Source organism: Vulpes lagopus, chromosome 15 (genome assembly GCF_018345385.1).
Source record: "Vulpes lagopus strain Blue_001 chromosome 15, ASM1834538v1, whole genome shotgun sequence".
Taxonomy (NCBI): Eukaryota; Metazoa; Chordata; class Mammalia; order Carnivora; family Canidae; genus Vulpes; species Vulpes lagopus.
The window spans coordinates 37,567,672-37,711,850 of record NC_054838.1 but is presented as its reverse complement, the minus strand read 5'-3'; the positions used below and the strand labels follow the sequence as shown (position 1 = coordinate 37,711,850).

At 37.3% G+C, this 144,179-nt stretch overlaps 1 long non-coding RNA gene across 1 annotated transcript; it reads left to right on the top strand.

Moving 5' to 3' along the window:
• The first annotated feature begins 30,979 nt into the window (after positions 1–30,979).
• On the top strand, positions 30,980–110,973 carry LOC121476365. The gene is made up of 3 exons (XR_005983927.1): positions 30,980–31,049; positions 50,708–50,772; positions 110,709–110,973. It is a non-coding gene; the product is annotated as an uncharacterized LOC121476365 (long non-coding RNA).
• Positions 110,974–144,179: the final 33,206 nt, after the last annotated feature.

The following is a 144,179-nucleotide window of genomic DNA, read 5'->3' as shown; positions in this document are numbered from 1 at the left end:
TTTTAGATGAAGAAAATGATGCTGTATGCCAATGATTCCCAAATGCTTGCCCTAAACCCAAGACCTATCTTTTGAGCTCCAAGCCAATATACCCAACTGCCAATATGACATATTGCAAACTTAATATATAAAAAAAACCTAACTCTTGAGCTCTGATTCCTTCCCTGACTCCATAAATTATGATAGTCAAGTTTCTCAATCCTAAAACATTTATTATTGAGAACTCACCCTCCCTACTTCCAATCATAACTGAGCCCTGTTTAACCTCTATAGTAGTGTCCTATTGCTGCTAAAATAAATTACCACAAATTTAGCAGTCTAAAACAGTATCCATTCCCTGAGTTCTGAAGGTCAGAAATCTGGGTACAGCATGGCTCAGTTAGTTTTCAGCCTAGAGTTCTCACAAGGCTAAAATCAAGATGTTGGCAGGGATGTGTTTCCTTCTGGCAGTTCTGGGAGTGAATCCTTTTCCAGGCTCATTAAGACTGCTGGCTGAGTTCAGTTCCTTGTGGTTATAGGACTGAGGTCCCAGTTCCTTTGCTGGTTGTCAGTTGGGGCTGGTCTTTGATCCTAGAGATTGACGGCATTTCTTCCCATGCCTTCCATGGGGCCCCTTTAGCAACAATGGCTCCAGTGCTCCCTCATGCTTTGACTCCCTCTGCCTTCTCCTTCTGCTGCCTCCGTCTGCTTCCAGCTGGAGAGAGTTCCTTGCTTTGAAAGGCCTTATATAATTAGACTGAGTCCATCTGGATAATCCAGAATATTGTTCCCGTATTAAAGCCAGCCAAGAAATAACCATGATTGCATCTGCAAAATCAATTTTGCCATGTAGTATAACATGTTTACAGATTTTGGGATTAGGGTATGGACTGCTTTGAGAGGGCATTATTTTGCCTAAGCAAAACAGGTAAATATTTTATTTACACATATATAATAACATTGTTACATATGAAGAGTTGTAGACTATGGACCTGGACCCCTTGGTTCTTTTACCTATTGGCTATCACCTTGGACATTACTTAACCTGTCTGAGCTTAAGTTTCTTCACCTATGAAATGGAAGTAATAATGCTTACCTCGTAGGATTCTTGGGAAAATTAAATGCATCATTGTATTAAAGGTTTTTAGAACAATGCCTTGTACCTGGTAAGTGCTATGCTTAATCTACCTATTATTACAAATTGATACTTCGCATAAAGGGAAAATGTATGTTATAAGAAACAGGTGAAGGGGACCAGTTTTCTAATGAGTGGTCAACAAAAATTTCCTTAAACTCAAAACTGAACAATGGAAGCTACAGAGTGACATGACTTGAGTGGCAAATTTTAGATCATTCTGACAGCTCTGTGGGAAGGGACTAGAAAGGGCCAAGCAAAAGAGCAGAGAAACAGGTTAGAAGTCCATGGGAACAGTGCATATGAAAGACTGTTTTGGGACAGTGAAAATAAAGAGAATTGAATAAATTTGAGATATATTTTGAAGGCTGTGGTAGGCTGAGTAATGTTCTCACACAAAGATGCCCATACCCAAATCTCTGGACTTGTGAATATGTTACATGGCAAAGAGGACTTTGCAGATATAATCAAGGTTACTGACCTTAAAATAGGGAGAATAGCTGAATTACCCAGGTGGGTCCAATCTAATCACATGAGTTCTTAAAAGGAGAGCACCGGCTCCAGCTGGGAGCAAAAGAGGACTTCAGAGAGAGGGAGTATAAAGAAAGATCAGAGATTCCAAACTCAAGAAGGGTGTTGCTGGCTATTTCTGCTCTGCATCAGAGGAGGTTGTGTGGAAAAGTTCATGGAGGCCTCCAGTTGACAGCCAGCAAAGAAATGGGCCTTGGTCCTACAGCCACAAGCCACTAGAGTCTGCCAATAATCTGAATGAGCTGGGAAGTGGATTCTTCCCAAAGCCTTCCAGTAAGAGCCCAGCTGGCCAATGTCTTAATTTTGGACTTGCGAAACCAGGAGCAGAGACACCAGCTCAGCCAGCCTGAACTTCTAAACAACAGACTGGTGAGTAATGAAATTTTTTTCAGGTCTTTTATTATTTTGTTTTGTTTTAAGCCACTAAAATTGCTCCTTGTGGTAATTTGTTATGGCAGCAATAGGAAACTACTTGCACTTATATATTTATATCGGTTTCCCTCCAGACTGTGAGTTTTATCAGAGATTGTTGAGTTCAGTACTTTATCCCAGAGACCTAGACCAATGCATGGCTTATAGTAGATGCTCAATACGTATTTTGTTGCAAAAGCAAGACAACAAAAATTTATATAACTTTCCTAATATCACACTGTTAGTGTTTGAACCAGGCCTTGAGTTCATGCCAGAGTACCATATATAACATGCAATTGTTTTGAACACTGGAGAGCATATATAAAGTCTTTGACACAGAGTTGACATTCAGTAGCTATTAATTCCTCCATTTCCCCTAATTATCCTGACCCCACTTCAGACTGGCCTCATCATACTTCAGGCTAATAGTAATGTGCTAATGGGCTTCCCTGACTCTAAGCCCTCGCTCTTCCAATCAATTTCCTGCCAGATTAATATTCCACAAACACATTAGGTGAGACAATGTCTTTGTAAGAACAGGGCCAACTGTAAAGCCTCTGCGTTATTACTGTTATTACCATCACCCCTGCTTCCAAACTACATTAAATCTGCTGAGCCAAGCTTGCAAAGCACTAGGCTCACAGCCATGTCTCCTATCCTCCCAGATTTCTCTTTTCCCCATTCCTCAGTATGCAGCTATCGTGCAGGCCAAGCCCTTTCTTTTCCTTTGGAGAAAAAGTCATGACTATAACCCTAGAACTTTGCTTATCCCCTTTCTGGCTTCCCTTTCTAAATAATGTCCTGGTCCCAGCTTTAAAGCCCAACTCCTCCTAAGTTTTCCTTAACTACACTATGTATTGCTGCTCTCTGCCTCTAAATTCCCACAGTACTGAACTCTGATCCATGTTATTTTGCATTTATTTATTTAGTCTGCTCCAGTCCTAAACTGAGTGCCTTGAATATAACAAACATTGCACTTGCTAACTCTGACCTTTGCTCAATACTATTTGGATATGGCTTCTGGTTGGTTGCTGTGTGTATGAGTCTCGTTTTTCCAGCTCAACAGTAAACCCCTCACAGAGCCACCTAAAAAGCTAAGCACTCAGGCTCTGTGACAAGTCAAACAGGTTGCATTCAAATCTCTCATATCTCTTATTAGCGGATTATTCTTGGGCAATTTTCTTAATTTCTCTAAAACTTAATTTCCTCATCAATACATTGGAGAGAATAACTGTATACTTCATTGGGTGGTGGTTCTGAGAAATAGAAGGAGATGATTGTAAAGCTCTTAAAATAGTCTCTGGCCTATAAGTGTTTGATCAGTATTATCCACTGTTATTTTGTATTACTACCTTAATCCCTATTTTGTATCTTCCATAATGTCTATTACAAAGCCGAGCACATAATAGATGTTGGGTAAATATCCTTCACTAAAAGTTACTGAAAAATAAGCTAGATTATATGATTAACAGAGGAAAATCAGAAGGAAAACAAAAAGGTCCAAAGGATTATTGCCTGAACTAAACATTCAAATGGCAGAAACCAAGAATTAATTTGAGTGATGAAAATAGTCACAAATCATTCTAGTGTACATAAATCGAACTAAGAAATGAGGAAGTCATTATTACAGGGTAATTTTATTTTTTGAACATTTTAAATTATTAAATTAACATGTGCTTTCAGTAAAAATGAAATTCTGGGCACGGGGGTGGCTCAGTGGCTGAGCATCTGCCTTTGGCTCGTGATCCGAGGGTCCTAGGATGGAGTCCCACATTGGTCTCCCCACAGAGAGCCTGCTTCTCCCTCTGTCTATGTCTTTAGCCTCTCTTTCTGTGTCTCTCGTGAATAAATAAAATATTTAAAAAAATGAAATTCCAGCAACAGAGCAAGGAGGTAATAGGACGTTTATCCTCATCCCTCATGATCCCCACTGCTCAGGGGTACTTACTATGAAAAATTTGTCTGGTTTTCCCAAAATTTTTTTATATGTGCCAGTACTTCCCTTTCCAATACTCTTTATTTTGAGAATGAGTCCAATACAACTTTCTCTGTGATTTTTTTTTTTGTTCCAAAAATTTAGAGAGTGCATGACATTATATCCAAAGTTAATTGGAGAACAACATAACTTTATAGGTAAAGAGGCAAAAGAGCAGGTTTGTCAGTACTTTCAAGGTGAATTGGAGACTAATTCTCATGAAGGTATTAAGTTTCAAATGTATCTTTAAAGATTATTATTATAGCATGCTCTTTCCTAAATCCATTTAAATGATTGCACTGTTCAAACAGAAGGTTGTAGATGAATTAGCTTTTAAAAATGTTGAGAAAGAAAATAAATATGTGCATTTATAATCCTTCATCACGAAGTCAGCTTGCCAAATTTAAACATGTTGTTTGGTAATCAGAAAAGCTGATGAACAAATTGGGAAAAAATTTACAGAAAGCGGAAATGAATAAGCAATTACTGGAGAATGGATAACAAAAGAGGAGATGAGGAAGTAGAGCAGGGAAGCCACACCTGTATGCACAGGATGAGCCTCTGCTGTGTTCTTGTCCAGTTCTTGCCCTCTGAGCAAGAAAGAACAACCTAGTGAACTTCCCCTGGTAGAGCACCAGACAGAGTTTAAGGGACTACCATAGCTTTCATTTTCTACCACATATCTTTACCTCCTCTTGCTCTGTTTTACCCTTTGAATTTCCACTTTGCCTTTCAGTGTCAGATGATGATGATGATGACGATAACGATAAAGGCTGGTGGTGATGATGGTAAGAGTTTAACTCCAGGAGTATGAATGGCAGGCTAGGAATTTACATATGCAAGAAGTGTACCTATATTTTATTCCTCTGCACTTAAACCAAATTTCTATTTCAAGTGGCAATTCCTGCAAGTCCATTTGAAATCTCCCCTAACTCCTTACCCAGAGCTGTGTCTGTGTCATCACACAGTGACAAGGCAATGGGGTGCAGGTGGGGTGGCCTTTAGGATTCATCATTCTTTCAATGCAGCTTCTATTCCTGTCTGTAGATCCTTCTGATACTCCTAAGCCATATGGGAATTAAAAAAAAACAAAAAAACAAACAAACAAAAAAAACCCTCACTGGTGTGCTCTCTCACCCTTTACCATTTCTAAGACTCTTTTGGGTACACAGGAGACCTTCTGCTGCACCTGCCCACGTTCAGCACCTGGGAATGCTATGAGCTGTGTTAGACCTGTCAATTTAGGAACAGCCTGTGCTATGCTCAGGAGGCAGCAACAGCCTGTCAAGTCATTCTCATGACTTCTTAGGCCAGATGTCTCTAGAGTCCTTTTCCATTTCCAGCTGGACAGAGTTATTAAGAATTCTCCTTTTAAGTGTTCATGTGATTAGATTGGACCTACCCAGATAATTCAAGGTAATCTCCCCACTTGAAGATCCATGACCTTAATTACATCCACAAAGTCCCTTTTGCTATGTATATATTCCTAAACTCTAGAGATCAGGATATGGATATCTACAGAGTGTGGGCATGATTACTCAGGTTCCTACAACCTCCAAAATATACGTTAAATATATTCATTTATCTTTATCTCCATTGCCCTGAAATCAGTCTTTCATTTGGATGGTTTTCATAGACTTCTCTGTTAGCCTGCTGTTGTTTTTGCCTTCTCCCAATGCCTTCCCATACAGCAGTCAGAGTGGCCCTCTAAAAATGTTACTCAAGTCCTGCCACTTGATAGTTCCCATTGTTCTAAAGTCTAAGTTTCTCATTCTGACCACAGGGACTTGTGGGCTCTGCAGTCTTTTTCCCCTCGTCTAGCCACTTTTGTTTTTTGACTCCCTCTACCTCTTTCTTACAAGGCTGTAATCCCAGTGATCTGCTTGAAATTACTCAGATCTATAGCATTTTCTTACCCCAGTCAGCCCCTCCAGAATTCTCTGCTTGGGCTACTTCATTACCATACGCCTCCCTACAGCCTGCCATAGCAGTTTCCTTTTCTTTCAGTTCTGCACTTAAAGAGCTTTATGTGGCCCACCATTGAGATAATTGGTCCACGTCTGTCTATGATTTCTAGAGTTCTTTCTCCCTTATGGGGAGACCATGTCCAGAAGGCAGCATAAAAATTTTCCTTTACCAAGGTCCCTACTTTTTACTCTAGATTTTCCTTAGTTTTCCCTCCCTTTGCGTGTCAGGATGCTGTCTAGTTTCCATGGTGGGATGTAGAGCTCTGAGACTTCTTGTTTTCCATGTTTGTACAGGACTTATGTGTTAGAAACTCCAAAGTACTTTTCTCTAAGTTTATCAGAACTTCCCTCCACCGATACAATGGATGATACGGTCCACATGTCAATGAATAAGGTACAGGGCAACAAGTTTGCCTAAAAATAAATTGGTTAACATTTAAAAATATCATCCTGACATAATGATAAAAATCATGAGAAATAACTATCATTCACGGAGTACTTGTACCTGTAATTGTACCACTAAATTTTATGGTTTTTTAAAAAAAATCTTCAAAATAGTCCCGTGACATAGGTAATATCTCATTTTATGGATAATTAAACTGAGATTGAGATAAAATAATATAATGCTGTTTTCAATGACTTCTGATTAGAAAGATCATTGGTTCCTTTCTACCAAAGATAATGATTTTTTCTCCCCACCTGCTTTCGGCAATTGTCTTTTTTATTCATTATAGGCTCTAGAAACCTCTTACCCATTAATGACTTTTTCTTTTGGAATGTGAGGAAACCTCTTGAATGCTTCCAGCTTTTCCCATGTATATCAATTCCCCATCAAGCATATTAGAACAGGTGGTTTGAGAGTACAGTCACCATGCAACATTTAGGAAGCTTAGTTAGAAGACCCGAGTTCAAGGATCATAGAAATGCAGGATAGAGCAGTGATGATTAAGCAGTCAATTCTCCAAGAGGGAAGTCATGTCCAAAACTAGGAATCAGAGGATATCGAGGAACAAGAATTATTTGAAAGAGCCAGAGAGCTAAGGGAGACAAGCTGAGGCTGAGGCAATGCCACTTTTAGGTGTAGGAGTCTTTAGAGGGATTGCTCAGGGGTTCCCACTTAACATCACCCAGTCCTCAAAGAACTTTGTTTCTAGATTCCCAAGGAGTGTCCAGTATTGATATTAACCAGGCTGAATTCTCTGAGAATATTCTACGGTGCAGACCTTGAGTGATTTATAAGTAGAAGCTTTTGGATCTAAACAGAGTCACAAGGCAGAGAATACTTATCCCACCTTTACTTTCTTAACATACTTAATGTTTTATGCTAGTGGGGAGGGATGCAAACCCACTATCCATAGCACAGATGGGAGATAGTCATATATCTTAAATATTTTTAACTGCCAAGCATAGCTAAGTGGGGATTTAAAAATGGATATCTGCCTTGAAATATCCACATAGAACTAGAATGAATATCTAATAAATATAATAAAGTTGTTAATAATAACAAGGCACTGAATATCTAAGCAACAAGGTAAAAATTTTAGAAATTCTAGGCATTATTTATAATAGTTTTGAGAATTCTTCAGGGACTTAGCATCAGATCAACAAAAATTTGTGTTTTCACAATGTTGAAATCAATGATTTCTAAATATTTTTAGAGTTTTATTTCAGAAGAATTTTAATGTACAGAAATCTTGTAAAGATAATATAGGAAGTTCTCCTATGCACCTCACCCACCTCCCCTAATGATAATTGTAAATTATGATACATTTGTTAAAACCAACACTAGTAAGTTACTATTACCTAAGCTCCAGCCTGTCTCATCAGTTTTTCCACTGAAGTCTTTTTTCCGTTCCAAGTTCCAATCCAGGACACCACACTGCATTTAGAAACTGCTGGGTTTCAATCTCCTCTTTTCCCTCTAGAAAGCTAACTATAGCAGACAACCTATTTTTTTCATTTCATAAGGTGCAGTTTACAGCAGTTTCTGCATGTTGCTAGGACTTGTTTGGAAAGATCTGCGTTAAATCTGCTGATGGGTTTTGTCTGAAGTTTTTCAAATAATTCTGGTCTCCAGGTGAACTGAGTATTTATTTTAGTAGTGGGAAACCAAACTGAATGTCAAGAAATTTTCTGACATAGGTCAGTATATAGCAGTAATATGAACTTAGGAATTTTTATTTCCTAACTTAGACTAGAGCTTCTCACTCACTGACATTGTTCCTAAATGAACATTACCACTGCTTCAGATTAATTTATTTTCAGTCTGGGGTCAGTAAAAAAAAAAAAAAAAAGAAAGAAAAAAACTACATTTTTTGTTATTATGGTTATGTGTTATGATATTTCCTTAGGGGTAAATAACATTTTTTAAAAAAATTATTTATTTATGAGAGAGAGAGAGAGAGAGAGAGAGAGACAAAGACACAGGCAGAGGGAGAAGCAGGCTCCATGCAGGGAGCTCAAGGTGGGACTCCATCCCCGGTCTCCAGGATCACACCCCAGGCTGAAGGCGGCGCTAAACTGCTGAGCCACCCGGCTGCCCTGGAGTAAATAACATTTAAAGCAATCTGAACCAATCACACCATTCTCAATATACATATTTTCCATAGAGTATTTCTTAAAAACTTTCCAACTAAAGACTAATAAGAGAGGATATCCAACTTAGACCCTTGAGATTTTGCAGCTTGTTATGAACCTTCTGAAAGAAAAAAAGTATCTTTGAAGTCTTTAGCTTTGACTTAAAAATTCATATAAATTTTGCATTTTACTCCATGATCTATTTGCATTTGTTTTCATATAAAATTAGTATTTTAAATTATTCACTAACAAGTCAAAACTGAGTTCTGTTTATCCTGTGCATTCATCAACCATCTTGTACACTGTTGGTTGAGGGGTGCGAATGTCCCTTCTTGATGAGCAGAGCCTTCAGAGTGGATGGAAGTCCATGCTGGTCAAAGTGTTCATTTTATCACAGACCCAATTAACGTCTTCAACCAAATCTCTTTCTACAAATACTATCATGATTTCTACTTAGGAGAAAAATATCTTAATTCCAGGACTTAAGTCTTCATACTTCTGAACTAATAAATAGATGATTCCTTCTGTCTTCAAAGTCCTCCCCACTGTATTCACCTACCAATTCCTGCATTTGGTGAAGAAGTTACTGACACAGGCCTTGGAGTGAGGGAAATTGGGCATCTGGATACATTCTAGACCAACATTTTAGGGCAGTCTTTACCATGTAGTCATGGTATTTAAACTTGTAGCACTTCCCCATATTAGCCAAATGGCTTTGAACAAAAACTTCACCAAGCCTTAATTTCCAACAATGTTAAATTGAGATTGAGAATAGTAGCTATCCTTCAGATTTATCATGAGGATTAAATGGTATGGTGCATGTGAAGCATTTAGCTAACTGACATCTAGTCACAGCTCAGTTATTTTATTACTATATTTTAAGACTCAATTCAAATGTCACTTCTTTTGTGGAGTCTTCCTCTTTTTTCCATGGAGAATTAATGATCTTTTTTCTTTTGGTTTCCTGTATGTTTTTATTTAAAAAAATATGTAAAGAGGATTGTCATAGGTAAATCATCATCATGCTTTTATTTTTTTATTTTATAAATTTATTTTTTATTGGTGTTCAATTTGCCAACATACAGAATAACACCCAGTGCTCATCCCGTCAAGTGCCCCCTCAGTGCCCGTCACCCAGTCACCCCCACCCCCCACCCTCCTCCCCTTCCACCACCCCTAGTTCATTTCCCAGAGTTAGGAGTCTTCATGCTTTTAAATAATAAGATTATAAAACAGCAGGTGCAGGATGTTTGTGAAATAACTATATTGACAGTGGAATTTTTTTCCACACCTCTGTATTTTTCAAACTTTCTATGATATGCATTAAGTTTAGGATCTGAAATGAAGAAAACAAGGTAATGCTGTTCTAACCATCCACATTAAATTTATTTTATCAAAGGAACACATGCACATAGTCCCCTTTTCTACCACTCCCTATCTGCTGAATCCTGATCCACAGAGCATACCATTGTCAAATCCTCTCATTGTTTCTCCTATTATATGCTTTGATATTTCTAAATAACCTGTGTATGTTGTTGCCCCAGTTTCCCATCTTAAAGCTCTATTGGTTTCCTAGTATGGACAGTCTTGGACCATCTCTCTTGAATCAACTGAATTTCCTAATATCTTTTTCCATCTTCTCAGTATAGTTGTATCTCAAGATTTTTCATTAAATCTTTATTCCACATTGTTATTCTAACTATGTAAGTATAATTGATAACTGTATCATGTAGTTTATTATATTTCGTATATTTTGATTCTCTGGAATTAATAATTGTTACATGATTGTTTGTTGAAAAAGATATTAGGAAATTCTAATGGGCTTAGAATTCTAGGCTGCAGTTATTTTTTCTCAATACATTGCATATATAATCCTGATTTCTATTGTTACTCCTTGAGAAATTGGCCCCCCCTTTATTACTACTTTGAAAGTATTCTGTTATTTCTACTTGCCTGCTTTTAAGATGTTCTCTTTTTCTTTATTGTCCTGTGGTGTCACTGAAATGTATCTAGAATATTTTTGTTTAACCTGCTTGTGATTTACTGGGCTTCTTAAAGATGTGGATTTGTTTCTTAGAAAATTATCAGTGAAAATTCAGTCTAGTATTACTTCTGTCCCCCCCCCCCTTTTCTTGGAACTCTGAGATATATGTTAGATATTCTTATTCCAGTATCTGTGTCTTTTTGCTCCTCTTTTATATATTCCATGTCCTTTCTTCCTGCTGGTTGAAGATAACTTCTTCAGATCCATCTTCTGGTTCACTGATTCCCTATTCTTTTCTCTCTAATATTTTCTTCAACCTACCTGCTCAACTTTTGAGCTATGTTCAGTCTGGTCATTTATTCTAGTTCCTTTTCTCTGGACATATTTTTAAGCTTGTGTTTTATTTCTTTAGGCATATTATTTATAGTAAGAATAGTCACTTAAAACCTGATCATTTATTCTGATGATTTGGTAAGACTGGATCTGCCATCTATTGTTTAAGCTGGTTCTTATTAATGGTACCTTGTTTCCTTGTGAATTTAGTTTTTATTTTTTTTCATGAACTTATTTTCCTTGGAGTTTTATCATGGAAATTATTTGTAGGCAAGTACTACAAAAGTGATCAGCCTTTGCTTTTGCCAAATGCTGGACCACTCTAAATATGTGACTGGGTTCATTTTGAATCAAATGGCGAGATTATAGATAGAAAAACTGGGTTAAGGCTATGTTAGTTTTCTGTTCTCACTGGTCATTTTTCATTTGAGATTCATGATCTTCAAGACAAATAACCTTTCAGTTCACTGAGATAGATTTTATTGGTTTTGGTTCTAGATCATTCTTATGCTGAAGAGGTCCCATTTATACTCTTGAGGCCCTAAGTTTAGCAAAGAAATCTATTTTGCTCCCTGCTTTTATAGGTTTTGGGCAAACCCCCCCCCCCACCCCCGCAACTCTGTCATTCCTTGGGACCATGAAAACCAGAACTCAAGTTCATGTAGTTTGGCAGTTGTCCTCAGATTTAATTCCAGCTGTAGAGTTGTACTTAGTTCTTCAAATTGCTGTTTGTTATTGGTGCCTGATCTGAGAATTGCTTATTTCCTGGGAGGTTATTAGTTTTTCAAATTTATTTTAATATCTTATCCAGGATTTTTAGAATACTTGAGCAGGAAGGGTTGATCAAGGAAACTGACCTCTTATATTATCAATAAGGACAATCCTGCTATCACTGATACCACATCTATCAATTATATTGTATTGGATGTATTTGCTGGTGTTTCTTTTTTCCTACTAGACCTGGAGCTTCGTAAAGATAATTGTTCATTTCGGTCACCCGCTTATAATAGGGACTCAATATATACTGAATAAATAAATAATAGTAAATTCTACATCAAATTGCATTTTTCTTGTCTTTTATTGTTTACTTATGAAGCACGTTTCAACTTATTAGGATAAGATAAAGAGATTGGAATTTGAGATTTCACTGGTTCGGGTACTGTTAAGTGTTTTCTTTTTATTGAGATATAATTGATATATAACATTAATTTCAGGTGTGCAGCATATTTTTTTTTGTGGCATAGCATATAGGAGGGATTTAATAATGTAATTATTAAATTTAGCACATTACCTCATTAAAAACCATAACAAATACAAACCAGTTGCCCTCACAGCATAAAAACAAAAACAAAATTTAAAAAATCCTGTTATATAACAGTGACTTTTTATTGTCTCATTTTTTGGTGGCCTGTTGCTATGGAAATATCCCCATATATCTGCAGTCATGAATCACTGGGTAGCACTACATCTGCAGTGCTGCAGTGTACCATATGGCAAATTTACTGCAGCCAAAGGAGGCAAGTAAAAACTCCTTCCACACATGAATTTACCATTTCAAGGGTTGAGGCAACTGTTAAGTAGGCTACATTGCCTGTTTCTGGGCAATACCAACATTTGCAAAGGCATTTGTCCTGAACAACACAGAGGTGCTGAGCTGGTACTTGGAATGAGTAGTTAAAGGGCTGCTGGGAGGGCCTCTACGGGAGAAAACTTCCAACCTGAATTGGTAAACACAGCCTCTACCCATCACAGTTGTCTGTCTCTACCTGCATCCCATTCATCTGTACCAATCACAGAATGCTATTAATGTTTAGGTCCAGAACTACAGATCAATAGCTCTTGGAAAACAACTCAATGTTGATTTCATAATAACTTCAACATATGATTGGATGGATAGTTAATTCTTGATATAGCTGGAGTTACAGCTGGTGAGAGCAGATGATGGCTACCCTTTGTGAACTGCCACACATGCTAGACCTTCATCTGTTTTATAGACATTTGGATTTTTTCCCCCCAACATTCCTACCAAGATAGATAGAAAAGTCATATTATAGATGTTCCTGCCAGGTCTATAATATAAGTGTTAATAAACCTATTTGACCTATAAGAGCCCTAAAGTTAAGATACTAATTTGTCATTTATAGTTTGTAAATGTGATGTGAAGTTCAGATTTTGCTGCAATTCTGTCTGACTTCAAAGCTTGTTCTCTTGTCACTGTACAACAACTCATCCAGACATGTGTACAAAGAGCAGAGGTCAACATTGTACTCTAGAGTCAGACTGCTTGGTCCACAAGTCAGCTCTATCTTTTACTATCTATGTGCCTTCAAGCTACTTACTTAATTAACCTCTTTTATCTTCAGTTTTTCCATCTGTAAATGAGGGTAATGAAAGTACTTACCTAGGAGGATTCTTGAGAGAATTAAATGACCTCTTGCACAGGGCCTAGTAAGTACTAGATAAGTGCTTAATGAGTGTTATTACTATCACTGTATTCATTCTCTAATTTTAGAATATGGCATACTAGTTTTGGATGTACAATAATGAGTTTTTTTTTTTCTTTCAGGGCAGTAGTTCTCAAACTGTGGTTCCCAGACTAGCAGCATTATCATCAGCTAGGAACTTGTTAGAAAAACAAATTAGCAAGTCTTATCCCAGATACACTGAATAAGAAACTCTAGAGATGGAGCCCAGCCATCTGTGTTTTAACAAGCCCTCCAGTGATTCTGATTCATGCCAAAGTTGGAGAAGCATTAGTGTGGGAGAAAAAAATGTTGTCTTTCCCAGTTTTACCCAAGGCCAACTCCGCTCAAAGGATGTTTTTGGAACCAATCCGGAGACACTGATTTTTCTAGAATCAGTTCCCACATCTTCAAATGGATGCTGCAATCACTTTGTTCTATGAGCCCATCTAATCACTAAGATTCTTGATTAAGAGTTAATCATTTTGTCTTGACTGCATTTGAAATGATCAATTATTTTATAATGATTTCCTCTTATGTGGAATGAGATTTAATGCTGTGATTATCACAGCTATTAGAAGACACTGCTGGAATTTCTCCACGGTTGAAGCAGGCAGAACATTTAAGTTGCCCCTAAACACAGGCTCGTCTCTAGTTCTCCATGAAAAATTAACATTTGGTTAATTTTTTTTTTTTTTTTTTTTTACTAAGAATTATTTGAATTAACTTTGTAAGGCTGTTGGAAGTTTCACATTGTTTGTGAAGGTTCCTAAGTAGAAAACTACACATTAGGGACGCCTCGGTTGCTCAGTGGTTAAACGCCTGCCTTCAGCCCAGGGTGTGATTCTGGAGTCCCGGGATGGAGTCCCACGTGGACTCGATCTGCATGGAGCCTGCTTCTCCCTCTGCCTACGTCTCTGCCTCTCTTTCTCTCTGCGACTCTCATGAATAAATAAATAAAATCTTTTTTTAAAAAAATGACACATTGGCAAAGTTTCAGATTTAGCTTATTTGATGCAAGAACAAAATTCCATGCATTTGAGCCTCAGTAAGATTAATTTAACACCATCTTCAAAAATGAAAATTAAGCTGCTTATTTTAGAAAAGTCAGAAGAAATAGAATTTAAAAATACTGATAAAAATGATTTTAACAAATAAGAATGCTTACCCCCCCAAATTTTTTTAAAGCCATTTACCTGTCCTATATCTCTTTCCTTAGTCTATAGAACAAAGGGGTTATTTCAGTTGATTTCTTAGTTGTTTTTTTCCCCCTAGCTGTCAGAAAAGAATGGTGTAATGAATACGTTGAAAACTATCATTTGCATTGAAGAATAGAATATTTAATTCCTTTGAGAGTCCTTCTGGAGCAGACACAACTCTAACTAGATAAAAATGTTAAGCAAGGTCTTTTGAGAGTTCTACAAAAACTATCAATTTGGTAGACATTATAGCAGTTTCTGGAACTGCTGGCATCTAGTGGTTATGAAGAAGCTTTGACTTGAGCACATGGAACATCCCAGTTAAGTTGAGGGTGTCAATCTGTCCAGCAGACCTTCAATATTTTTATTTGGTGTATAGGTATATTAATATTATCTATCATAAAGTTCTTATAAGGATTGCACAAGGTTATAAGTGTTAATAAACCTAATGTTCGATTCACCTATAGAACTCCAAATACATGTTGCTCTTGCTTTAGCACAATGGTTTCTAAACTTTGTCATGTATCAGAATCACCTGGACTGGTAATTGTTTAAAAAGTGAACTCTCAGATCTCATTCCAGAGATAAGGTAAATACACCAAATCTGCATTTTTTTAATAATCTTTCTAGGTGTTTCGAATATAGCTCATCTAGGTTTTAGGATTTTCCAAAGAAGCAGAGCTAATAGAAGATGGATATTGAGGGAGAGGGAAAATTTGATTTATTTTAAAGAATGGTCTCATGTGATTATAGGAACTGACAAATCTGAAATCTGTAGGGAGGGCATGGCAATAAGCTAGAAATTCAGACAAGAATTGATGTTGCAGTCTTGAGTCTGAATTCTACTAGGGTAGCAACCTAAAAAATTCAGGCAGGGTTTCTATGTTGTAGTCTTTAGGTGAATTCCTTCTTCAAGAAACCTCAAAAAAAACAAAACAAGAAAGATAAAACCCCGCAGTCTTCAGCTCTAAAGGTCTTAAACTGATTAGATGAGGCCCACACATATCATGGAGAATCCTCTCCTTTACTCACTCTACTGATTTAAATGTGGATCACAACCTACAAAATACCTTAACAGCAATACCTAATTTTTTTTTTTAAAGATTTTATTTATTCATGAGAGACACACACAGAGAGAGACAGAGGCAGAGACACAGGCAGAGGGAGAAGCAGGCTCCATGCAGGGAGCCTGATGTGGGACTCCATCCCGGGTCTCCAGGATCACAGCCTGGGCTGAGGGCAATGCTAAACCGCTGAGCCACCCGGGTTGCCCAATGCCTAGTTTTTGACCAAAAAGTGGATAAAGGGAGAAGGAATGATGAGGATGGATCAGACCTGGAATAAATAGAGCTGTTTTGTTTTTGTTTCAGGGTTTTGTGGGTTTTGTTTGTTTGTTTGTTTTAGCATAAAACTCAAGAGCAATGTTGTAACCTTTTGAAGGTTAAGCACATTGAGCCTTCTTCTCAATACCTGTGTATAGCTCAAGAGACCTGGAAGACTATGGGGGTGTGGGAAGAGTCTGAGTGATTTGAGAAGTATATAGGAGCTAAAATAAGAAAAGGCATTAGTATTATGGTATTAATAAGTGCTTTTAATATTCTAAATGTTTCTGCTGCTTATAAGTAAAAAGCATAAGATAGCAAAATACAACACAGAAGCTGATTCTTGTGCCCAGTCACTCCCCATGGGCTGGAGCCATGATTACGTGGGTCAGATATTGACAAGAAGCAGCTAAACCAACATTTTCGAGCCCCTGTCATTCAGAAAGCATGTAGCTGCATCATAAAGAGTATCTTATTTAATCCAAACAACTTTTTGAGGTTTTTACAGATATGAGACACTTGAACCTCAAATTCTTCAGGTAAATTACCCGGAATTACACAACTTTTTAAGTAATGGATCCATAGTTCAGAGCCAAGTCTCTCTGACTGGAAAAGCCATTCTCTTTCTGCTTCCTTATTCTGCCTTTGGAAAAGAGGGGAAAAAATGGGAGTCATGAGGTAAGATGCTATGTCAAATTTATACGTACTGCTTCTGTCCAAGGTGGGCCTCTCAAAAAAGACCTAGATTCTGCATTTCTTCAGTCCCTAATGCCCCCCTACACTAGCTCAGCCTCATTGTCCCTACTTCTTGTGGACGAGTGAGAATATCTATGACAGCCTCGGGTCTGAGATCTTGGGCTCCTAGATTTGGTTTGTGGAAAGATGAAGACTGTACTGTGAGCTACAGAGTTGGAAGACAAACATGTATATGAAAAGATGTACCCCAGATTGAAATTCTATCCTGGCAAATAGAACAGAAGTGCCAATCCAAAGGAGTGAGAAAATAACCAAGACAGAGGCTGTGAGAAAATGAGACTTACCAAATGAGAGCAAGTGGCATAAGCACAGAGGGGAGGTGTATGTAGGTATTTGAAGCTTCCTGAGGTAGTCAAAATTTAATAGAATCAGACATACTGTGTTTACATTCTTGCTCCTCTGTCACTTAAAAGCTGTGTGACCTTGAATGAGTAACTTAGACTCTCCAGGACTCGTTTCTTCATGTGTAAAATAGATTCGAGGTTGAATGACCTAATGCATGTAATATATCTCATCTTGTATCTAGGAGTGTTCAATAAATTGCAACTGCTTTTGCTAATTATTATCAACCAGAGTGGAAAAGAAGAGCTATGAGATAGAGTACGTTTGATACTTCAGAAACTGCACTTGATACCATGTTCTCCCGGAAGACCTTGAAAAATATCATCTTGCCTTCTTCCCTAATGTTTAGAGATAGCAAGACAAAAGAGAAGCAATGACCGGGATCTCACAGGGCCCTAGGTGGGACAAGAGGCTAGGTGACTATCACATGTATCTGCTGTGTTCTACAGCAATTCATGTTCTGGAAGGGGTCTAAGCTGGAAGAAATCTAAACTTATGTCTCCACCAAAAGAGTTAAGGAAAAAAGTCAAGGCTCATAGCCAAAACCAAGAAACTGGAGAAACCAGGAAAGCTGGTCAACTAAAATGGATCCCCAAGAGTCAGCTAAAATGGATCCCCAAGATGGGGTGACCACAGTGAATTTAGTAAAGTTTTAAGAGGTTCTGGTAAGTGTGTTTTGTTTTGGTTTGGTTTTTTTTTTTGGTACTAAACCAACCATTTCACTTTAAAGAACAAGAATAGGAGAGACGAAGGGGGGGGGTAACTTTTAATATCTAGATTGTGACTTCCTGAGAGCAGTATTGCTTTTTTTTTTTTTTTTAGTAGGCTCCATGCCCATCATGGAGCTCAATGCTAGGCTTGACTCACAACCCTGAGATCAAGACCTAAGCTGAGATCAAGCATTGGACACTTAACTGACTGAGCCCCCCTCCCCACCAGGTGCCCCAGAGAGGGCCTTGCTCTTTAAAAATCATATGTCTCAATGCAAACATTAGATCTTAAACTACCACTTCTCAATCCTGGATGTGGAGAGAGGCATTGGCAACTATTGGCTTCTATCTCAAATCTCAAGACTTTTTTCTGGGGGTATAAGCACATGCTGGTGCTCACCCACCCAAAGTACTTTCACCCACCCAAAGTACTTTCATTCCCTGCATCAGGGCAGATGAACTAAGGGCTCTTGATTGGATTTTCTCTACTACTTTCCCCCTCTTGATTACCTGCCTTCTGGAAAGGGAGGAAGATCAGTCTTAACCTTGAACATAACAAATTGATTTCACCTTGGGACTGGCACAGTTCTCCATCAACATACTGTGCTACCTTAATGCCTGGGTGGATTTTGAAGGGTTTGGAAATCTTCCTTCTCACATCCTACCAAAATTCATCGCTTGAATAAATTCCTCTGCAGTTTCTCAAATGGTCTTTTCTGCTGTTCTTATTGGACTGAAGGTATATGAAAATACCATCTGCATTCTCTTGGAATTAAGGTATCTCACAGAGCTACAGAATTTTTACCCCCACCCCTCTCCTCACTGCTTTGTTATTAATGTGAAGTGGAAAAATAACTATGGCTTTGGCCATGGCTGGTGAGAAGCAGTGGGTCTTTATTTAATAAAAGCTTGCATTTTTTTGCTATAAAGTGAAATTTCTTATTTTCAGAGAATTTCTTTGGAAATATGGCCCTTAAATTTTTTACCCATGGCGGGGGGGGGGGGGGGGAAGAAGAGCCCATGTTACAGTTCCTATATTCAATAAGACCATTTAGAATCCATGATTGGCTATGTTTCTCTAATTTGTAGGGGATTGACTTACTGCTGACCTAAATTCTTTAACAGTGGCAAAAAAAGAATTGTTTCCAAGCAACCAGAAATTACTGACATGAGGATTCAATTTTTTAGCATTTTGCACAAAAGCCAAGAAGTCTATTCTGCTGATCAAATGAATGGAAGATACATGATGAGAAGCCTGGGACCTCTGCAAGACCATAACCTGAGTTAAAGAGTCACACACAGCTTGAATTACTGAGACATTCCAAAAACCCCTCTATCGTGTTATTCTTATTCTGATGGAATATAAAAGACATAGACTATTTCCCCAACAAAAACCTACAACTAAATGTCATCTTCAGTCTTAGGAATTGTCTTTTTTTCCCCATCTCCTGAATTTTCATGTATCTGGAGAGCAGATTAAATGAGACAAAATGGGCTCAGGCCAGTGCTCAATCCATAGGAAATATTCAACACCGTTTCAGGAGTGATCTAATCATTGGTGATGGAGGAGTGAGGTTGGCCTCAGGGCAAATCAGAATTCACTGGGGTTAACAGAAAGTTAATGCATTTAGCAAAAAACTTTTTCTTTCTTTTTTCTTTAATTTGGGTGTCGCTGATAAGATTAACCCTCTTCATTTCACAAATGAGAAAATGAAGTTTGCCCAAGTTTAGTGATGCTAAAGTTGAGATCTAATTCCTAACTGCTGAATTCTGCTCTACTTCATAGCACTACATAACCAATCTGAAACTCTCTAACAATCTTCAGGCTCATAGGTTGATCTATGGCAAAGCATTGGAGCCAGATTGATCTGAAATTCTAGGAGGATATAAAATGTCTATATTTTGCAACAGAAACAAAGAAAATCCAGATGGCTCCTTGGTAATTATTACCTGATGAAGCTATTATTTGAAATTGTATACCTTTCAACTTCTCCCAAATTTCTGTCACCTCTCACACATGAAAGACCACCAGTACCTTTCTTACATTTGATGTATCTTGGGTATTTATGGTATAGTAATAATAATCCTTTAGAGAAGATATTGTTAGAATTTTTAAAACAATAAATACAGCACCTGGTGCCTTTTCATTTTCCTTGAATTTTAAAAAAGCAATAAAATAGTAAAGTAGGGGTGCCTAGGTTGCTGAGGGGTTTAAGCGTCTGCCTTCTGCTCAAGTTATGATCTCAGGTTCTGGATTGAGCCCCGTGTCAGGTTCCCTGCTGAGCAAGGACCCTGCTTTTCCCTCTCCTTTTGCCTGCTGCTCCCCCTGCTTGTGCTCTCTGTCCCATAAATAAAATCTTTTTTAAAAAATGGTAAAATAAAGACTTGATTAAGGCCGTGAAAATGAAGGAACAATTATATGAATAAATAGCTAATAAAAGAACTTTCACAGGGGAAGTAGACCAGAGGCTTGTAAAATATTCCAAAGAAAGTGGGAAATACAGTAAGCATTCAAAATAGAGGGTCTGGTACTCAAAAGAGGTACAGACCAGGAGATTCTTGAATATGTGTGAAGAGAGAAAAAGAGACCAATCCCTGAGTTTGGTCTTGTCTTCTCTATTCAGCATGATAGCATTAAAAATTGTAAGCAGATAGGTATATGGTCCTATTTGCATTTCAGAATGAAAGCTTTATGAGTGGATCCTACTTAATATCTTGATCTGTACTAATAGAACTTTACCCTTATCACAGTGGAAAAAATATAACCATTGAGCTCCAGAATGATTAAAAAAAAAAAAAAAGTATAGCTAGGACTAGATAGTCTCCAGCTTTACAATTCCTGGCTCATTTAAAGTAAAATCTGAGCTCTATTTGTGACTTAAACCTCCTCTGTGTCCATATGTTAATAGGCAATCTAAAGTGTTCAGAAATTTTGAAGTATTGATGGGAAAATGTTCTCTCCCTCTCTTTTTTTTAACATGTCTGAAAGGTGACAGAAATTGGGCAGGATTTGAAAGACATATAATTTAAAATAGCTTATTCAGGCAGCAATGCCAATGAATATCTAAATTCTTATTACTTTTACATGAAAAATATGTAATATGTAAGAAATGGATAAATCTATGCTTTCTAGCTAATAAGAGTAGGAAAAAGCTTAGGAAATGATCAATATTATAATCAGTTATTTTAGAGGCTCCTGAGTGGCTTAAGTCAGTTAAGCGACCGGCTCTTGATTTCACTTAGGTCGTCACCTCATGGTCATGAGATCGAGCCCTCCCTTCGGGTTCCATGCTGGGTATGGAGTCTGCTTACAATTTTCTCTTTCCTTCTTCCCCAACGCCCCCCCGCCCCCATAAACAAAGTTCTTTTATTTTCCTGTCTTAGCTGTCCTCCAAATTTTTAAGCAGAAATGATGGAAATAAAGGAAAAAGGGACAGAAAAATAAAACTAGTTTTAGAAGTAGACAGTTTAGCTTCTTGAAACTTTTTTTTCCCAGAGCTTTCACTACCAGAATGGTAATTTCCATTCTTCTGATTAATTCTTTTAGAAAGTGCTATCATTGATCCACTTAAAATGAAAAGTCTGCCCAAGTTGATGTGAACATATATCTTGATTTGATATTAAGTCCCAGCTCACATACATTCAAGAGACTGCACAAATATGATAAGCAAGAGTCTGAGGCCCTGACTTGCTATTGTGTTGCTGGAGGCACAGCTTGGCATTATACTACGCTGCAACTTTGGTTCAAGACCAAGAAAAGATTTAGTGTCTATCACATTTGAAAGTCTATTTTTTTTCCACCTCTAGGATTGAATGTGAAGCTGCTTTTGTGGTCTAGGCAAAACAGTAGTTGTTCCATCCTTTTTTAGGAGTTCCTAGTAAATCTTTTACAACCTCTTACATTCAAAACTTCAGTATCCTTATATTTTAGATATGGCTCTGGTGAAGAGCATATGATGGAGTTATGTTCTTTTCTTTTTTCCCCAATCTGGAAATATTTGTCTTCAAGTTAGATCAGATGCCCCATCTATAGTAAGTGAAATTATTCCCATGTATGTTTAAACCTACTGTCATAACACGTGTGCTATTTGTTATGCTAATTCTGTCTATATTTTTTTCTCATTCATCTTGCCCTCTATTGGACTGAGGACAGTTAGTAACTCCAATTCCTTCCCCTTGACTAGTTTAGCGCTTATATGCTATATATCTGATCTTTTTGATTAATTTTAAGCATATATCTTTAATTTATTAAAGTTTAGTTTTAATATCTTTATTTTCCTCCAAGAAAATGCAAAGAACTAGAAAGTTTTAACGTTATTATTTCTACTGGTGGTTAGGATATTTTAGTCATGTATTTTAATGATACAGGTGTAAGAATATATTAATATTCATGTTTCATGTATATAGATATATTCTCTAAAACTATGAATATTTTATATTTAATTTTCATTTAGAGTCATCCACCGTTTTTATGGCTCCATTTGCTCTTTTTCCTTCATATATTTATGAGCTTTTCTTGGCATAGTGTTCATATTGCCTCAACTACATGTTGAGAAATCTTACTAGACTGAATCTACTGGAGGTGAACTCTTATTTCTATTATAATAAAAAGTGTTTATCTTGCCTTCATTTGTAGGAGATACTTGCATTGTGTATAGGTTTCTACACTGTCAAATGCTTCCTTTCAGTGTACTGAAGACTAAATTATATTAATTTGTGCTTCTAATATAACATTTGTGAAGTTAGCTGTCAGTTTAGTTATTGTTTTCAAAGGTACTTAGTCTGGCTGATTTTAAGACTTTTATCTTTTTTTTAATTGAAATATTGTTGACATACAACATTGCATTAGTTTCAGGTGTACAACCTAATTTAATAATTGATAATTCTATATATCACTCAATGCTCATCACAGTAAATATAGTCACCATCTGTCACCCTACAACTTACTACAATATCATTGACCATATTTCCTGTGCTTTACATTTCATCCTTAAGATTTATTTTATAACTGGGAATTTATCGCTCTTAATTCCTTTAGAATTAATTAAATAATCCCTTTTAACAAATCACTAGTTTATTCCCCCCCTTTCTTTAGACTCCACATATAGGTGAAATCAACATGATATTTGTCTTTCTCTGTCAAACTTTTTGCATTAGCATAATACTCCATAGGTCTATTCATGTTGTTGCAAATGGTAAGATCTCATTCTTTCTTTTTGCTAATATTCCATAGTGTATGCATGTGTAAATTTTATACATGTATAAAAATACTCATAATCTATATTTTCTTTATCCATTCAGCTATTGGTGGACACTCAGATTGCTTTCATATCTTGGCTATTGTAAATCATGTGGCATTCAACATAGGGCTGGTTGTATCTTTTCAAATTAGCGTTGCAGGGTTTTTTGGAGATGGTAGGGTGGGGGCATTAAATAACCAGTAGTAGAATTACTGCCTCATATGGTATTTCCATTTTTAATTTTTAAAGGATATCCATATTTTTTTTCCAGAGTAGTTGCACCAATTTACATTCCCACCAACAGTGCACGAAGATTCCTTTTTCACCACATCCTCACTAACACTTTTTTTTTTCTTTTGTCATTTTGATGCTAGCCATTCTGACTGGTGTGAGGTGATACCACATTGTAGTTTTTGATGTGCATTTCCTTGGTGATTAGTGATGAACATCTTTTCATGTATTTGTTGACTATCTGTATGTCTTCTCTGGAGAAAAGTCTATTCAGGTCTTAGCCCATTTTTCAGTCAATGGTGTTTTTTGTGTTAAATTGCCTAAGTTCTTTACGTATTTTGGATATTAACTCCTGTCTAAGTTGAAGATTCTTCTTCCATTTAGTAGGTTGACTTTTTTGGTTGATGGTTTCTTTTACTCTGCAGACAGCTTTTGATTTTGGTATAGTTCCAACTGTTTATTATTGCTTTTGTTTCTCTTGCCCAAGGAGTCCTATCTAGAAAAATATTGATAAGGCCAGTGTCCAAGAGATTACTGTCTATGTATTCTTTGAAGATTTTTATAGTTTCAGGACTCACATTTAATCCATTTTGGTTTATTTTTGTGTGTAGTAGAAGAAAGTTGTCCAGTTTCATTCTTTTACATGTAGCTCTTCCATTATCCCAGCACCATTTGTTGAAGATTCTGTTCCCATTGTGCATTTTTGCCTACTTTGTTCTATATTAATTGACCATATAATCACAGGTTTATTCTGGACTCCTTATTCTGTTCCATCAAATTGTGTCTGTATTTGTGCCAGTAAGTATCATTCTGTTTTCATTACTATAGTTTTGTAGTGTATTTTGATCTGGGATTGTGATACCTTCAGCTTTATTCCTCCTCAGATATTTAGGGTCTTTGTTGTTCCATACAAATTTTAGGATTATTAGGTCTAGTTCTGTGAAAAATGCTGCTGGTATTTTGATATAGACTGCATTGAATCTGTATATTGCTTTGGGTAGTATGGACATTTTAACAAAATTTCTTCCAATCCATGAGTATGGAGTGTCTTTTAATATTTGTGTGTTGTCGTCAATATTTTTCATCAATGTCTTATAGTTTTCAGAGTATAGGCCTTTCATCTCCAGGGTTAATTTTTTTCCTAGATATTTTGATGTATTGTAAATGGGATTGTTTTTTAAATCTTTTTAGTTTTCCCTATTAGTATAGAGAAATGCAACAGATTTCTGTATATTAATTTTGTATCATGCAACTTTACTGAATTCATTTATTCTGATTATTTTCTGGTGGACTCTTTAGGGTTTTCTGTATGTAGTATTATGTCATCTGCAAACAGTGACAGCTTTTCTTTTTCCTTACCAGTTTGGATAACTCTTGTTTTCTTGTCTGATTGCTGCAGGTAGACTTCCAATATTCTGTTAAAAAAATAAAAAGTGGCAAGAATTGACCTTTTGTCTTACTGCAGATCTTAGAAGAAAAGCTTTCAGTTTTTGACCATTAAGTGTGATGTTAACTATAGGGGTTATTAATATATGCCCTTTATCATATTGAGATATGTTCCTTCTAAACCCATGGAGAGTTTTTATCATAAACAGATGTATTTTGTCAAATGTCTTTCTGCATGTGCCAGATGATCATATTCTTATCCATCTTCTTGTTAATGTGGTGTATCACATTGATTTCTAGGTATTGAACCATCCTTGCACCCCTAGAATAAATCACACTTTAATGTGGCAGGTGATATTTTTAATATGTTTTTTTAATATATGTTAAATTTGGTTTTCCAGTATTTTGTTGAAGATTATTAGAAGTTTTAATTCCAGTATAGTTAACGTAAGAGTGTTCTATTAGTTTCAAGTATACAATATAGTGTGACTCAGCAATTACTCTACTACTACTCAGTGCTCATCATAGTAGGTGTACTTTTAATCCCTATCACTTATTTCACCCATCCCCCCATTCACTTCCCCTCTAGTAGCCATCAGTTTGTTCTTTATAGCTAAGAGTATGTTTGTTGGTTTTGTCTCTTTATTAAAATTTCTTGAATTCTACATATGAGTGAGATATATGGTATTTGTCTTTCTCTGACTTATTTCACTTAGCGTCATATTCTCCAGATCCAACCATGTTGCAAATAGCAATATTTTATTTTTTATGGCTAAGTAATATTCCACAATGTGTGTGTACATGTGCACATGCACACTTGGGCTACTTCCTTAATTTGGAATACTTACTGTATTTGTAATCAATAGTGCCATAAACATAAGGCTGCATGTATCTTTTCATCTTAGTGTTTTCATATTCCTTGGGTATATACCCCATAGTGGAATTATTGCATCATATGGTAGTTATATTTTTAACTTTTAAAGGAACCTCCATACTGTTTTCCCCAGTGGCTCCACCAGCTTCCATTTCCACCAGCAGGAATTTTTCTCCACATCTTTACCAACACTCGTTTCTACTTCTTTTTTTTTTTTTTTTAATTTTTGCCATTCTGACAGGTGTGGGGTGCTATCTTATTGTGGTTTGATTTACCTTTCCCTAATAATATAACGATAATTGTCTTTTCATATGTCTATTGACCATCTTAATTTCTTTTTTGGAAAAATGTCTAATATAGGTCTCATTTTTCAATCTGGTGTGTGTGTGTGTGTGTGTGTGTGTGTGTGTGTGTGTTTGGTGTTGAGTTGTCTGTATTTTTTTATATTTTGGATATTAACTCCGTATTGGATGCTAAGGATGAATCATTTGCAAGGTAAGTTGCTTTTTGGTTGAATGGCTTCCTTTGCTTGTCAATGCTTTTTAGTTTGTTGTAGTCTCCATTCTTTGTTTTTGCTTTTGTTTCCATTGCTTGGGGAGGCATATCTAGAAAAATATTAAGGTTGAAATCTAAGAGATTACTGCCTATATTTTCTTTTAGGAGATTTCTGGCTTAAGATTTTACACTTAGGTCTTTAACCTATTTTGAATTTGTGTAGTATAAGAAAGTAGTCTGGTTTTATTCTTTTGCATGTAGCTGTCCAGTTTTCCCAGCACCATTTATGGAAGAGGTAGTCTTTTTCCCATTGGGTTGTTTCCTTCCTTTGTCATAGATTGCTGTGTAAGTGTGGGCCTGTTTCTGGATTCTCTAAATATTCCATTGATCTAAGTGTCTATTTTTGCTCAATATTATCCTGTTTTCATTATTATAGTTTTGTGGTATAATTTGAAATCTGGGACTATGGCACCTTTTGTGGTGTTCTTCTTAAGATTGCTTTAGCTATTTTGGGTCTTTTGCGGTTCCATAGAAATTTTAAGATGACTTGTTCTGTGAAAATTACTATGCATATTTTGATATGGATTGCAGTAAATCTGTAGATTGTTTTGGGTAGTATTTTTACAATACACTTCCAATTCATGAGCATGGTGTAGCTTTCCATTTATTTGTGTCTCACCTTTGATTTCTTTCATTAGTGATTCATGGTTTTCAGAGTTAGGTTTTTCACCTCTTAGGTTAAATTGTTTTCTTATTTTCCCTTTTATTTTATTACTAGTGTATAGAAACACAACAGATTTCTGTATATTGATTTTTGTATCCCTTTTATTACTAGTGTATAGAAACACAACAGATTTCTGTATATTGATTTTTGTATCCCTTTTATTACTAGTGTATAGAAACACAACAGATTTCTGTATATTGATTTTTGTATCCTGTAATTTTACTGAATACATATATTGTGAGAGTTTTGTGGGGTCTTTAGGCTTTTCTGTATATAGTTTATTAACTGTATATGGTGAAGATTTTACTTCTTTCTTACCAATTTGGATGTCTTTTATTTCTCTTCTGTTCGCTGTGGCATTGACTTGTAGTGCTATGTTGAATAATAGTGGTGATCTACCTCGTTCCTGATCTTAAGGGAAAAGCCTTTAGCTTTTCACCATGCAGTATGATATAAGCTGTGGATTTTTCATATCTGGTCTTTTATTATGTTGAGGTATGTTTCCTTTATTGACAGTTTTTATCACAAACAAATGTAAAATTCTGTCAGATTTTTTAGCATCTATTGTGATGATCCTATCGTTCATTTTGTTAATGTGATGTATTATGATTGTTGATTTGTGGATATTGAACCATCTTTGCATACCCTGGATAAATCCTACTTGATCGTGGTGAATGATGCTTTTAACATATTGTTGAATGCACTATGTTAATGTTTTGGTCAGAATTTTGCTTCTGTGTTTATCAGGGATTTTGGCCTACAATGTTTGTTTATTTGTTTATAGTGTCTTTGTCGTTTTCTATCCGTATTATTAGCTTCATAAAAATGAATTTGGAAGTATTCCATCTTCTGTCTTTGGAATACGTTGATAATATTACATCTTCTCTAAATGTTTTGTAGAACTCACCTGTTAAAGCCATTTGATCCTGAACTTTTGTTTTGTTTGATTGATGACCAATTCAATTTCCTTGGTAGTAAATGATATGTTCAAATCTTCTTTTTCTTCCTAATTTAGTCTTGGAAGATTGTATGTTTCCGGTATTGTATCCATTCTTTTCTAGATTGCCCAATTTGTTGATATATAATTTTTCATAATACTCTCTTAAAATTCTTTGTATTTCTTTGGTGCCAAGTTTATTTCTGTTCCTTCATTTGTGATTTTTATTGGAGTTTTTGTTCTTCATGAAAAGTTTAATCTATCAATTTTGCTCATCTTTCCAAAGAACCAGTTTAGTCTCATCGCTTTTGGCACATTGTAATTACATTAATTTCTGCTCTAAACTCTATTATTTTCTCTATTCTATTACCTTTGGGCTTTGTTTATTATCTTTTTCTGTTTCCTTTGGATATAAAGTTCGATTATTTGAGATTTTTCTTCTTAGGCTCTTGCTATCAATTTCTCTCTTAGAACAGCTTTTGATGCGTTAGAGATTTTGGACTGTTGAAATTTCCATTTGTGTCCATACTTTTTCAACTTCCCCTTTGATTTCTTTTTGACCCATTGGTTAGTTAGTAGCATGTTGTTTAGCCTACCTATGTTTGTTTCCTGTAATTTATTTCTAACTTTATATAACTATAGTCAGATAAGATAGTTGATATAATTTTAATCTTCTTAAATTTATCTTTTCACTCCTCTCGGTTTGTGATGACTTTCCCATTTGTGAGTAGTCATATCAGACTTTAGTTATAAGCCATATCTATTCCCTTCTTTTTGTTTTTGTGGTGGTTTTCTCTCTGACTAGCTGTGTAAGGTCTGATTGGCCAGTTTGTTTAGGTTGTTTTCAGAATGAGTTACAATACATGTAGTAGTTGTTACCATGTGTTCATGAGATGAGGTAGCTCGGGGTCCTCCTATTCTGATGTTTTTCTTTCTCTCCACTACTTTTTAAATAAAGCTCTTAAGTAAATTTCATTCATTTGTTTTTCTAGCTGAATTTTAGAATTGCTTTGATACTCTTCCCTTAAATTCTTCAAATATTTATTGGTTTGCATCAAAAATAGAAATTAATTTCAAAATAAATAGTACATATTAATAGTTTTGTAAAATATTTTCATCCATCTTAAGTCATGTTTTGGCTTATGAAAATTTTATAGAAGTAAACATCTGGTGTTTTATGTTTTATTTTGCTATGATAAATATTTTTCACCTTTTATATTTTAACTCCTTATAAATGGACTATAAGAAAGCCATTGGTTTTCATATTTTTGTCATCCTCTTGTTGAACTGTTAGTTTTTAAATTATCTTTCAATTGATTCTCTTGATTTCTTTAATTATTAGGTATCCTGATTTAGAGCTTTAATTTCTCTCAGCAATGTTATAATTTGTAGTGTATAAACCTTGCATTTTTTTGTTAAAATTATTTCCAAACATTTATTTTTTCTGAAGTTATTTTGAATGTAACTATTGCCTTAATTCAATCTTTGGATTGTTTGTATCTACTATATAGAAATATAGTTGATTTCTATATATTGATGTTACCCTATAACCTTGTTAAACTTGTTTATTAATTATAGCAGGTTTGTTGTTGATGACAGCCTATATTCCATTTCTACATATAGAATAATGTCTGAGGATAAGGGCAGTTTTACTTCCTCATATCAAATCTGATATTATAAATTCTTCTCCTTTTCCATTTTTCCTTCCTTTTCTCTTTATTTGAAGGGTCGGTATGTTATACAGGCTAGAACCCACAGTATAATGTTGAATAGAAGTGTTGAAAGTCTAAACACTTCCTCAACTTTTTTTTCACAGAACTTCATGTTAATCTTTGCTGGAAAGATTAAATGTGATAATAAGTATGGAAGTCTTGTTAATTATAATTTACCATGTAAGTGCCTGTTATTATTGTGATTTTAAAAGGAAAAGGTGAAGAAACACTTAGAATGGGATTCTTTATCAAATGTAAAAAAACTACTTATTGCCTAACAACTGTACACAGCTTGAGCTTGCTTGAGGTGATTGTGATTTTTCAGCTACAAGGAACCTTTGTGTGTACTTCATCTTACCATGAACTATTACATTTGTCTAATGAACCCTAGAGCACTGAATTTCTCCTACCCACATCTCTTTTAGGATAGGTATCAAAAATAAAAGTATTAAAAATTTATTGTATTTAATTAAATGAGGTTCAGATATACTCATATACTCATTGTGTGAAAATTCTAAATAAGTTGCTCTTGGAGGATCGCCAAATAACAGAATGTGTTCATTACCAATAGTTCTCACAGATACTTTTAAGATGAATGCAGGAGATAGAGGGGACAATTAGGTAAAATCATTGAGACACGATTTCAGACTATTTGATCCAGAAATTAGGCTCCCAGTTCTATGAATGGTGAGATGCAAGTATTTAGAAATAAGAACATGCCAGAGGTCAGAAATTCTGGAAACCCAGGAAGTTTTGTGTGAGCAGGGATTTGTATCAGCTGAAATTATGGCACAATTTTAATTCACAGTGAATCCTATGAGCCTAAGAATGTATCTTACAGTTATTTACCTGGTTTCTCAATTGTAGTTATAGGCCTCTGACAGAATCTTCTCTTTGATCCACATACCTATGGAATAAAAGCCACTATTGGGCAGCTCTGGTGGCCCAGCAGTTTGGTGCCTGCCTTCAGCCCAGGGTGTGATCCTGGAGACCCAGGATCAAGTCCCACGTCAGGCTCCCTGCATGGGATAAGAGGGAACCTGCTTCTCCCTCTGCCTGTGTTTCTGCCTCTCTCTCTCTCTCTAATAAAAATAAAATCTTTAAAAAAAAAAAGCCACTCTTATAGGAATGGTCATGTCTCTGAAAATGTTCATCCTCCACTAACCAAGAAGTTAGAAACAATATCCTTTTCAAGGAGAAATTGCATATTAATGACCTGACAACTACCAGCTCTTTAAATCTTTGGCAATTTAATTAACCTGTAGCCTCTGAAAACTGAGGTGAATTATGTTTGATAATGAAGGACTGCTTTGAAATTAAACAGGTGGTAGCAATGGCAGCTGCTGAGCTGGGTGTGGTCCATGTATAGGTACAAATCAACACAGCCTCTGGCACTTGATTGGAAGCTATTTGCCTGGCAGGTGTGTTCTTCTTGAATCTCCCTCATTGGGGAAAAAAAAAACTGATATAGCTGCTGCCACTATGAAATCACAAACCTGCCTGAGCAGAGGCCATAACCAAGTCCTCCTTATGGAACAGTTTCTTGAGAAGCCCAGCCCGCCAAGTGGGAGGTTGGGTACATTGGACTTTTTCCATTTTATTTTGACCTTATCTGAATTGTAATCTGATAAGTGATTTAACTTTACCTACATGGCGACCTTCTCTGGATATGTATCTGTTTCCTTCTCTTTCCCACAGGAATTCTGCCAGGAGCATTATCTGAGAGCTTATAAAATATTTCATCTGTCATGTTGGCGAACAAAGAAGGTGAGATAATTGGCACATGACCATAGCCTCCACTAGTCTTGCGTTACAGACTAAACCTATAATCCAGCAGCATAACCTACCAGGGAAAGAACCTATAATACTTAGTAATATGCCAGCAGAGGGTTGGAGACTGTGCTCCAGGAGGCAGCACATGCAGTAAACCGATGCTCATGGTGCTATGTCTCTACTGACCAGAATACGTGATTCCAAGAACCAAAGGGTGAAAGTAGTATTGTCTCTAACCATTATCGTTCCAAGTGATCCACTTGGAAAACTTTGTTTTCTCTCTAATCTTAGGTCTGCTAAAGTAAAGGCCAGGTTTTCAGTGGGTAAAACTTTCTACTAAGGACACTTTAAGGACTCCCCTGAACTTGAAGTTGTGAGGACAGCCTGGCCATTTTGTACTCTCAAAATCCATAAACTAGCAGCAAAGAAAATTACTCATGCTGGGGGTTACTGATGTTGGAGCTGTTGCCACAAGATGGAACGGGAGCAGGAATGAATAGATCTGAAGTCCAGGAAGTTTACTGAGGTGTCTATTTTCTGTGCTCAAGGATGAATAGGCAGTTGTTGCAAAGTTGTCCTGACAAAGGGAAAGCAATAAGGAATCGGGTTACTTGGAATGTAAGTGTGGGTCATCCCACCAGACAAATGACCCAGCCCAACCAAAGTACTGACTGAGGGTTAGTGATATGTACAATAGTTGGTAGAGGAGAGGATGGTGATACTATTTACATCCATGTGAGCTGCTGCAGATATTGGAACTATAGCTTATTTTGTTTCCTTACTCCTCTCAAAGTGTCTTCACAGAGATTAAGGCTGTTCACTATCTAGAAGGGACATCCATAGTAGACTGGACTTGAATGAGGGCACAAGTGGATTGGAGTAGGCAAGGGGTGGAATATACTAAATACTTCTTATGCACTGTTAGAAATCTTCTCAGCTACACCTCTTATTTTGGCCATGGTTGCTTTGACTAGTTTGGTACAGGTTCCATCTAGCTTCATGCAGTTACAAACAGATTCATCTAGCCCTACTACTTACCCTTTTCTTGCTCCACAGGCAGAGGTAAATCACCTGTAGAGACATTTGATGCCCACACATGTGCACATCAGAAGTATGGAACAGTTAACCTACAAAGTGAATATTTTACCAATGGGAAATAGAAGCCAGTGGACAATGCTTTATCCTTAGTCCTCTTGACAGCTTGAAGAGGCATATTTTGTACTGCTCTGGAGATGTTCTTGGATCAAGCAGTGAGCCAATAATATATTCCTATACAGATTAACTCCTTTCCTGCTCTGTTCCCTTATCCCTCATGTCTGCTGCTAGAATCAAACCCCTCAGTAAGATACTTCCACAAAAGTCTTTGTTTCAGGCCTTGCTTCTCAGGAGCCAGGCTAAAGATGCTCCATCAGAGAGCTATTATTTGACACGCAGTCCAGATGATAAATAATGCTGTGGCTTACCTGGAGTCTCACAGATGGTGATCATCTGAGCTATATCCTAATCCTATCTTATGACTCAAAATCTTGTAGTCTCTACACTGGATTGCTCCTCAATGGGGTTAGTAAATTCAGTGACCATGGAAGCTAGGAGGTATCTAGGATATTACCATTTCTAGTGGCTGTGACTTTAATGTCAAATCTTGTGTGTATGTGTCTGCGGGGGGTGGGGGGGTTCATAGTAAAATCAGAGGTAGAACATGTGAGAAAATAGAAGATTCTGTATTTTAAACAGTAATACAAAAGGGGAATGCTACTATCTATCTTAGGTAGCCCTCTGTTTCCCAGTAACTGTGAAGAGGCTTCACATCACAGTGTCTACTTGGAAAAAAAAAAAAAAAAAGCAAAACAATGCCTTCCTGACCCCACTTTTAAAATGAGACACTGAGGCCCAGAGAGATTAAGTTATCTTTCTAATTTCACAAGCTCATTACTGGCAATATTTAAGTTGTGACTAGATAATCTAAAGAAAGGAGTAATTATGCTTTTGATAAGTTTAAAAACAGGTCTATGGAGGAATCTGGGAATTTTCAATAAGGTCTCCTGGGAGCCCTTCTAACACTGTATTTCTGTGATTCTAAGTAATCATCACATCCAATGAATTAATTATGCCACATGATATTTTCCCAGTGCAATACAGATGGCTTCATCTTATAATTTTAGGCTGTAGTTAGAGATGATTCACTGGCATTTTAGAGGTACTGTTGCAACAGTTCCCCCAGAAGAAACTCAAAGAGGAGGCTTCAAATTACTGTGTATTGAAAATATATCCCTTATCTATGGCAAGTCCCTGTGCATCTGAAAGGGAGATCCAGCAAGTGGGGTCAGTAATGCACACCATATAGATAGCCAAACTGCCTGTCAGAGACTGAGCTGCAGTGGGTATGCCTGAGCATCAGGGGCTGGAAGCCTATCTCGTACTATGTGCCAGATTGGCTCAGAACCAAATGATGAAAACCACTGTTAAAAGGTCCTAGAAGCTCTGTGTCAGAAGGACCGCTAGAGAGCATTGACAGAATGCAGCCCTCTGTTAAAAAGTTGGTGCTTAAATCCCTTCCATAGCTTCCCTGTCAGCTAGGCCCTCTCTGAACCCACCCACTAGCTGAATTAATACTGAATCTGCCACTGTCCAGATTAAAGTAAACCTCCTTTTACCTACTGGACAGTACTACTGGTTATTGAATTATCTTTGACATTCAATCAATTTGACAAGTGTTTACTGAAAAATACACATTGGCTTCCTACTGGCAGTAGAAACATAAAGATGACAGCATGGTTGTGTGTATGATTTACCTCATCTCAAAAGGTACTGAATAATATCAATCTCCCCTTCATAGAACTCTGTGTGGAGCAGTTGCCAGAATGTAAACCAATGATTACTAAAAGTAGGATTGTGGTGCCCAGAGGAGAGCCTGTCTGCTGGGTTGATTAAGGAAGGCTTTCTGGAGATGGGATACCTGAGCTGAGTATTGGAGAATGGGTGGGATAACTTAGATAAGGGGGGAGAAAACAACCTTCCAGGCAAAGCAACATGTGCAGAGGGGGAGGGTGCATGATGCAGTCAAGAAATGGCAACCACCAAATCAAGAAACTGGTATAAGGTACATGTGAGAGAGAGAGATGGTGGATGAGCCTGGGCAGGCGAGGCGAAGTCACAGAATAGCCTGTAGAAGCTTCAACTTTATCCTACAATCTATGGAGGCTGATGACGATGTTTAAGTAGGGGAGTGATATGCTGCAATCAGTCACTGAATAGGCAGTTAGGTTAATCATTACAGAATTTTGTAAATTGAACTATAACTTCTGCAGATCTCCCCAGACAAGTCCTGCTACCAAGGAGAATAAGTGGAAACTTTCCCTGCTACAGAGTTCAGGGGAAGTCCATGAGAACTATAGCTCCCCATTTTCCTCTCTCTACATCAGAGTAAATTTCCTGTTTCAGACAGAAAGGAGATGTAAATTAATAAGTGATTATAATGGCAGTGGTTTTAACAGATATCCAGCTGATCCTTCATTTATTTCCTACCCAGGGTCTCTGGCTGTCTCCTGTACCCCACTGGAACATTTCTCAGTCTGGTCATCTCTTGCCTGTACTTTGTGAGTTTAGTGGAGTTTTTCTTCGTCTTTAACCCAAACTCCCTAATAGAGGTCTTGGTATCATCCCAATTCTACAGCTCTCTTTACAATCTTAGTATTTTGGAAAATTAAGCTGGTTGGTCTAGATCACTGTTCCATAAGTGGTTTCACTCTCTACCTAATGTTATTCTGTAACATAAAACCAGTCCTTAGGAAAAAGGAAAAAAAAAAAAAGCTAATATATTGAGGGATTTGTGGTCTTATTATGTTGCATTAGCCTTTGGGCAACAATGGATTGATATTATTTTATATAAGTATAAAACTATAACTTTCTTATTTGTGACCTATTCTTATCATCCATGCATAATCCTTATTTGTTTGCTTGTTTGTTTAAAATAACTGAATTGAGGGCAGCCCCGGTGGCTCAGTGGTTTAGTGCTGCCTGCTGCCCAGGGTGTGATCCTGGAGACCAGGGATCGAGTCCCACATCAGGCTCCCTGCATGGAGCCTGCTTCTCCCTCTGCCTGTGTCTCTGCTTCTCTCTCTCCTCTCTGTGTATTCTCATGAATAAATAAAATCTTAAAAAAATAACTGAATTGAATAAATAGAGATATATCTCCTATCCAACATGGAAACTAGAAAATGGACTATAACCTAAATCTGCAAATGTAATTCCTGTTCAATTCATTCTTATGCCTCCCTTCACTTGTGATATTTTACTCTTCAAATAATTATATACACAGATACATGGATAAACATTTGTATGGAATCCTAAAAAGTATATCATAAAATTTTACTTTATAAACAGTGCATCTTGCTATATGTAAACTTCCCAGAATTTTTACTATCCAATATTTTATTAAAATTCATATTTTTTTCATGGAGCTGTTCACTTATCCTGACTACTGCATAAATATACCACATATTTATTCATCCTCCTCTAGATGGCCATCTGGATTATTTCCCAGACACTTCTAGTATGATCAGGGCTGCTTGAACACTTCAGTACACATCTCCTGGGGTATATTGACAAGAGTCATTCTCAGATAAAAACCTGAAGGTAGAATTGCTGGATAGTAGAGTATGCATGTTTTCTGCACAGAAAAATGCACTCAGTGGAAGGAGTTTCTTTATTCTGCCTTGGACAAATTCTTTTACAGTAGAAATGCCCTCTTTAATGAAATGATACCAATTATAGATAGCAGTAGCTGCTTTCTAAAAGGTATCCAGTTGGAGTAAAATTAACAATGTCAAATTTTGTTGGGAAGTTCTACTGCCCTGTGAAATTCTAAAGTCCAGGGAACCCAAGGCTAGATCACGTAGAAGAGAAAGGCTACAATTTATCCCCCTCTGTGAAGGAGCTATCAGCCTAGTGCTTCTCTCATGGTACCATCATGAGGATTAATGAGGTAAGTAAAGGATAAGCACTGGTATACAGTGATCATTCAGGAGGCCACCGTGGCTACCTTGGTTTCACATGGTGATTGTAAATGTCGGGGATTGCACAGCATGTACTGTGCTAGCTGCAGCATTTAGAAGCCTTTCTGAAGGTAGGGACAGCCTTTCACGGAGTGTTCACTCCTTGCCTTACCTGTGCAACAAATACGGTAGCACACAGAACATGGAGTTAACCCCTGACTGTTGTGATGCCCTTCATTTTGAGGTAATTCACTTCTATTTATTTGGACAATATGGGGGAGGCTGGGCCACAACACAGCAGGCATCTTGGAATTGAGTTTCCTCTGATGTTGCGTCTTTGGTCTGTTTCGATTTCCTTTCCTGAGGACACAGACATTGAACTTGTCAAATGGGGAGCAGCAGGATCCGAAGGAGGCACTAGAAAAGAGAAGAGAGAGAAAGCTGCCAGTTTGTTAAAAGAATTTTAATTAACTTTGCTCCAGTCCCAAGGCTGAGATATATGTCCCCAGGGAGCTCTCTGATGGTGTTTCCAGACTGGGCACTGGGATCTAGTGGGCACCTAGATGAATTTAGCTTCATAGAAGAAATAATTGTGGAAATGAAGATCCCAGGACATCCAGACTTCATTCCCATTCACTTATCAAATCCATCAGCTGCGTGTCCAGTTATTTAAATGATTCAACAAAATGTTATTGCATAAACTTCAGCTCTTCTATTTGTTTACATACAAAAGGAATATTTTTATCCCTTGCTAATAGTTGCTTCTTTGCAAGTAGAACTTAAGACAGAGATCTGTGTCGATGCTGGGGTTGGTGTTGGTGTCAGGAAGGAGAGGGGCACCAACATAATAGGTAGAAGCATCTCCAGAGCACACTTAAGTACTTTATAAATTAGTATATGCTTTTCACTTAGTATGTACCAAACACTGTGCAGAATACTGAGGATAAAAATGAATAAGATATTTTTTTCCTCTAATGAAGTTATGGCTGACACGGAATGTGGGCAAAAGAAACAATTACAACACAGCTAGGAACTGAAAGGTGATCAAGGGCAGGTGCTATGGGAACATGAGGAGTAGGTAGGGAGCTATTACACAGATAAATTGCCATGTAGGTAGAGCCTTGAAGCACAGGTAGGATATTTCCAGGTGGAGAAAGAATTCCTGAGAGAGAAAACCATTTCAGCAAAAACATGGAGCTAAGAAAATTTGGGGTCTCTTTCAAGACCAAGGCCTTCTTCACAGGCCCAAGAACTCAGTGCCATTTTTCCGCACATTTCCCTCCTCCCATGCCCCACAACGGCATAGATGAAAAGCATCAGATGACACACATGAAGCACAAATTGCCTGGCACTTGGACACTGGTCCATAAATGGTGACTGTCATTATGGCAAGGCTGCTGGTCTGTGTCTCCTCGGTCTGCCCAACCTCCTCTGCCAACAGGACCATCATACTGACAACCACCCCTCTTTAAGCTTATAGTATATAGCAGAGAGGCAAAAGCATAGTGAATTACAGTTTATATTCATTGTGTGGATAAAATAACTGAGCCTCAGGGAAGTGAAGTAACTTGTCCAATGGCACGCAGTGGCAGAATTAGAAATCAGCCCAGCTCTTCCAGACTCAAAAGCCTATGCTTTTTCCATTGCACTGTCTAACTTCGTAGACTGAGTCCATGATAGATCTTCTGGCATTGACCAAAGTAAAACAAACAACAACAAAAAAACCCCAACCAATCCTCAGCATCCTCCAGATCTGCCCGAAGCCTATTCAGGCACCCACAGTTTCTGCCTGTCTTCCAAGCTAGCATTTGGAAATAGCATCTCTTGCTGTGGTACCTCCAGACATAGGTAGTGCTTTCTCCCGCTACCCAGGCCAGAACACTTGGAAACTGGCTCCACTGAGGATAAACGTCTCAGACCAAGGCTTTGAGACTCTAAATGATGTTCTCATCAAGACCTTTATTTTCCCCTCTCTTCCATTATGCATTTAACTTTTATAGGGCAATCATCCACTTTCTTAATAACCCATCTCCTACTGCTGACTAAATTCCAAATGTTGAGCTTCAGATTCTGGAAGAGAAAACCTTGCCCCTCAAGCAATCTTCTAAAGGCTGGGTTATCAAGTGTTTCAATTTAATTGGGAAGAGAAGATTATAAGCAGGATTGAGGACTTTCATTTCTCAGAGAATTTAGGGATCTTTCTAAGCCTGCAACAGAGTATGATTCAAATCTAGGAAGTCAGTGTAAGCTACTATCTACCTATATCAGGAAGCCCCCAAGCCCAGATCTCTAATCCTAATTAACATTGGAATTTCTCCTTTTCTCACTTCTGCTGTCTGAGCATAGGGTTGAACCCATGAACGCATTTTAGCATAGACTAGTGAACTGTAATTGTTCAGCAGTTCATTGTGAGGGTGAGGACCCAATTTTATTCATCTTTGATCACAATATCTCCAGAGGATTTAGACTCAGAAACGTTCAAGAAATATTTGCTAAGTTAACAGAACCAAGATAAGAAGCAATTATCTTTCTGGCAGAAGAAAAGACACAGGTCAAAAGAGATGTTTTTAAAGAAATGTTCATTAGGTTTGTGACATAGAAAATTATCACAAACACACTTCCTGATGTTACTACTTCAATATTTACTAAAACTTCCCTAAACATTGATTAAGCACTGCTATGAGTCAGACATGTTGCTAATGTGAGTCCTTCTTCCTCTTAGGGCCTTGCAGTCTTTTAGTGGAGAAAGCCTCCTGACTCCTAAGTCTTGTAAAGCAAGGTAGGCACTAGAGTTGCAGGTATGTGAGGATGCTGGGGCTGTGACTTGCAGTAGGAGAGCCGGATACCACTCACTTTAAAGAAATAAGAGGGTGGAGGGAGAGGAAGGACATTTAGGACAAAATAAACATAGGTAAAGAAGTGCAATATATTCCAAGAATGTCAAATATCAAGTGTGTCCTGGGCACAGAGATCATGGAAGAAGAAGAGGAGATTGGGACCAAGGTCTAAAAGTTTTGTTTTGTTTTGTTAATTATTGAAATATAGTTGGAATACAATGTCACATTAGTTTCAGGTGTACAACATGATGATTCAACAACTATATACATTGCTCATCACTCACCGCTCACCATAACAAGTGTCAATACCATCTGTCACCATCCAACAGTTATCACAGGACTGACTATAATCCCTTTACCGTACTTTTCATCTTTGTGTCTTACTTATTTTATAACTGGAAGTTTGTATCTCTTAAGTCCCTTTGCCTATTTCAACAATTTCCCTAGCCTTCCTGCCTCTGTCAACTACCAGATTATTCTCTGTATTTGAGTCTGTTTTTATTTGTTCATTTGTTTTGTTAAATCCCACATATAAGTGAAATCATATTGTATTTGTCTTCACTTAGTATAATATTCTCCAGATCCATCCACATTGTCACAAATGGCAAATCACATTCTCTTTAATGGCTGAGTAATATTCCATTGTATATTCATATACTGTAACTTCTTTCTCCAATATTCCATTGTATATTCATATACTGTAACTTCTTTCTCCATCTATCTGTGGACACTCAGGCTGTGTCCATATTTTAGCTATGGTAAGTAATACTGCAGTAAACATGGAGGTGCATATATCTTTTCAAATTAGTGTTTTTTGTTTTCTTTGGTTAAATATTCAATAGAGAAATTAACTGGATCATATGGAATTTTCATTTTTAATTTTTGAGGAACTTCATATTATTTTCCACAGTGGTTGTACCAATTTACATTCCCACCAACAGTGCACAGGAGTTTCCTTTTCTCCATATCCTTTCCAACATTTGTTATTTCTTGTCTTTTTGGTACTAGCCATTCTGACTGGTATAAGATGATATCTCATTGTAATTTGGATTTGCATTTCCCTGATGAGTGATACTAAGCATATTTCTTGCACCTGGGGGCCACTTGTATGTCATCTTTGAAAAATGTCTATTCAGGTTCTCTGTCCATCTTTTAATTGGATTATTTGGGGTTTTTTGTGTATTGAGTTGTAAAAGTTCTTTAGATATTTTGGATACTAACCCCTTATCAGATTTTGCAAATATCTTTGCTCATTCAGTAGATTGATTTCTTTGTTTTGTTTTGTTGATGGTTTCCTCTGCTATGCAAAAACTTTTTAGTTTGATGTAGTCCCAAGAGGTTTTGTGGGGTTTCTTTTGTTTGTTTCCCTGGCCTCAGGAAACCTATAAATAAGTTGTTAAGCCTGATACACAAGAGATTGCTGCCCATGCTTATTCTGGGGCTTTATGGTTTTGGATCTCTAACTTAGGTATTAAGCCCGTTTTGAGTTTATTTTTGTGCATGGTGTAAGAAAGTGGTCTGGTTTCATTCTTCTGCATGTAGCTTCCCAGTTTTCCTAGCACTATTTATTGAAATCCTGTCTTTTCTCCATTGTATTTGTTTGCCTGTTTTGTCATACATTAGTTAACCATGTAAGTGTAGATTTATTTCTGGACTCTTTATCCTCTTCTATTGATCTATAGGTTTCTTTTGGTGACATTGCCCTGTTGTTTTGATTAGTATAGATTTATAGTATATCTTTATCTGGAATTGTGAATTTTTCAGCTTTGTTCTTTCCCAAGAAGAACATTGCTTTGACTATTTGGTGTCTTTTGTGGTTCCATACAAATTTCAGGATTATTTGTTCTAGTTATGTTTTAAAAAATGCTGTTGGTATTTTGATAGATATTGCTTTGAATCTATAGGCTTCTTTGGTTAGTATGGGCATTTTAACAATATTGATTCCTTCAGTCCATGAGCATGGAATCTCTTTCTATTTGTGTCATCTTAAATTTCTTTAATCTATTTCTTGAAATTTTCAGAGTATAGGTCTTTTACCTCCTTGGTTAAGTTTATTTCTATTTTATTATTTTTAGCACAACTATAAAAGGGATTGTTTTCTTAATTTCTCTTTTTGCTACTTAGTTATTTTTAAATAGAAGCAACAGATTTCTGTATATTTTTTTAATTTTTTTTATTTATGATAGTCACAGAGAGAGAGAGAGAGGCAGAGACATAGGCAGAGGGAGAAGCAGGCTCCATGCACCTGGAGCCCGATGTGGGATTCGATCCCGGGCCTCCAGGATCGCGCCCTGGGCCAAAGGCAGGCGCCAAACCGCGGCGCCACCCAGGGATCCCAGTTTTCTGTATATTAATTAATTTTTGTAGCCTACAATTTTACTGAATTCATTTATTCATTCTAACAGTTTTACAGTGGAGTTTTTGGTGGGTTTTTTTTTTTTTTTGTATAAAGTATTTCACCTGCAATTAGTGATAATTTGACTTGTTTCATACTACTTTGGCTGCTTTTTATTTATTTTTCTTGGCTGATAATTGCCATGAGGATCCCCAGTACTATGTTGAATGAAAGTGAGAGGACATCCTTACCTTGTCCTTCATCTTGGAAGGAAAGTTTGCAGTTTTTTCACCATTAAGTGTGATGTTAGCTGTGGATTCCCCTCATAGCAAACATAATATATGGACTTTATTATGTTAAGGTATGTTTTCTCTATACCCACTTTGTGGAGAGGTTTTATCATGAATGGATGTTAGATTTCTGTCAAATGTCTTTTTTTCTATGTCTATTAAGATGATCATATGTTTTTTATCCTTCCCCTTGTTAATATGATATATCACATTGATTTGTGGATATTGAATCTTGCCTTCCTAAAATGAATCTCACTCAATCATGGTGAAAGATTGAATTGAAAGATAAATTGTTGAATTTGGTTTGGTAATATCTTGAGGATTTTTGCATCTATGTTCATTAGGGTTATTGGCCTGTATTTTTTTTTTTTTTTGGAAGTGTCTGGTTTTGGTATCAGGGTAGTGTGTATAATAGTTTGGAAAATTTCCTTTTTATTCTATTTTTTGGAATAGTTTGAGAAGAATAAGTATTAATTCTCCTTTAAATGTCTGAGAGAATTCACCTGTGAAGGCCATTTGATCCTGGACTTTTGGTTCTTGAGAATTTTTTGATTACTGATTCAATTTCCTTACTTGTAAAGGGACTGTTTAAGTTTTTCAGTTTTGCCTTATTCTGTTTTGGAAGATTGCACGTTTGTAAGAATTTATATATTTCTTCTAGGTAGTCCAATTTGTTGGCATGTAATTTTTCATAGAAGTCTTTTCTAATCTTTTGTATTTCTGTGGTTTCACTTCTTATTTTTCTTTTATTTCTGATTTTGAGTCCTCTCTATTTTTTTTTTCTTAATGAGTCCAGCTAAGGGTTTATCAGTTTTATCTTTTCAAAGAAGCAGCTCTTGTCTCATTGATCTTTTCGATTGTTTCTTTAGTCTTGATCTCATTTATTTCCACTCTAATTTTAACTGCTTTCTCCCTTCTACTAAGTTGGGTTTTTTTTTCTTTCTTTTTCTTATTCATTTATGTGGAAGTATCAGTTGTTTATTTGAGAATTTTCTTATTTCTTGACATAGGCCTGTATTGCTATAAACTTCCCTCTTAAAACTGTGTTTGCTGTATCCCAAAGATTTGGGACCATTTTGTTTCCATTTTAATTAATCTCCATGTATTTTTTTCATTTTCTCTGATTTTTATTTTCATTGACACATCGGTTTTTTTAGTTGCATATTGTTCAGCTATGTGCTTCAGGTTTTTTTTCCAGTTTTTTCTTTTGATTTCTAATTTCCCACCATTGTGATCAGAAAAATGCTTAATTTGATTTTATTCTTTTTAAATTTTTGAGGTTTGTTTATGGCATAGTATGATCTATTCTGAAGAATGTTCCATGTGCACTTGAAAATAACATGTATTCTGATATTTATGGGTGGCATGTTTTGTATATTTGTGAAATCCATCTGATCTAATGTTTTAGGTCAAAGCCAGTTTCTTTGTTTTTTATTTGTATGATCAATTCATTGATGTAAGTGAGGTGTTAAAGTCCCCTACTATTACTGTATTACTGTCAATTTCTCCTTTTATGTCTGTTAATATTTGCTTTATGTATTTAAGTACTCCTATGTTGGGTACACAGACATTTACAATTATTGCATCCAATTTGGATTGAACTTTTCATCATGATATAATTCTATAATCCCCTTCTTTGTTTCTTGTCACAGTCTTTGTTTGAAAGTCTATTTTGTCTGACAGAAGTATTGCTACCCTGTTTTTTTTCTTGTTAATGTCCATTTGCATAGAATATCTTTATTCTTTTACTTTCAGTCTGAATGTGGTGAGTCTTTTATAGGAAGCACATACATGGGTCTTGTTTTCTTTATCCATTTGGTCGCTCCAAGACTTTTGATTCTAGTATTTAGTCCACTTATATTAAAATAATTTTTAAAATAATTTTTATTTATTTATGATCGACATGGGAGGTGTGTGGGGGGGAAACATAGGCAGAGAGATAAGCAGGCTCCCTGCAAGATACCCAATATGAGACTTGATCCGGAATCCTGGGATCATGCCCTGAGATGAAGGCAGACGCTCAACCACTGAGCCACCCAGGTGTCCCTATATTAAAGTAATTATTGATAGGTTAGTACTTATGGCAATTTTGTTAGTTGGTTTCTGGTTGTTTTTGAAATTCTCCTGTTTATTTTCCTTCTCTTGTTCTCTTCCCTTTTGATTTAATAGCTTTCTTTAGCATTATACTTGGATTCCTTTCTCTTTATTTTTATCATATGTTTTTGACTTCTGGTTATCATGGGGTTAATATATAACATCCTACATGAATAGTAGTCTATATTGAGTTGGTGGTCACTTAAATTCAATAAATTCCCAAAAGCACTAAATTTTTACTCCCCCCTCTATGTTTTATGTACACAATATCATATTTTCTACCTATTTATATCTCTTAACTAATTTTGTAGATACTACTGATTTTTACAATTTTTTGTTTTAATCTCCATACTGGACTTATAAGTAACTAATCTACATTTACTCTATGTTTACTTTTACTAGTGAAACATTTTCCTTTCATAATTTTCTTCTAGTTTCAGACTTTTTTTCCACTTACATAATTCCCTTTAATTATTTTTTATAAGGCTTGTTTAGAGATGATGAACTCCTTTAACTTTAGTTTGTCTGGGAAAGTCTTCAACTCTCTTCAATTCTGAATAATAACCTTGCTGGGTATTCCTGGTTGTAAGATTTTTTTTTCCTTTCAGCACTTTGAATATATCAATCATACCATTCCCTTCTGGCTGCAAAGTTTCTGCTGAAAAACCACCAGATAGCCCTAATGAGTTCTCCTTGTATGTTGTTTCTTTTCTCTTGTTTTTAAAATTCTCTTTAATTTTTAAATCTTTAATTTTTGCCATTTTAATATGTGTCTTGGTGTAGAACTCCTTGGGTTCATCTAGTTTGGGGCTTTCTACTTTCTGGACATGGATGTCCAGTTTCTTCCCCAAGTGAGATAAATTTTAAAATAAGTAACCTTCCCCCTTCTCCACCTGGAACTCCTATTATGGGAATGTTGCCACACTTGGTGTTGTCTTAATTTATCCTAATTTTTTATTATTTTTTAAAAAGATTTTATTTATTTATTCATGAGAGATACAGGCAGAGGGAGAAGCAGGCTCCATGCAGGGAGCCCGATGTGGGACTGACCCTGGGACTCCAGGATCACGCCCTGGGCCGAAGCCAGATGGTTAACCACTGAGCCACCCAGGCATCCCAATTTTTTATTATTCTTTTTGCTGTTCAGGTTGGTTGCTTTTCATTACCCTGTGTTCAAGATCACTGATCTATTCTTCTACAACTCCTAATTGGCTCTTGATTCCCTCTAATGTATGTTTTATTTCATTTATTCTTCAGCTCGGATTCATTCTTTTTATATTTTCTCTTGTTGACGTTCTCACTGAGCTTATCCATTCTTCTCTCAGTCCAGTGAACAGCTTATGATTTTGGATTCTTTATCAGGCATATTGCCTATCTCTGTTTCATTTAGCTCTTTTTCTGTGATTTTTGTCTTGTTCTTTTATTTGTAACACATTCCTCTGCCTCCTCATTTTGCTTGTTTTGTTGTGTTAGATCGTCACCTAAACCTCCTGGACTAGAAAGTCTCGTATAGAAAGGTTCTTGTGGTAGCCTCCTTCTAAACACTCCTGGTCACCAGGAACCAGCATTCCAGGGGTGTTCCCTATGTGGGCTTCATGCTCCCTTATGTGGCTGAGCTGGGATTACTGTGGGCAAGCTATTGGGTGGGGCTACAATGACCCACTTCACCTGCTGCAGGCACACTGGGCAGCATTTGCTCACTGTGCTGTAGGCTTGCTGGTAGGCAAGTGCAACACTCAGCCTACGCATATGCAATTGCTGTGATTGCCGGGGGTGCCCCAAAGGGCAGGGCTTGCTCCCTGCACAGCCAGCTGAGGGGTCTGGCTTCAGGAACTGTGGGCACTGGTTGTGTGGGTTTATCTAACTCCTCTACCTAGGGCAGGAGCCATTTTGGAGGCGTGCCTGCTGCGGTGGTCAAATCAGGCAGGGCAGGTTGTAGGGGAACATTGGGGTAGGGCATGTAGCCCTAGTAAGGTAGATGGAGAGTGTTAGAACTGGTTCCTGCAAGCATTGGCTATCTGGACTGCGCAGTGTGATGAAAATCTGTAGTGACCTGGCATTCTGTGACCTCTTCCTTTACATTCAAGAAAGTATGGCATGCCACAAAATGAGTATGCTCTTATTTTAGGTATAATTTTGAATTGGCTATAGTCAAAGAAAATAAATAAAAGATGTATGATCTTGCACATTTTAACTTTTTTTAAAAAATAAACGATTTGTAACAGCCTTCATTTCCCCCCTGTTGCTCTCCAAACTACTGTGTCCCAACATCATGACTGTACTGTGTTCTGAAGAAGTAAGTGATTAGAGAAGGGGTCTATAACAGTTATACATTGTAGGAGGATAGTAAAAGCCAGCAATTGTGACCTTGTCACCAAATCATAGAGTGTTGAAAAAATTAGAAATGTCATTTACACTGAATTTTTGTTCCATTCTCAAGAACTTGAAAAAAAATTTAAACTTTCTATTTGTAGCAGGTTTGGATCTTGCAGACATCCCCTTGGCCAGATTGCCTCTAGAGAGATGTTTTGCTGTGGAATGCATTCTGTTTTGTTATTTCAAATTGATCACCCCACCTTGGTAAAAGGTCACCAGTCTAGCAATTAGGAACTGCTGTGCTCACTGTTTTTAGCTGATGTCTCATATTGAGAAAATTGCATTTTACTTAGTTTGAGTTCTATTCTTGAGTGATGCTCATGTTAAGAAGCAGGTGTGCCTGGAAGCATTTAATTCCTTCAGTGGATAAAGTACTATAAATGAGATGGCCCATGTAGTCACACCTCCAGTGCATACAGAATCATTAATTTTAATTTTCTTTTCCCCCACTTTCAATGGAGCCATGACCTTTGCCTGGACTTTTGCAGTAACTGATCTCCCTGATCCAAATCAAGTGCTCAATGTCTATAGTGCTATAGTAGTGATTCCTCAACAGAGCATCTTCTCACTTTCCTTTCATAGAAACTTTAATGGACGATCATGTTTTTGAGAAGTTAAAATTGAAGGTTCATGAATCAGTCCCGAATTCTTTCAAATCTGTTAAGTTGAGCTACTAGTATTCCTGCAACATACCAATCTCTAAATACCTCCTCACCATATGCCTTTAACTATGTTGCTTCCTTAAATGTTTTCCTACCCCTATTGACTTTATCCTTAAGGTTAAATTGAGGTTTTGTGATGCCATTCAATCATCTCTTTGTCTTTGAAATCTTCTCCCGGATTTCTGGGTAAGGTCCATTGCTCATTCATTCATGTAGTCAGTACTTACTGTTTCCTTTGTGCCAGTCACTATGTTCATTATTGCTGGCAATACAGAGATGTACCAGAGTTCTTGTCCTGATTCATCTTCTATTTTAGTGTAGGTCATATAGTAAAGATAATAATTAAATGCTTGAATGTATAATTCTAAATAGTAGTAAGTGCATTATAAATAATCAGGATACATAGAGCTATTTTGGGTGGCAGTGGGGAGGCTTTTATATATTCTTTAGCTATAGACAGCATATACTACATTGGGAAATTGTTTCACGTTTTTTCTGTTATAGCTCCTTAAGGTGAAAAATGCTTTTTTACCTTCATCACCTTTAATCCCTTCTGCAAAATACTCAATAAGTATGTGATGACCCCCCCAAAAAAATTCTTATGTATAGATGGGCAAACAAACGAATTATTCTCAGCCATGTTTTATCTTGAATTTATTGGAAAAGATCTCCTTTGCGAAGTTATAAGTAATATTCCCCAAGATGACAAACTAACTTCTTGATAAATACTGGGGCTCTAAACAAAGACCAAATTACCTTCAGCACGTGGATTAGAGTAATAAGATACTTCTTAGAACCAGGTGTCTGGATCATTTAATGTTCAAGGTATCTTCAAAGAGAGATGGAGCCTCTATTAACTAATCTATGTCCTATAATTTTACAAATCCTTTTTCTTCCTCAGAAACAACAAATCTATTATATCAGTTTTAAGAATTAGTTTAATATTTTGTTGAAAAACAATATTCTGGAGGCAAGAAAGAAAATTTTGGCCAAAGTTTGGAAGAATCTATATTATAGAGTCATGTAAAGTGATTTAAGGGTGTGTGGGTGATACAGTTGCTTAAGCATCTGACTCTTGGCTTAGGCTCAGTCATGATCTCAGTTAGGTTATTGAGATTGAGCCCCACAGCAGGCTCCATGCTCAGAATGGAGTCTGCTTGAGATTCCCTTTCCCTCTGCATTTCCCACTTGTGCATGCTGTCTCTCTAAAATAAATGTCTTTTTAAAAATGATGTAATTTTATTGCTGAAGCACTATATAAAAGTCCACCCTTTTAAAGAAATTATTTATTTTTATCATAATAAGTGCATTCTTTAATACTCCTCACCTGTTTCACCAATTCCCCCCTACCCACCTCCTTTCTGGTAACTATCAGTCTCTTATAGTTAAGAGTCTATTTCCTGGTTTGCCTTCCCCCCTCTTTTTCCTTAAAAGTCCATCTTTATAGTGGTTCCAGGTTGTCCATTAACTCACTCTAACCTTGATTAAATCTTTTACTAATGTATTTCTCAGTTTCCATGTCTGTATAATGGACTTCTGTCAACCTGCAACCAATCTCAGGGTCCTCTTATCTCTTTATACTTCTATGTGAATCTGTTGAAATCCCCAACCTTCACCAGTGGCATGTTCTAAAACAAGAAATCAGAGGAAGAGTGTGACACAGAAGGAAGCAAGTGTCCCCAAGGGATTAGTTGATATATTTTTTTTTAACAAACAAAGCAGAGTATATGGCAATTTTTGTTGAATTTTTTTGGTTGTGGGCAATAAATATTCTGTTATCAATTCTTGTTAATTTGTACCAAAAATTAATTTATTGGAAATCTTTGGAATAGCTCACAGAATTAAATAAAAATCTGAACAGGTCTCTGAAAGGACCAAGACTCTGCCTACTCTGAAATTTAGCATAAATTAGTGAAGACTCTAGGGTTTCATCACAGGGATGAATAAATCCCATCAATGACTGTGCCATTCTATGCTGCTCAAAATTTAATATCTAGGAATGGAGAATTTGATTGGCTTTTCTTGGGTCATCCCTATTTCAAGACAGCTGGGTAGTGAGGCATTTTGATTGGTAGACTCACTATGAATGTATCTAATGGAAAAGATGCAGTTCCCCAATGGAGGAATCAGATGCTCTTAGTAGAAGAAATGAAAACAGATGTTCAACAAACAGAATGCTCACCTCACACAAGGTTTCAGATCAAATAAAGGGTTGTCATAATGGAAAGATAAATGATTTTGGCATTAAATGACCTGGAGTTCAGATTTGAGGTTCCCCACCTAGTAGCTATTATATGGAGATTATTTTGCATTCTCCAGAGGTTTGTTCTCAGGATAAATGAATCTATACAAATTAGTATCTAACTCAAAGTGATTACTTAACAAACTGCATCTATTATTCTGCTATTACCAAAGAATGCATGTGTTTAGGGTATTTAGGGACAAGAATGCAAACATTACACATTACCAAAGAACTCTGGATGCCCCTAAAAGGACATAACTGAGAGACATTCAGGAAGCAGCCTTAGGATGTGTATGTTTCCAGATATCTGACTGCAAAAGTCACTATCCAAAATTAATCTTAGAATTGCCTACTGCTGTGTCCTCATTGCAACTCTGGCCTCCTCTTTTCATTATCTTTGGCCCAAAGTTACAGTGTTCAAATAATGGAATAAGAGTAAATTGAAATGTTTTATTAAAATATGAGGTGTTACTGTTTTCTCTTTATTCATTTGATACTTTCCAAACATAATCCTATTAAAAACAGGATTTTTATATGTGCAGAGCATACTAAGATGTGTGGTAAGCAAGAGGAATATGTGCAGGTGTAGGCAATAAATGAATATATTGCCTATAGAAAATTTATAAATAATAATAAAAACCCACCAGTGCTTTTTATTACCACTATGTTCTGGCAATTCTAAATAATGTCCATGATAGAATAATCTCCTGCCAGTAGAAAGCTCCCTCTCTTCTTCTCCTTGATTCATCTTTATAGGTGTGTCTTACCTTTCCTGTCTTAGTGCTAAGTTTTAGAGGACAATCTCCATAACTTGTTCAATTTTGTAGCCCCTGTAGTAACTGTCATTGGCTTTATGCTCATGTGAGGGAAATGGGCTTGGGGCCTTACCATAGTGAATTACTTGTTTCTGGTTACTGCCCATAATAAAGATTTTTGACTCAATAAAATTAAATCTCAGGTTCCTTGTCTACAAAAAAAAAAATAGGTTAATGATGCTCACCTATGACCCTGAACATTGTGATACAGATTAGCAACAAAATACATAAAATCCTTGGCACAATGGTTACCATGTAGTCTTTCAAAAATTAGGGGTACTTGTTGTGATGTTGTGGGAATCATTAGTAAGTCAGCAGATATGTAATAAAAGTCTATCATATGTCAGGCTAATCTATGGGGAAACAAAGGTTAAGAAGACATTTCTCTTGCCCTGGAGCACATTATTCAGCAAACACACTTCAAGGTGGTCTAAAGACTCTAGGGCCTAAGGAAACAGCTGGTGAAGAACATAAGGCAAGGCACAAGATCACAACTTTAAATCCTATGGAGAAAGAAGGCATGCAGGAGAGGTTTCAAAGAAAAATCAGATGAAATAGAGAGTATGTGCTACCTGAAGACATTGCTTGATGGAAAAAAATCAATCATTCAGAAGTCAGAAGAAAATAGGAGTAGAAAATGTTTCTTAAAAGACAGTAGATTTAAAAAAGACACAAAGTATAAATTTCAATATGGATAATATAGAAAAAATAATTAGTGAAAGAAATCTGTCAAATTGTTAAACCTGGTTATCTCTGGGTACTGGGGCTACAGATAGTTTTCTTTCCTATATGTATGTAGTTCTTCATTTCAAAAATCAAAAGGTATAACTATAAAATCAGAAGGAGAATTCTGGTCATTGGGCTTTTCAAAACTAAAGACTACATTTGTTAGAAATAAAACGTTATTTATTAGGCCCTATAACAAGTAGTGGCTTCAGCTGATGGAAGAATCTTTTGCTCTTTGGACCTCTTTTGATTGAGATGTGACTTGTGCAATTTTCTTTTAGAGACCACAGCACTGAAGATTACCTTTCAGAAAAGAGTGAAGGGAAGCTACAGAGAGTTGTGGCAAGTATGCTGGAACTTTAGACTGTGTTTTAAATAATCAATTCTTTCACAAGAAATTTTGGGCCATCAGATAATGAGTCATTGAAATAATCTCTTTCGTACCTCTCATCCTTATCCTGAATACTTTTCTGTTTTTCTTCTAGTGAGAGCCTATTTACCTCCCAATGTCCTTCCACCTATGAGTAGCTTCATGATGACTAGATTGGTTCCCCTAACTACAGTGTCCCTGGCACTGTGTGTGTGTGTGTGTGTGTGTGTGTATGTGTGTGTGTATTCAAAGCTCTTTACCACAGGTATGAGCAGTATCAAGAAGATAGATTTGTCTGAACTAAAGGAGAAAGAGGAGCTGATGTGCCAATATCTGTGCTTAGCTTTCACTTCTGCCTCCATCTGTTCTAAGAGTTACCAAAGGCTATGACATAGACAACACTGGATTTATTCTATATTTTCTTAGTTGAATTTATTTATCCAGAGTCCATTTATCTGTCTTTCCCTAAGAAGAGAAAGGAAGGAAGGAAGGGAGGGAGGGAGGAAGGAAAGAAAGTCTCTTTAGAAACAACTGAAAGCTAGCACCTCCTTTTTTGAAGTTTCATTTTGAACATGGCTTCATGATAGCATTAGTAGCCCAGTGATTCCACAAGCCCTTCAGGGATCAGGCATGAAGCCAATAACTCATGAAGCTGCTCCTATGAATTACTTCAATGAATCAGATCAGACTGATGCAACATTTCTGAGATTTAACCTTAGAAAATAAATTGTGAAGAGGTGTTTGGTATATATTTAATCAGATGAAAATTTGCCTCCAAAAGAGTATTAATCTCCTAAGCAGTCATTTTGATTTGTCACTCTTAAATTTATATCAGCAGCTCTTCTAACACTGAAGTGCTCTTGCCAGAAAAAGGAGCGGGGTGTGGAAAGTATTAGAAGAAAGAGCTTAAAAGTTAAGAAAAATTAGGAAATCTAACATATGCTAAATTGCCATCTCTGGTATTTGAATATAAATTGAGAATTTAAATGGTATATGCTCACTATTGTGTACTTACCCAAAGGATACAAATGTAGTGATCCAAAAGGGCACTTGTACCCCAATATTTATAGCAGCTGTGTCCACAATAACCAAACTATGGAAAGACCCCAGATGTCCATCAACAGATGAATGGAAAAAGATGTGAGATATATACCTACCTACAATGGAATATTACTCATCCATCAGAAAATGAAATCCTACCATTTGCAACAACATGGATGGAACTAGAGGGCAGTATGCTAAGCAAAATAAGTCAACCAGAGAAAGACAATTATATTATTTCACTCATATGTGCAATTTAAGTGAGTCAAAACAGAAAAGCATAGGGGAAAGGAGAGAAAAATAATACAAGAAATCAGAGAGGGAGACAAACCAAAAGAGACTCTTAACCATAGGAAACAAACTGAGGATTGCTGGAGGAGAGGGGGATGGGATAACTGGGTGATGGACATTAAGGGAGAGTATGTGATATAATGACAACTGACAAAATGCAACAGACAAAACCCTAAACTCTACCTCTGAAACTAGTAATGCACTGTTAATAATTCAAATAAAAATTTTTGAAATGGCAGGTGCTCAAATTAAACTGTACTCAACTAATTCACATAAAAGTATGTATCCCAGAATGCCAGGCAGTTTCTCATATTTCTTTCCTAACATTTTATTCTCATTTGAAACAGAAAAACAAGATAATGAAGAAATTACTGGGAAAGCAATTACTATTTGTCCTTGGATTAGTTAGCAGTTAGTTAAATCCCATTGGTAGGACCAGATGCTGAAACTTACTGTTATATCACAAATATTGCCTATGTCTTTCCCTATTTCCATTCCTTGAACATTAGAACATTCTTCCTTCATTTGAACATTATCTCTTCTTACAACATATGGACTAACTTGAAAAAAAAATTATAAGCATTCCTAGGACAAGGTGTGAGTTTTTATAATATACTGCCATGGACCTCACTTATGACCAGTCATTAGCATGCCTCCTTGTGAATCCTTAGTTGATTAGAGTATAAACAATGGTCAGTGAATCACTATAGAATCTTCAATCAACAAGGAAGTTTTACTAATATTCACTACCCTTCCTAAGGCAGAAGCAGTATGTTCATAGAGAATATTAATAGAAAATACTTTGTTTAATCTCCTGTAAAATCCAAAAATCAACCAACCAGTTTTTCAAGTTCTTCTGTCTCTTAGTATTAAAAATAAAGCAAAACAAACTACTTCTTTAGTTCAAACAGCTTCCAAAGAAAATTTGAGGTAAAGAAAAATCATCAGGAGCATAACTGGAAATTATGGACATTTCACCAAGGATTCTACAACTTCTGAAATTTTCTAGTATCATATAATGATTCTAGAAAAGACCCTTGCTTTTGCAAGTCTAACCTAAACTTCTTAGTGCAGATACAAATTTAGTCCTTCCTAATTCTAGATATCCTGGGGGAATAACTTCCTTCTTCATATGTAACATTCTCTCTTGGTTTGAGATTTAGGGAGTTTACTCTCCAGCTTTTCTTTATACATCTATGGCTCTACTAATGAAAAGAATTTGCTTCTATATACACATTGTTGGAAATATTTTGATGGAGACAGAACTAACAGGCTTATGTGTAAGTAAAACATTACCTGCCTCTCTCCAGACCCTTTCAACATTCCTAGGATGGCCCTCTAATCTCTCAGGACGGATTCCTATGTTGGATCACAAATGAGCCCTCTCCAACCCCAAGTGCCAATAATAACTCAGAAAAGACCCCGAATAGCCAGGGGAATTTTAAAAAAGAAAACCATAGCTGGGGGCATCACAATGCCAGATTTCAGGTTGCACTACAAAGCTGTGGTCATCAAGACAGTGTGGTACTGGCAGAAAAACAGACACATAGATCAATGGAACAGAATAGAGAACCCAGAAGTAGACCCTGAACTTTATGGTCAACTAGTATTCGATAAAGGAGGAAAGACTATCCACTGGAAGAAAGACAGTCTCTTCAATAAATGGTGCTGGGAAAATTGGACATCCACACGCAGAAGAATGAAACTAGACCACTCTCTTGCACCATACACAAAGATAAACTCAAAATGGATGAAAGATCTCAATGTGAGACAAGATTCCATCAAAATCCTAGAGGAGAACACAGGCAACACCCTTTTTGAACTCAGCCACAGTAACTTCTTGCAAGATACATCCACAAAGGCAAAAGAAACAAAAGCAAAAATGAACTATTGGGACTTCATCAAGATAAGAAGCTTTTGTACAGCAAAGAATACAGTCAACAAAACTAAAAGACAACCTACAGAATGGGAGAAGATATTTGCAAATGACCTATCAGATAAAGGGCTAGTTTCCAAGATCTATAAAGAACTTATTAAACTCAACACCAAAGAAACAAACAATCTAATCATGAAATGGGCAAAAGACATGAAGAGAAATCTCACAGAGGAAGACATAGACATGGCCAACATGCACATGAGAAAATGCTCTGCATCACTTGCCATCAGGGAAATACAAATCAAAACCACAATGAGATACCACCTCACACCAGTGAGAATGGGGAAAATTAACAAGGCAGGAAACCACAAATGTTGGAGAGGATGCGGAGAAAAGGGAACCCTCTTACACTGTTGGTGGGAATGTGCACTGGTGCAGCCACTCTGGAAAACTGTGTGGAGGTTCCTCAAAGAGTTAAAAATAGATCTGCCCTACGACCCAGCAATTGCACTGTTGGGGATTTACCCCAAAGATTCAGATGCAATGAAACGCCGGGACACCTGCACCCCGATGTTTCTAGCAGCAATGTCCACAATAGCCTAACTGTGGAAGGAGCCTCGGTGTCCATCGAAAGATGATGGATAAAGAAGATGTGGTTTATGTATACAATGGAATATTACTCAGCCATTAGAAACGACAAATACCCACCATTTGCTTCGATGTGGATGGAACTGGAGGGTATTATGCTGAGTGAAATAAGTCAATCGGAGAAGGACAAACATTGTATGTTCTCATTCATTTCCCATAGTGAAAGGGAATATAAGGGAAGGGAGAAGAAATGTGTGGGAAATATCAGAAAGGGAGACAGAACATAAAGACTCCTAACTCTGGGAAACGAACTAGGGGTGATGGAAGGGGAGGAGGGCGGGGGGTGGGGGTGAATGGGTGACGGGCACTGAGGGGGGCACTTGACGGGATGAGCACTGGGTGTTATTCTGTATGTTGGTAAATTGAACACCAATAAAAATAAATTTACTATTAAAAAATATATTAAATCTCTTTAAGATAAATAAATAAATAGTTTTATTTTATTTATTTATTTAATTCAAAAAAAAAAAAAAAAGACATTCCATCTTCCTGAATCCTAAACCCCTTCCAGTCTTTGTTGAGTTCTGGCGAGGATTCTAGCTAGAATATTGCAGACACTTCAGGATTCTGGCTCATAGGACTCTGCTGATGCTATGCCTTTCCTCTCAAACTCCTGGATAAGGCAGTAATAGGGTACGAACCTGCTTTCTCCATCATAGATACAGACCTGTTCAGTGGGTTCCATAAGGCCAATATTCAGCTTCCTAAGATCTTAATTCCACAGAGTCCAGGAGATCTATTTATGAAACAGTAAAGCTTGAAACACATTCTGAATGATAGACAACCTGGGATGAGTTCCCATGGTTGGACAGGGGTCCTGAAAAATGGAGGAGCCAGAGAAAGATGAGAGAATAATATACAAATTGATATCTTTGTTGGACAATATGGCTTCCAAGAGGTTATTCCTGGGTACTTTGGTTGTATTCGAGATGAAGATCTTAAGCTTCTTGTGATATGTGGGCTGATTATATAATTTCCAAGGGCAAACCCTCAGTCAGCCAGTGCCACGCCTAGGCATCTCCAGAAGGGGTCTCTGTGAGTATACCGGTATTCTCACCCATCGCTTGGGAGACCAATGGCTGGGAGGATCTGCATAGCTTCATCCTTTGTGTTATCTGAGATAGTTTTCATAAAGATATTGTTCTCAGAAGAGATGTTAGTGGCAGCATACTAGGAGCCCCATTGCTTTTCATCTTTCTGAAATCACTACTCCATTTTGCTGTAATTTTTCAGTTATATGCTAAGCATTTGAAAGCAAGAATAGTTTCTGCTTCTGATAGATGAAGCCAGATGGACTCAATAATAATTATTTTAAATATACTTTAATTTGGGATCCTGCTTTTAAGCCACATATCTCTTTCAAAATGTCTCTTTCAAAATGTTAAGGCTGTGAAACAAATACTTTGTTAAACTTCCTCCAAAAAATTAAAACAAACAAACTGAACTGGAAATGATGTCCGGGTACTAAGAAAATTAGTTCTTTAGATAAGAAGGAATGAAAGGGTGGTGAGAGTAAAGCTTGGCTTTCAGAATAGAAAGCCACAAAAGCAGCCAGGAAGAAATGGAATATTTTTAAAACGAGACAAATGGCTTTATGCTTCTTATATTAGCTATTAACTGCTGGGACTCATTAGACATAGTATGCAAAAGGCAATAATTGAATGTGTGAACACTCTGCAGTGCCACAATGGCATTCCTATTTCTAGCATTCACTGTAATTATGAATCCTCCTCAATATATGGGACTGAGAAAAGAAATGCTGCCCTTGAATCAAGCTTACCTGGTTCAAGGCACTTTTATTTTAACTTTAACTCATAAAGGTAGACATTCCAATTTACTAGATCTAGAAAGCCTCTGTTCGGTACTTCTGAGCACAGAACAGAAGATTTTCCCAAAGGGGGTTTGAGGAGATAGGGAAGATGAGAGATTCCACATTCTACCAGAGCTCAAGTTCTCCCAGCCTTTACCAGGCCTTATAGCTATTCCTCATCGAAGCCCATGTGGTCTCTAAGCACCTCCCCCTGTCCTGCAGGGTGTGTTCTCAAGCAGAGTCCCTTCCTCTATAAGGCCAACGCCCTGGACTTACAGCTACTCTTCAGCCATCCCTGGATATAACTTCAGCCTGAGGCCTTCTCTACCTGCATTTAAATTTAATCTACCAACTTCCATCATCTAAACTGTTCCTAAAATTCTCCCTCTTTTCAAAAGAAACTCCATATTTCCATGAATTGCACAACAGAACTAATTGTCAAGTTGAGTCTCCATTCAAAACAATCCTGTGTATGCAGGATGTTGAGGTTTAAGTTGAAAAGTTCTCAGATTTTAGTTAACAATAAGCTTGGAATAAATCTGAGTAAGTGGGAAGCAAGTACTAAACACCTCTCTCAGTCTTAGGTAGCATTGAGGAAAGTATAATGGCCTAAAAGAAACAACAATCCTCATATATGTGGTATCAGTCATGTGTCAGCATATAACACCTGGAAAGTGAGTTCACATCTGAAATACTGACAAACCGAGTGTACACTGAGGGAAACAAGCAAAATAGTGACTTGGAAAATACATCCAAAGAACAATAGAAGACCAATGGCCCACTCTCCCATGCAGACAGCTCCCCTTCTTGACTTCATTTTCTCTTCTGTCCCCATCCTTACACGAGCATACACTCAGTCTCCATTATATGCCATGCCCTGTCATGGGCATTGAGGAAATCAAGGTGATGGATTAGGCTGGTCTCTGATCCTAGTCCCTGAGGCTCCCAGCCACTTATCCTCAGAATCCAAACACTGGATATAACATTGTAACTCTGTTGCAAACACCTCCTGCCAGCTTGCTTGTTGATGGGTGGGACTTAAACACACTAGTTAATACTATTATTTGAATAGATGTTATTGCATAACGGAAAGATCATGGGTTTTCTAGGCAGATAAATTGGGTTAAAATTCCATTCTGACCAATACAATCTGTGAAACTTCTATTTGCAGAGGGTTTGGATTACATGGTGATGATAATGACAAAACACTGGTAAATGCACCCAGCAAAAGGCTGGCAGCATTGTAGTCAAAGATGTTAGTTTCTACATCTTTCTATTCTTACTAGTGTGAAAGCTCCTTTGAAATTTTTGAATTTTTCTTGACCTATTAATCCAAGGCCTAATGCACTTGACAAATGTTAGGTTGCTTGTCTTACTAGGTGAGTTATAGTTCTCTAAGAGGACTATTAGAAAGATGAACTGAATTAAGGAATCGGCTTGCTTTTTAAAAACTATAAAGCATCATAACCTATATGTGACCATGATGATGACCATGACCACAATAAAAAGGGCATCATATACAATCATTAGCCCTAGTGTAACAGACAGGAAGTCTAAGGAATGAATAACTGTTAATGTGGTGAGATACCACCATTATTAAGTTTAACAACTGGTTTAATTCTCACAGCAACTCTTTGAGAGAAGTACTATAATTTCCCCTAATAAAACAAAGAAATTATGGTACCAAGGGATTAAGAAATCTTCCTAAGAGAACACATCTAATCAGTCATGAAACTGTGATTCATGGTCTGACTTCAGGATGTAGGCTCAGTATAAAGCCCCACTGTCAAATCAAAACCAGGGTAGTGTACAGCTTTGGTCAATGGTTTCTGCATGCTCAACTCATATACATCAAAACAAGCTGCATTATTTTTCAGAAATCCTGAGACTATTTCCAGCTTATCTCTATATCCTTTGCCATACAAAATAGGTCTCTTTGCACCCTGAGAATAATGGACTAAACTTGGCAGAGACTATCATGATAAAGCCACTCTGCCTCACTGTGGTTCTATTCAGATACTTTCATTTCTTCTGTCAAATTCGCTTGTTCTGTGCACTTAAAAATGGCTGTGCTTTTTCCCCAGGCAACTCCTCAAGCAAACAACGTTGCTCTTTCCTGTCACCAGGCTTCGTGGATAATTAGAAGGTATCCATGAATGTTGGCATTTCCACAGCAGCTGTTGACTCATTCTCATGCACAACAGGGAAAAATGCCTTAATTTCTAAAGAAACAAATCTTCACTACAATCCAATCAAATGGATATGGATTGTGACAGTCTACCATGAAATGACAAACATACTTATGAAAACTTCAGTCATATGGATCCAAATGATCCCTGAAAACAGAGCCAGGTTCCAGACATGCAGGCTTAATGTACCTAAAATGATTGCAATATAGCAAGACAGAATAAAGATAAAATAGAATTTCTGAGGGTTTTCATGAGAAACTATCGTTGTTACTATTTGGGGGCTTGTTCTGAGTTGAGCGAGGCACTAACCTCATTTGTTCTTCCATCCATTGATTCATTCTTTTGGGAAAATGATAAAGCACCTACAGTGTGCCAGGTGCTATGGTAGGGCCTTGGAATAAAACAATAATAAACATGGTCCCTAACATCACAGAGCTCATAATCAAGTGGAGGAAACAGATGTTAGACAAATTGTTAAAAAGTAGTTTTTTTTCTAAATTGAAGTATAACTAACATATAATGTTATATTAGTTTAAGGTGTATAACACTGTGATTCAACAATTCTACACATTACTCAATGCTCACCACAGTAAGTGTAGTCACCATCTGTCACTATACAACATTATTAAAATATTATTGATATTTCCTATGCTGTACTTCTCATCTGTGACTGATTTTATAAATGCTAGTCTGTACCTTTTAATTCCTCTTATCTATTTTTTCCCACCTCCCTTAACCCCCCTCTGGAAAAATGTCTGTTCTCTATATTTATGAATCTATCATTATTGTTTTTATGTTTCTTTGTTGGCTTGTTTGAGTTTTAGATTCGACATATAGGGTCAATTGTATGGTGTTTATTCTCAGTCTGATTTTTTTCATTTAACATATACCCTCTAAGTCCATTACAAAGCATGACCTCTTTCTTTTTTTATAGCTAATATTACACTGCAGATATATACCACTTCATCTATTTATCTGTAGATGGACACTTGGGTTGTTTCCACATCTTCACTATTGTAAATATTGCTGCAATAAAGAGAGGTGTATTTATCTTCTCAAATTAGTGTTTTCATTTTCTTTGGGTAAATACCCAGTCCAGTGGAAATACTAGAGCATAAGGTATTTCTATTTTTTATTTTTTAAGGATAAATATAATTATTTAAATTAAAATCATAAGGTCTAAAAAAGAAGAATTACTTGGGCCTCTAGATGAGATGGTTGAGTTAATATGTGAACTATAAGTGAATGTCAGGAGGAAAAGCAAAAAGGAAAAGAACAGAAGAAATTGCATGGGAGATATTTAAACAACTTTGAAAGACAAGTGTTGTCTTGTCATTGTAGAGCTGAGGACACTGAGGTACAGAGTTAATTGGTAACTTGCTTAAGATCACAAACTAGTAAGTATGAAATCTCCAGATTTTAACCCAAATAGACATTTTTTGCCTAATAAGTTCTTTTCCTCAGAAATTATATAACATATGTCTCTACCCATAATTAATGCTTGACCTTTAAAAAAAGATCTTTTTTTCTATTAGGGATTTCTTTCTCCATATCTATGGATGATAATAGATGAATATTACTTTTAACCTTATAAATGACACCTGTATTGCTCAAGATACATAACCAGAAAGTACTATCACTATGGAAAGGATAAGTCCTCGTCTGTCATTTTCAGAATTCTCTCATCAATAAGGATTCAATTCTGATATATTAAAAATAAAATGAAAAAAACCCAGATAATATAGTTGATAGTTGTGTGAGGTTCCTGATATCACAAAGAATATGATACCAATGGATAGAGTTGTGAGCACCTGACCATAGCAAGGAAATCATTTACCTTCCGTTTTAAGGCATCTTATTACTTTACCTCTTCTCTGTGCCAATTCTTTTGGCTTACAAAGACATGATAATAGTAGTATTAACACCAATCCCAATGGTAGTTATCAATCTGTGGGAGCCTATATACCAGGCACTTAGCATTTTATTGATGTTTAATACACACATTTTTTAGTCTTTATATCAATGGCAACTTAAAATTAATAGGCATTTTTCTTAGTTGTAAATGAAATAATGCATGCTTCTTATAATCAGTGATTTTTTTCAAATCAACAACGTGTTTTATTTCTCACACCAACCTATGAGGAAGTCCCAATATATTTATTTTGAAATAAAGAAACTGAGTCTTAAAAAGGTCAGGTAACATGTCTCAGATTGCACAGCCATTAAGTGGGGAAACCAATTCTGACCCAGATCTGTTTGACTAAAGTTTGTGTTTTCTTTAATCTTTGAAACATAATCATGTCCTGAAGGTTTGCTTTAAAATGTCCTAGTTACCCAAATGATCATCAGTGGATCAATGTTGTTTTCTGTGGTCATGTTACTGCATGTGCAAATTTATTACGTGTGCTTGATTTCAGATTCAGCCTCCTCAGGCACATAACATGAGAACACTTTGGGTTGTATACTATAAAGAAACCTAAAATTTCCATTGCATTTAAAAACAAATGAATAAATCTTTAATTAAGGAGTCTGTATCTCATAGCGATTTGGAATAGAAGTTTTGATTCACAAAGCTTGGGTTTGAATTTTGTTTCTTCAACTCGGAAGCTTGAGCAAATCATGTACCTTTTTTGAGTCCAGTCTCATAGCCTATTGTATAGTAGAAACATTACTTATAAAAATCCTCATGATGTCACCTGGTACAGACTGGACCTGGAGTCGGAAAAATGAGCAGATGGACAAGTCTGCAGTTCCCTTAGAACACTGCAAAGAGCATGCATGGAATGGCCCACAGCTGGACACATCATGGAGCTACAGTCTAGGAAAGGATCCTCTCTCCACAGAGTGACAAGGAAGTGGAGTATCTGTGCCATTGCTGACATTTTTGCTTTGAGTTCTAGTATGCATTAAGTGATTTGTATTTGCACAGCTGCTGGTATAATGATATCTCCTCTATCAAACGAAAGGCACAGAGCCACAAGCATTACTTAGTACAAGCTGGAAAACCAAGATAAAAGGATTAGCAGTTGCATGACAAAAATATCAATACTGAAGTTCGGGATTGTTTTGAGAATTCAATAATATACAAGTGCTTAGCAGAACTTAGGATATGGTAAGGTTTCAGTTAAAATTAATGATAATGATGATAGCAATGGTGGTGATAATCATGACCATATGTATTTGAATAAGACCACTTCATCTTAGATTTTATTAAAACATACTGATCTTTTGCTCTGTATTAGGCACTATGCTAGTGATATGCAAATTATCTTAGACTTCATAAAAACTTCAAAAAGCCTATTTCTATCTCCATTTTATAGATGAAAAAATTAGAGCTCAGAGAGAAGACTCGGGTTTTCTGACTCCAAGCATGCCATGACACTATAAAGACTTCTTAAAAAGAGTCCCTTCTATAAAAGTATTTGCCATAGGATCACTTTTTTATACAAGATTTTGTGTATTTCAAAGTGTTTTATACACATTTCTTTGGTATTTTTTTGCTGCCCTATGGAAAGAAGTTGTTGAAAATATGTGAATCAGAAACCAGATTTTATTTTTCCCCTTTCAAAACCCAACAGACCCGTTAGAAGAACTTCTATTGCAAATTCTGCCAATGGCATATATTATTGAGAATTTAGAGCAACTTGAGCTCTTACAAATTGCTGGTTGGAAAACTAGCAATTTCTTATGAACATAACATACACCAATCCTGAGACCCATTAATTCCACCCCTAGGTACTTATCCAAGAGAAATGAAATAAATGTCCAGAAAATATTTATACATGAATATTCATAGCCACTTTATTCATAGTTGTCCAAATTTGTAAATGCCCTAAATGTTCATCTATAGCAGAATAGGCGAACAAAATGTGGTAAACCCATATAATAGCATACTACAAAACAACACAAAGGAATCTTAAAATTCATTTTTTCTGGTGAATCATTTCTATGATGATGGTATCCAGAACAGTAGCTTCCTGGGTATGGAAGATGACTTGGGGATAAAAAAAAATGTTCTTGGGTGATGGAAATGCTCACTATCTTAATAGGGTGGGAGTTAAGTCAGTATAGAATCCTAAAACTCATTGAACTGCAATAGTTAAGATTTGTTCCTTGGACTCTATGTAAATTATATGCCATAATAAAACACAGCAGACATCATAATTGGATTCTCATCAAACTAGTATTTTACTTCATCTCTTCAGATTGAAGATTTTTTTAAGGATATCCAGAGGACAAATTCTGAGATAATTTTTATTGCTTAAGTTCCAAGCCTTGGTGCTTTTACCACTATGGCAGAGAGTGATAATTAGTCCTCTAGTATCCAATCACCTCTTCTGCTTCTATAATTCCCAAGTTTAGCTAGGCACATGGATCATCAGCTAAAGGCCACACTCCTCAGCCTTTCTCAAAAATAGGTAGGGATATAGGATTAGGTTCTGCCTAATTGAACATAATGTGTGTAACTTCTACATTATGACCTTAAAAGGGAGAGAGCATATTTTCTCCTCTCCTTCACCTTTTCTGCTGTGCAAAATATACTCCCAGCAGATGTGATGCTGAACCAACCTCAAACATGTGGATAAGATAATTGTGGAGCATTAATTTAAGAGGAACTTGGATTTTCTCTCTGTTAAACCACTTTACAGCCCTGGAACACCTACTGAGACTCCTAAAGCAGAAAGAAACTTCTCTCTTGTTTATGCTACTGTATTTGAGAAGACTTTGTTATAGCTACCTAATCCATACCCTAATTAATATAACTATCCTATGTTTAGGCAACCTCCTTAGGACCCTCCTTCAGGGATCCACTAACATCTCCTTGAGCAGAGGATTGCAGAAAGTTCTGAGGGATCACTGTTTCTTACAATGGATCCTTGGCACTCACAAAATGAACCTCCATCTCTAACTGAAACAGCATCTCAGAGAGATACAGGCTACACCTGTACCTCCAGCTACTCCATGGCTCACAAGCCACCTCATATAAACATTCTATCCCAGGTACAGAGGACTGAAAGCCAGTAGATGAACCTTTATAATGAACCTCTCAGGCTGTGTTTCTCTAGAGGAAAAACTATGGAGCAAATCCAGCATTCCTCCTCAAAGTTTTTTTCCTCTGGCTGTCCAGAGTGATTATTTCCTGTCAGTCAGACTTGGCTTTCAAGGTTTCATTCCATCCTACCAGTTTAGAGGTTGCTTATTTTAGCTTCATTTGCTCCTGGTTTTGACACAACAAAGTTGTTATATCTCACTGCTTTTTAATCTGCCTACATGATAACCTCTGGATCAGTGCTTACTTTCCTGACATGAATGAGCCCAAAAGAATTAACCTCTTAGATATTTCATTTGGCAATTCCCAAAGTAAATTCATTTTTTCAACACATTTTATCTTCAAACAAGGCTTGAGTTAGCAGAAAGTTCTAGTATCTCCACTTAACAGATGAGATACCTGAGGCATAGTGAAGAAAACATGTCCAAGATTATGTAAAGACATGGTGTGAAACCGGGTGTCCTGGTTCCAAGTCTATACTGCCTTCATGAAACTATGATCTCTCTCCTTGGTATCTTGTTTGAAGGGCACGATCATACACATAAGTTAGAGTATTCATTCTCTAGGTGAGGGCTTGATGAGTAAGGACCAAAAAAGAAAGGTTTTACATTTCTACAATCTTTCCCTGTTTTGGCAAATGGCACCACCATGAATCCAGTTGTCTGAGACAGAAAAAATATTTTATCCAAAACATTTCCCTTTTAAGAATTTCCCACAACAATCATCTGCCAAGTTTTATTCTTTCAACCCCTTTATTAACTCCAAAGATATATCCTACTCATATAGTCTGACCATTACTGAGTAAGGCTTTTATGATGTCCAGCCTGTTAATAACATTAGAACTTTTATCCTGGTCTCAATTTTTTTATCTCCAATTCATCCTGTATGCTGCTGCCTCATGATCTTTTTATAATCTTACCCTGACACATCCTGCTTGAGCTATTTTAATTGCTTCTTTGAATTTTCTAGATGAAATTCCGATTCTTTCTCATTGCATACAGAGCTCTTCCTATTCAGATACCCATGTGATTTTGCAGATTCCTTTCTTTCCCTTCCCTGCATTCACCCTTGTTCTGCCTTTACCAAGCTACTTGAGACTTCTCTAATGTGTTCTATTTGATCTCTCTCTGCTGAGATTTGAAAACTTGAATATATTTGGAGACGAAGTGAGTAACATGAGTGTGTAAAATAGCCTAGGGATAAGGTGATAGGGAACAATAGAACGTATGGCACGTGTGCAGAATAGCATGGAAAGTCAGATTGCAACCCTGTGCTGAGATCAAATAGAACTTCCAAGGAAGTACTATTCCAACTGCAGGCTGCCAGAATGTTTCTCTTGCTGCTTCCTGTGCTTGTTGATACAAGTACCAGCAGTGTCTCTCCCCTTTTACTTTGTCTCATTTGGTCCAACTAAATCTTAAGGACTCAACTCATCATCCCTTCCTCGGATCCCAGGCTTCCTCATATGGCACAAGTCTTCTCCTATACGTGGCCCTTTTGCATGTCTTTGCCACCTCTATTACAAGCCAAGAGCCTTGAGAGTAGAGGCTGCTTATGTCTTAACATCCACTTCCAGTGTTTAGCACACTAGTAGTGCTCAATAAACATTTGAGTGGATAACTGTATGAGTAAATCAGTCTGTCTGAACGGGAGGAATTCATTTATTCAATGAATAAATGGTCTGGATATAGGGTTCCAGGCTACGTATCTAGAATATCTTTGTTGACAGGGAATGAGTTTTCCTCTACCAGTTTTCATGGTTAGAAAGAATGTTTTCAAGAGCCCTGTTGTGTACCGTGTCTCTTTAAGGTCCCCCATGTTCCACTTTTCATTTTAAATAGCTAAATGTCAGCAATCTGGACTTAAACAGAAATATCCTTTTTTTTCTGAAAATCACAACTAGGATTTTGTTTTCTTTTGCAGCTAATTGACTGTCATTGAATGGTATATAATAAAGAAATGCCACCTCATCAGTTTCATTTCCAAACAAATACCACATTATGAAAAGCAATTAAATATTAAGATCATAATCTATTCGTCTTCAATAATCTATGTGTGTATAATGTAGCAAGTTAGAGAGATAATGGGATCATAATTGGCTGAGAAAATGAGGTTGCAGGGATACTGACAGGAAATGCACTTCAGGAGGAATGAAGGAGGCAAACGTTTAGTGTCTTTGGCATAAGAAGGAAAAAGGGGCCAGTGAGAGAATCCTTGTAGGAAGTGGTGTACCTTAGTGAATATTGGGGAGGAAGCAATAGGAATATACTTATCAATTGCCCCTAGAAGAAAGGGAAGGACTCACTTTTTCCCTTGACATTTCACGTGTTTCGTAAATACTGGGTGCCTAATAACTAGAAAATCATAACTCTCCTGGATAGCAAGAAAGCAGAAATAGAAGAGACATCCAGGATTTAAGCTGGAACAGAGCTCCCAAGACAGATTTGTGAAGGGAATAGGGGGCATCAAGCTGCTGCCTCATTAGAATGAGATCATTAAGGGAATGTGATTGTAATCAAGCTACTTCTGTGCATGACACCAGGATTCCACATCTGCCTGAGACTGCAAGCTCTGGAGACATCACTGATTGAAGCTGAAAAAATGGTAATAGGAAATTGGAGCCAGATAAACTGTTTTTCTCTGAATTAAGTGATGAGTGTACCTCAGAATAGAGAAAGGCTTGTTGTAGGAATAGTCAAGAGAGACTGTCAAAAATCTTTCGTTCAATGGCATCTAAGCCAACCTGAGGAGAAGTGAGGATCTACTTAACTTGCAGCAAGAGAGCTCCTTCCACTAAGCCCTCTCAGAAAGGAATTATATGAGTCTTTACCTAATGGAGTATATTTTCCATTTATTGGGCCAAATTCTGAAGACAGAGCAAATAGCAAATATGTGGATTCTCTGTTGCCTATCACTTTCTGGGACAGTATTTAGGGATCTAGCTGGCAGGCTGCTGGACTCTAGCAGATAGACCATTGCCCTTGGGCACTGGGACTTTTAAGCTGCACAACTGGGGTCTGAGGCCCACCTACCAGTTCAAATGGATCTATTCCATTCCCTCACATACTCACTCTACTTGGCACAAAAGCCAAGTTTTTCCATGCCCTTTGCCTTTGCACATATATTCATTTTGCCTTCAATATTCCCATTCAAACATACCTATGCAAATTATTACCTACCCTTCAACATCTGCTTTAACCTACTTCTCCTACAATGATGAAATGGATCCCCTCAAAAGATCTATTTCCTCCCTTTATTTGGGCACCATGCCACCCATACATTCTTCTCTTATTGTACATATGAGTCAACAAAAGAAATTACTTAGAACAGTACTTTGCAAATGGAATCATTAGTAAATGTTAGGTGACAGTATTCTTTTAAATCACAGAATTTGGCAATTACCAGTTTATATCTGCATCTGTCTCCACTACAAGACTACAGCACCTTGTTTACATTTTCATTCTCAGTGCTGTCTCTCTAGCTCTGTCTCCAGTTAGAATACTAGTAACTCTTATTTTTATTCCCAGGTGAAGGCAGGATATTGTGGTATGAAAAGTTGAAGGGGAAGAAATACTTGGGTTCAAATCCTAACTCTTCCATTCACTACCTGGGATTTGCAGTATCAATCTTAAATCTTTACCTTCCTCATTTTTAAAATAGGGAAAAAAAGTAGCTACATCATAAATGTTTTCATAGGCCTACATGGGGTCATATTTATTAAGTATCTGGCCCACAATAGGATAACATGTATATCTGACTCTGACCAGGAGATAAAAATCATCAACATACCAAAGATGGGATTACGTTAACACAAGAAATTGATTAGAAGAGGAAGTTTTTCTAAATTTCAGAGATTATGTATTTTAAAAATGAGTCATATAGACTTTTTAAAACAACTTTGTTCTTTCACCATGAAATACAAAAGGATGTAATTGTGTGCAGTTGGCAAAGATTCTTACCCTTAATGTGAAACTTGAGAAAATCCAAATTGCAATCTAGAGTTTTAAAACTCTGATCTGGAAGAAAAGTATTCATTGCCCTTAGAAAGTGACTTGGTGTAGAAGTACTTGAGCTCAGGGGAAGAATTTAGGACATTTAAATTTAAAAGAATAATACTTCACTTTGAACCTGATGCTAGAGCAATCAGGAAAATTGAAGTTTTTGATAAGGCTGGTATACTCTATCTCTTTCCTCTCCCTCCCTGCCTCGCATTCCCTTCTCTTTGCAGAGCAATAATTATCAAAAAGAATCAGCATTTTAAGCACAAAATACCAAAGCCTTTAATTTACTGTAGAATCACTCCAGGTAAAATCATATTATTCTTTTGTTACCCATGTCTGTCTTTCTGAGTGAAGAATAACAGGAGGAAAGAGCTCTATGAAAGTAAGAAAGGAGAATGCTTTCCAGTTATTTAAGAGTCATTATTGGGGGGTAATGGTCTCTGCAGTGCTGTGTGGTACAAAGCATGGGGGTGCGCTTAAAATCTTTTCATCTTCCTGCCAGATTTCCTAGGTTTCTAGGCACAGTATTCAGCCTCATGTATTATTCCCTTGTCATACATTTATTTGTTTTGTTTCTTAAGGATAATAATCTGGACTTTACATTATTCTACCAATCAAGAAGTTTTATTTACTTTGCATTATTTTTATAGATATTCACAAAAAACTTGGTGAGGAAAGGGAGACCAATACGATGCCTTGCACTTTACCTTTTTTTTTTTTTTTGTATATTTTTTATTGGAGTTTGATTTGCCAACATACAGTATAACACCCAGTGCTCATCCCATCAAGTGCCCCCCTTAGTGTCCGTCACCCAGTCACCCCAACCCTCTGCCCACCTCCCCTTCCACTACCCCTTGTTCGTTTCCCAGAGTTAGGAGTCTCTCATGTTCTGTCGTCCTCACTGATATTTTCACTCATTTTCTCTCCTTTCCCCTTTAATGCCTTTCACTATTTTTTATATTCCTCGAATGAATGAAACCATATAATGTTTGTCCTTCTCCGATTGACTTACTTCACTCAACATAATACCCTCCAGTTCTATCTACGTTGAAGCAAATGGTGGGTATTCAACATTTCTAATGGCTGAGTAGTATTCCATCATATATATAGACCACATCTTCTTTAAAGGAAATGTAACTGAGAATTCAAGGAGTCAAGGGACTTTTGCCCAAGATTACACAATAAGTGACTCAGGATAGTATCTCTAAACTCTGGAGTTGGTTAATGGTGCTAGCAGATGCTAGCTGTGGGCAGGGCAAGAGCCCCAATCCCTGAGTGGTATAGACTCTGAACTCCACGTCCATCTTAGCAAGTGTTACAGCTGCCTCATCGAAGCAAAAGCATCCTCTCTTGTTTCCATTGCTTTTCTGTTCAGGTGGAATGAAAGAAGTTTACTTCTAGAAAGATTCAGAACTCATAAACTGCCCCCCTGCCACCCCTTCCTTCCAAACACCACAATTGTTACTGGTTTTTCTAATCATAATTTGTATCCCATCCTTAGTCTCAGTTTCTGTAATGCATGCAATGATGGAGAGGGGGGAAAGAGAAATAGGGATATGAAGCCCCATTATCTAGATTGAAAAGTGGTGTAGCTCACATCCAGACTACTATCTTCTGCCTTCGGATGAATGAATTTATTTGAGCTTGGGTCAGTCCCCACAATTAGTCCAATTGTCTTTGGCCAAAAGCTGAGTCAGCTGATACAAATACAGCCATTTAGGTGGACTTTTTCAGCAGGTACTGGCAGAGACAGTGTCAGAGAGGGAGGTTAGGGCTGAGAGAGCCCAAACACTGCTACTACTCAGATAAAGGAGTGGGAGATGATGCTTCCGGTACAGGATGGTGGAGTCTGTCTAGGTGTGCAGGGCACAGCAAATCTACTTGATATGGTTTAGGAAGGACATTTGCCCTCAGCATATTATTCTAAGTCCTAGAAATATAAATATGTTTGAGATCCAGGACAGGAATTTCAAAGACTGGTGGGGATAATAGTTACATACATACTTAAATGCAGCACACCTGAGTGCATACAATATGCTATCAGGATGCAAGAGAAAAAATGGGTTCCATTGAGGTGATTAGCAGAGACTTTAGAGAGAAACTGAAAAAAACTTAGGAAGAAATTTAACTTGATTTATTAAACAATTATTTGACACTCTAGTAAGCTCTAATGAGTAAAATAATTTGATTCTTTATAAAGGATTATTACATTAAATAGAGTGGCCATGGAAGGACTCTGAGAAGAAGATATTTATGCTGGTATCTAAATGATGAAAGAGATCAGCTATGGGAAGGGAGGGCAAAGAGACCTTTCCAGGTAGATAGGACAGCATATATAAAAGTCTTGCGGAAAGAGGGAACTTGGAATACAATTAAGTAGGAGGCAGGCAGAAAGCAGTAAGAGAGGAGGCTGGAAAGTGTAGCCAGATCATGCAGGGTCTGCTACACAGAATAAGTTCAGATTTCACCTTAAGTGCTATGGACAGCCATTAAGATGGTTTTAAGCAGACCTAAGACATCCTCTGACTCAATCATGGTTTAGTGCCAGGGAGCCACAGGTTGAAGTGTTCAAACATAGCACAAGAGCAAAAAGGCCTCCAAAGCTATATTGGAATGGGATACAAAAGCCAGACCTCCTCAGGTGAGCCTCTTCCAATTTCACCATGATAATGGAAGGGGCTCAACAGTTTTTTCAAAAAAGACAACTACCTGATGGGATTTATATTTTAGATTGTTCTTTGCTCAGATGGACCAGAGAGGCAAGAGTAAACAGACCCCTGAAGACACCAGGTGTGAAAGTACCAACGGCAACAGCATGGGCTTTAGCATCATTTTGTCCTCAGAGACATGGGAGAGGTATACTTGGCAGTGTGGGTAACCCTTCTGAGATATTTCTCTCAATTATTTCTCTCAATCTTAGGTACCCAGATCATGAACTCAATAGATAGGAATGGACTGGAATGCTGGTAAATCCAAACATGGAAGATTATGTTCTTTTTCCTTCAATCCCTATCTATTGCTTTCTTGAAGTAACACAAAATCTTAATGGCCTAAATTAGTCATAGTGATATGAGTCCAGATAGTTAACTAGGATTCCAGGAGTGATGTAATTTCTTAAATTTAGTATATGTAGGCTTCCCTTAGGACATGTTTGTGTGTCCTACTAACCCTATGGAAGCTCTGGAGTTTTAGGAGTACTTTAGGATGGGAACATGAGAACTTTGGAGGTGTCTGTTCTAGTGCAAGAAATGTATTTAGCATCTTAAAAATTTTTTTTAAAAAGAGGTAGCAGGCAAACCAAGAATAAAAAGGAACAGAATAGGGGACACAGAGGCATAGGAGGTATTGCATATAAATTTGGGAAAATAGTTTGTCTTGAAAGTTCAGAAAGTATTTGAGAGATTTTAATTTATTACTATAAATTAGATGATCCTACAGTTAAGCACAATAAGCAAGGCTGGAGTAAAGAGAGGATTTTCTCTACCAGTGTAGCCTAAAACACACTCACCAGTCAACTCATGTTATAATTTAAGAGCCTGTTTGTTCAAACTCATTTGACTACTACTACTAATACTACTGTTAATAATAGAGGATATAGTGGCCTTACTTGTCATACCTTTTTAATATCTCATGTTTGTCCCGTGGCAGAGAACTCCCATGGTTCATGTGTTTCCCTTTTAAAGGCATATGACTGGCAATTCCACTTAGAACATGGCTTGGTTTTTTATAAAATAAATAGAAAAATACGTAAAATGGAGCAGAATAATAATAGGAAAAAGGTAAGAATAATCATGTATATTTGTATTAAATGATTACATGAGTGATTAAGTTTAGGGCACTTTGTAAAATGCTGTATAAGAATATTATGTATTTTTAAACATAATGAAGGAATAATTAAGATAGTGGTCATCATACCAGAACTGAAAAATTTCCAAATCAGCATTTGGCAGTCTACATTTTTCTAATTTGGTTGCCTCATCATCACCTTATCAATGCAGGGACTTCAGCTATCATTTATCTATATGGAACTTGGCTTTGCAATTTCTTAAGCATAACACAATGTTGTAATCAGACATATTCAAATTTGGTATTTCAAGAGTCATTGTCTTCTCATAGAATAAATGGAATCTGATACTGTCTTGAATATCTTGACAGATGGGCTCATCATTTCAGAGCAGATGGCAAGATGATTAGGCTAAACTCTGAAATCTTAAATACTAGACATACGAGCAGCTATACAAGAGCTAAAGACACTGAAAATACTTCTTTAGACAGCCTGCATTTTAGGGGGATATTTGTTTCAAACTCAAATATTATTTTGCTCTGAGGGAATTGAGATTTCCTCATAGCAAATACATTCTGCTGTTGAAAGAGCAGAGACTTGCTGCTGTCCGGTTGCCTTGGGTTTGAATCTAGGTTTGCTGTTTGCTAATAGTGATGAGATATTTCAGCTCAGTTTCCACATCTGTGAAGGCTAGGTCAATACTTCTGACCTCATGTTACTGGGAGCAGCCTCAGGGAACCAGGAGCAGAATTTACTGTGATAGCCCATGTAAAACATCTCACATATATCCCCTCTCTACAAACACTTTCCATTAGTGACAAACAAAAAAATTGTTCTGCATTTATAACTGAACAAAAAATGGTACACGTTTTCTCACAGACACAATTTTCTGGCATTTTTAAAGATATTTTCATGAAAAGGACTCTAAAAAACAGAAAAGGACAAAGGGATAAATAAACCAACATGTAGACACATGTGGAAGATACATAGTCACCTCATCTTTATTTAATACTAGTTAAGATTTTAAAGCACTTCTATAAGAATTATTTCATTCGGTCCACATAGTCATTGAGTAAAGCAGCAATATCTCTACCTAAATAAGTTTTTAAAGCTAAAACTCAAAAATTAATTGAATTGCCCGACACAACTAATTGCAAAGTCAGACCTAAAACTGGTATTTATGGATTCTTGGCCCAGATCCAAAGCAAAGGGATTCTGAAGTCCTGTCCAGCCACAATTTCCACTTTCCCCTGGTAGGGATGCAGTGAACGTTGTTGGTTATGTTTTAAGCATCCACATCATCTTCCACCCTCCAATATACCCACAGTTTGCATTGGAAGAATCATTTCCCACACAATCTCAGCCACTTAATTTGAATACTATATTGATTCTCACTCTCAAATCTGGGAGTGGTTCATGCTTTGCTAAAGCTAATTTGTGTATTTAATCCTCCTGGTGATAATGATAGATTTGGGGAATAGGTGCAGTAGTCAGGGTCAAAGAAAGGCAAAGTGGCTTTTGCTGGATAACCTGAGAAAAAACAGATTCTTCTCTCTTCTTTGAAAACTATTTCTCTGGAGACTGTGGTGTACTAGTGTCAGGAATGGAACCAGAGCAGGCATTTTAGAATAATTAGGGGAGCACAGGAGTGACCAGGGCACAATAAAACCTATGGCAGAACTCAACCTTGTAGAGATTAGAAAATCAGATCCTTGTTGGCATCACTTGATCCCTAGATCAATCTTTGGCTGAATTACTCTTAAACTTTCAGTTACATTAGCCAGTGAATTCCTTTTATCATTGAAGTCAATTTGAATTGGATTTTCCTTCCTTGCAACAGAAAGATATGTGTGAAGTGCTATGGGTAGAATTTTGGCGATAAGAAAGAGCTACTACTTGGGGTAAACATTTGAATTCCTTGGAAAATTTATCTCTGGAATGTCATTTAAGCCAGTTTTGAGAAAAGTTTACTTTTGCAAATTCTACAAACAACTTTCTAATGAATACACTTGACCATCATTTCAAAAGCCTATAAGGGATTTAGCAAATATTTCCAAGCCAAGTGCACAGAGGAAAAAATATAACCCTTGTGACTGATCTTAAGAAGTTTATAAACTGGTTATGTAAATAGGGTAGCAAATATGACCCAGTGAAAAGCACTAAGCTGCTTATGATCATGTTAAATGGTGTGGGAGAAATTTGAGTCTATGGAAATTCTGAATGCCAGTGTGGGACTGGTAGTTAGGAATGCCCTCATGGAATTGTTCAGCGCAGGTGAGGTCTGACCTTACAACTATTATAAGGAAAGAAATGTTGACAGAGATGTCAGGTAACTTTGAAAAAGAGAAGCAGCATTTAAGATACATAGGATGTTCCATATCCCTAATGTTTTATAATTGGCTGTTTCCTTCTCTATATTACATGGGTATTGAAAGTTGAGCTGGGACACAAGAGACATGATGTCTTGTTGTGGTTCTAATATTTACTGCATTATTAGAAGAAACTTTATTTTGAAATAGAGATTCACAGGAAATAAAGAAATTGTTCCAGGTTCCCCCAGGTTCCCCCAATGGTGCTTACTTCTGTGCTATATTTTCATATGTAGACTATGTAACTATTCAAACAAGAGGCAGACCCATTTGATCACCACTAAGCCTTTCCTCATGCTTCTCTTACCACCCCTAAACTCCAGCAACCACAATTTGTTCTCCAGTTCTAAAATGTGGTCATTTAAAGAATATCATATAAATGAAATCCATTTTTTCCAGTTCACTTCTGTTTTCTCTTTTCTGTCTTCCTTTGGGTTATTTGAACATCTTTTAGAACTCCATTTTGTTTTATCTATTATTTTTTGGAACTATAGCTCCTCACATAGACTTTTAGTGGTTCCTCTAGATTTTACACATACATTTCATCAGTTCGGAGGAGAGAAATCTTACCTTCCTTTATGCCCTTACAACCCTCCCCCATTTATAATTTAAACATCTTAAATTTTTCTCTACAAAAACCAACCTTTGTCATGATGAACACTGGGTGATGTATGGAATTTTTGAGTCACTATATTGTACACCTGAAACTAATATAATACTGTGTGGTAACTACTGGAACTAACATAAAATTAAATTCAAATTTAAAAAAATTTAAAAATGAATAATCACATCAGTGTTATAATTTTTGCATAGAAAACACAAGAAAAGTCTATTGTCGTTACCCATAAAATTTTACTCCTTACAATGCTTTTTTTTATTTCCTTCCTGGTATTTCTGGGGTCTTTTATCATCTCTTCTCTAGGTAGGGAACTTCCTTTTTAGCCATTCTTTTATGATAGGACTTATGGTGACAGATTTTCCTAGTTTTCCTTCATCTGAAACTGTCTTTTTTTTTTTTTTTTTTGTTCATTTCTGAAGGATATTTTTTGCTGGATATAAGATTCTAAATTGACAGGGATTTTTTTCAGCCCTGGGGAAATGTGCCATTTCACTGATACTTTGTTCTGCACCCTCCATCTTGCTGTTGAATCTGTCTACTGAGTTTTTTATTTTAGTTGCTGTATCATTAAGTTCTGAAATTCCATTTGGAAAATAAAGTTCCATTTGGTCATTCTTTAGATCTTCCATTTCTTTCCTGAAACCTTTTATTTTGTTCATTGGTTTCAAATAAATACACAATTTCACTGAAGAATTTTTATAATAGCTGCTTTAAAATCCCAGTCAGATGATTCCAACATCTGTGTTATCTCAGCCTTAGTATCTATTAATATCTTTCTCACTCAAGTTGAGATTTTCCTGGTTCTTTCTATGATAAGTGAGTTTCTATCTAGAATCTAGACATTTTAGCTACTATGAGACTCTGGGTCTTATTTATTTATTTATTTATTTATTTATTTAAATTTTTTATTTAAATTCAATTTGCCAACATATAGTATAACACTCAGTGTTCATCCCATCAAGCCCTTAGTGCTCATCACCCAGCTACCCCATCCCCCCACGCACCTCCCCTTCTACAACCCTTTGTTTCCCAGAGAAACCCATGTTTCTCTCATGGTTTGTCTTTCTAATTTTCCTCTTGGTCTTATTTAAATCATGTTTTAGGGTGCCCGCTTTGACACTGTGCTACCGAGGGAAGAGTCAACCATGTCATTACTGTCAGATTGAGTAGAAGTCCAGGTGCCCCACTTGGTTTCTATTGACACTATCAAAAAGAACAGATAGCTTATTATTGCTGGGCTTGGATGGTAGCTTATGCTCTCCACTAGAATTCTGCTGATACCATTCTGGCTGGAAAGAGGAGTGGTGCCTTATTATTTTTCTCCACCTAGATTCCACTAAACCTGCAGAGTTATGGCCTCATTACTACTGGATGGTGATAAATTCTTGACTCTCCAACAGGCCTCCTATGATACAACCCCAAGAGTAAGGGGAAGAGTGCTTCATTGCTGTCAAGTGGGTGTCAAAGTCCAGCTCCCCATGTAGTTTCCATTGACAGCAAGGTGGCCTGGGGAGGCTTACCATCACCTAGCAGACTGGAAGTGCAAGGTTCCCAGTAGGCCTCTGCACACCTTTTCATTGGGGCTGGGACCTATCATTACAGCATGTCTGTAATGGAAGTTTAGGTTTTTCACCTAGTCTGTGCTACCTGGAGTTTCATGTGGAGCTTCAGTTCTTTTCTGTGGTGCTCGGCCAGAGCAGGATGTTATCATCTAAAAGATTCTTGTCTTGCTAGGCTGGCCCTATCCTAGTTCTATGGTGTGAAAGAGACAGTGAGTTTTTCTTGGGGTATTTTTTTAAATCTATACCCATTGGTGTTTCTGAGTTGCTGATTTCTCTAGCAGTCTGGGATATATGAGGCAAAAGAGAACTCAATAAATTTACCACCATGTTTTTCTTTGGATTCCCCAAAGTGTAGCCTGTTTGTCTTTTTCTGTCTTTCAAAGTTTTATTAATGTTTACTTTAGACATTATGTCCAAGGTTTTGGGATCCCTGGGTGGCTCAGCTGTTTAGACCTGTCTTTGGCCCAGGGCGTGATCCTGGAGTCCCAGGATCGAGTCCCACATCAGGCTCCTTGCATGGAGCTTGCTTCTCCCTCTGCCTGTGTCTCTGCCTCTCTCTCTCTCTCTCTCTCTCTCTCTCTGTGTGTGTGTGTGTGTGTGTCTCGAATGAATGAATGAATGAATGAATGAATGAATAAATAAAATCTTTTAAAAAAATAATGTCCATGGTTTTTAGCTGTACTTGGCAGCAGAAACAGGAAAAAGTAAGTCTACTCAATCTTTCTAGAGGTAGAATGTATTTCTTCCTACTTTTGTGTTACTGGAAACTCAATAACCTCTTTGAAATGATTTTATCATTTAAGTAAGCTTAGAAGCTAGCACCACTCTACTACTGATGATAATAAAACTAGACAGTAATCCAGCGTTATTGTAAAGATAAATAATAGGTAAGTACTCTCCAAATTGCAAAAAGATACATAGAGAAGTGGTTATATATGTGTCTTTCCATATATCTATGTGGATGTTTGTATATATGTGTACATATATATGTGTGTATACAAATATGTGTGTATAATCACCCAATTACATCTAAAAAAAACCCTAGTGTTTCTCTAGGATATTTAAAAAACTGTAAGAAATAACTAAAATAACTAGGCTCTATGGTTAGTTCTATAGTATAATATTTTTAGTGCCTGATTATGTGAAGTGAAAATCATTTCAAAACTAGAAAAATAATCCAGTTATTTAATGGCCATTTGAAAGGGACAAGCTCTTCTGAATTATCTGCTTGGATGTCAGTGATCCCACAAACAATATAATGGCTACATTTCCAAGTTTGTTTTCCTGAGAAATCATAACCTAAAGAGCAGCACTGAGCATAATTTATCTAATCAACTTTACCAAAATAAGTAGGACTATTTGAAGTACAAGTGATAGGAAATTCTACTCCAAAATGGTTTAAACCAAAAGAGAAAATTTGTAGACCCCTATAACTGAACAATTCTTCAAAAGTCTCAAAATAAGGCTTGAGGCAGTGGCCAAAATATCTACAAAAATCCAGATTTTTCCCATCTCCCTTTCATGTTCTCAGATTCATTCCAATACTACCCATCATTACTCATGACATCTCTAACCCATTCCAGCAGCCTTAGCCTTTCTTCTTTATTAGGATGAAATGCCTTACCACCTTTTTAAAGAAAAGTAATGAAGAAGTTTCCAGTAATTTTTTCACATGGCCTATAATTTATTGCCCCTCATTGGCCTGAATTGGTTCTCATGGAACTTCTTCTCCCTGACAGGCTCAAGATCTAATTAAATTCTATGTCAAAACCAATACCTCTTTTCAGGGAGCTGGAACACAGTGATTGGCTTTTTTTCATCTGTTTGTGTTTCACACAGAAATATTTTGAGATAGAAAAAGAAGCCAAATTTCCATTTTAGTATGATTTCCATTTTATGGATGAGCTGGTAAAGCTGGGACTCAAACATAGGTGTTCTGACTTTAGTTAAGATTCATTGAACTGTATCACCCTCTGTGCCTAATGATAAGCTCTCATGGTAGCAACTACCAGCTACAGTTTAATGTACACAATTTTGTAAAACTACATACTGTGCAGATGAGCCAACTCTTTGCTATTTTCATTATGTAATGCTGTCAAGAAGTTGATATGACCTAATAATTATGCAGTGGTTTGACAACATGAGACACAAGCAAACAAAATCATAGGAAAATGAACCTGATAATTGTGCAGAGTTAGAACCAGGTCCAGAAATAAGAGGAAGAGAGGGTAGTATTGCCCAGCCCTGGCTACTGAGAGTACAATGAAGAAATCTGTTGTGTTTGGGTTATTATTTTTCCAAAAATGACTCAGGTAGTCATGGGAACAGAGCAATTTTCTAAAAATCCAGAGTTTAAAGCAGTCTTAAAGAAAACCACCAGCTAATATTCTGGGAATTTTAATAAAGACCCAGAAATTTTTCATTTGGCAGACATTATTGAAATAAATCGAGCTCCAAATCCCACCCTCAATGCTTATACCCATATCCAATTCTTTTTTAATTCCCTGTAAACTAAGAATATAAATTTAGAGGATAACCTTTCCAATATCCCTACCATGACTGCTCCTTGCAACTTAAATTCCCTCATGTCTTCCCCACATCTTCACCTCTCCTAAATATCCAAAGAACAGAACCATGCATGTAAAAATGGTGAACTAAAAACTGAGTGATCTTTGAAAATAACGTATCCTCGTTCAGCTTCCTATCTAGCAAACCTTCTAGGACCCCTTATTGCCCACAGACCACACGGTTCAAACTCTGATCCTTCCATACAACTTCTTTCATAAGTCCATCGGTATACTTACCTGTTGTCCTCTCTCACCCATCTATGTTTAATTACCCCTAACTCCTGCCTCTTAGATCATTCATTGTTCCCTTAGCATGCCCATGCCTTCATGGCTCTCTTTGATTATGCTATGTACTCTGACTTCATGTCCATGATTTTTTCCTCCTCCTTCATCATTATTTTCTACTTTCCATTATTGCACTTGCTGACTATCTTTTCTTCTCTTTCAAGGTAACTTCCTCTGAGAATTTCCCAACTTTTTCATGCTCCCTTTGAAGCTGGCACATTACTCTCTTTTTAGCACATTTTCTTTACTATGTGACCTAATTACTCAAATATTTATAATCACAAACACAGAGCAGGCATGTGATAAAGAGAAGAGAACATCCCTGCCACTGGGTATCATACTTTTCATTTGGGAGATAAATATATAACCAGAAAAATTATATGGCTAAATGCTAACAAGCATTATGTATGTGTGCCATCATAAAACATCATAAAACAAAAGGTAAGTAATATAACTCAGGAGGACTTCTAGAGATGACAACACCTTGGCAAAGCTTTGTAGAATAAGTCCTAATATATTATATATATTATATATTTGTAGAATGAATCCTAAATATTTGTCTACATGATTGTATTCCCTACTTTCTTGATATCCCATTTTATTTTCGTAACACTGAATGATTCCCAGCCAAGTCTAAAATAAAATATCAATAAATGTTTGTGTTGAACAAATGATTAAAGTAATGAATGAATAGATTTCTTATTAGGCACATTGCCTCATGGATGCTGGTAGGTCAAATGGATCATTGCTTATTTTCTCTGATCAGCTTACAACACTGATAAGTGAAGATATAATCAATCAAAAAAAGAAAAGAATTCATCCAAATTAAAGCTGTGTTGTATAATGTAGTATCAGCCTATCTCCTACACATTCACCCTGGAGGAATAATCTATGTGCCAACTTAAACTAGGATGAAGGCAATTTGACAATATCATACAGTTAGGAAATTTTAAGGCAGCATAATGCTATTTAAGAAAAAGACTTCAAGTCAAATTTGGTTCTGATACTTGTTTCCTGTGTGATTATATTTCACCTCTGAACCACAATCTCTTCAGCTGTAAAATAGGGATGATAATACCTTCCTCCAGGCTTACTTTGGGATCAAATGAAATAATGCTTCTGAAAGCACTTATCTCAATGGTTAGCACATTGCAGATACTAAGTAAATTTCTATTAATGTTTTAATCAATATTCTTCATAATTTTAACCAATACTTGACTAATACTTGATATTTGAATAAGACATACAGAGGTTCGCATAATCACTCTCTGTTAGTATTACAGACAAAGGCTTTAAAAGAGGACAGGGTGCTATAATTCCATTAACCAGAGCCACCAGAAACAATGGTCCAGGTTCCACACAAGAGCACCAACCTGGGAAGGGCTGGAATGTAGCTGGCACTCTGCTCATCAAGTTGCTGGCCTACTTCCATCCAGAGAGAAGAGTACTTTGTACCAAGGCTTCCAATGGGCTAGCTCGGTCCTGCCTTTTATTATCACCAATAGCACAAATGTGGACTGTGACAAAATAAGATTGCAAATCTCCTGCCTGAACTGAGGCAAATTCTATGAGGAAGTCACTTCTGTTTTTCAAATAGAAAGCAAATATAGTTTTTGGACAAAGACAATTCTCACACTATTTTGAAATCATTACATATTCTAATATCTTACTACATTCTATATTATTCATTTGGGGTGAGATTTCAGTTCTTAGAGTAAATTAAGTATAATAGATAACATTTATAAAGCTACAGGAGAATGAGGAAAACTGTTAGTTATTTGGTCAATTCTAGGTGGTCCTCAGACCTATAAAGGGTAATTTGACCAACCACATCCCAGAAGAGGATAAAATGCCAGAATTTTCCTTAGTGGCTGAGGAAAGAGGCTGGAGATATTTATTCACACACTGTTTGGGGGCCCAATTGTACAATAATTTGCCTTTCGCATCTTAGCCCTACTCATTTGTTCCTGTCAATCATCCAAGACCAGTTTCTATCAAAATCCACTGGGATGAAGGTGGGAGGAATCTTCAACTGGGCATTTAAAGATAGGAAGAAATAAGAAACGTCTCTCATGGTGTTTTAGACTTTCCCATAAGTAAAATTGTATGTAATCATCAAAACAATCCTTCTGCATGTATTTTATCTCCATTTATAAATAATAAGCTGAAGATAAAAAATGGCCCCATAACTGCCAAGAACCAAGCCACAGTCAGCACTGCATTTTCTGAAGTCAGGTTCTGTGTTCTTTCCACTTTAGCATAACTCCTGCTGATAGCTCTGACCTGGAGTATATCTTCAAGGTTTGCTTCAGCTATGCCAACATCATCAGAGGATTTAAAAAGTTCTAAGGCTATAAAAAATTTTCCTGAGCCCAGAACATGTTCAGATGAGAGGTGGTGTATGAGCCAACTGACCAGCATTGTTCATTAGCACAATCCCCCTTTCCTTACCTTATTACAGAGGCCGATGTGGAACAGCTGCCAAATCCTGCCAAACCCAGTGCAGCTCATTTTTCCTGTGCACAGACAAGCTTCCTCCCTGTAATTCCATCCCTTTAATGCCTTGCAGCTGGAGAAGAATGAGAAGTCCTCTCTCAGCAGAGAGGACAAAGTAAAGCAGCTGGATTGGCTAGGGGAGGAGAGGAACTTGGGGAAGCTGTCCAGAAAGCAACCATCTCCCTCCCCTGAAATTGTCACCCCTGGTCCTATTATTTTATTGGTCATATGGAACAGAACCATAATGTGATCCCATCTAGATAACTGTGAGGGCTCCATTTCCAGCCTTTTCAAGTCAACATTCAGTATTCATTACCTTTATCTGTCCCAACACCTTGCATGTGTCTGGCACTTGTGACTCCTCTGGAATGACTAATTTCACTTTTATCAATTCAATTTCAACATCTCTCATTTTAAAGTAAAATAAAAATGTTTAAATGTGTCTGACCTCTTCCAAAAGCTTTATGAAATGCTAGTGGAAGAGGAACCACCTTACAGAGAAAGAGGGACATTCGTTTATTCATTCATTCATCACTAAATCATTGGTAGGATAAGATTTGGAAGTGATTTAGAGCATAGGACTTGGCATCATACTGATGGGCTTCTAATACTGGCCCCTCCACCTAATAGTTGTTGGGCAAGTTGTTCGATATCACTATGTGAAATACAGATATTATGAATGCATCAATCATGCCTATTGCATTGTGGAAATCAATTGGGAAAATGTGTATGAAGCTAGCTTCCAGTAGGATACCTCTCAGAGAATAGGTAACAGGTAACTGTTCGTTGTTGTAGATGTTACTATGTGGTAGTCTGGCACAGAACTGGATCTTCAGGAGCCAGAGGTAAGATTTTATCTCTGACTTGAGGGCTGCTGAATAATTATAAAATAAAATAGAAGTGAAGTTACAATATAGGAAGTATTGAGCAGCAGATACAGAACGGATCCAAAATAGGAAGCAGAAGGGTTTTCCTTCCCCTGAGTTCCTTCTGTATCTTGTTTCTAACCTATAGCAACCTATTCACTCCCTAACAAAATAGCTTTTTCATATACTCCAGGATACTGAGCCCCTTGAAGGCAGGAGAATTGTCTTTTCAAATTCTTTTTCTGAATACTCATTTTAATACATGGCTTAGGTAGAAGGCTCTCAGTAAATATTTGACAAAAGAATAAATGAGATGACACAAAACATGTTCTGGGTACAATAAAGACACTGCTCAGGTTTGAGTAGGTGTATGTAAAGAGAAAATAGTACGGGTCCCATTGTGGGAAGCCTAGTGTACTAGAATAAGGAATTTGAGCTTCATCATGTACCACCATTAAAAGTTTGAGAAGGCAGAAAAATGACAAAAAAAAGCTTTTAAATTTTAGTTTGAACATGGTGCTCAAGATGGAATGAAAAAACATGAGGACAAGACAGTTAATACATTAGGGTGACAGCCCAGAAATTGGGTGCTAGGGGTCTTGTTACTTTACTAACAGGGATAGAAATGGAAGTGAGGGGATATTTTTGAAATGCTCCTGAGAGGGAGGTGTGACAGGACTCAGGAACCACCTGGATGTGGTGGAAAGGAAGTTCGGGGGTAGGGGGGGGTCATCTTTGAGCCTGATCATTATAGTATTTGGGGCAAACACAATGAGTCTTGAACACCTCTTCCTTAGAAAGATTTCCAAACTAAAGGCTTCCCTCAATTTCAGTATTTTTCACCTGTTCTTGCCTTCTTTTCAAATAAGAACTGGGTTTAGAAACTGGTGGAAGCCAGTGAAAAGGAGTTCATTCCTAACAAGTGGACAGCAAGGCTATGTTGTTGAGGAAAGGTTACCATCTCACCGTGACAGCAGCCATTCACCTCCTCATCTAACCATTCACATTTCCATCCATCTATCCTTCTAACACATTTCTTGAGTACCTACCTCAGGTCAAGTACTGTTCTGCTTTCTAAATATTCCATGACAGGCAGTTTGCTGCTCCCTATGAGTCACACGACTGCAATAGCAACTCTACAAAGTACAGAATGATCTTAAATTTTTTTTATTACATTGATTGGTTCTGTTTCGTCATGGGGACAGCAGTAAATTGCTCTTTTAAATTTAGCTTTGAGACACTATAATTTCAGCCCTAAGTGCAGAAATTGAACTGCTTTTAAGGATACCAAAATGATGGCAGTATCCTGGTGCTAAAATACAATGACAACCTAAAATACAATGAACCATTACATTGCACTATGGGAGCTACGAATCCATGCTGAGGAGGGCAGCATGCTTTGTGAGCACTATATGTCAACACACTCCCTGAGTGTCTCCCTTCTCTCTCTAAAGAGGGATGATAATGCATGCCTATGTCTAACTGACAGGGTTGGTGGAAGGATCACAGGATATAGGGTCTGTGAACGTGCCTTTTGAAATATACTATGTAAGGGAATATTATTTTTGTCATTATAGTTTCTTTTGGGGGTGGGTGGGTTTGAGAGGAGTGCTTGTCAAAAATGATCCCTGAGTCTCTCTTATAACAGGCAACAATGTTTATCCAGAAGATAGTTCCATTGACAGGTTAATTTTGTTGCTATCTAAGTGACCCTAAGCTAAATGTTTAACCTTGCAGTTTTCTTATCCTTAAAAGAGAGATGATTTTAATACATGTCCTAAAATACTCTTATAGGTCTCATGGCTCCTCAAATCCATCAGCAGCCTGAAAACTACCATGTTTCAGCTACAGCACAGAGCTTCACTTCTACTTTAAGCTGGGAGCTCCACCCTTCACCTGGGTTTCTATACATTCTGTTCACGTCTCAGAGACATCTGCCACATATCTAAATGGTGCCGGTGGACTCAATGATGCTCTGTCTTCCCCCATACTCTAGGCCCCCTTACAAAGTTGTCTCATTTGAACTTGTAGCTCTAGCAACTGGCATGGTGCCTACACAAAGCAGGTGTTTAATTCATGTTTGCTACAATGAATGAATAAAGGATATATATGACAATGCTTTGCAGATTAGAGGAAAGTTAGCTGTTAGTAATAGTTCTGAATCTCATTTATTAAATGTTTACAGTATGTTAGTAAATTCATGGCAAAACAAAAATGAATATAATATTCCAACTGGGAAGTACAGGATTATCATGGTCTCTATCACTCAGCGTTTCTCAACCTGAGAGATTTTTGCTTGTCAATTTTAGTTGTCAGAACTGGAGAGAAATGCTACTGGAATCTAGTGAGTAGGCGCAGGGATGCAGCTGCTAAATACACTATAAGCCCCACAAAAAAAAAATTATTTGGCTCAAAATGTCAATATTGCCAACATTGAGGAACATTCCCCTAATAAGTAGGCTTGCCTCGATTAGAGGATAGGCCGTCTGTTAGGTTGCGCTGGTGATTGGACACTTGATAAAAGTTTGGCACTCACCATTCTTAGATTTCACAAAAGAGACGATATAACATTGTTCTACAGACAGCTACTTTCACAAAACAGGCTGAGGTTTGCTCAAGACAATACTGAGAACTGCATACTTTTAGTGCTTTTGCATCCCATGGCAGACTGTGCTGGTAGGTCTTTGACTAGAGCTATGAACTGTCAAGAAATCTAGAGGAGAAGCTAGACTTAAGTCTCTCCAGGAGGAAATGTTCTTTCTAAAAAACATTAACTGTTATAATGCTATTTTCTCAAGGACTATGACACTATAACCATGGGAACAATCTTGGTTTCTAAGGTGGGGAAGGGAATATAGATAGTAGTATTAGATAATTGGAATAGTTGGTCCATTTTTAGTTTTTTTCAAAGTGACTTTTGTTTTCCTTTTAAGGCTAAAATCCTTTCTCTGACTTATCTAATGTCACTTCCCACCTCACTCTTCATTTCTGCATCACAGCCACAAAGATCCTATCTTGATTCCTTAAACATCTTGCATTCTGGCCCATCCCTTTTTCAGGTACATCCATGGGTCATCTAATTAATTTCTACTCATCTCTCAGAGCTCAGCTCAAATATGACCTCCTAAAGATTGCCTGTTGTGGCCTCAGGCTGGACCCTCATCTTGTGCCTCAGCCATTTTCCCTCATTCTTATCACAGCTCGGATTAAATCAGTTCTCTATGTCTACTCTGTAGCAGGAATCATTTCTTCTCTCTTCAAGTGAGCCTTATGTGTCACTGAGATGTAATTAAAATTAGTTTAATTAGAAATAATAACTTTGGAGGTACAGAGTATCCCCATTTCAAGTTTAAATGATGTTTGACAGGTAGTCCCTGGTTCAGACTTCAAACATCTTACAAAAAGTACACACAGAGATAATACAAGTAAAAAAACTAAGGTTGAGTTGAGAACTAAAACTATAACTTGGGGAGTTATACTAGGGGAGAAAGTCCTTTTTACAAATAGGGGAAAAAATTAACTGCTAAAAATGTTAAGAAATGTGTGGAAAGCTTTATGAAAACACTAAAAAAAAGAAACTACTGAGAAATCGAAAACACTTTGTAAATGAAGAAACTAAATAGTTCAAGTGTCAGTTTTCCCAAAATCAATTTATAGATCAGTGTAATCCTATTCAGAATCCCAGGAGTATTTTTATATATTAAAATGATTTATTTTTTTATTTTTTAAAGATTATTTATTTATTGAGACAGAGAGAGAGAGAGAGAGAGAGAGAGAGAGAGAAGGAGGGAGGGGCAGAGAGAGGAGCAGGCTCCATGTAGGGAGCCCGAGGTGGGACTCGATCCTGGGTCTCCAGGATCACACCCCGGGGTGCAGGCGGCGCCAAACCGCTGCGCCACCGGGGCTGCCCTATTTTTATTTTTTTTAAGATTTTATTTATTTATTCATGATAGAGAGGCAGAGAGAGGCAGAGACACAGGCAGAGGGAGAAGCAGAGGGAGAAGCAGGCAGAGGGAGAAGCAGGCTCCATGCAGGGAGCCCAACTCGCGACTCGATCCCGGGTCTCCAGGATCACACCCTGGGCCAAAGGCAGGCGCTAAACCGCTGAGCCACCCAGGGATCCCCCGGGGCTTCCCTATTAAAATGATTTAGATAATCACCTGGACTACTTACAGTCTAAAATAGCTAAAAGAGTTTTGAAAATGATGAAACCAGAACTGACTTAGTAAATAATAAAACTGATTTTTTTATACTGATTTTTTTCAACATGGCACGAAGAAATAAAAGGACAGAACAATAGAATATAATAGTCTAAAAACAAACCCAAGTATATATTACAATGTAGTAAGTGATAAGAGAATCATACAAACCAATGAGAATAGGTGAATTAATTGAAAAAAGGGAACTCTAAACATTTTGGGGGGAAATCAAGTTGCCTTATCTCTTGCCATATGCCAAAATAAATTCTAGTGAGTTAAACAAAAAATGAGTAAGTAAATAATAATGAAAATAAAACAAGATATAAATGAATTCTTTGTTTTTCTATGGATATAGACTTTCTGAACTATGGGAGAAATCACAAAGGAATAGATTAGGATATTTGATACATGATATTGATTACTTTAACTTAAGTGCTTGGCATGTTCCAGCCATCATTCTCTGTGCTTTATTAACATATTTGATGAAAATTCATCACCCACCATGAACTAGGTGCAATTAATATGCACATTTTATAGAGAAAGGTAAAGCAGAAAGCTGCTAAAGTAATTTGACCAAGATCACACAGCATGGAGATGGCAGAGCCAGGATTCAAATCCAGGAAGCAAATACCAGAGCCTCCATTCATCACTGTGTTCTTTGGGATGCTACAAAAATAAAATATAGATCTAAACTAAAAATCACAAAAAACCCATTAAGTAAAAAAATAAACTGCCATTAAGTAAAAGGCAAATAATTAGGAGAAATATTTTCAACAAATATGACTATAAATATATGTTCTTTACTTTAGTGTCTCCTCTGTCCCATCCTCATTTCAGTTGTCATTGTATAAAGGGTACATACTCATGTGTGAGTTAAGTATGCATGTAGCGGGGAGTATAAAGAGCTTTCATAAATAAATAAAGACAACACTCAACAGGAAAAAAACGGGCAATAACATGATCAGAAACTTCAGAAAGTCTTAAAAATGGATTTTAAACAAAATGTATTTAACCTAACTAGTAACCAACTAATAGCTAAATAAAACATTAACATGTTCTTTCCCATCAAATCAGAAAATATTTGCTGATAAATTCAAGTTTTCTAGAAGCAGTTGATAAATATCAAGTATATATTGAAAATGCCCAACTAAAAAAATTTAAGATATTTCCAAATTCTTTTAGCCACCCATTTACAGAAATTTCTGAGCTATAGAACATTAAAGTTATAGAAACAACATCAATGGAAGCAAATAGTTCCAAATACACTAAATGTACAGTGAGGAATCGATAGACCAGTCACCTGATACCTATAGCATCCATTTCTGGACAACCTTATAGTCATGAAATATTTAATAATGTGGAAAAATGTCCCTGATAGAAAATCAATTAAAATATAATAATCATCCTAGAGAGGATTGATGTTTTAAGGAGGACTAAGAACAGCCAAAATAAATCTGAAATTGCTGCCACTCCAGGCTGTCCCTAAAGCCCTTGAGGCAAGAGAGCTTGGATGGCTGACAGAGCAAGAGTCAGCCTCCCTATACTCTCCCTTATAGAAAGAGTCAGGTTCTTTCTATATCAGCTCAACTGATTGACTAGAATCCCATGTTAAGCGTGGGAAACAGTGGGGGAACTAGAAGAGGAATGGACAAGTTAAGTGCTCCATCCTACCTATGGCCAAGTCTCTTCATTCCCATTGAGAGCACAACTTAGATTGTGATGTAAAGACCTTAATACTTTTCTCCCCTCCTCTTCCTCCTCCACTACTTCCTCCACCTCCTTTTCTTTCTCCCTCTGTCTTAGAGTTCTTAGACAAAGAGATCCTAGTCTTGGATCTCTCCGCAAACAGCTTCCTGAGCATTGCCCTAAAATGGAAAGTAAAAGAATGCTCAAAATTTCTAACAGGGCCTTGTTGCTAGGCAACCATTTCCTTTGTCTCTAAGTATATGGAATATGACATTGTTTGGAATGTGTTTTCAGGCCAAACCTTAATACAAAGGAGCAAAGTCGGGGGTTTAGGGAGGAGGTAAGGAAGAGATGGTGTTACGGGAACCTTTAGATAGAACAATATAAACAAATAATATGAAGGGAGAAAAACCAAAAGAACCCACCGTGGACATTCAACCCACCACCACCACATGGTGCCTAGAACTTCAAAATGGAACATTTTGTATATGGGCACATTTTTTTTCCTGTAAGAATTAAACATGTGGTTATAAGCATATTCTTACCTTCACTATGATCTGTATATTCCCTCTCTATAGGAAAATTTAAATGCACTTTTGATAGCTTTTTATAGTCGCAAAGTAAGAAAGCAGATAAATGTGATTGGATTTGTTCACAAGTTACCACAAGCTTAACAATTCCTCAGTTGTCTATATTTACAGGTTAAGTGGGTCTCCATTACCTACCTGCCCCTGTGTTCTCGTTGGCCTGAAGACAGCCTATGAATAAGAACAGACAATGGTGTCTGTCATCCAGAACAAGTTCACAACTCACTTTTGACTCCATTCTCAAAAGTATCATTTTTATTTGACGGAGGGCAAAGATTCTAATTGGGCAGCTTTTATGAAGAAATGGGTTGTAGCAGGATATGAATAAGCAAACACACAGAGAGACTTTGTTCTGCTTGCAGGCTAGCCTGTTGGTTGTGGTAAAAACTATTGTGACCACAGGGTCACACGCAATTTAAAAATTGGGTGTAGTTAGGGAGAATGAGGTGAAAAACTCATTCACCTTGCTGTGATTCTAGGGTCTGGCCATCTGTAGCCTAGAAAAGAGAGCTGTTCTCCCGGGTCCAGTTTACTCACCAGTGACTGCAGAGGGTTTAGGGATCAAGAACCTAGTCAGCACTGAAGTTTTATTTCCTCAGTCATAGGCAGGAATGGCTGGTTTATGTCAGAATTTAGGCATTCTCTGGCCAAACGTATCAATCTTGTTATGATTCACAACATTGTCACCTGGAGGAGAAATGGACTTGATGGGAATTGAAATATTCAGCTTTTAGCCCTGACTTCACCATAAATAAGTAGTTGTAGTTTGGATGGTTCTTTATCCTCTTGGTGTCTTGTCTTCTATTAAATGAATCCTACCTATAGAAACCAGTAGAAAACATGTATTGAGAGTTTCAAAAATAATAAGATAAACAACCATGTACTTAAGAAACAGGCTAGGAAACAGAATATCCTACACATGTGAAAAATGTCCCTGTGCCCCTATATGCCCTTCCCCATGAGCATCCCCCTACTTTCTTTTTTTCTCAAGATGTAATCATTATCCTGACTTTTGTTTTAGTAATCCTGCCACATTTTTGGTGACTTTTATTCTTGTGTGATTTCAAATGTAAAGAAAAATGGCAAGAACAGTACAAGGAAATCTTGGATATGCTTTACCCAGGTTTGCCATTTGTTTACATTTTGCTCATTTGTTTTATCATTTCATATATGTATGAACCATCTGACAAGAGGATGAACCACTTTTCTCATTGACTCCTCAATGTGCCTATTTCCTAAGAACAAGATCAGTGTGTATTCCCTCAGCACATTCTCTCACATCATCATATACAATTATCTGAGATTAAGAAATTTAATATTGCCATAATCTGTTTTCTAATCGATTTTTAAATTTTATCAACTACAATCCTCCCAGTCCAGGATCCAACCCAAAATCATCTGTCACATCTCTTGGGTAGTCTCCTTTATTCTGGAATCATTTTTCAGTCCTTTTTTTCACTTTTCTTGACCTTGAGAGATCTCAAGAGAGTAGAACGATTATTTAGTGGCATATTCTCAATTTAGTTTATCATGTGTTTTCTCATGGTCATATTTAAGTCAGGCATTTTTGTCAAGATAGCAGAAAAGTGACATTTTTGTCCTCCACAGGAGGCACATAATGACTGTTGGTCTTGATATTGGTAATGTTAACATTATCACTTGATTTAGGCAATGCCTACCTGGTTTCTCCAACATAAAGGTACCATTTTCCTTGCTAATAGGTATTTTGTGGGGAAATAATTTAAGACTATGTGAATATCTTATTACTCACCAATAATGTGAGATAATGTAAATATCTTATTACCTATTACCCCTAACCTTCTACTTCTATATATCTCTGTATATATTGCAATTCTACCGGCAGAAAGTTTTTCCTTTTCTCCAATTTATTTATTCATTTATTATATTGGTATAAACTCACAGGTTTTGTTTTATTCAATGGTTAAAAACACATTATTATTATTATTATTTTTTAATTTTGGTGCCAAAATTGTTGCAGATCTGACCAATGAAGCCGCTATAACTTTTCTCTGGTGTCCTCTTATAATGTTCTCATTATTCTTTGAATAATTCCATATTTACTGACAAAATAAGATGTCTCAGGGTCAATTCATAATTTCCCTGCCTCAGTCCTGCATCTGTCCATTTCTCTAAAGAATTTTGGTTCCTTTTAATAGCAAATGATATTTAGAAAACATGACCTGGGCTGATGATGTACTCATTGCTGCTGGTAGGTCATGGCTTGTAGGCCATCTCAATAGAATATCTAAGGTTATATGCATATTTAAACACACACACACATACATAAGAATACTCATAATACATAACAACAAGAATCCTGGTTTCCATTTTCTCAACACAATTACTCCTTCTCTCAAGCTTGGAATACACAAAACGTCTTTCAGGATTGCTATCCTATACCATAGCACAAAGAAAACCTACTAACTACAATTCAATATGATTTACATTATTTATTTAGATAAAATGTTTGTTCAGGGGATCCCTGGGTGGCTCAGCAGTTTAGCGCCTGCCTTCAGTCCAGGGCATGATCCTGGAGTCCCGGGATCGAGTCCCACGTCAGGCTCCCAGCATGGAGCCTGCTTTTCCCTCCTCCTGTGTCTCTGCCCCTCTCTCTCTCTATGTCTATCATAAATAAATACATAAATAAGTCTTTTTTAAAAAAGATAAAATGTATATTCAGTGAACAAAAATCTTAGATAAAAAATTTCATGAGTTTTGACAAATGCATACATATAATTCACACTTCTGTTCATAATAGTACATAGAATATTTCCATAACTTGAAAAAATTTCATGTAATTTCCCAACTACCTCTTCAGACTGGCTGAATGTTTTCAACTCTAGATTAATTTTATCTATTCCAGAACTTTAAATAATTGGAAGATAATTGTCTCTGCTATCTCCCAATCCTTGAATGTGGTTTCTATTTAGGTCTACTTAATTTCTCTTAGCAATATTTAGTGCTTTTCAGTATTTAGACATCAAACCTTTTGTTAAATTTATATCTAAGTACTTTGTGTTCCTCTTTTAAGCTACCATGAATATTTTTATTTCATTTTCTATAAGTTTGCTGCTAGTACATAAAACTACAATTTTTGTACACTGACCTTCTATCCTCCAACCTTGCTGAATTTACTCATTAGTTTCATCATTTCCTTTGTAGTTTCCTTAGCTTTTTTTGTAGAGACAATCATGTTTCCTGCAATGAGATACTTGCACTTCTGTTTTCCAAACTTTGTGACTTTTGTTAACTTTTCATGTTGCATTGTGTTGATAGAACTCTCAGTAGAATGAAGAATTAAAGTGTAGGAACAAAAACTACCTTGAACTGAAACAAAAAATATGATAGTGGCCGTAGATTTTCCATAAGTTTCTTCTCTTCTTGTCTTAGTGTACTGAGAGTTTTTATGATGAATCCGTATAGGCAGTTGTGATTCTTTTTTTCTGCTGTTGCAATAGGAAAGGATTAAAAAGAAGAAGAAAAGAGAAAAAGGTAAATTCATTCCTGCCATGCAGCTTGCAACCTTCATCATACATCTCATGATGTTACTCTCTTATCTAGACTCTGATTGCCTTAAGAGTCTCTGCTTAATTGTTCTCTGTTATGTGTGTGTTTATTTTGTCTTCACTGTCAAAGTAGAAAGAAACTTGAGGACAGAAATAGAAAATTTTATTTCCCTGAATCCCCTCCTGCCCTTTATACATATATATATATATATGTATATATATATATGATTATATATATATAATCTGTGATTATATGTTGTACCTGATTCCTGAACTCTGTTTGCATGTGGATCCCCTCTAGTGTGATAACCCTCTTTCTGGAGAAGGGTCCTCCAAAGGTTCACAGTAGGCTGCAGTTAGGGTCACCATATTTGTTTCAACTGTTGTAAATGTTGCATCTCTGTGGGTTACTTGATAGGGAGAAAGGTCTGTAACATATTCACATTAGGCAGATGTCAACTTCAATGAGCAATCCTCAAGACCCTGCCAAGGGGAAACAGAGATCAATGGAGGGCACTTGACTTCATTTACCATGGGACTGAAGCAGGGTCTCTGCTTAGTTTCTCAATTTTATTCCCTGCCACTCTCTCCTTTGCAGTGCATGGTCCAGCAAATCTAAAATATTTGTCATTCCCTACACACAGTACTTAGCTATTTTTGCCTTCATAGGCTCATGCTGTTCTCTCTACGGAGAATGTCAATAACTCCTTTCCTTCTTTCCCAATCCTTTTCTCACATATACCTTTTTCACCTAACATCCAGTCATTTCATAGGTATTTATTAAGTACTACCTGTGTGGCAGGTACCATGTGAGATGTTGGAGAAACAAAGGTGAATATCATAAAGTTCCTGCCCTTTCAGAGCTCCCAGTGTGGTGTGGGGCTGAAAGACAGGTAAAAGAGCACTGACACTGAAGATTAATACTGTGATGGGGGTCCACACAGGGCCCTATGAAGCCATAAAGCAGCAGCATCTATGCTGGCCTTGCAGGGCCACCAAAGGCTTCCTGGTGGAGGTTACCTAAGGTGAGATGCAGAGGATCTAGATCTTAGGAATTAACCAGTCCAAAGGGAAGAAATGTGAGAGTCCAAGTTTCCAGAGGTTGGACTCTGATCTTCACGACAGGGCCCACCTGTCATATCTTCCAGAGGACTTTGCTGACCTGCCCCAGGATGGCCATTGTCCCTTGAATTTCCATCACTTCTTGTGCTGATTCCAGTTATGATACTTGTCACTCTCTGCCATCATCATTCATGGGTCTTTCTTTCTCAGTAAACTGGGAGCTCCTTGAGAGTAAGACCTGAGCTTTACTGAGCTCTACTTGCAGCATCTCATGCTGAAATGGTTCTTTAGGATGTTTATTAAATGTTGGAGGATGTAATGAATAAATGAACCAACCAACACCTATGGGGACCTTCTAGAGGAGATACGCCAAATGTGTAGCCAACTACACTGCTTTCGGCTCCAATCCCCCTGTGTAAAATTGGTGACACCAGACCATACCAGTCTAGGCCCTCATGGGCAGGATCCTGTTGTGGGAAAAGCAGAGCAATCAGGTTGTCCTCCCTTAGTATCATCATTTGTGACTTTTAGAACTACATGGGCCACTGTTCTTTCCTAGTTTCAGGTAACATGCTATAAGATTTACACTCTCTGAACTTTATTCTCCTAAAACAGTTTCTGCATCTCCACTGTCACATAGTGGCATTCCATTTTAAGATTTGTAATAAAGACCTACTGTGCATCATCACCTATCAAAACTGAAATGACAAGCCACCTTTGACTCTGCTGCCTTCTCCTACAGCCAAGATGGAGTCATTTTACCTCCATGTTCTGGGTGGCAGACACTCCAATTCTCATGTTCTCTGATTGGCATTGGGGAAGTAATTAAAAAAAAAATCTCCTGCCAATCCAAAAGAATCCTCTATACAAAATATAGAAAAGAATGAAACAGTTTTATTGGTGATTAAGCATTAAACCAGACTGCAGTGCAGATCACAGGCAATCGCTAAAGAGATTGAAAGACCTAAAGAAATGTTGCCCCTTATAATAGCTGGGCAGATAGGTTCCATTATATAGTGTTAATTATCTTTCTCCAAAGGGAAATAAACTTTATGTCAAGCAGATAGTTATAACTTGGAGACAGGTGACCCAGCTAAATTTGCACTGGGACAGGGAGCCCTGGGCAACATCCTCCCTACATGCACAAAGAGACAGTGCCAGCCTCCCAAGAAAACCACTCTTAGGAGCCAGGAGTGGCCAGAGGCTTCTTTAGCTTTTAAAAAGATGAACATACATCTGAATAAGTCCAGGAAAGCATTTACAACTTCATGTTTTCCAAAGGAATGCTAAAAAAAAACAGGGTGAGGTGGGGACAGGGTAGTTGTCTTTCCATTTTGGCACCAGCAGACATTTAAAATTTTTTTATATGTGTATAGAGCCTTATATTGCACATTCTTGTTTATTTGGTTCCTGTGCTGGATCTGACTCTCGTGTAATCTGTGACTGTGATCATCTTTTTCAACTTCTGATTGTCTCTGTCTGTCCCTGTTCTGTGTCTATCCCTCATTAAACCTGTGATTTGACCACCTGTCCTCACAGCCTGCAGACAATGATTGGTTAGCTTCAGATAGCCTTGGGTTCCTCTGTCTGTCCTTTCTACTGATAGTACTGGGCATATTCTAGGGCAGTTCTCGAACCTGAAAGTGTATATGGTCACCTAGGGAGCCGGGTAGGCCTCAGGATTCTGAATTTCTAATGAGCTCCTCGGTGAAGCCATTGCTCTGTGGAGGATCCATGTTTGGAGTGGGAAGGCCTGGGAACAGGACTTGTTTTTTTTCTACAGCCTGGGACATGATTGTTTATCTTCCCCACCCTCCCCATTGCCTGTTTTCCTTACACAGACTATGGTTATTAATTTATTCATTTATTCAGTAATAAATATTTATTGGATGCATTCTTTAGGCAAAGTCACCCTCTCCCTTTTGTCCTGCTGTGGCTGGCACTCCTATCCCTTCAAACATAACAGGGCAGCTTGGAACAGACTCCTTTCCAACTGCTGCAGCCAATTCCCTGTCCTCCCATAGCTTGTCCTAAACACTGCATTCCTTTCCCACGTGGATCTTCCAGGACAGTTTGCACTACAAATATTTTCTTCCTATGTCTTTCCATGAGAAGTAAGCACAAGTTGGAATATATCCCTTTGTCAGAGTACATGGCCTGGCTTTTTCACTTGGAAAATACAGTGACAGAGCATAGAGCCTTTGGCTGTGATTGTCGGTCCCTTACAGCCTGCAGCTGTCATTGTTGGCTTCTGAGCAAAATGATGAAGGCTTCTCTGCTTTGTGGCCTGTGCCTGTGGTCCTCTATTTGTCAGAAATGGGGAGAGCTGAGGGGTTCTGGGTGTTTTTCAGCCCAGCCTTCCTTCATTATCTTACTCTCTGGGACGGGCAGAGCCAAAGCAGGGTTCTCTGTGCCCTGGATGGCATTTCAGTATGTTCCCCTGTTGATTGAGTGCCCCTGAGTGGAGACCTCTGTGATCAGCCGGCCCTGAGAGGGATTGTATTGGATCCAAGAGAACTGGTTTCTCCCCCACTTTCAACTGCCATGTGGTCTGATCTTAAAAGTTACTCTTAAAGAATTTTCTTTGATCTTCCAAAGCACTGTAAATGTTCTCCAATTGGCATCAATTAACATCAAAGTGATTACTTGCCAAGCCTCACAGGAGCCCCCAGCTCTAGAGAAGATGTCAGGGTTGCAGGCAGTCCCTCTCTGGAACTTATTTGGAGCTACTAACCCAGGTGCCGGGGTTCTGCAGGCCTGCCTGAATAATTGCCCTCAGCCTGGGATTAGTACTGCTTGCCTCTAGCCACCTTCCCTGTAATAACGCCGCCGTGTAGTCTCCTCGCTGTGCAGGGCAAGTGTTCACTAATTATTAGTCACATATACAAATGTGTAATTGTTCGTGGACTGGAGTGCTGAAAATTCAGGCAGCCAGGTGCCCAGAGGAGAGTAAAGTATTTTGAAACAGACAACATTTGTATTGATATTAATTGGGATAAGGCAGGGAAGCACTGCTGAGCATCCCAGACCTTGCTATCCATCAGCTCATGAGTATTAAGAGCATCTGAGTTTCTATGACAACCCAAGGCCTGGAAGGCAGACTGCATGCTGCCACAGCTGTGGCACGAGGGTCCCAGCCTGCCAGAGCAGGGCTGTTCATCCATCCATCCATCCACTCATCCATCCATCCATCCATCCATCCATCCAGCAGGGCTTCAACTCATTCAGAGTTTCTGCAATTTCAGCTTTTGAACACCAAAGCCCTGCAGTTCAATTAAATCATGACTCCTCAGAAAGCCATACTTTATGTTCACAGTGGATCCAGAGCTCTGGGAGCAGAGCTCAGGTGGAGGCTAAATGGAGCGCCCCCTAAAGGGCTCAGTATTTTATGCCAACCCAGGTATGTTTACAACATGCAAGAATTCATGCATCGTAATAATTGGAGAAGGTCTTTTTTGGCTTACATATTTTAGAATATATAAAGGTTTGTTTTCAGTATGAACTGGTTCATGTTTTCAAAATTTTTAAAATTTGGTTTTAGTCAGATACTTACGATGCATAGATATAGTCCACTGGAGATGTTAAACCCTGACAAATTAATAATTGTGAAGAAGGGAGCAGATCACTTTTATATTAGAAACTTTTTTAAAAATCCTACTGTAGGGCAGCCCAGGTGGCTCAGCGGTTTAGCGCTACCTTCAGCCCAGGGCGTGATCCTGGAGACCTGGGATTGAGTCCCATGGCCGGCTCCCTGCATGGAGCCTGCTTCTCCCTCTGCCTCTCTCTCTCTCTCTCTCTCTCTCTCTCTCTCTCTCTGTGTGTGTCTCATAAATAAATACATAGAATCTTTAAAAAAAATCCTACTGTATATCTATTTATATATTTTGGTCTCTTGGCAGATACGATATATTTACATAAAATATGCATGGTAAAATGGATGTAGTGTCTTAAGGTGAGCAAAATGCTTTTACTTATTCTTATTGGCTTCTATATATGTTAATAAAAATTCAACTGAACAAGTTTTAAAGATCTATTTGGCTGTATCAATTGATTCATGAATTGGGCAGCATCCCATCAAGCAAGGAAAGGGAAGCTCAAAAGGACTACACAAAAGGAAAGATTTTAAAGGTAGAAAGAGGAAAAAAGAAGGTAACTATTAGCAAAAAATCAATTATTTTATGCAAGGTCACTCTCTTAAGAGGATTGAAGAAGTCTAGCAGTAGATGTCTTGTGTTAACCAGGAATTTCCACGTTGACTGGTTAAAGGTTACATTCCTGGTGGGTTGAAACTATAGTTAGGTGAGGTATTAAGTCTTGGTTTACTAACTCAGGCCTTAACTTAACCAATGCCATTTGGGGCCTGTGGTTTGTTTTCTGTCTTCCTGCCTGCCTGCCTTTTCTTTCATTTCTTTCTTTTCTTGATTTTTTTTTTTTTGAGAGAGAGTATGCAAGCATGATGGGGAGGGCAGAGGGAGAGAGAGCATCTTGAGCAGGCTCCACACCTGGCACAGAACTAGATGCTGGGTTTGATCTCATGACCTGAGCCAAAATCAAGAGTCAGACACTTAACTGACTGAGACCAGGCACCCCTGTGGTTTTCTCTTTTAACGGATATATAGTGCCTATATAGATATAGATAGCATATAATATAGATAAATGCTGTATGTACTATATATATAGATATATACTATCTATATATCTATATAAAAACACACACTAAGATGTATACTCCAGTGTGTGTGTGTGTGTATACACACACACACACACACACACACAGTAAGATATATACTCTAGTGAATTTATATATATATATACACTACATACCCTACTGTGTGTATATATGTGTACATAATATACAAACAACCACAATATATATACGTACACTCTATACTCCAGTGTGTGTGTGTATATATATATATACACACTAAAATATATAATACCTATATATATATAACATATATCCATATATACACACTAAGATATATACTCCATATGATTATATAATGTACATGATGCCTACTTTAGGTATATGTATATTTTTATTTCTGTATCACATATAGTATTTACAAAAAATATGATTTATATTGACTATAAGGTAGCTACCATATATAATATTTTGAACATATGGTATCTATGCTAATATAATATATAATAGTATTTAACTGTATAGGATACATACTTCTATATGCACAGAAAACTGTTTCTCCTCAAATAAGTAATGGGTACTTTCCCTGAATTGACTTATGTTTTAAAGTTTCAAGTGCTGTTCTAGAGAAAAATATTGTGCCTGAGTTAATACATCTCTTTTTGAAGTTGACTTTGCATGAGCTTTTATTTGACTAAATTTTGCACATCATGATGCATATTTAGCAATCAATTATTCACCAGGGCTTTAACTTATACAAGCTAAATTACTACTCTGTGTGAAAGAAGAATTGTTGTTTTGAACCCCTTCATTACTATCTAAGGAACTTTCATCATTTTCCTGTAAACCTGCAATCAACTGGATGTCCATTCACTTTAAAGTTCAGTTTGGCAACAATTTATCCTTCTCTTTGATGAAAAGCCCAGTGCACGTTTCTAAGGAGAACCTGAAACAAATTGCACTTGATCTTCACAAGAACCGTGTGAAGTAGGTACTATTATCTCCACTCAACAGATGAGCAAACTGAGACTTGTAATATGTTAGCAGAGCTGAGATTTAAATTCAGCTATTTCAGACACAAATCATATACACTGCTTGCAGAGTCATGCTGCAAGCATGACGAGAAAGAAGGAAAGCCATCCATCCAGCAGGGAAACCTAGAAAGAAGGAAAGCATGTTCACAGGCTTCACTGACATTCCTACAGTGCTGCTCCATGGGGAAGGCGGCAGAGGTGAAGGCATGGACCAAGGTTACTATTCTTAAAGCTGCTTGTAAAACAACTTTATTTCCAAAATAATTTTGCATGCTCCCTTTTCTATCTATGCTAATCGTACCTTCCTTTTTAATTCACTCCAGTGTCATCTGCTAGCCTTCCCTCCCTCCCTTTATGTCATCAAACACTGAGTGGTCCCCTTTAGAAAGATCTCACACATCTGTTTGTCACCTCACACCTACAGTTCACAGTGACCTCCTCAACTTTTTTTTTATTTTAAAAATATTTTATTATTAAAGTATAGTTGACACAGAATGTTATACTAATTTCAGGTATACAACATAATGGTTCAACAATTCTATGCATTACTCTGTCCTCACAATAAGTGTATTCACCATCTGTCACTATAAAAAGTTATTAAAATGTTATTTACTATTTTCCCTATGCTGTACTTTTCATCTCCCTGACTTATTTATTGTGTAATTGGAAAGTCATACCTCTTAATCCCCTTCATATATTTCATTTGACCCCCTCACCTCCTCTCAGGCAACCATCAGATTGTCTTTGTTTTGTCTTTTAGATTCCACATATAAGTAAAGTTATATGATATTTATCTTGCTCTGACTTAATTCAGTTAGCATTATACTATCTAGGTTCATCCATATTGTCACAAATAGCAAGATACCATTCTTTTTTTATGAATGAGAAACACTCTATTGTATAACATATACCACATCTTTATCTATTCATCTATCCATGGACACTTGAGTTGCTTCCATATCTTGGCTATAGCAGATAATTCTGCAATAAAAATAGAAGTGCATATATCTTTTCAAATTAGCATTTTTGTATTCTTACATCTATTGGGATGATCATATTATTTTTATCCTTTCTCTTGTTAATGCAATATATCACATTGATAGATTTGTGAATGTTAAAACATCCTTGCATCCCTGGAATAAATCCCATTTGATCATGGTGAGTTGTCCTTTTAATATATTATTGAATTTTGTTTGCTAATATTTTGTTGAGGGTGTTTATGTCTATGTTCACCAGGGATATTGGCCTATAGTCTTTTATTTGTAGTGTTTGTCTGATTTTGGAATCAGAGTGTTGCTGGCTTCAGAGAATAATTTGGGACATTTTTCCTTTCTCTTCTATTTTTCAGAATAGTTTGAGAAGAATAGGTATTAGCTCTTCTTTAATTGTTTGGTAGAATTCATCTGAATTGATGAATTGTTTGGTGAAACCACTGGGTTGTGGGCTTCTGTTTGTTGGGAGTTTTTATTTTTTATTTTTTTTATCTTTTTTTAAAATTTTTATTTATTTATGATAGTTACACAGAGAGAGAGAGAGAGGCAGAGACATAGGCAGAGGGAGAAGCAGGTTCCATGCACCGGGAGCCCAACGTGGGATTCCATCCCGGGTCTCCAGGATCGCGCCCTGGGCCAAAGGCAGGCGCCAAACCGCTGCGCCACCCAGGGATCCCTGTTGGGAGTTTTTAAATTATTGATTCAATTTTGTTACTAGTAATGGGTCTGTTCAAATTTGTTATTTCTTCCTGATTCAGTTTTGAAAATTGTGTTTCTAGAAATTGACTCTTTTCTTATAGGTTGCCCAATTTGTTGGCATATAATTTTTTGTAGCAGTCTCCTATATATTTGTATTTCTGTGATGTCAGTTGCTATTTCCCTTTTATTTCTGATATTACTTTAGTTCCTGCTCCTTTTTTCTTGATGAATCTGGCTAAAGGTTTATCAATTTTGTCGATCTTTTCAAAGCACCAGCTCTTGATTTCACTGATCTTTTCTATTGTTTTTTGTCTCAATTTATTTCTACTCTGATCTTTATTATTTCCTTCTCCTAATTTAGGGCTTTGTTTGTTCTTCTTTTTCTACTTCTGTTAGATGTATGGTTAGATTATTTGAGATTTTTCTTGTTTCTTGAGGTAGGCCTGTATTGCTATAAACTTACCTCTTAAAACCATGTTAGCTGCATCAGAAAGATTTGGGATTACTGTGTTTCCATTTTCATTTGTTTCTATGTATTTTTTTATTTCCTCTTTAATTTTTTTCATTAACCCATTGGTTGCTTAGCATCCATGTGTTTTGTTTTTTGTTTGTTTGTTTGTTTGTTTTGTTTTTTTGCATCCATGTGTTTGTATGTTTCTTTTCTTGTAATTCTAGTTTCATACCGTGTGGTTGGAAAAGGTGCTTTATGTGAATTCAGTCTTCTTAAACTTATTGAGACTTGCTTTGTGGCCTAACATGTGATCTGTTCTAAGAATGTTCCATGTGCTATTGAAAAGAATAGGTATTCTGTTATTTTTGGATGAACTGTTCTATACAAATCTATTAAGTCCATCTGGTCTAATGTGTCATTCAAAGCCACTGTTTACTTGTTGATTTTCTATCTAGATGATCTGTCCATTGATGTAAGTGAGGTGTTAAAGTCCCCTAACATTATTATTTTTTTCTGTCAGTTTCTCACTTTATGTTTGCTAAGAATTCCTTTGTGTATTTAGCTGTGCCTCTACTGGATGCACAGATTTAAAATTATTATATTCTTTTGCTGAATTGATCTCCTTATCATTATGTCATGTCTTTCTTTGTGTCTTATTATAGTTTGTTTCAAAATCTATGTTGTCTAAGTATTGCTCCCCCACCTTTTTTTTTCCACTTCTATTTGCATGGAGTATCATTTTCCTCTCATTATGTTCAGTGTATATGTGTCTTTAAGTCTGAAGTCAGTCTCTTGAGGGCAGCATTTAGATGGGTCCTTTTTTTCTTAAATACATCTGATCACCCTATGTGTCTTGATTGGAGCATTTAGCCCATTACATTTAAAGTAGTTATTGGTAGGTATGTACTTTTTGCCATTTTGTTAAGTGTTTTCTGATTGTTTTGATACTTCTCTGTTCTTTTGTTTTCTTCATCTGTGGTTTGCTAACTTTCTTTGTATTATGTTTGAATTCCTTTGTCTTTATATTTTGTTTATCTATTGGAGGCTTTTGATTTTTTTGTTATATGGTTCAGATGTAACATTCTATGTATACAGCAGTCTATCAAGTTGATGGTTGCTTAAATTTGAGCATGTTCTGGAAGCACTATGTCCTCCTTCCACATTTTATATATATGATGTCATATTTTACCTCTTTTTATTTTGTGTACTCTTGACTCATTTCTTTTTTTTTCTTTTTTTTTCTTCTTGACTCATTTCTATAGATACAATCAATTTTACTATTTTTGTGTTTTAACCACCATACTGGCTTTATAAGTGATTATATATTTACTATATGCTTGCTTTTACCAGTGAAATATTTTTCTTTCATAATTTTCTTCAGTTATGGTCTTTTCTTATGAGTTAAAGAATCTCCCTTATCATTTCTGGTAAGGCTGGTTTATTGGTGATAAACTCCTTTAACATTTGTTTCTCTGGAAAACACTCTCTCCTTCAATTCTGAATGATGACCTTTCTAGGTAAAGTATTCTTGATTGCAGTGTTTTTGGTTTTGGGTTTTGGGTTTTTTCTCCTTTTAGCACTTTGATTATATAATGCCAATCTCCTCGGGCCTGCAAAATTTCTGCTGAAGAGAATGGCTAATAGCATGCTGGAGTTCCCCTTGCATGTCATTGTTTTCTTTTCTCTTACAGTTTTTAAAATTCCCTCTTTATCTTTTGTTTTTGCCACTTTAATTAATATATATCTTAGTATGGACCTCCTTGAATTCATCTTGTTTGGAGCTTTCTGTGTTTCTGGCCATCAATGTCTGTTTCCTTCCCACAAATTAGGGAAAATTTCAGCTGTTATTTATTCAAACATATTTTCTGCCCACTTGTCTGTCTTTCCTCCTTCTGACAAGTCCATAATGACTATGTTATATGCTTGATGTTGTCACTGACATCCCTTAACCTATTCTCATTTTTTATCATTCTTGTTTTCTTTTTGCTATGCACTTTGGTTGCTTACTATTACACGGTCTTCCAGATCACTGATCCACTCTTCTGTATCTTCTAATCTCCTATTGAGTTCATCTAGTGTATTTCTCATTCAGTTTTTGTATTCTTCAGCTCTGGTTCTTTTTTAGATTTTCTAACTCTTTGTTGAGGTTCTCACTATGTTCATTCACTCCTAATGTTTGATGAGTATCTTTATGACCATTGTTTTAAACTTTTTATCTGGCATCTTATATCTGTTTGGTTTAGCTCTTTTTCTGTGATTTTATCTTGTTCTTTTATTTTGTACATGTTTCTCTGTCTCCTCATTTTGTCTCACTCTCTATATTTGTTTCTGTGTATTAAGTAGGTTACCTACATTGCTTGGTCTTAAAAGTAGTGGCCTTGTGTAGTAGAGGTCCTGTCACACCTTGTAGTACTATATTCCCTGATTACCAGGGGCATCTTCTGTGTGGGCTATGTGTACCCTCCACTATGGCTGATCCATCCTTGCTATGGCCACACAGATGGGTGGACTTGCCCTCAGATGACTACAATGACCCTCTTTGCCCACTGTGGGCACAATGGGCAGGGTTTGGTCCCTGTGCTGCAAGAGACCCAGTGCAGCTGTCCTGCCCACCTGCTAGTGGGTAGGGTCAACACTCAGCCTAGCTATCTTCATTTAGCCTCTGTGAGAGCTGCAGGCTCACTAAAGGGCAGTGTTTGCCCCCTATGTGGGCAGCTAAGAGGCCTAGCTGCAGAAACTGTGACTGTGCTGGTGTGTGGGATTATCTGCCCCCTCCATACAAGGTAGAAGTCACTTTGAAACCAGGTGCTGGTTTCAACTGGGCCTGCCTGCCAGTGTGGCAAGGCAGGAACTGCTTTGGAGGGGTGCCTGCCGCAGCAAGCAGATTAGGTGAGGCAGATTTGCAGGGGAACACTGATTCACACAAGCATATAGCTATATAGGCTCAGGGAGGGGAAGGAAAATGATGTCTGCCAGGACTTTTGTTCCTAGAGAAATCTCCTATAGATCCCTGCCCCTCAGACACCTCTCCTAAAATTAATCAAATCTCTTTTACCCCAGGAGCTTTTCAAACTGCTGTTTCTGTGCTGTGTCTGAGGCCCAGTTATTTAGCAAGCAAGTCCCCTTCAAGCATGGGGACTGAGTTTTCTATTACCCTTTTGCTCTCTTGGAGTTAAGCACCACTGATTTTCAAAGCCAGACATTAGGGGCACTTATCTTCCCAGTGCAGGGTCCCAGGGCCATGGGTGCCTGGTGAGGACACCGATTCTCTTGTTCCTCTGTGCCTGTGATATCCTTCCCATTAGTAGTTAGTTGTACGGGTAGTTTTGTTCCTGACAATGTCTCTGTGCCTCCTACCATTTTCGATGTATCTTCTTAATGACTCGAGGTGGAAGATCTATTCTGCATCTTCAGGTCTTTTTCACAGTTTCAATACTTGCCTTGGTGTATCCACAGGATGAGGTGAGCTTAGGAACCTCCTCCTTCATTTCCCCCAAACTTTAAACTTTTTTTTTTTAATTTGTATTTATTTGAGAGAGAATGAAAGAGAGAGAGAGTGCACTTGAGTAGGGGGAGTGGCAGAGCAGAGGGTGAAGTAGATTCCCCACTGAGCAGAGAGCCTGACTCAGAGCTTGATCCCACGACCCTGGGACCATGACCTGAGCCCAAGGCAGATACTTAACTGACTTAGCCACCCAGGCACCCCTAAATTTTTTCTTGTAAATTATCGCTGATGACTTTTCAATATCTTGAGAATAAAATGAAAAGGTGTGTGAGACTCTAGTGCCAAGCTGTCTTTCCCTTGTCCTCCATATTCCTTCTACTTTCCCATGACTATGGCAGTAAAGGCAGCCACTATGGAAGAAGTACTAGGGGTAAGTCTTGTGCTCCAACCTTTCCTATACTCCTGATTAAATTTTCAAACAGCTCCATGGAAGGAGGACACCAGAGCTGGTCTTAAAACCAAGTCTTCTCCCTGATTCTGAAGGTCTGTTCTTCACCACTACACCACTCTGTCTCTCTCAGGACATGTGATTTCCTCCCTGACTTCTCCAAGTACTCTACACATCACTATCTCTGTGGCTTTGCCCCTGTCCAGGTTGTCATTTGAAAATTTTCCCCCTTTCAACCTGTTAAAATTCCACTCACATTTCAAACCTGCATTATTCATTGTTATATTTACTTTAAAATTTAAGGGTTTCTTTTTAAACTTAAAATGTCTTATTGTGCAATATATCAATAACTATTTTTTAAATATTTTATTTATTTATTTGACACAAAGAGAGTGCACAAGTAGGGGGAGCAGCAGGCAGAGGGAGAGGGAGAAGCAGGCTCCCTGCTGAGCAAGGAGCCCAATGCAGGGCTCCATCCCACGACCTGGGGATAATGACCTGATGGGAGGGCAGACACCTAACCAACTGAGCCACCCAGGCACCCCTCAATAAATATTTTTAAAGGTAAAAAAAAAATCTACCAAAAATGTACGTGTTACAAATGGTTAATTGCATTGTCAAAACATAACAGGTTGATATATTTACTCAAAACATTTTTATTAAAAAATAACAAATTTGGTTAAGATCCCTCTAAATTTATTCTCTTTCCTACCTATCCCAGAAACTATCCTGAATTTGGTGCTTATTATTGCCAGGCATGCTTATACACACTTATTATGGAAGCATCCTTAATAGAGAACATAAAATGAGTTTTGCCCATAATCATGCCATTCTGCAACTTCTTTCTTCACAGAACATTGGATCTTTGATATAAATTTTTCTGTATTAATACATGTAATTCTGGTATGTTCATTTTAATTTTTAATATTACATTTTATGCATACCTTTGTTTTCACGTTTTTTCTGTTAATGGATACTTAAGTTGCTTCCAATATTTTGTTTTTACAATGATGCTACAATAATTATTCTTGAACAGGTACCCATATATACCTGTGTAAATGGTTCTAATATACAATATAGTCACAGAGGAATCACTTCATTTAAGGATATGCACTACTGTTAACTTCTAGTTCTTGCTAAATCCAAAGTGGTTATACATATTTATACTCTCACCCACAAAGGATGAGAGCTTCCATTACTCATATCCTTGCCAACACTCGGTATTTTCAACCTTTTATTATTTGCCAATCTGTTGGAGTAACATGGTATACCTTCATTGTGTTGTTGTTCCCTGATAATTAATGAATTTGATCTGTTTTTGTGCACTTATCAGACATTGGTATTTCCTCTTAGGAATTTTCAATCCCTTTTTCCAATTTCCTTTTGGTTGTTTATAAAAATTTCACTCCTAGTTATTACTTACATGTGCATTCTAAATACTAATTCTTGGTTACACATAAATATCTTCTCCAAGTTTGTAGTTTACGTTCCACTTTGTTTAGAGGTCTTGGCCACATAAAAGATTTAAATTATAATGTAGTCAAATTTATTGATTTATTGTTCTGTTTGATATAATTGATATAATGTTCTGTTTACCAAAAAATGATTATTGTGTTTACAGTGTCTTCTAGGTTATACCTTTAGTCTACTTGGAAGTCATTTGTACACAGGGCAAGAAGGAGAGATCTAATTTTATTTATCTCCAGTTGGTTTACTTCTTTTTCAGGACACTTGTCGAATCATCTATTCTCTTTCTACTACTTTTTATGCAATCTTTGTTATAATTTAAGTTTTCATTTATGGTGGATCTGTTTCTGTGCTTTTTTTCTGATAAAGTCAACTATTTATCTTGCATCAAAATCACACTATCTTACATTAGGGTAGCAAAACTTGTCACATTTGTCCTGACCTTTACATCTGCTCATTCTTATACTTACTTAGTTTCAAGAAAATTAATCCTTTCATATACTTTTATTGGAATTTCATTTAATGTTCCAATTTAATTTTCAGGACAACCACTTGACTTGTAATATTCTCTCCACCCATGAATATGATCTATCTTTAAATTTAATGTCATTTATTTTTATCTATTTCAGTAGTTCTATGCTTTCTTTACAAAGACCTTGCATATATTTTTAGATGAAATCCTAGGTCTTTTTATAACTTTGGCTATTTTGTAAATATTTTTGAATTACTTCTTCTTGTGTGCTTAAGAATCCGATTATAGTTGACCCTTGAACAACATGGGCATTAGAGGTGCCAGTTCCCCCAAAGTCAAAAATCTGCATATAACTTTTGACCTCCCCAGAATTTAACTACTGTTAGCCTACCATGGACTAGAGGCCCTACCAATAACATAAAGAGTCAATTAACATATTTTGTGCATTATGGGTATTGTATCTTTTTATAATAAACTAGAGAAAAGAAAATGCCATTAAAGTAATAACAGAGAAAATACATTTACAGTACTGTACTGTATTAACAAAATTTCATATAAGTGGATCCATTACAATTCAAGCCTGCATTGTTCAGAGGTCAACTATAATTTCATATAATTGTATGTTTATCAACCTTACTACACTTTTTAGTTCTAATATTTTTTCTTCAGTTTTCTTGGATATTTTATAGGTAGATTTATATCATCGGTAATAGCAACCTCTTTGTTTTTTCTAATTCCTACTATTTTTATTCCTTTTTCTTCTCTCTCAGAGATGGCTATGACTTCCAATATCATTCATTTGAAGCAGTAAGAGCAACTGTCCTAGTTTCTGCTTTAAAGGAATCTATTCTGTCATTTTATAATTATATACGCCTAGATTTTGAAACATGCCCTTTATTAAGTTAAGAAAGTTTCACTTAATTTTGACTTTACTAAAACTTTTCATCAGAAATGAATTTGGGATTTTATCAAGTTTTTTTTCATCTGTTACATTTTACATAATTTGATATGCTAATGAAGTGAATCACATTAATTTTATGATTTTAACTTTGGATTTTCAGAACATACACACTCAAGATTCTTTTATTAATATTGCTAAACTTACTTTGATAATATTTTAGCATTTTTCTTCTCTGTCCTATAATTGGTCGGTTTGCTTTACTTTTGTTGTTTATGATGCCTTGTTTGATCTTCATATCAGGGTAAGAACAACCACATGTGTCTACCAGAATAGTTTATGCTGGAAACAAATCAATAGTTAAATGCATGCACGACAATCTCAGCAGGAGATAGTCCTCTAAGCCATACCAGATTCCAAACTGGCAGGGACTCTATCTCCACTAGTTATCTCTGAGCACTCCAGTAGAAGAAAACACAATGAATTACACACTTTCTCTCTTAAAAGCTTTCACCTGAAAGAGGAACATGTTAATTTCACACTCATTCCATTGGCCAAAATAAATCACATATCAAGGCTATTGGGGAAGTGCAGACCCCCATGTTCCCAGAAGGAAGAGATTCAAAATATGAATGACCATATTACTTCATAAATAAGTTAGGAGTGTTTCTTCTATATTGTCTGGAAAAAAGTATATAGTTTGAGATCACATCTTCAGGAAAACTCACCTGAAACCCATTCAGATCTGGTGCATTATGAAAGGAAGATGGTTGGAAAATTTTAACAGTTTATTCATTTTCTTTAATTCCAGAGCCTATTTTTCTATTTTTCATTAAACCTATTTGGGGGATCCCTGGGTGGCGCAGCGGTTTGGCGCCTGCCTTTGGCCCAGGGCGCGATCCTGGAGACCCGGGATCGAATCCCACGTCGGGCTCCCGGTGCTTGGAGCCTGCTTGTCCCTCTGCCTGTGTCTCTGCCTCTCTCTCTCTCTCTCTCTGTGACTGTCATAAATAAATTAAAAAATAAAAATAAAAAAATAAACCTATTTGGTCTTAGCATTTTCTATGACATTGCCCATTACATCCAAATTTCCAAATCATTGCCCTAAATTATTCATACCATTTCTAATGATTTTTAGAAATATCTGACAGTCTTTCCTTTTGTTCACAATAAATCTTAACAGAGTTTTAACCATTTTACTGGTCTTTTTAAAAATTGGCTTTTGTATTTGTCGATATGCTTTACTGTTTAGGTCTTTTCTAGCTTATTGATTTGGATATTTAGCTTTTTAATCTTTGGTTTTTCTTTGGTACAAAAGCTTTTATTGATTTTCCTAGAATAAGTTTTGCTGCATAATACAGTTTTTACATATAGTAGATGCAGTCATATACATTTTGGTAGTATTTTCTTTTTTTTTTTAATTTTTATTTATGATAGTCACACACACAGAGAGAGAGAGAGGCAGAGACATAGGCAGAGGGAGAAGCAGGCTCCATGCACCGGGAGCCCGACGTGGGATTCGATCCCGGGTCTCCAGGATCCTGCCCTGGGCCAAAGGCAGGCGCCAAACCGCTGCGCCACCGAGGGATCCCCCATTTTGGTAGTATTTTCATTTTGACCTAAATATGTTCTAAATTCTATCATGATTCCTTCTTTGATCAACACATTTTTTAGCAACATGCATTTTTGAAAAACTCTTTTATTGGGGGATAGTTTTTAATTATTGACTACTTTTTCTGTTTTTTGTTGTTGTTGTTAAAGCATAGTTAACATATAATATGTTAGTTTCTGGTGTACAACAATAGTGATTCAGTAATTATCATGACAAGCATTTCATAATGTATATAAATATAGTTACCATCTGTTACCACAGTTATTAGACTATTGACCATATCCCTATGCTGTACTTTTCATCCTTATAATTTCTTGTATAAGTGGATATTTGTTACTCTTAATCACCTTCACCTATTTTTGCCTACCACCCCACTTCCCTGCCCTCTGGCAACTACTAGTTTGTTTTCTCTTTTTAGGAGTCTTTTTTGTTATTGTTGCTATTTTATTCATTTGTGAGGTTTTTAAAATAGATTTCACATATATGATATTTGTCTTTCTCAGACTTATTTCTCTTAGCATAGTACCCTGTGAGTCCATACATTTGTTGTAAATGGCACAAATAAAAATGTGGTGTATAACAATGGGATATTACTCAGCCATAAAAATGGACTTCTAATGTAATTATAATGTGGCCACAAAGCATGGTCTGTAAAATTCTGATTTTTGATTTTCATTAAGTTTCATTTTGTACCCTAAAACATACTCAGTATTCAAAAATGAACCATGCACAATTGAAAGGAATATATTTATTGCTTTAGAATACAAAGTTAGTGTGTATGTGTTAGATCACTCTATTGATTATATTATTAAAATTTTCTATAACCTTACAATTTTTTGTTTGCTTTAATTTACTGAGAAGTCTTATTCTTTAGCAGTTAATAGTGTAGATTGGCTAGGTTCCAAACCTACGTCTACCATTTACATGCCGAGACCTTGGGCAATTTATTTAATCCCTCTGTGCCTTAAGTTCCTTATCTACAAAGTGAATTGAATAATGACATCTAGCATATAAAGTTATTTAAAGCAATTGATATATATATATAAATTATAAAAATAATTACTAAGCTTGTGGTAATTTGTTATGGCAGCCCTAGAAAGTGATTGCAAATGGAAAATGGATCTAATTAAATGTCTCATAAGTCAGTTCAAAACATACCTGATCCCCCATGTTTCAGTGCTTTTCATTTCTTGCTGGTTACTGATGGCTGTTTTTTTTTTATTATATCCATTAGGTCCTTCTAACGCACTGGGACATGATCAATCTGTCTCAAGGAAGGACACTACCATCCTACCAGTTACTCAGAGAGGATATCGGGATGTTGTCCTTGTCAATGCATCTAATCAATAACCAGGACCTGCATTACTTCCCCAGTTCTTGAATCCATCCATTTTGGTTTCTATTCCAATGTTACTTCCCTAATCCAGAATGTAATCATTTTTGCAATGGAGTTCTACTTAGTATCCTTGTTTCGCCAACAAATATTTATTAAATATATACTGTGGGACAAGTACTTTTCAGGGCACACTGAATACAAAAGTGAAATACAAAGGGATGGTGTCTCTGCACTGATAGAATTTATAACATAGTGTGGGAAATAGATATCAATCAAACACTCTGACAGACTAATGTAAAGCTGTCTCAATAACAAGAGCACTGAAGAAGATTCACAGTGGTGTGAGTGAGGCCCTTTGAAGAGTTTTTTTTTTTTTTCTTTGTTCCACTAGATTGGAAGTCAAAGAAAATGTCTGTGAGAACTCAAAAGGGTATTAGCAAGGGATGCTTGAATTTCTGAGTCATTAACATTGATGATGCAGTCCAGTGGTTTTCCAGACTTACATTTTACTCTATGATAAGCTTAGTTTTCTATATTTAAAAATGCACATAAAAAATGAGATATTTGAAATAGCCTTGGATACACCACTTTATTTCACTTGAGATGTGTTGAGGTAACAACAGCATTCTAGCCTGTTACCACAGCCATGACACTACATGGTAATGCCTGCTTATATGTCAGTCTCTCCCAATAGGCTTGAACTCTCTGGAAGACAAGATCATGCCTAAACTACTGTGCTTTAAATGCCAAAACCCTGATAAGCAGCTGGTGGACCCTAAACAAAAGTGTTTGAAAGAATGGGCAGGCTGAAAACACCAGACATTTGGATTCCTTTTTCGATAGTTCATTGCATGTGAATGTTCTGAGGATGATGGAGGAGGTAAAAACAGCAAGAACTTAGATCTCCCACCCAAGATATGTTTTTAAGTAGAGAGGTTGTTTTACCCTTCAGCACTGTTTAATTTCATTCATGAATGAACAAGAGAACTAGGAACTGCAGACTTCACTTACTCCTACTCCAAAGTGTACCTGGTTATCCATTTGTCCAAATGACTCTCTAATGTGAAAGCCTCCATGTGACTTCCAAAGAGTGCCAATTATTTTCTGAACAGCAATGAGTCAATGAGCCAAATTAAGTGTCTTTTCTTATCATACTCTAATTAAAATTCTTCCCAGTAGGTAAAGTTTCTTAGTACAACATTAAAACATTACTCTCTAATTCAAAGTCATGTTTGCACTGAACAAATTAGCTTAATTCAAGTGTCACATTGATTAGGGATACCAAGTATATGCACAAATGCTCCTAGTGCTTGGAATGCCCATGGAATGGCTGAGTAATCTTTGGATAATGGCATTAAAAAAAAAAACAACCTCTGTAGAGGAAGAAAGATGTTCTTGCTTACCTTTCCTTCACTTACAGACTGAAGGAATATATATATTTTTATATACAGACTGAATATATATATTATATATATATATATATATATATATATATATATATATATATATATAACCATCAATGATTGTTTGAAACATGGAGAATAAAGTACTTCTTACCAAAAACAGGTAAATGGGAAGAAACCCCAGACATTCTAGAGAGTGAGGAGTAAAAGGATTCTGGAGAGTGTGGAGTTAAAGGTATTTTAAAATACTACAGGAATATAAACTGGTTGCACAGACACTAATCCGAAATGCAACGGATAATCTTCGTTAGACATATACTGTTTGGATATATCTCCCGTTTTGTAGTACTTTGTACTTAATACAGTGTTCAACTCCTTTAGATCATAAGAAAATATATATAAGTCTCATACATGAATCATTGTTGATACAGGAATGTTAATGTAATTTCTAATTTTTAGGACAACCAATCTCAGGAAAAAGAAAAATAATAAATGAGGGTTCATTTGGCTTCATCCTTCAGTGGAGTCATGGGATGTTGCTTCTGTTTCCTTGCCTAGGTCTGTCACTCCCTTCAGATCCCTCTAATACATACATCTGCAAAAAGGAACAATAGTTCTTGTAAAAGCAAGTCAGCCTTCCCTCTGAGCGTACAAGCTCTGCCAGTTATAGCCAGAGTTTTCTTCCTGGGTGCTATCCTTACCCACTGAAGGTATCTGATTGAGGTACTGTGTTGATAAGTACTTATTTTTGATGTCCATAGTAAGGAAAGTAGCAGTGCCAAATATTTGCATAATTGTCCAGGTCTATAAATAAATAAATATTTATAGTATTGTGAGTGTATCCCACTTAGCCTTGTTGCTCAGATTGTAGTTTACCTTCTTAAAGTTGTCCATCAAGTCTCTAGAGAAAGATCCAGTAAGTTACAAGTATTCATTCTTTGCCATCTTTCTATGATGCTGATATCATGTCTTAAAGTCAGGATTGGTTCCTGAAACTCAAAGTATTGCTAGCATCCTACTGTTCGATGTGGAAAAGCTATAGGTTCTATGAGAAAGATCAGATTCATCTAATTTAAAATCAGCCTGTGTTGTTTCACTAGATTTGTAAAGGATTTGGCTATGCCAGAGTCTCACAATGAATGTTTTAATTACTTCATTTAATGTTTTATTTCTTCCAGGCCAAAAGGTACTCTCAGACCCGAAGAAAGGGGGATTTGGGGATTCACATGACAGTATGTCCGCTCCAAGAGTTTCTACAACAGTTTGACCTCCCATTTCATTAAATTTTCTTGGGCATAACTGAACCAAGAAATGAAAGATCAACTGTGCAGAACACACACATTTTGGTAAAATTTTCAAATGCTAGTGGGAAAATGCTTGGATATGGACTATATTAACAAACTACAGAACTAAGATTATTGAATTCTCTGCCAGGTATAAGTTTCTCCAGCACCAGTTGTCCTAAAGCTTACTTGACAAGAAAAGCACTCAAGACAAGAGGATTATGACCTCAAGCAATTTAGAACAGTTTTCAAATGCAATTCCACAAGAAATCAGGGGGGAAAATGTGCAAATTTGTCCAATTTTAATATGTTTTGCATGTATTGGAAAGAGGAACCCAAAAGCATTCAGGCAGGAAAATAGAAACTAGTCCATGATCTTCTCGAATCTACTAGGGTGACCTCTGCATATGTTAGCATACAGCCATATGCATTAGCATACAGGCAAGTTTCTTGCCTTTGTGGACTCAGGACCACAGAGCCATATCTCTGGGCTGTCTGATATTTTATCAGAGTTTCTGTTGAGTCAGCAAGGTAGGATCCACCTTGGCCCTGGGCTGCAAATAATCAGCCATCCTGAATACTGGATGTATATCTGCATGACTTGTTTTGTAGAACACTCATAAGAAAGTAATGTTCTCCTTGTACTGAGCTTGGATTTACAACCGTACCCATCTCCTAAGAATAAGAGAAGACAAAATCCTGATTTAACGCCCCAAATCAGAAAAGCATAGAAGTAAACACTTCAGCATTGTCACAGACTTGAATTTGTAAGGAGAATTAATGTAAGAGAGAAAAATTCAACATCATGATGAGCAAGCAACACTGAAACAAATTAATCCAAAGAAATGCATGAAACACAAAAAACTGCACCATAGAAAATGCAATGTTTTGCTGGATGAATTATTTTATGACACTCATGAAATGGAAAAGAGGTATTAAAAATGTTTTCTCAAAATATTTTGATTTTGAGGCTGCCTCAAATTTTGGTTAAAAATCTATTTAGCTCAATTTACTGATATCTACAAAATCAGTTTGGCTTGACTTGCTGTATTTTAAACCTTTATACCTTTGGAACTCCTAGTATGTATAAGCACTAATTTGGGCCCATTAGTGTGTGTGTGTGTGTGTGTGTGTGTGTGTGTGTGTGTATTATATATCTTTTTGAATAATAATACAAATAAGTAATAATAGCCAACATTTACTGAAAACTTACCATATGCTAACACTGTTTTAAGCACCTGACATATAATTACTCAACCCTCACAATTCTAGGAGATGGGCACTGTTATCATTTATGAAAGAAGATTTCAAAATGAAGTAAGTATTGCCAAGAGAGTCATTCAAAATAGGGCCAGGATGATATTGAAGAAACAGGGCCTATACCCATCTAACCTGTTTCAATGTTTAGAACAGCAAGAACTCTTACTTCAACTTTTGTCAACTGTAACTTCTCAGTTGCACCTGGAGTATCTCCTCCAATTCATCTTTCTTCTTTGGGCTGGAATAGAGATTATGTAGCAACCAGTAGCTAAATAGCCTGTACTGTATTAGATCATCAGTTTGACAGGCAGCACCAACTTTAATTATTTCAAAACAACACTAAGCAACACTATGGACTTCCTAGTGCCCTTGGAGACTCTTTAGGATTTGCTAGGGAATTTATTTATTCAGACCAATGAACCTGGTTATTCTGACCTTTTTAACTTTATTAAGATTAAGATTAAGAGTACATTTATTAGAAATGAGGGTCATGGGAGGGAATGGATGTAAAAAAGTCGGACAAATTCTTTTGATGATTTTTCTAAGCAAAAAGCTCTAGATAAAGCCAAGCTTTTAAACTAGGTAAAAATTCACATAAAACTATCCTTAAGATTTTTTTCAAAGACTCTAGGTTGAATATATTGTTAAATTTTCTCCAATGGCCAATTGACAAAATTGAAGATGAAAGTTTTGTTATTTAACTCTACCCTTGAGACGACAAAAGTAGCTCCTTCTATCAGAAAAGGGCAGATCTAAGGACAAAATGGGTATCTTCCATTACTTTCACCCAACACCTAGTGGAAAATCTTATTGGGAGTGAGGTGACCTGATAAGCTCTTATGGACATGGGAGTAATACTGTCAGTTTTAGACCCCATTAGCCTCTCTTTTCCCTTCCTCAGATGATGGAAACACTATAAGTAGTGGGTATTAGAATATCCCATGTCAGTTTTTGAATTCTTACCTATTCCTCCCTTATAAGGCACTCATCAATTCCTTTTGGTCCTTACTATCCCTAGTCACCTGTGGGGCTATGATTTTCTTGAGATTTATCAGGTACCAATCATCAGGGAAACGCAAATCAAAACCACAATGAGATATCACCTCACACCTGTCAGAACGGCTAAATCAACAACACAAAAAACAGTGTTGGCGAGAATGTGGAGGTAAAGGAACCCTTGTGTTGATGGGAATCCAAACTGGTGTGGCCACTCTGGAAAAGAGTAATGGAGGTTCCTCAAAAAATTAAAAATAAAACTATCGTATGATTCAGGTATTACACTATTGAATATTTACTCAAAGAAAACAAAAACACTCATTCAAAAAGATGTTTTTCCAGTATTATTTACAATAGCCAAGATAGGGAAGCAGGCCAAGGTATCCATCCATAGAGGAATGGACAAAGAAGTGGTATATATACCACTACATATACCATGTGGATGGACCTAGAGTATATAATGTTAATTGAAGTCAGAGAAAGACAGATACTGTATGATTTCATTTATATGTGGAATTCAAATTCAAAAACAAAAAAAGAGACGGACATAAAAAAAAAAACTATCACATACAGAGAAGAAACTGATGGTTGCCAGAGGGGAAGTGGGTGGTGGGAGTGGGGGTGAATGAAATAAACAAAGGAGATTAAGAGTACATTTATCTTATTGAGCCCTGAGAAATATATAAATTATTGAATCATATTGAACACCTGAAATTAATATAACACTTTTTAAATTGAAGTATAATTAACAAATTTTCTTAGGTTATAAGTCTGCTCTTAATAAGAAATTATAAACAAGGTTTCTTTGCTGTTAATATAATCTGCCTGGGTAATAACAAAAATTCTGTGTTTTGTCTGCATTACATCTTTGATTACTTTAAAAAGAAGTCTCTCTATTCAAAAAGAGTTAAGGCTTTGCAGCTATATCCGTCCTTGAAATCTTTTTGTCATTTTGGTGAAGTAGACAATTAAGTAGCCCAGTGTCTAATAAAACTTGATATTTTTGGCAAACTTTTCAAAATCAAATTCTAATGAAGTCTTTTTGACTGGCAAGAAACTTTGAGTCTCTTTCTAGAGGGTCTCTGGAACATTCCAAAAGATCTAAGCTGATTTGATATGTTAAATTACATGGGGAGCATTGTCAAATAAGAATACTCAACCCTCTTTATGTTGTATTTGTATAAACATATGCTAAGTGTTCCAAAAGTCCTATGAAATTCCTAAAATTCTGACCTAAGTTTAACACGAATCTTTTCTCCTTATAGCAATATGTCTAACGTTCCCAATTTGATCCACAGCTGTTAAAAAGGGATACACTCCAATTTTGCGAAAGCCTCATCAAATCCTTAAAGACTAATCATTCTTTGGTAGAAGTCTTTCTGTAGCATGCTCTAGAAAGACGAAGACATGAACATCACAACCTTTAACCCAGAAACATGGCTGATAGGAAAAGACACCTGCACAAAGATTCTCTCCAGCTTCACTGTAAGGGACCATTTCAGGTACTGCTAACCAACTTTTGCACCACTAATTTAGAAGGCATTGACTCATCATTTCATATTTCTCGTTCTTAAAAAAAGGCTCCAACATCTAGCTAGACTATTAAATCAACTAGAGACCTCAAATTGACTATATCTTGGAGGAAGAAGCAGACATCTGAGTAGACAGTTTTCCTAGGAGTCAGAACCAGATAAGTACAATAACTCTTTTATATTTGCCAAAAATGCGATGAAAAACTCTAAACTCACTGAGATCTTTGTTCTACTGTTAATCTGGGTAGGAATTCTTTTTTTTTTTAATTAATTTTTATTGGTGTTCAATTTACCAACATACAGAAAAACACCCAGTGCTCATCCCGTCAAGTGTCCACCTCAGTGCCCGTCACCCATTCCCCTCCAACACCCACCCTCCTCCCCTTCCACCACCCCTAGTTCGTTTCCCCGAGTTAGGAGTCTTTATGTTCTGTCTCCCTTCCTGATATTTCCCAACATTTCTTTTCCCTTCCTTTATATTCCCTATCACTATTATTTATATTCCCCAAATGAATGAGAACATACACTATTTGTCCTTCTCCGATTGACTTACTTCACTCAGCATAATACCCTCCAGTTCCATCCACGTTGAAGCAAATGGTGGGTATTTGTCGTTTCTAATTGCTGAGTAATATTCCATTGTATACATAAACCACATCTTCTTTATCCATTCATCTTTCGATGGACACCGAGGCTCCTTCCACAGTTTGGCTATTGTGGCCATTGCTGATAGAAACATCGGGGTGCAGGTGTCCCGACGTTTCATTGCATCTGAATCTTTGGGGTAAATCCCCAACAGTGCAATTGCTGGGTCATAGGGCAGGTCTATTTTTAACTCTTTGAGGAACCTCCACACAGTTTTCCAGAGTGGCTGCACCAGTTCACATTCCCATCAAAATCCTAGAGGAGAACACAGGCAACACCCTTTTTGAACTTGGCCACAGTAACTTCTTGCAAGATACATCCACAAAGGCAAAGGAAACAAAAGCAAGAATGAACTATTGGGACTTCATCAGGATAAGAAGCTTTTGCACAGCAAAGGATACAGTCAACAAAACTAAAAGACAACCTACAGAATGGGAGAAGATATTTGCAAATGACATATCAGATAAAGGGCTAGTTTCCAAAATCTATAAAGAACTTATTAAACTCAACACCAAAGAAACAAACAATCCAATCATGAAATGGGCAAAAGACATGAAGAGAAATCTCACAGAGGAAGACATGGACATGGCCAACAAGCACATGAGAAAATGCTCTGCATCACTTGCCATCAGGGAAATACAAATCAAAACCACAATGAGATACCACCTCACACTAGTGAGAATGGGGAAAATTAACAAGGCAGGAAACCACAAATGTTGGAGAGGATGCGGAGAAAAGGGAACACTCTTACACTGTTGCTGGGTAGGAATTCTTACGATTTTTGCTGTTTGACTGTTTTGATTTTTGCTGTAGGACTTCTTCACCTGATAATCAAATCTCAAAGGTTTCTGTTTATTGTTTCTCCCTCCATGCCTTTATTATATATGTATATATGTGTGTGTATATATACATATCCAACATGATGAACTTTTTTATCTTACTTGTTTTTCTCCCTGTTCTCATCTCCTTCATTACATATAAGGATAATGTTATTATTCAAATATGTCAATCCCTAGTGGATCTGCCATCTTTCCCCTATGAGAGTTTAAAACAACAAATAATAGTAACACCTAACTTTTATTAAAGAACCTCCTACTATAACCTACTGAGTCCAAGCTTTCAGCCCCCAACCTCCTATTCTATGCTTTCTCTTGATACTCTATACCCTATCTACCTGCCCCCTGCCCCCAGTAATGACCATTAAACTTCTGAAAGGCAGATGCCAGGTCCTTACTTGTATCTGCAACACAATGCACAGTCTCATGTTTTCCTGCTAGTAATTCACCACTCTGTAAAACTTGCTTACCCAGCCCTACGCCTTGGCCACCCCTTCCCAAGCTTGCCAACCTATTGAAATTCGTAGATAACTCCCTAAGACTGATCCGCCTGGCTTGTGCTTGCCTCCTCTTCGTTGCCTACTAATGATTCTATACATACTGCCAGCATGTCTGGCTTGCTTTGTGTACTTGATGTGTTTTTGTTTGTGGATATAATCATCAATCTTGGGCTTATAAATATCTTGATAATTGGAGAGGCCTTGGTGGCTCATGTTTTGAGGAACCTTCTGGATATGAAGATAATAGTTATGGTCATAGCCAAGGCTGCTAAATTCCTGCCAGACATTCTACCAGAGATTAGTCTAACTAATACCTTATAATCATAAGTTCAGGACTTAGAGTAGGCACAGGGGACTTTGGAGTTACGAAAAATCTTAACAGATTGTTAACATAAGAGCTCACTCCACTCCCAGAGATCAATAAAGATTGGTAGATTCCCTAGCTCGCATGATCCTCAACAACAAGATTGCTTTAGATTATTTACTCACAGCCCAGGAGGAGTATTGACATAGCTAATACCTCTTGCTATCCTTGAATAAATATTTCATAACAAGTAGAGCTAGAAACCCCTATGTTACTCAAACTAGTCAGATTCTTAAAGGGACATATGAGCTGTTAACCTTAAAACAATTCATTATCTTACCAGCAAAAGTGGGTTTATTCAAGAATAACAGAGAATTGCAATTCAGAGCAATCAAGCTATGACAAAATCATAGGGCAAGTTAGTTCAACAAACACAAGGAGAGAAATGTTATTTTATGGAGAAGGAGGAGGTTGGGAGAGGTTATTTTTAATGAAAGTCCTTTTGGAGAAAAGCAATGGTACAGTCTGTAAATTCAGGGTGATGACAGTTTTTCATTGGCTGAGTCACAGGGGTAGCTGACTTCTCATAGGAGATGCAATGTACATTGTTCCCTGTTGGGGCCTGTAATTGATAATTCTTTCCTGTTGAGCATTCTTCTGTTAAGGGTCTGAAGGTGACAATTCTTCCACTAATTGACATTGAGTGGTGTGGCTCTCACTTCAAGCATCTCAAGTCCACTTTTGTGAGGGTCTTCCTTTTTCGTTAAGATCTTTCCCTCTCACTGATCAAGAGTCAGACTTTCTATATTTGCTGGTTTTATCCCTAGATGCCAGGAAAGACTTTCCTGTTGTCATGTTCTATGTCAGAGGGAAAGTACATAACCATTGAAAACCACTTAAGTCCACATTTGGGTAATGAGAAATCTCAGGAAAGAAAATTCTCAGGCACTTCCCATTTTCCAAGGCCATCAGTGTTGGAGACCATCTCCTTATTGGGTACACCATTTTTACAAAAGTTTGGTAGCAAAATATAAACTTAAAAAATATGCAAAACAGAAGAAGTAGCAATTCCAAATTGTATGATGGTTCTGAACCAGGAACCTAGATCTGAAAATAGCCAACTCAAAATATTATTGGCACTTATTCCAACTTAGAGGAGAAAAATTCTCCCTCTCAAAGCAAACCCAGAGTCATGTATGCCCTCTGGAAGGCCCCACTTATAGTGGCCATGAACTCAAAATAGTGAATACTGGAAGAGCACACTGAACAAATTAACTGAATTTGGGAAAATAGAGTACAGGTATAAACATGAGCAATAGCTAATGAAGTTTTTGCAAAAATAGTAAAACTTCAAAAATTTATTAAAACTGTATTATCTCAAAAGAACTGTTTGAAAACACATGTTATCCAATGGTACAGTCTGTAAGGTTGCAAATTCAGAGACCATAAATTTGGAGTAAGAATCCATAGTCAGATAATACTTTTGTGAATTCTGAACTTTCTAACCCTTCAGGAAAAGGAAGTGAAGAAATAATTTGATCTGGGATCATGATGAGGCATTTCCAAAAGTCCGTAATCAAAAGAGGTTTCCTCCTCTTGCAAGGGTTTGGGAAATGCACACAAAGTATGTCTTTTTAATGAAAGAGACAGTAAAAGCAGTGAGGAAAAGGTATACAGGTCTAGTTTGGCATATTGAAAAAGTGGTTCGTCAGATGTCATCTGCCTCAATTCCAAAAAATCTTTACTTTCAGGTCACCAGCTGGTGTGCAGGCCCAATCAGGGTTTGGTGCTTTCTTTAAAATTGTGTTACATGAATCCAAGAGTCTATTCCTTGTAGTTTGATGGCACAAGCACTAATTAGCTCTTTCTATAAAGATTGAAGAGACTCTTTCTGGAGGTGTTTTTGGCAACAGATGAAATATCCAGGTTGCATGGTTGATGTTTAGGGTTGTTATCTCCCAGGAGTGAAAAGATTGCTTAACTGAAGCATGGTTATTTTTAATAGATGCAATTAGGCCTTTACAATATTAAAGTGTACCTCATTTTATCATCTGTGGATCAGAGGAGGTAGGGATTGGATACCCTGTGACAACCTCAAAAGATGAGAGTCTGAGTTTCAGAGGGGGTGGAGCTGAGATTTAGAGAGAGTAAGAGCTGTGTTTTTGGCCAAGATACTCAGAAAGTCACTACAAATTTTGCCAGTTGAGTCTTAATAGTGCCATTAGTGTGTTCAACTAACCTGAGGATTGAGGATGATATGCACACACACAAAAAAATTGTACTAAAACCAGCCAAACAGAACAGAACTGCCAAAACATGCAACCAGTATAATGATTTCCCCTATCACTATGAAGTTCAGGAGGAATTCCCCAAGGAAAGATAATTTTTTCAAACACAATTTTTAGCTGTAGCAGCAGCAGTTGCCTGTGTATATGGGAAAACTTCAGTCCAGTGAGAAACCATGCAAACCATGACTAAAATGTATTCTGAAATCCATCCTTGTGAACAATTCCCTGGGCTGTATTTTGGACAGGTGGGATGAATGAGGTGGGCACTTTTGGTGGCCTTATTAATATCTCCTCACCAATATTAATGTATGTTACCATTGTGGTTGTCTATGGTTTAATGCATGTACTGTGTTAAGTAGTGAGGATTTTAGAATTTCTGGGAGGACTAGATTGTTTTTTGGCCCAAACTAGACTTCTTTTTATTAAACTAGCAACTATATCTCTTGTCAATTTTTCCAGATTATTATTTGGAAGAACAACTCTTTGGGTCATGGCAGAGATCTGGCTCTTGGTTTCCTTGAGAGCAACATTTCAGGCAGAAATGTCAGTGAGGTGAGGACTCTGGTGAGTTGAGTCTGGAGGGCCAGGTACCTTAATAATAGCCAGAGCCACCTGTAAGAGTATGGAATATTATGGAAAAAATGAAATTTTTGTTGTAAGTGGCTCCTATGTCCAAAACTTATTAGATGCCAAAGTCATGAACTACCCAAAAGGCATACCGGCTATCAACATAAATGTCTGTTATGTTTCCCCTAGCCTGAATACAAGGATAATTAAAGGGAATCTCATGATTATTTCTTCAGTGGCCTTAACTAAAAAACAGTTGCAGAAATTGCTCTGAAGTAAAGGGGGTTATCCCTGTACTAGAGGATCTAGTTGAAGGGGGAGAGGTAGGTAGTGCTCAAAACATTTCTATGTCTGGGATTCCATATGTAAAAGATTGTTCTCTAGAGCAAAAGGAAAATTCCTTAACAGAATAATATTAACAGGAACAGTCTGTTCTGAAAGGAATGAGACCGAAGGCCAGCACAGAAGTTGAATTGAAAGTCAATACAGTTCCAACAGAGATAGCCTGGATCCAAAAAGCAATTGACTGAAACCCAAAGTAGTACTCTCAGACAGGACAGGCCTTCAAGAAAACCTAGAGAGCTGAAACACAAAGCAGAGTTCAAAATCCAGAAGAAAATTTACCTTCAAATTTCAAGAACAACAACAACAAAAAAAATCAGTGGACCCAATTAGCTCTGTGGATACAAGCTTCCGTTTTTTTGGGGGGGTGCCTCTGGCTCCTCTTGCTGAGCATTATATAATGTCCACCTTAAAAATAAAAATTATTTTACCAGCAAAAAAAAAAAAATGGAATTATTAGGGAATAAAAAAATTGCAATTCAAGATAAGTAGCTCTGGCAAAACCAGAGGTGAGATCAATAATGGAGAGGAACATTATTTTATAGAGAAAGAAGAAGGTAGGAGTGGTGTTTTGAATGAAAGTCCATGGAGAAAAAGCAAGAGTTGAGGGGGATGATGGCTTCTCATTGGCTGAGGTGCAGGAGAAATAGATTTCTCATAGGAGATACAATTGTCCATCTTTCCCTATTAGGGCTTGTAATTGACATTGAATGACAGGACTCCCCCTTCTTGCATCCCTACTCTACTTTAGTGAGGTTTACATTTATTAATTTTCACAAGTTTTACCCCAGGATGGTTCAGCCCTAAGTTTTCATCTATTTTTAACTGGCTTCTTGACTTGGAGCTCTCTTTCACTCAGGTTTTTAAATTACACTGTTGATTATTATTTTAATTTTTGCCTTATTTGTTATTGGCTGTACTATGTATTTATAGTTATTGTTATACTACTGCTTAAAATATCAAACTCAAAACCATTCATCAGATGTACCCTTTAAGTAAAGGAAATGAGAACCTACTTGATGTCTACACCTAATTTCCTCAAACCTCTTTGTTACTCAAATGTGGCCAAAGACTTTCACTTAGCATGCTTGCTGAACATACCAAATATCAATGAACCATAAAATTCCCTCCTCTGCAGGACATGATAGATCCAGAGCAAGTTGCCAACCACTCTAGCAGTGAAATGGGCCTAAACAATCATAAAAATTGATCATCAAAGCTTTTCTGTCACAAAGATTCAAAAGAGGAGATGTAAAGAAAATTCCAAAATAAGTAAGCATTGCTAAAAGAGTCATTCAAAGTAGGGCAGGGAAGACATTCAGGAAGCAGGGCCTATGCAGTCTTCTGTTTTAATTTTTAGAACACCAAGAACTCTTGAGTTTTGTCAGCTGCAACCTGTCAGTTGCACCATGACCACCTCCTGGAACACATCCTACTTTGGTCTGGAATAGAGCTAATGTAACAACTGTTAGCTAAATAGCCAATCATGCATTAGAGAGTCAGTTTAACTCTGTCAGCACCAATCATAATTCTTTCAAAACAAGTTATGTAACCTTGTGGGTTTTGCCTTTGTAAACCTGTACTGCCTGATTGCAATTCAGAGCATAAGCATACTTCTGATGTCAGTAGTCTGTGTGCCTCACAGACTATAATCCTTAAAACACCGATAAATGAAGAATAAAATAAAATAGAAAAAGGAGTAGCTGATAAGAAATGTCAATTCTTTTTTGTTTTTGACAAAAGAAAGCTAGTACAGGAGTGGTGACTGATAGAATATGGAACCATAAGTACAATGCAGAAAGATGTTAAAACTCCCAGCAAAACTCAAGGAGGCTTAGAAATTGGAGATAAGAAGTATCAGTGAAAGTTTGTGGTAAAATCTGAGCCTGGAAATCTGATACCCAGGGCCCCTTCCCATCCAGAAGAATAAGTCTCCCAGGCCATGCAGAAGAACAAGTTTCATGATCTGGAGAAACTGAACGATAGAGGCTGACTTGGGCACAACAGCAGAAGGCCAGGCTGGAGTACTCAACAAGAACAGGTCATTTACTCCTTCTCAGGGAGGGGTCTTGATTCCAGAGTGTGGACAGCCAAACTGTATTCTCTAGGGCAAGAGATTACAGAAACAGAGCACCAAAGACAAGATCACCAGGGGCTGAAATTTAGGGGCCTCCAACTGAAGGCTGGCTGGCTGTCCAGCCACTGCATTGTAACCCTAATTTCCCACATATCGTCCCATGGCTTTTGAGTGCCTTCCTCTTAAATAGGAACATTTGATATCACCAATTATTAACATAAAAATGGGGAAAATTTTTAAATTAAATATGAAAAACTTTTCTCTGAATGTACAACACTACACAGTTAAACAAGTTAAAAAAAAAAAAACATTTTAAAAAGCCAGAGGCCAAAAGTTAGCACTTGGAAATAATAATATTAGAAATAGAAATAAAACTATAGGAAGATAATTTATAAAATACTATACAAAAGAGAAAAAAAATAAGAAAACAAGAGAATTGATCTAGGATGCCCAATATCTCATTAACAGGAGTTCCAGAAAGAAAGGAAAAGTAGAGGAAATTACCAAACAAAACACACAGATTTCCCTTCTCTGCAGCAGAAAGAACCTGACACATAGAGAAGTGGGGTCCATATTGTCATCTCACAGTGAAAGGTCAGAGTACCAGGAGGAAGGAGAAGATCCTAAAAACAGCAAGGGAAAACAATTCACACACATACAAGTGAAAAAAAAATTGGAATGGGTAGTTCAGCAATGCATATGAAAACTATAAAATTGTTGAGCAACATGTTCAAAACTCTAAGAAAAATGATTTCCCACTAGAATTCTCTATCCAGCCAACTCATCAACCCAGTAAGTAAGTTCTTAAAAATTTTACCTCTCAAGTAGCTTTCTTTTCTCAGGAAGCTCTTAAATATTTGTTCCACCCAAATTTGAAGAAAATATAGAAGAAGGAAAACAGAATCCAGGAAATAAGAGCTCTAATGTAAGGTTTTGGTGTGGGAAGGAATGTAGGTGCCAGGCTTCAGGAGGTGCTAGTTTGACTGAAGCAGGAGAAAATGGTGTATGTTGGGGGCGAGGGGAGGGCGGCCGGGGGGGGGGGGTAGGAATCCTCCAGGGAAAGCATCTGGAAAATTTGTGAACAGGTATTCTATAAACCTGTTGAGAAAATTACCAATGGGTGTAGAGAAGATCAGTACCACAAGGGTACTACTAGGCTCAGCCAAAAACAATATTTATACAGTTATAATAAACATTGGCTATTGATGATTGAATCACAAACTATGAGGATTGGGGAGTCTAAATTTCAACCACAATGGGAAGATAATAATGTCTAAATTTTATAAACACAAAACATGCAAAAGCACACTATTTAAAATTATAGTCAGGATAGTGGAAAGAATTTCCAAGCAGTTGCCTCTGGGAAACAGAAATAGGAGGTATAAAGGAAAAAAAAAAAAAAAAAGACTGCTTGTCTTATAATCATTTTATATTATTTAATTTTTTCTAATTTTGTATTATGAATTCAACCATACATGTAAGTATGAAAAATCCATATATCAAATTCATATACTTAGGATGGATTGTTAAGAAATTTACTTTTGGAGATTTTGGGGTCCTACCTGACCCCACTCCTGCTCTCTCCCTCCCACGAGATGTTGCAGGCCCTTGCATGTTTTTATATCACATTTATATAGATTTTTCTCTAATAACTAATGTTTCACTGTTTCTGGGCTTTCATACTTTATAGAAACAGCATCATACTGTACGTGTCATTTTGCAACTTGTTTTTTCATCAATACTGTGTTCCTGAGGTCTAACCATGCCGAAGCTTAGTTTTAGATCATTTTAGCTGCTGCGCATATTCAAGTGAAAGAAGGTCACACTATTTATGTGTTTGTCCTCCTGTTGATAGACATTTGAATTGTTTCCAGCAATTCCAATTGGATTAGTATCAATACAGCAGTGAACGCTCTTGTATGCGTCCTCTAGATAAATGAGGTGGAACTGCACAGCCCAGGATCTGAATATTTTAAATTTTATAAAATATAACCAAATGATCTCTTTACACACCTTTTGTAATGGATAGTTGATTATCAATCATAGTTGATTATCATTATGAATGATTATCAATCATATCAATCATTATCATAGTTGATTTCAATCCTTTTTGAGAAGGAGGATTATTTTCAAAGACAAAAAAAAAAATCATTGCCCTCTCTTCATGATAAAGGTCTAGTATGTAGTTGCTAAGCCAATGTAGAACAATATAAAAATTATTTTATAACAATATAAAAGAACTTAATATCACTTTTAAGTGGACTTTATTCACACAAGAATATCTACATACTTTGCAGAGTGATTGGGTTGTTCATCATAGAGCCCTGGGACACCCTGTCTTATACCTCTTGCAGCTTCAGCTACCATGCCAGAGTACTCTCTGTGTATAGAGCCAGAACAGTCTCTGTACTTCAGCCATCCTGCCAAGACACCTTCTGCATGGAAAATCCAAGACCATGCCAGCCCACACCCACCTCAGCTCCAGCCACGCCACCAAACCTCCAGTGCATGCCAGCTAACATCACCAGGCACATATAGTCTACACAGGGGATGATCATACATAAGACCATTCCTTTAAGTTTAGGAGAAGTAGCTGTTCAGTCTAATTTATACAAACAAACACAGAAAGTCAAGCAAAATGAAGAGAAAGAAAATGCTCTAAATGAAAGAACAACAACAACAACAAACTCAGAAGAAAAAAAAAAAAACTAAATGAAGAAGAGATAAGCAATATGCCTGATAAAGAGTTTAAAGTACTGATCAGGGGCAGCCTGGGTGGCTCAGCAGTTTAAGCGCCTGCCTTCGGCCCAGGGCATGATCCTGGAGTCCCAGGATCGAGTCCTACATCAGGCTCCCTGCATGAAGCCTACTTCTCCCTCTGCCTGTGTCTCTGCCTCTCTCTCTCTCTTTCTCTCTCTCTCTCTCTCTATCATGAATAAATAAAAATAAAATTTAAAAAAAAGTACTGATCATAAAAATGCTCATCAGACTGGAGAGACAAATAGAAAAACTCAGAACATCAACAAAGTAGCGGAAAATATTAAAAAGGAGCAATCAAGATTGAAGAATACACTAACTGAAGTGAAAAATACACTGAACAGAATCAGCAGATTAGCAGATGCATGGATTAGTGATCTGGAAGACAGAGTAATGATAAGCACCCAAGCTTCACTGCAAAAAGAAAAAAAACTAATTTTTTAAAATGAGGATAAGTTAAGGGATTGCTTGGGCAACATCAAGTAAACATTTGCATTAAAAGAATCCCAGAAGCCGAGGCAGGGACAGAAAACTTCCCTAATCTAGGAAAGAAAATAGATATCTGGGTTCAAAAAGCAGAGTTCCAAACAAGATGAACCCAAGAAGGTCCACATCTCAGCACATAGTAATGAACATATTATTTTTTTAAAAAGATTTGATGTATTCATTCATGAGAGACACAGAGAGAAGGCAGAGACATAGAGAGAGGAAGAGGCAGGTTCCATGCAAGGAGCCTGGTGTGGGACTCAATCCCAGAACTCCAGGATCATGCCCTGAGGCAAAGGCAGACGTTCAACTGCTAAGCCACCCAGGAGTCCCAATAATGAACATATTAAAGAGAATTGTAAAAGTAATGAGAGAAGCAAAAAGTTATGTAGAAGAGAAACCCCATAAAACTATCAGCTGAATTTTTGTTGGTCTGTTTGCTTGTTTTACAGAAACCATGCAGGCCAGAAGGCAGTCAGCATGTGTCTCTCATGAATAAATAAATAAAGTCTTAAAAAAAAAAGAGAGAACAAATACTGGACCAAGAGAGCAGAAGGATATTAATTCATTAATTCATAATTAAGTAGACTATCTATCAAGAAGATCAAACAATTGTAGATGCTTATGCCTCCAAAATGGGAGTACCTAAACATATAAACTAATGAACAACAAACATACAGAAACTCACTGATAATAATGTAATGACAGGGGATTTTAACACCCACTGATGTCAATGGAAAGATCACCTAAGCAGAAAATCAACAGGGGATCAATGGTTTTGACACACTGGACCAGGTGGACTCAACAGATATATTCAGAATATTTACAATGATGTGGAAAAAGTGAATAAAATTATGCTAAGTGAAATAAATCAGAGAAAGACAAATACCATATGATTGCATCCATATGTGGATGTTAAGAAACAAAACAAGCTGGCAAAGGGAGGGATGAGAGAAGCAATCCAAGAAACACATTCTTAACCATAGAGAATAAACTAATAAATACCAGAGGAAGGTGGGGGGTGGATGGGAATATGGGGGATGGGGTTGACGGAGGGCACCTGGGATGAGTACCAGGCATTGTATCCAAGGGTTGAATCATTATCTTGTACACCTGAAACTAATATTATACTGTGTTAACAAATAGGAATTCAAGTAAAACTTTAAAATAACAACAACAACAACAACAACAAAAAGTCACTGAGAGGAAAAAAGCTGCAACCAAGAATACTTTACTTGGAAAACTTATCCTTCAGCATTGAAGGAGATACAGTTTCCCAGGCAAATAAAAGTTGAAGGAGCTCATCACCACTAAATGGAACTTCTTTAAGTGGAAAAGAAAAGGCTATAATTAGAAGAAAATTATAAATAAAAAGATGTAAAATGTGATAACATGCATATAAAATGAATAAAAAGGAAGGTCTTTCAGAGTGTGTTCAAATTGAAGTGACCATCAACCTAATACAGACGGCTGTATATTTAGGATGCTATATATGAACCTCATGATTACTACACACCTATAATAGATACACAAAAAAAATAAAGAGAAACAAAACCAAGTCTAATACTACAGAAAGTTATCAATCACAAGGAAAAAGGAAGAAAAGAAAAAAGGAAGAAAAGCAACCAGAAAACAATAAAATGGCTGTAAGTACATATATTACTTTAAATCCTCCAGTCAAATGACATAGGGTAGAGGGATGGACAAAAAAAGTTATATGTTGCCTACAAAAGACTCAGTTCAGACCTACAGACACACAGAAACTGAAAGTGAAAGAATGGAAAAAGATATTCCATGCAAAAACAAAAACAAAAACAAAAAAACAACCAACAACAAAAATGCCATGGTAGCAAGACTTTAACAAAAGACAAAGAAGAGCACAACATAATGATAGAGGGATCAATCCAACAAGAGTATATAACAATGGTAAACATATCTGTACCCAACATTGGAGCATAAATACATAAAGAAAATATTAACTGACATGAAGGGATAAATTAATGGTAATACGATAATAGTAGGGTACTTGAATACCTCATTTACATTGATGGATAGATCATCCAGGCAGAAAATCAATAAAGAAGCAATGTCTTTGAAAGAAATATTGGACCACATGGACTTACAGATATATACGGAACATTCCATTGAACAATAATAGACTATGCATTCTTTTCGAGTGCACATGGAACATTCCCTAAGATAGATCACATGTTATCCTACAAAACGAGTCTCATTAGATTCAAGAAGATTGAAGTCATATCATGCATCTGTTCTGACTACAACAGTATAAAACTAGAAATCAATCACAAGAAAAAAAAATAGAAAAATGCAGAAATATGTGGATGCTAAACAACCAATAGGTTAATAAACCAAAGAGCATCAAAAAATACATCAAGACAAATAAAACTGAAAATAATTAGTCTTAAGATCATTGGGGTGTGGAAAAGTAATGCTAATGGGGAAATTTATAGCAATACATGCCTACCTACCTCAAGGAATGGTAAATCTCAAACATTCTAACCTAACACTTAAAGGAACTGGAAAAAGAATAGCAAACATAATATAAAGCTAATAAAATGAAGAAAATAATAAAGATCAGAGTAGAAATAAATGAAATAGAGAATACTAATTTTAAAAATAGATCAATGAAACCAAGAGCTCATTCTTTGAAAAGATAAACAAATTTGATAAACCTTGAGCCAGACTCATTGAAGGAAAAAGAGCATACCTAAATTAAAAAAACAAAACACAGGAACAAAAGAGAAGTATCAACCACACCACAGAAATAGAGGGGATTACAAGACTACTATGAGTAATTAAATGCCAACAAATTGGACACCCTAGAAGAAAAGATAAATTATTAGAAACACATAATCTTCCAAAATTGAATTGTGAATAACAGAAAATATCAACAGATTAACTATTAGTAATGAAATTGAACTAATAATCAATACTCCCAACAGACAAGTTCAGGACCAAATGGCTTCACAGGTGAATTCTAACAAACATTTAAAGAGGAATTCATTCCTATTCCCCACAAGCTATTCTAAAAAATGGAAGAAGGAAAATTTCCAAATAAAATTCTAGGAGGCTAGTATTACCCTGATGCCAAAACCAGAGAAAGACACTATGAAAAAGGAAAACTATAGGTCAGTGACCTTAATGAAATAGATGCAGAAATCCTTAAAAAATATTAGCAAACCAAATTCAACAATACATTAAAAGGATTATTCACCATAATCAAGCAAGGGGATGCAAGGATGGTTCAATATTTCCAAATCATTGAATATGATACACCCCATTAACAAAACAAAGAATCAAAATCATGATCATCTCCATCAATGCCAAAATAGGATTTGAGAAATTCAACATCTGTTCATGATAAAAACTGAACAAAATGGGTTTAGAGGGAACATAACATAATAAAGTTCATATATGATCAGCTAACATCATACTCAATGGTGAAAAACAGAGCTTTTCCTCCAAAATGAGAAACAAAACAAGGATGTGACCCTCACCCTTTTTATTTAACATAGCACTGGAAGTCAGAGAATCACAAGAAAAAAATGGCATCTGAATTGGTAAGGAAGAAGTTGAACTGTCACTATTTCCAGGTGATATGATACTACACATAGAAAACCCCACAGAGTCCACCAAAAAAAAAATTATTAGCAATAATAAATGAATTCAGCAAACTTGCAGTATACAAAATTAATACACAAAAATTGGTTGCATTTCTTTATACTAATAATGAAGTAGCAGAAAGAGAAATTAAGAAAAATTCTCATTTATAATTATACCAGAAAGAATAAAATGCCTAAGGAATAGGCATTTATCTTTCAATAGTGAAAGATCAATCTTTCAATAGTGAAAGATAAAGTATTAATATCACATTAAAATACTAGTGAAAGATGGGCAGCCCTGGTGGCCCAGCAGTTTAGCGCCGCCTTCAGCCTCGGGTGTGATCCTGGAGACCTGGGATTGAGTCTCATGTCAGGCTCCCTGAATAGAGCCTGCTTCCCCCTCTCCCTGTGTCTCTGCCTCTCTCTTTCTCTCTCTCTCTCTCTCTCTCTCTCTCTCTCTCTCTGTGTGTGTGTGTGTCTGTCATAAATAAATAAAATCTTTTAAAAAATAAAATACTAGTGAAAGATACTGAAGATGACATAAACAAATGGAAAGATATTCCATGCTCGTGGAGTCAAAGAATTAATATGGTTAAAATATCCATACTCCCTAAAGCAATCTACAATTCACTGCAATATCTATCAAAATACCAATAATATTTTTCACATAACTAGGATAATCCTAAAATGTGTATGAAACCACAAAAGAGCCCTAATAGTTAAAGCAATCTTGAAAAATGACAAACCTTGAAATAACACAATCCCAGAAACCTTGAAGTATCACAATCCCAGATCTCAAAATATACTACAAATCCGTAGTAATCAAAACAGTTTGCTACTAGCACAAAAGATACAGATTAATGTAAAAATACAGAGAACCCAGAAATAAACCTGTGCTTATATGGTGAGTTAGTCTATGACAAAGTAAGCAAGAATATACAATGGGAAAAAAAAAAAACAGTCTCTTCAATAAACAGTGCTGGGAAAATGGGAAAGCCACATGCAGCAGAATGAAACTGGGCCACTTTCTTATACCTACACAAAAATAAACTTAAAATGAGTTAAAGATCTAAATGTGAGACCTGAAACCATAAAACTCCTAGAGAAAAGAAAAAGGTGGCAATTTCTTCATATTGACTTTAGCCATATTTTTCCATATATGTCCCTCCAGGCAAAGGAAACAAAAGCAAAAATAAACCGTTGGGGCTAAACTAAAAAGCCTTTGCACAGTGAAGGAAACCATCAAGAAAACAAAAAGACAACCCATCAAATGGGACAAGATGTTTGCAAGTGATATAAATGATAAGGGGTTAATATCTAAAATATATAAAGAACTCTTACAACTCAACACCAAAAACAAAGGATAATCTGATTTTAAAATGAGCAGAAGAAAGACCTAATATACATTTTTTTCCAAAAAACATACAGCTGTCCAACAGACACATGACAAGATGCCCAAGGTCATCAATCATCAAGGAAATGCAAATCAAAATCACAATGACATATCACTGGTTAGAATGAGTAGAATCAAAAAGACAAGAAATAACAAGCATTAGAATGTAGAGAAAAAGGAACATTCCTGCACTATAGTTGGAATGCAAATTGGTGCAGCCATGATGGAAACCAGTATGGAGTTTCCTCAATATATTAAAAATAGAAATATCATATGATCCAGTCATTCAACTCCTGGGTATTTAGCCCCAAAAGAGAAAGACTAAATCAAAAAGATATTTGCACCATGTTTCTTACAATAGCCAAGGTAGGGAAGCAATCCAAGTGTTTATCGAGATGAATCAGTAAGGAAATGGTATATGTACACAATGGAATATTACTCAACCATAAAAATAAATGAGCTCTTGTTATTTGTGGCAACATGGATCAATCTAGAGGGTATAATGCTAAGTGAATTTAGAAAAGGACAAATCACATGATTTCACTTATATGTGGAATCTTTTTAAAAATACACAAAAATAAGCAGTCATAAGTACAGAGAATGGTTGCCAGAGGGGAGGGAAATTGGGGATGGGAAGACTGGGTGAAGAAGTGGGAGGTCCTGGCTTCCAGTTATGAAATGAATAAATCATGAGGAAAATGGTACAGCGTAGGGGATGTGTACCTGAAACAACTGTAACACTGTATGTCAACTCTACCTTAATGAAAAAGTGACTGGGTATGTCATGACCTATTTAGGGATCCATTCAAGGACAATATAGATTCAAAATCTAAGTATCCTGAAAAAGAAAGAACCTGTTAAAAATAGTTCAAATAATATGGGTGTCTCCAGGAAAGGAGTCCAAAGGACGGCCATTGATCACACACAGCAAACAGTCTTAAAATCCTCTTCCTCAGCTTTTTCCTCACAGCCTTCATATCCTGCTATTGCCTTGCGTTTCTAGTCCTATCATCTAAATTCTCCTGAACTTGCTCCAAATTGGACCTAAGATGCAATGTGTATCTGTGCCCTGGTCTCTCAAGCTCACCAGCTGTCCTCCTCCCCCTCTCAATTCATTCTCTAAATGGCTCCTTTCCAGGCTATAACTCTACCCACTTCCCTGAGCCCCAGGGGTCAGCAACCCTCAGTGTACAAGAATTCTTACCCCAGAGGCTGAGGTAGTACACAGCTGCCTGAACACATTGTGAGCCCATACATGACCACTAGTTTGTCAGTCTGTGGCAATGTTATGGATTTTCAGTAACTCATCAGTCCCAAGGGTCTCTGACCTATAATAGAAACTACTACCTCATCTTCTACCTCCCTTGAAATCTCTGCAGGACCCAGCTTAATAATTTACATGGTATGTTTTGTGACAATACAGGGCAGCAACAATTTCTAAGTCCAAACTCATATTGAAACATGCCCACTCCAATAAATCAATGTTCTTACTTTGACTAATTTATTGACTCACTTGGCTGAGAAAAGAAGGTCGTGGACTGCACTGGAGTGGTTTCAAATTGATCTAACCACCAAACAAAAATAGAAAGCCTTTCATTGTTTATTTGCCCCACAAATTGAACAGTTTTCCATATTTTTTTTATTCTTACAACAATATCTGCTGACTCACATCTGGCACTCTGCACAATTTATGTGAAAATACTGGAAACCTCCACAGAATAAAAAGTTAAAAGGTTGAGAAAGGGATATAGGAGGAAGAAAGAGGGAGGAATAAAGTATCTAATTTATGAGAATGAGAGCCCTGGCACCTCACTGTTTTAGCCAAAACACAAAAATGATGCTGTATCAACATAAAACCTAAATCTGTAGCATTCTAAAACAAAAATGCCCAGGCCTTCCCTTATTTTGGGAAATGCCCTCTTGGCTCCCAGAAGATAACCAACCCAGAAGGAAAATAAGCAGGAGTACACATAGATAACAAACACATACATTCATGCGTGTATTCCCATGTGCTGTGAATTGGGAGTAGAGGGCAGCGTAAAAAGGGAGAACACTAAACCAGATGTCCGAAGTCGTGCCTTAGCACTGGGCTCACATACCAAGGGATCTGGGTGCGGGTAGTAATGCTGTTCCTCTTTTTTTTTTTTTTTTGGTATATATATATATATATATATATAAAGATTTTATTTATTTATTCATGACAGAGAGAGAAGCAGAGACACAGGCAGAAGGAGAAGCAGGCTGCTCCATGCAGGGAGCCAGACGTGGGACTTGATCTCAGGTCTCCAGGATCAGGCCCTGGGCTGAAGGCGGCGCTAAACCACTGGGCCACCGGGGCTGCCCTGGTATATTTTTTATTGGAGTTCGATTTGCCAACATATGGTATGACACCCAGTGCTCATCCCGTCAAGTGCCCCCCTCAGTGCCCAACTGTTCCTCTTTCTAAGGGAATGTTGGCGAGGTGATCTCTTAAGGTTCTTTCCAACTGCACAATTCAGAATTCTCCTTTGGAGTCAGATTCTCTTATTTATCCTTAATTCTAAGAAAAAAGAGAAGAAAAAAAAAAAAAGCAAACACCACATAAGGAGCTTTACATTTGGAGTCAGAAGAAAGGGGTTTATATCCCAGCTCTGCCCTCCATTGTAGGATCTTGGGCAAGTTATTATCTCCTTCTCTTTACAGTTTATTATTATTACTTCCTCAGCATGTAATAATATTTTTCTTAAAATGTTGCTGAAAAGTGGTAAATATAATAACGTATATTCTAAATGATTCAATACTATGTAAATTTTGGTTATTAATATTTACATGGCTCTGTTGATGGCATTTGTTTCTCTATTGATAATGAGATAGTAATATATTGAAATTTCCCAAGATAAAAGGCTCATGTATAATATTCCTTTTCTCCTCCCCCCCAAAAAATCATTTGCATAGACCCAATGGCCAAAATTGTGGAATATTCTTTTGATTAATTATTCTACTTTAAAATCTGAACTAATTTCCATAACAAGAGATAGGAAAGATCACCAGCAATATCTCTTCAAGTAATTAAAAACCTATTATAGTTTCATTTTTAATTAAGTAGGCAGGGGAATAGTGTCAAGTTCAGTTGGCCAAAGCAAAATATCACAGATTGGGTGGCTTATCAATGGAAATGTATTTCTCATAGTTCTAGAGTCTAAAAGTCTGAAATTAGAGTGCCAACATGGCTGGGTGCTGGGGAGCAGAGTATTCTTGCTGGTTGCAGACCACTGACTGCTCACTGTATCCCTTACATGGCAGAAAAACAGCAAGGCAGCTCTCTGGTCTCTCCTTATGAGGGCACTAACCCCATTCATTAGGACTCCATCCTCCTGATCTACTCACCTCTGAAAGATTCTACCTCCAGATACCGCCACACTATGAACTAGATTTCAACATATGAATTTGGGCAAGACACAACATTCAGTCCGTAACGAATGGTGCTATACCAGAGTAAAAGACAATTCAGCAAATTCAAATATGCTGATGTGATTCGAAAAAGTCTACAGTGAAAATCTTCCATTTCTCTGCTATTTATTCCCCTAAGTTTAGGGGTGGAAAAGTTTTTTCTAGATATTGATTTTTCCCTTCACCTTCAGAACCTTTGGATGTTTTTTCTCTCCAGACTCCTAAATGATTCTGTTCAACCTCCATTGTCTGATCAAGAGTCACCAAGAGATATTTACTCTGGGGGGGGAATAAATTAAAAGCCAGCAGTGGCTGCTGTCTTCACATAGAAGTTATGCAAATGTTCATCTGTTCTTTTGAAGGCTTGAACATCCTGTGGGACCAAGAGTCTTTCTGCCAGAATTCATCATCCTACCGTTTAAAGTGAAGGTGCATTTATCTATAGCTCAGAAGGAAGCTAGCCACCAGTATTCACAGTATCAGAATGATCAGGAACTGCTTCCAAATACTAAATCTCATGGTGGAAATATGGTTCCTTGGGGCTACTGGAAGTCCACTGAGCTTTTCTCTCAACGCCCCACAAGCTGAGTCTGGACTGGAGGAATCTTAGTCAGGGAAGCCTTGGAGACAGAAAAAAAAAAAACTCAACAAAATTTTTCATGATGTCCTTCCCCTCTTTCTTTGAAAATGGAACGAAACTTTAATTAAATGAAATGTTCCCAAAGAGGATGTTAATTGGATTGTTTAGCTACTGAATGAATAGGGAGGAACCCATTTCTTCTTCCAACTCCTGGCTGAATGTATCTTCCCAAAGAAGAGGGCCCAATTTCCTGGTTATATCCAGGGTTTGATTCAGTGTCAACTGTTTTGGGGGAAAACCTGTGTCTTAGCAAAGTCATAATCTAAAGGATAAAGGCAATTGTGGAGGGCAAGGAAAGGCTCAGAGACTATTCTCAAGGAAAGAAGCCCCACTTTGTGGATTTTAGGCTTCCTAGATGGGCAGAGATGATGGAGCTTGTGCCAGGTGCCATATTACTGTTACAGCCCTCTATCATTATGACTACCCATACAGGCAGGTTACTCAGGCATCCCACAAGCTAGAAAAAAAAAAAAAATCCCTATTGTCAGCAGTCCCTAATGATAAATAGTGAATAAAATAGTCTCTGTCTTCTGTCTTTTTATAGTATGGTCACACAGACATGCTAATAGCTACAGGTACAATGAGCTGAGAAGTGTGGGGTGTTATAAGAGAATATACAATGAATAGGAAATACCTGGGCAAACATGGGGAAGGTTTGAGGGGCAGAACAGTCATCATCCTTCCTGGCAGTGTGTAAAGCCCCAACAGATTAAGTACCTCACTAGTGAGAAAAGAGACAGGATCCAGATCTAGATTCCTGTCCTTCAAGGTGCAGGTACTCAGAAATGCCATCTGCAATTCGGGGCACAGCTTATGTGCCCAGTCCTATGTAGACAGAGGAAGAGAACTGCCTGGGAGCAATTGTCCTCAGGCTTTTCTCCTCAGTTGGGGAAGATTGAGGAGGGAAGAAATTTAGTCAACCTCATTCAACAAATAAAACAGATAACATATTTAATATGTTTTCTATAAGTAGTCCTAAAAGGAATCTTGTATTACTAGCTGGGACTGTGCAGTGAGAGCTCAGAGCAGTCAGGCCTTGAACTTGGGGCAAAGTTGGAAAGATGAGCTGTCTGAGCCACCAGCACCACTTCCAGAGTTTGTGTCCGTGGGACCTACACCCTAACCCACCAGGCTCTTGGTCACCCCACATCCCAGATGCCTACCACATGGCCAAATGCTACATAAGCCAATCTCACACCTCGGGCATGTTTCTTCAAGGAGCGGAGGGCCAACTTTATGAAATGTAGTTACCAAGGAAGATAAAATGCCCTATCTTCCAGTTCCTTGGGAGGAGCTGAGCCTAACTTCGGCAATCATCTGACTCCAAATTCCAAAGCCTACCTCCAGTCATAGCTATAAGAGATAATTAGTAAATCTATCTTGAAAATATGAATGTAATGGATCACATCTTTCTCTCTTTGCAGTCTCTTTAGGGGATGGCCCATGATGTGCATCACATTCTGCTTTCATGCTTATTCAACAGTGAAGCTGTTTGCTCCCTCTTCTATCCTGGGTGGAAAAGTGTTCTGATTTGGGAGATTGTGTTTTTAATGATGGTTCTCCAATACTAGCCCCAGCCTTTTCCCACTGATAGGAAGAGGTGAATTTTATGGCTGCTTAGAGTCCAGACAGAATGCTGACCTCTCACCAGGTTGGAGAAATGAAAGTATAAACTGTTCTCATAGAATCACGTGGGAAGCAATTTCCAGCAGCATGTTTAGCCACGCTCTCAGAACACAGGTCAAGAACAGCCTGAGTCCCCTGTCAATCTCCCTCAGTGCCAATTTAATAAAAACCAGAATTTAAATTAGAAGATAAAAGTGCCTTGTATGGCTAGGGCAGTTGCAAAGGGAAGAAAATGAAGCCAGGCTCACAAACCTGCCAAAAGGAGGGGAGAGAAAAGCTTTGAAAAGATTCTGAACAATATTCCAGGGCTTGTTGTTTATGTTCCTCACCCTGCAGTGCTTAACAGCTATCTGCAGGGAAGCAAGCCGCGTTCACTTCTGCAAGACCAGTGGAGACTCTGCTGACAGATTTTGGTGGGGAGACCCCCAAATGAGGGGGAGGGCTGTAGAGAGGAAGAGAAGAAACCTGAATGCCCAGACCCTTGAAAGAAGAAAGGAGAGCCTGGGAGAAGGTGAGCATCTTTGTGACCCAGAGACAGTGCCCATTTTACAGGGTGCTCTGCTGAGACACCTGGAAGGCCCCTTAAGTCTACTCACTTCCAGGCCAAAATGCCAGATTTTCTAACATCAGGACTTTGTGGTTTTGGTATATGATCTGATCTTGCTGAGAGGATGAAGACTGTTTATTCAACACTTGGTATATGCCTAGCATCTGAAGAAGACTCCAAGGCTCAGTCTTGTTTTAGATGGATGGATGGATGGATAGATAGATATCTTCACTCCTGGATCTTTGTATTCAGGTCTTTGTTTAGATGTTCCCTCTTTGTAGAGGCCTTTCCTGACACCTATCTAAAGTAGGAATTTTGTCTCTCATTGTTGCAACATCCTAAAGTCATTCAATTTATGGCTCTTATTCCTACTTGCAGGGAAACCTGTCTGTCTCCTTTTCTGCTGTGTACCAAGGGTTAAGAACAGTGCCCAGTACCCAGAACAGGCACCTGGTAGCCATTTGTTTAATTCATTAACTGATGGCAGGCTTCCAAAGGACCAGAGAGTCCTTTTGAGTTATGGGGAAGAGGAAAGAAAGCACAAGGGCACTGCTGTTTGTGGACAATAAAAAAAAAAAAAAAAAAGAGGGAGAAAAGATTTTTAAAATATAAACAACTTTTTTCTTTTCCCAGTTTTGCCGAGAGCTACAAATGGCACTGCTGGAAATAGTTTTTAGTCAAGAGTCCTATAAACACAAGGCTGCTGTGCTCTGTTATCCCCCAGGCCAGGAGGGAAGTGTTCCTTCCCTAGTTGCTCTGTACCTCCCATGGATAGCTTGTCATCACTCTATACCCAAGTCACCTTCCTTCATGTTTGTGTTGCCCTGAGGACCCCTCCTGGATCTGAGTCCACTCCTTCCCCTTCACTCTCCCCCCAGCTCCCACCACATGGCCTGGCCAGTGGTCAAATTCAGTGTTACAAATGTGCACTGTATGAACTGCCACAGGGCATACCCTAAATCTACCCTTGCAAATCAAAAGCTTCCAAAAATAAAATAAATATTTAATGTGATCTTGTTTTCTTGCCATTAACTTTTCTCATAAAAAGTGTGACCAAAAAAAATTTTTTCAAAGGCATTCTATTTAATTGAGGCCACAAGCAGATGGTTCTGGTTAATTGGGGTTTGGGGGTAGGTTCTCTTTAGGAAAGATCCTGTCACAGGGGCTTCTTAGCATCTCCTTCCATGCCCCAGAGCTAAGTGCTTGGAGAACATATGCTCTTTTTGAGAACTCTAGTCTGTCTGCTCCGGGAATTCTTCCAAATTCCCACTAGTAGTGCTCATTATGACTCTATTTCCTTGTAAAAATACCATAAGGGTAACGACACCACATCTTTTTACAGCCTTTTACAATTTACAAAGCACCTTGACATCCATGGTCTCATCTTTACCACAGGCTGTTTGCTCTTGGAAAAGAGAAGCTCCATTTGGAATCTAGATTCCAGAGGGCAAGCAGGGAGGTGCAGTGCCTTCTAGAAGGAGAATAAGAAGTGGACACATCCTAACACAGCTTCTCATGAAACAGCAAGAGTAAGGCATCTGTGCCCCTAACAGTAATAAGCTTGTGGGCCGATGCCATGTGGTGTCATTATTAATAAGGGCTACTGTCTACCCAGCACCTGCTATGTACCATGCCCTAAGAAAAATCCCATGGTATTGGTATGAATTTACTGAAAGATGAGCATTGGGGAATAAAAGGCTTATTTGGAACCCAAGCCAGGGCCAAAGCCTACCATATATATGAGAGAAGAATGAAACTTCTCTGTCAAGTAATAAATAGTCATGGCTGGATCCTCTCTTTCCTCCCTTCACTGATCACTCCTGCAACCATGGGGACAACTCTGGGGACTGTCCAGGGCTACGCAGAACACAACTGGAAAATGGTGTGGAGAAGCCCTTGGCTAAGAGAAACAGAAGAGAGAAGAAAAAGTGAGAGGAGGACAGGAAGGCAGCAGAGGAACTGTTCTCCTGTGTGACACTCCAGCTCCTCTGAGAGTGAGGGGCTCAGCTAACAGGGAATCTCCTCATGGCAGACACAAACTTCTTCGTGTCCCCCCCAGCACCCTTTCCTGTCTAGACACCTGCTAATGGGAGCGGCAGTCACCATGGACACTTGCCATGTCTCTCCACTGGAGTGCCCCTGTGGAGGCAGAAACAAAGTCATAACTCTGCCTTCTGCCCATCCCCCGGCATTCATGAGTCCTTATAGAATGCATCCAGGCCAGCTGAGAGCTCTGCGCAGACTTCGGGGAGCCTTGAGAAGTCTGACCTCCTTGCATCTGTCTCTCTCGTACTGGGCCTGGCAGATACTGATTTAGTAGAAACATAGTTGGCTTGGGGAACTCACCTTGCTCAGACTTCCACAGCACCTCTCCACAGAGTTTGGTGAAGGCTCAGGACCTTGTCATCTATCATACTTGCCTCTCATTTTCCAGACAGCCTCCCTGGGTGTTTTCCTACCTTGTCAGAGCTAATAGAGCCTCTCCCTGTTAGAGCACCCTTCCAGTTTCTTCCCTCCCTACAACACAAGCCCCTAGAATCACAGCACGGAAAATGCATAAATCAAAGCCTTGTCTTTGAACATCACATTATCATAAAAAAGTATATTTGGAATTGGGCATACATAAAAATATAACCTCTGCATTTTTCTTAGTGCTAAAACTCGGTGAGCCATTGTTGCTACTTGAGAGGATTGTGATTACTGAGATGGTATACAAAGTGCTCCATGCAGCACCTGGCACACAGTAAGCACTCAGGAGATATTAATGAGTAAATGAATATAGACAAATAGATAAACAAATAAATGAACAATAGAGCATAGGACTTGGGGTTAGTTGCCATTCTCTTTCTTTCCCTATGGAGATAATCATTATTTACTAACATTTATACTTTAAGCAAATTGCTGTGATTGCTTAGAAACTTAGATCTCGTGTGAACTCCAGACATATGCTTTAAGCCCTATCCCAGAGGAAAGTAGATCTAAGTCAGTAAGAACATGGCCAGTGAGGCTAGACCACATTGGACCAAATCCCAATGGTGCCACTTAATAACTATGTTACCTTGTGCAAGTCATTTAACCTCACTGTGTCTCAGTTTCCTCATCTGTAAAACAGAGGTAAGGCTAGTAATTGACTCAGGGAGATGATGGGAAAGGTAAATGAGATAATGCAGAAAAGAGCTTATTCCATGGCCTGGTGCATGGCAAGGGGCTCCCTACATCTGTAGGTGACAGAGCAAGCTGCTGCTGCTGCTCCCATTACCACAGTAACTCTAAACGGACAGGTTTCTACTTGGCTCACTTTGGGGCTGCTGTTCCTGAATTCCCTCCTGCTCCTCTCACCCCTGAGCTGGACCCATTTGGATGGTACATTTCCCTTTAACCCCCTGAGATCACCCTCTCCTTCTGGGCAGCACACAGGCACCACAAGAAACCCCTAGGCATCACTCTGGGCGGGGACCTGCCACCTGTCCCCATTCAGCCTTCCTTCTCCCCACAACCTGCACCCTGAAGTTCAGGATACCACTGAAGTTGAGCCTCTCTTGGTTATTTTGGTTATGGCAAGGCTCTTCTGCTCCCCTCACATATCCTTCACATGTGAAACACGCACAGGACTACTAATCCTGGAACCAGCATAAAAGCAGAAGAATAAAAATGATGAGGATTTGGGTTGTGTGTTGTTGGACTGGTGGGTTGTGGAAACTGCGACACCCCATCCAGCCCAGGCCGAAGGAAGGCAAGCTCTAAGACAACCATCCATGACCTCACCGTGCCAACAAAGCAAGATCAATCTCTTATTCCATGGCTGGAGGTCTGGTGAGATGCTTGACCTGGGGCTTACCCCGGGGCTACTGTCAGAGCAGCCAGGATCACAGTGAGGAAGTTCACAGGAGCCGGGCAAAGCCTCATCCCACCAGGGTACATGTAAACTCAGAGTTGGTACCTGTTTCTGGAGAATTACAAACTCAGGACGATGGCTGGAGCAGCTGGCTGGATGGCAGGAAATAAATAAAGAGGGCTGCCATGGGGCAGCCCAGATTCCCATCTTTTGTTGTCACCAGGATGCCCGAGCCTTCCTGTAGCCCAAGGTGGTGCTATAGAAGGAAGTGGGCTTGGGCCACTTGAAAGGATTACCCAAAAACAAGGGATTTTAAATAAGGAAGCTCCATTACAAAGTTTTACTTCAGGAGGTCAAAAGCTGGGAGGGTCTTAAAAGATCAGCCAAGGAACCCATCACCCATGCCAGAGAACTGTACATTGTGGTGATCTTGCAAGATATTCCTAAGAACCACATTCCTTCTTAAAGAGAAAGCCAGCAATGAGTGTCTGCCATTCAACATCAACAGACGGATTGTAATAGCACCAGTTAAGTGATACTTTCTTCTTTTATCCTCTTTCAGTCCTTCCCTTGACCACATCAACAAAGAGCCAGAAAAAGAGGACGAGGGGGGAGCTCTTTTCCCCACTATATGCCTCTCTGAGCAGGAGCTGCTGCTGACTCTCTGAGAGAGGAAAAGCTTGATTTACAGCAGTGAGCAACTTCCATGGGGCAAATCCTCCCACCATGGCTGATTTTCATCCACCAAATCACTGAATTCAGGGTTGGAGGATGTGCTAATAACTGGCTTTTGTTGAGACCTCCAGCACACAGCTGAGCTGAGCCATAGAGCAGGCTGGGGCTGGGGTGGGCAAGGCTCGGGGTGGTAACAGGGAGGAGTCTGAATTGGATATGAGGTTGAACTTTTTATTTAGACTGGACAGGATTTCTTTATAATAGAAAATGAGGCTTAATAACCAAAGTGGACCTATTCTTAGAGTTGAGTGTGGCCAAGAAACTT